The following is a 144,179-nucleotide window of genomic DNA, read 5'->3' as shown; positions in this document are numbered from 1 at the left end:
TACAGACATGCTCTTTCTTGAACAGAAACAGAAGAGATGTGGATTGTTGGGGTGGGAATAGAGAGGGCTCAGGGAGAGAGACTAGGAAAAGAAGAGGGAAGGGAAACTGCAGCCAGGATGTAAAATAAATAAATGAAGATACTTTCCAAATACATTGGTGTGAGCATTTCAGGTGGCCTGGTTTCAGGAAAGCATTGTAAAGTGTGTTATATATGTTAGATATTATTGGATGGCATTCTCACCCTTTTGGGTTGGTAAATGTGGTCTGTTAATACATTCCCAAGTTTTTACTTGACTGTTCAAAGAATGGAATTAAGCTAGACTCACAGGCGGGCAATAGCTATTAGGTAAATAAAGATAGTCCAAGATTAATTTGTTCAGACTCTGCCACATTCCAACTCTCTACACTCATGATCGTCTAATCAATCAGTCTCACAGAATCGTCAATATAGGTGCAGCTTTTAGGAACTTCAGGTACTAATATGATCCTTATTAGAATCTTTCCTATTTTACTATACCTCTCTCAGGTCTGTCTGCATCCTGTAATCATTAGAGCTGTACTTACATCATTGTTTACATTGTTTCTTCATTGCTTCATCTTATGCTGATTTTACATTTTATGGCATATTCCCAAATAAAGAGCCTGCTACTCAGCTGGTACCCCTCGTGATGATATTTTATTTGTGATGAAATGTGTTGATATTTTATTTGTGCTTTAGTGAATAAAGCTTGCCTGGAGATCAGAGGAAAAAGGCCAGCCATTATAAGTCAACAAAGAAATCAGACAGCGATAGCACACGCCCTTAATCTTATCACTTAGCAGGCAGGGTCTCTGTGTGTTCAAGGACATACTAGGGAACAGAGCCAAGCATGGTGACACAGGTCTTTAATCCCAGTACCATAAAGGTCTGGAGGTCTGTACAGACAGACAGAAAGTGACAGAGCTGTGTAGGAAGAGGAAGTGATGTAGCTGGGCTAAGAGAGCCAATGAGAGAACAGAACAGAAAAGGCATATACATGTGAGTATACAAGAAGAAGCTCTCTTTCGAAGCTGTGGTGTTGGTGAGGTGAGGTTAGCTTGTGGTTTGTCCTATTCCTCTGATCTTTCTCTCAGGCTTTAACCCAAATTTCTGGCTCCGTGTTTTTAATTATTAAGACTGTTTAGAAATTCGTCTACAATCCCTTATAGAAGACAGAATGACATGGTGGCCTACTCCTTGGTAACAGGCTTTCTTCTACTGGTATATTACAAAGCATGTATTCTGGAGACTAACCATTCTACCCTTTGCCTACGAGTTTTCATCTGCTTTCTCCTTCTCTCAGGAACAAATAGAAAGAGTCAGTTTGGCTATTTGTCTATATGTGGTTACTGAATTTTCCTAAGTTTGCAGCATTCTTTAGGAAGATGTTTCTTTGGCCCATACCTCTACACTTTTTCCCATGCCTTGAAACTTACTTTCTCTTTCCCCATAATCTCCCCTATTCACTTAAAAATCTTTACAAGTGTTTCCTGTGGAAGCCGTGTTCTAAGCATCTGGGCTCAACTGATTTTGGTTTGCAGTTCTATGCTTTCATTTTTTCCTTTCCCTCACTGAATCTTTTCAAACAACTGAATTAAACAAAGTATTTTTTCCCTGATAGTTAATACGATGCCTACTTCGCAGCCAAATTGAGTCAAGCCTTTTAGCTTTAACTGAAAGGAATGGCATTTAAAAATGTTCTCCTATGGGTACATTTCTGTTGAGGAAATACTGAACTTTACAAACTAGACCTGCAAGAATCACAATCAAGGTAAAGAGATGTGCATAATTCAATTTTACTACTAAACATTCTCAGGAAACCAATCATAACCTACACTGATGTGTAAAAATGAGTGCAGTATTTATGCTCTTTTTAAACCTATTGGAAATGTTCTAGCTGCTTACTGGGATGTTTGCAAAGAAGATACAGAGACATGCACTCAATTAATATTTCATGAAATCTATGATACTGTGTTACAATAAAATTAGCTTATAGAAATGTTTTCAATGAATCTTTAATGGGTAGCAATTCAAATAGTGTATTTTATTAAAAGTACCCAGTGGTGTTTTTTAAGCTTGTCTGCATTCCCTCCCATCTAGCAGACTGACTTTGTCCTTTTATTTTCTATTTTTAGTTTTTTATTTGTACTTAAGTATTTCCATTCACTGTAAAATATTTTGAACCATATATAGGAAGAAAAGATAAAGCATTTGGCAGAATTAGAAGTCTTATTTAGTTTCAGAGCAACCACCTGGCAGTTCTGAATGTCACTAGTGGTTCTAATTCAAGCCTTTTCAGGAACATATATTTTGACCTTTTTCAGCTTTCCTGACTTCTACAGGAGTGTAGAGTTTAACTGAGACTATCTGAGGTTTTCAGGCTGTTTAGGCAAGTATCTGTGAATAACAAATTTCACAGAAAAATGAAACAAAATAAAAACAAAAACAAAACACTGCATTAGATTGGGAGTCCTATGTGAATTTTAGTTGCTAGATAATGAGGGTCTCCTCACTTAACTCTATGAAAAAAAATAAGAAGGTGTTGTATTAATTTTGTAAGTTTGCTGTCTCAAAGCAGAAAACAAATGTTTAAATATTTTGAAACAAAAAACAGTATAATAGTATCATTTACTCTTTCAATTATCATCTCAAATCCCATTGTTAACTACTGCTTTTCAGTGATCATAGGGTTGCCATGCATTCTATACTCTGTAGGTCCATGTGGAAACTTTTTAAAAATAAAATTTATTTGAACAGTTATGGTTCAAATCTTGAACCTAAGACATTTTTTATATTTAGCAAATGACAAGTTGCTTTTGTATACAGCATATCTATTACTTACAAAGAAAATGAACTCTTACATCCCCCCCCACCAATTTTCGGGAGTGCCATTTCCTGCTATGGACTTTCTGACTGATACCTTATATGAAAGAGTCACTAAAGAGTAAGTATAGCTGTGGCCTGATCAAGAACAGGGCTGTAGCCCTTGAGCATTGCAAAACTGGTCTAACACAGCCTTGTTATGTTATAGAACTACAGGTCTGTGTACCAAGTTGCATATTTGGAACACTGAGCTTTTTTTTCTGATGAGAAAATATTCTACTATCTCCAAGGCTTAATTACTAAGACCATGTACATTTCAATTATGATACTTGAAGTAATAACTATCTCTCATGTTGCTTCCTAATTAGGATACTTCTAAAATACAGAATAAAGTTTTTGCACATTTATACATTGCATACTGACACTAGTGTATTTAATGTAATTTTAATGTAAATAATATGAGTACCACTTTGTTATTATATGGAAACCTATATTATTCCATTTTAGATATTATTATCAAGATCTTATATACTTTTATTTTCTAAAAAATGGTTTAAAAAGTACTTCAAACATCTTAAGATACAAACATATTTTAATAAATATTTCTGCTAGGTTCTAGAGGGATAAAAACTGTACAATTTAAATTCTTATAGCCTAATAAGAAAACTGGTGTTCAACAAATAAGTACCAAAATACATTATGATAGTTGCTCTAAAAAAAATAAAATAGTATGTTATGAGAACCTTTAAAAATCATAAGACATTATTCGGAGAAAGCATGTGAAGAAATAGAAATAATTCATCTTATAAATTGGAATTGCAAATACTGAGTTATCATAGTTTCTCCATCAAAGCTGAAGATTAAAGAGCAGAAACGCTGCTAACTGGAAAATAACTTTATGTGGCAGTGGATGGTTTGTCTGACTGCAACCATAAAACAGTTTAACAACTGAATGTCATAAGAATGAAAGGCATTTCTATTGAGTTAGTAAGTCAGTGCATTACTTCTGTTCCCCTGAGAGAAACAGCTTGCTACATGGACAATTCAAGAAGCAATAAGATTTTTCAATAGCTAGTGAAGAAAATAACCATGACAAAGAGTAAAGTGTAGTGTAAAATATTTTTCTTCATTTCCAACTGCAGTGCATTGAAATTTTGAGCACAAAACATTAATAGACTTAAATTATGACAGAGAGAATAAATATAAAGGCAATTTATGCTTGTGTGGAGTCATTTATGCTCATTCTGAATTCTGATTTCTTTCTCTATAGTTATTTAATTGATTAGAATTCCTTTTGCTATTAGTAAATTATAAGCTTGATGCTTTGTATTATGGTCTTAGAGGTTCATAATTTTTATATGCATCTATATAGAGTTTATATAGTACCTAGTATGTTAATTATACATAATTTTAATGTTTTTATTTTCATCACTGAAATACAAGTTTAGACATATGAAGCTTTTAATAGCAAACAGAAAGTCATTAAGTAATATCTATTCATCTTACCTAAAAGAAAAATAAATGAATAAAGCAATAAACTTACTTATAGAAACTATATTCAAATTCTTCTTAACTTCTCCCATTTAATTTCTAAAGTAACCTTTGTTGAATATTTGATGGTCTAAAGCTCTGGTAAACAATATTGATATCAAGAAACTAAATATATTAATTTGCAATCATGCAGTGATTTATTCTCAACACTTTCTTGCCATTTTCCTTATCAATCCTTTTTTGATCTCACATCAGAACAAAGCTGTATTAAAAACTGTCATGAAGACTGAAATATTTTAAATATTAACCAAGGTATAGATTGGCATATGTGGTGATATTCTATTTGTGCACCCCAATAAAGCTTATCTGGAAATCAGGTGAAAAATCCAGCCACTATATTAAACATAGAAGTCAGGCAATGGTAGCACATGCCTTTGGTCTTAGCATTCGGGAGGCAGAGATTCATCTGGATCTCTGTGAGTTCAAGGCCATACTGGGAACAGAGGCAGGTGTGGTGGCACACGCCTTTAATTCCCAGCACTAGTTAACCATAGAGGTCTGAAAGTCTGTACAGACAGATAAAAAGTCATAGAGCTGGGCAGAAAGAGGAAGTGATGTAGCTGGGCAGAGAGAGGAAGTCAGATGGCAGGGCACAGAAAAGATATAGGCATGAGAATACAGGAAGTAGCTCTCTCTGGATGCTAAGGAGTTGGTAAAGTAAGGTTGGCTGTGGTTTGTTCGATTCCTCTGATTAGAAGGTTTTCACCCCAATGTCTGGTTCCTTGTTTTTTGTTAATAAGACCATTTAGCAATTAGTCTTACAGGCATAGGCAGATAAAATAAAAACAACAGCAACACAAACTCTTTTTTTGTGTTTTTTTTTTTTTTTTTGTGGTTTTTCGAGACAGGGTTTCTCTGTGTAGCTTTGCGCCTTTCCTGGAACTCGCTTTGGAGACCAGGCTGGCCTTGAACTCACAGAGATCCGCCTGGCTCTGCCTCCCGAGTGCTGGGATTAAAGGCGTGCGCCACCACCGCCCGGCAGCAACACAAACTCTTAAGCATATCATTTAGTATTTTTGATATATAAGATTCTATCCCTGCAATATTGATATAAAAATTCTGTATTTTTGCTGATTATTTTTCAGCCTCCCCAATAGATCAAAAGGCTTCACAAACCATGTTTATTTTTTTATTTTATAATTTAATTTAATTTTACATATCAGCCGCGGATTCACCTGTCCTCCCTCCTCCCTCCCCCCGCCCTCCCCCCAACTCACCTCCCCCATTGCCATCTCCTCCAGGGAAAGGACTCCCCTGGGCACTCAGCTCAGCCTGGTAGACTCAGTCAAGGCAGCTCCAGTCCCTTCCTCCCTTCACCCAGGCTGAGCAAAATGTCCCAGCATAGGCCCCAGGCTCCAAAAAGCCAGCTAATGCACTAAGGACAGGTCAGGGTCCCACTGCCTGGGGGCCTCCCAAACAGTTCAAGCTAATCAACTGTCTCACTTATCCAGAGGGCCTGATCCAATTGGGGGCTCCTCAGCTATTGGTTCATAGTTCATGTGTCTCCACTAGTTTGGCTATTTGTCCCTGTGCCTTTTCCAATCATGGTCTCAACATCTCTCACTCATACAATCCCTCCTCTTTCTTGCTGATTGGACTCCCAAAGCTCCACCTGGGGCCTGGCCGTGGATCTCTGCATCTGCTTCCATCAGTCACTGGATGAGAGTTCTACCACGACAGTTAGGGTGTTTGCCCATCCGATCACCAGAGTAGGTCAGTTCAGGCTTTCTCTCAACCATTGCCAGTAGTCTCTTGTGGAGGTATCTTTGTGGATTTCTGGGGACCTCTCTAGCACTTTGCTTCTTCCTGTTCCCATGGGGTCTTCATTTATCATAGTCTCTCTTTCCTTGTTGTCCCTCTCTGTTCTTGATCCAGCTGGGATCTTCTGCTTCCCTAAGCTCTCTTTCCCCCCAACCCTTGCCCTTCATTAACCCTCTTCATGCTCGTGTAGATCTCATCCATTTTTCTGTCGTTGGGCTATCCCTGTGTCTTTCTTAGGGTCCTCTTTACTAGGTAGCCTCCTTGCAGTTGTGAGTAGCAGTCTAGTCATCCTTTGTTTTACATCTAGTATCCACCTATGAGTGAATACATACCATGTTTGTCTTTCTGAGTCTGGGTTACCTCACTCAGAATGATTTTTTCTAGATCTATCCATTTGCCTGCAAACCTCATGATGTCATTGTTTTTCTCTGCTGAGTAGTACTCCATTGTGTATATGTACCACATTTTATTTATCCATTCTTCAGTTGAAGGGCATCTAGGTTGTTTCCAGGTTCTGGCTATTACAAATAATGCTGCTTTGAACATAGCTGAGCATGTGCCCTTGTGGTATGATTGAGCATTCCTTGGGAATATGCCCATAACACCAATAGCACAGACACTGAGAGAAACAATCAATCAATGGGATCTTTTGACATTGAGAAGCTTTTGTAGAGCAAAGGACATGGTCAACAAGACAAAGCAACAGCCTACAAAATGGGAAAAGATCTTCACCAACCCCACATCTGACAGAGGGCTAATATCCAGAATATATAAAGAACTCAAGAAATTAGACATCAAAATGCCCAACAGTCCAATTAAGAAATGGGCTATAGAGCTAAACATAGAATTCTCAACAGAGGAAACTCAAATGGCTGAAAGACATTTAAAGAATTGCTCAACATCCCTAATCATCAGGGAAATGCAAATCAAAATGACTCTGAGATACCACCTTACACCTGTCAGAATGGCTAAGATCAAAAACACTGAAGACAGCTTATGTTGGAGAGGATGTGGAACAAGGGGAACTCTCCTCTACTGTTGGTAGGAATGCAAGCTTGTACAGCCACTTTGGAAATCAATATGGTGCTTTCTTAGAAAATTGGAAATCAATCTCCCCCAAAACCCAGCTATACCATCGTGTTTCTTAGCCTTGATATATTTAACAAAAATTTCTGAGCATCAACCATGTGCCAGCTATTGTGGGTTAGAACAGTTAATAAAATAGTAATAGCTTCTTCCTTCAATATTTGGATTCAACAACATATAGATATAGAGGAAAATGGATACATAGTTGGATAGATAGATACATTATATTTATAGTGTATTTTTTCTGTTTGACAAAGATATAGTTGATAAGTAGATATTCAGACAGACTGACAGATAAACAGACTACTAATGACTCTCATTTTCCAGAGTAAATATTCCCATTTTAAAGACAGTTTGAATCCAAGTCCTTCCTATAGGACTTCAAAAGAAATGTTATGCTACCTCTATCCCCCATCCTCATTCTACAGAAAAAGCATTAGATATGAGAAATATTTAGGATGGAAGAAGTAGTTGCTCAGAGTTCTGATGAGGGAGCAGTCTTATATTCCTTTATTTTCTCTCATTGTTGCAAGCAAAAAGGAAATGACAAAAAAAGACCATTTGAAGAGTGGAACATACTTTTGAAGAAGGGAATGCTACTCATTTAGCTTAGGGTTTTGATGAGATGAAAGCCACAGGCTAAACTGGGTATATCCTGGGTAATCAAGGCAAAAATATAGATGGCTAGACATTGCTTTGTAATTGTTCCTTAAGGTTTGAGAGTCCATAGGAATGTGGGGATGGTATATTTTTCTCATTTAGAGATTTCTGGGGACAGTTGGCCTGCTAACGTAGACTGTATCAGCTGTTGATTCATACCATGATACAAGAAGTCAAAAAGAAAAAAAAAATAAGAAGGAAGGAGGAAAGTGGGTAGGAGAAAGAGGAAGAGATTGGGGGAGTAAAGGAGAGTGTTGGCTATCCTCTGCTCGAGATTATTGTTACCTTTGGTGCCTACAGATAGTCACAAAAGCCTATGGACAGTAGAAATGAACCAGTGATTCCCAGAGCAGAACAGTCCAAAATCCAATTCAGGTAAGATGTGAGAAGACTTATGGAGGAACTGAAGTTAGATTGGACTGTCTTTCTTTTAGGGTGGTCTTCAGGTATGCAGTATATAGGAGGAAGCAAAGTTCCTTTCTGAGATAATTTCATGTGCCCTCAAAGACTCACTCATCCCTTTAAGGAATTCCATTCTCTCATTCATCCTTGTTCCTTTTATCTGGCTTTAAAATCTTTTCCTATTTGCCAACAGATATTTATTAAATACTGACTCTGCTCCAGACACTTTTCTAGGTGTTAATAATACGCCACTGAACTGAACAGAACAGATTTCTGGAGAGAGAACCTGAGAACAGAGTCCACTATCTTAGTTAAAGCCACTGACAGGGATTATGAGATTTCTCGAGCACAGTATCTAGCACAAAGCAGTATGTTTGCAATACTGAATGAAGACATAAAGTAAAAAGCACATGACTTCTATACACATTTCTGTAGCTGAAATTTTTTCTGTGTCCTGCCCAGTCAGCAGCTGCTCAGACCCAAGAAAACACACAGAGGTTTGTATTAATTAAAACTGCTCGGCCATTAGCTCAGGCTTCCTACTGACTAGCTCTTACACTTAATCTCAGCCCATTTTTGTTAATCTATATGTCTCCATGTTTTCCGTGGCTTTACCTGTGTGCCATTACATGCTACTCCCTGGATGGCGGGCTGGCGTCTCCTCACTCAGCCTCCTCTTCCAGGAATTCTCCTTGTTTGCTTATCCTGCCTGTACTTCCTGCCTGGCTACTGGCCAATCAGCATTTTATTTATCAATCAATCAGAGCAACACATTCACAGCATACAGAACGATATCCACACATTTTTCTTTTTGGTAATTTGTATTTCCTGTATTATCTTTAATTCAATATTTAGTTGTATATGTCTTCCTTGGACATAATTTAAATATTAACAAGCATCAACTATGTCCTGAATAGTGCTAAAGTTAATTGTATGCTTATGTTATCTCCCTTAATCTTCATGGTAGAACTATAAGGTAGTTTTTATTCTCCATCTTTCAGTGAATTTACAGAAGCTCATGAGGTAAAATGGTCCACTAATTGGTAGGACTAGCATCAGAAGGCCAGACTTCTGTTCTTTTAGATTATTTTGTCTCTATAACATTATTAGATGAAGTAAAACAAAGCACTCGAGAAATATATGCTTAATACTCATAACTAACATGTATATGTGCACATTATTTTACATTTTATTAATTACCTTCAAGTGTATATTTACATCATTTTTGATTAGGAATACATTTTTGTAGTGTTGGCATAACTCAGAAATACATACAGATAGGCACATGATAATTTTACTTTGTGTAGGCATGCAAAATGCTCTATTTGTGATTTTGCAGATCAGAAGAACTGAAATTTATAAAAATTAAATGATATAATTATTGTTGATAGGTAAGTTGGAGTGCTTGTCTTCAACTGGTAATTTCTCTGCTCTTTTTCAATATTCCACAGTGCCTCAGTGGCCCTAGAAAGTGTTTTTACTCCCTAACATCTCTAAATTCTATCTTATAATTCAAATATTCTAGAGGCTACCTCCTAGTATTTTAATTTAACCTTAGATCATTTGTGCCTTCAACCTATTGTCTTCAATTTAATGCTACAAATATTAATAATGGTATTAGTTACTTTTCTTGAAACTGTGACAAAAATACCTGCCAGGAAGCAGCTTAAAGGAAGTAAGGTTTATTTTGGCTCACAGTTTGAGGGTATATGGTCAGTCTTGGTAGGGAAGTCAAGGTGGCAATAATGGGAGTGATCTGAATCCATTGCACCTACAGTAATGGAGCAGTAAGTGATGACTGCTTGTACTCACTCTCTCCAGAGTATTCAGTCCTGAACCCACCACTGTATTGTGTTGCCTATATTTAGACAGAGTCTTCCTACTTGAAAACCCTGCACAGACTTCCCAGAGTGCTGTTTCTTCAGCAATTCCTGATCCTGTGAAGTTGATCAGCAATATTACCCATCACAAATGGCCAATATTTTCAAGCCCACTATGCAGCCGGTGGTGTTCTAGGCACTGTGCATGTACTGGTTCACTTAGAGATAAACTCCTTTACAGTTCACATGTTATGTGCAGAGACATAAAGAGATCATGTGATTTCTTTGGAGGAATATGATCTAGGAATGTAGAAAAAGTATTTCCCCAAAAGTCATGCATCCCATTCCCTTTCATTCTATACCACCTGTAAATTATTTTATTAAACATTTCTTTGTAGGTGGTACTTGATCTTTTTCATTCCTCATTAGTAATTGTCTGATACAGTTAAAGTCTATTTGTACTGCTTTTTAGGCAGAGTTCATACAATATGCTGTATAGAGAGAGCTAAAGTGACTACGGGTGCAAGAGTAGCTTCCTGAGCACAGAGACTATAGTTTGAAACTCTTTTCCAGGGTAGATAAAAGGCTTGCTTTCTTCTCTTCTGTAACCCCATACATAGACAATATTTAATATCTACTTGAAAAGTGAGTATTTTTATAATATCGTTACTTTCCTTATCTGACATTGAAATTATTTTCTTGGAATGCGATTGTTTTTTGACCTGAGTTATTACCTTTACATTTAATGCCCTGATCATGAAAAATACTCATTGCCAAGTTAGTTCCAGAGTTGAGGGTAGAATTCTGTGACTGAGAATAAATAGACAACAAATGAATTTGGAGAAGAATTTTTTTGGGGGATTTGTTCTATTTCCAGGCACTCTGAATGTTACATATACCTATATTTCATAACCAAAAAGCTAATTCTGTCATTCACATACTTTACAATATTTAGCAGCAATACCTATGCTTATGACAACGATTCTCACACATGGCTCAAATAAGAATAACCTGGAAAGCTTAAAGTGGTATAATTTCCAATGATGGCAAATTTATGTATTTAACAGATCAATTAGGGATTTTATTATCATTCAAGGTGGAAAAATATTAGTCATTTTGTATTAAGTAGAGTTTCTTGAACTTTACATATGTAAGGTTCACTTTGCCATTGTCTTATTCTAGCTTTTTCAGCCTTGTGTTCTTTCATTTTTATCATCTTTGTCCAAAGCAATCATTGCAGTATGGTTTACAAATTGACCTTGTTATTTCAGTGCTCTCATTCACTAAGCTAAGGAGCCACCATTGTGTTATAGGGAATTATATTGGTCTGTGTCCTTGACTTACTCTATGATTTCCCCTTTCTTCCTCATCAAACTTGGCGTTGCCTTAAAAATAAAATTTCAAAGTGACATTCAGTTTTGACATAGTTATTGAGCTCCAGAGAATGGTCACAGCAGAGTGGCAATGTAGAAGGCAGAACTATTTCTCATGCTGAGAAATGCAACCCATAAGGCAAAACCAAAATCATAATTCAGTCACTCCTCTCACAGTTCCACAGGCTATATTTCTTGGGTTCAAGATCTTGATTTTCCACTGTTCCAAGAAGCCTTCAATTTAGCCATATCCTCAGTTATTTCCTGAATTCCAAAGGAAAGATCCAGTGCCACCTTCTATTTTTTTCTCTTTCATTCAAGAGAAAGCTAGTGTTACTAACTCATAGAAACTGGATCATTATTCTTATTATCTGCCAGGTGGTTGACATCTCATTGTCTCTAGTTGCTTTAAAATAATAGCATCATTTATAAGATCAATTAGTTGTGTCCTTCTGTCATTCTATTACTATAATTCACTCTGAGGGAGATGGAGATTTTGCTAGTATGAAAGGCACACTATTTAATAAGTTAATTGTCTAAGCTGACATTGTAAGAAGATTCATTAGCTAAAGAAGTCTGTATATGCATGTGTTGCTTTTATTTTATATTTGTATGTATTTTTAATTTCTTTCCTTTTATTGAAAATAATTTTTTCTCATATATTATATCCTGATTATGGTTTCTCCTCCATCTACTCCCAGTTTCTCTCCACATCCACTCCCATCCGAATCTACCACCTTTCCATTTCTCATTAGAGAACAAACAAGCTTCTAAGTGATACTAATAAAATACAATGAGAATAAGACAGAACAAAAACTAACACATCTGAGTATAAGTAAATAAACAAATAGAAGGTTAAGAGCCCAAAAAAGGCCCAAGAAACAGATATAGATGCACAGACTCACTCATTTCCGCACTCAGGAATCCCATAAAAACACAAACTAGAAGCCAAAATATATACACAAAGGACCTGTAGTGTAAAAAGAGAGACTATGCATGCATACATACTTACACACACACATACATACATACATACATACATACATACATAATGTTATAAGTATATTATGTAAAATGTTATATGCACATTATATATTATACATGTTATATATAATAAAAATAAAAAATAAGATAGAAAATCCCTGACATAACATTATGAGACAAGGAACCTTCAAAGATGCCACTGAGTTCACTTTCTGTTGGCTATGTACTGCTGGATATGCAGTCTACATTTAAGAATTCTTTCCCTAGAGAGACACTTTAGGGAAATCTAAATTTTCATTTGCAAGAGGTTGTCAATTGGAGATACCTTCTGTATTAGGGGTGGACTCTTGTGTCCATGTGTCCTTTCAACTCTAGGATTGTTTTAGCTATCCTGGGTCATTTGCATTTCCATATGAAGTTGAGAATTTTCCTTTCAAGGTCTGTAAAGAATTGTGTTGTGATGTGACCCTTGTATACACATATACCTAATCTCTAGGACTTTTATGATGAAGGGGTATTGGATTTTGTCATGGGCATTTTCTGCATGTAAGGAGATGATCATGTGTGTGTTTTTTAAATTTATATTGTCTTTCAGTTCACTTATATGGTAGATTACATTTATTAGTTTACATAAGTTCAATTTCCCTGCATTTCTGAAATGAGGCCTACTTGATCATGGTGGATGATCTTTTTGATGTATTCTTGAATTCAGTCTGCAAGTATTTTATTGAGAATTTTTGCATCTATGTTCATAAGGTAAATTGGTCCAAAATTCTCTTTCTCTGTTGGGTATTCATGTGGTTTGGGTATTAGGATAACTGTAGCCTCATAGAAAGAGTTTGGCAATGTTCTTTTGGTTTCTATTTTGTGGAATAATTTGAGGAGCATTGGCATTAACTCTTCTGATAGAATTCTGCACTAAAACCAGCTGGCTGGCCTTGAGGGTTTTTTTTTTTGTTATTGTTTTATTTTGTGTTTGTTTGATTGTTTTTGGTTAGTAAACTTTTTTTTTTTTTTTTGGTTTTTCAAGAGAGGGTTTCTTTGTAGCTTTTGAGCCTGTCTTGGACTAGCTCAGTAGACCAGGCTGGCCTCGAACTCACAGAGATCCACCTGCCTCTGCCTCCCAAGTGGTGGGATTACAGGTGTGCGCCACCACCGCCCGGTGGTAAACTTTTAATAACTGTTTCTATTTCACTGGGGGGTTTTAGATCTGTTGTTTTAATTACTTATCTGATCTTGATTAAACTTTGGTAACTGTTTAGCACTAAGAAAATTATCCATTTCTTTTAGATTTTCCTATTTGGTGGAACATATTTTTAAAAATTATATCCTTATGATTCTCTGGATTTGCTTGTTTTTTTCTTATGCCCCCCTTTTCTAATTTTGTTCTTCTCTCTCCACATTTTAGTTAATACAGATAAGAGTTTGTCCATATTACCAATTTTCTCAAAGAATCAACTCTGTTTCATTGTTTCTTTGCATTGTTTTTGTTGTTTATATTTTATTGGTGTGTCTTATTAAAATATATATTTTAATTTACTTTATATCATCTTTCTTCTCACAGCCACTAATAAATCCACCCCTGCTGTGGGATGTTCTGTATGGCAAATGTGTTGCTAATTAGTCAATAAATAAAACACTGATTGGCCATTGGCTAGGCAGGAAGTGTAGGCAGGACAAGGAGGAGAATAAAGCTGGGAAGTGGAAGGCTGAGTCAGAGAGACATTGCCAGCCGCCATGATGAGAAACAGTATGTGAAGATGCCGGTAAGCCACGAGCCATGTGGCAAGGTATAGATTAATGGAAATGGATTAATTTAAGCTATAAGAACAGTTAGCAAGAAGCCTGCCACGGCCATACAGTTTGTAACCAATATAAGTCTCTGTGTTTACTTGGTCGGATCTGAGCTGCTGTGGGACTGGCGGGTGACAGAGATTTGTCCTGACTGTGGGCCAGGCAGGAAAACTCAAGCTACACACCCCTATTCTTAAGTTATGTGAATGATACTGGGAAGATGAGCTACCTGTTTTTTCATTGTCACATGTTGTATCTGATAACTATAACTAAAGCAAATAGCTAAGGAGACACCTATTTATTCTATTCAAATATTCATAGAACCTAGCTTTTAATAAGATACACTGAAACTCATTCAAGCTAGTGCTATACATAAGTAAATATATAGTCATAAATATATTCTCATATACATGGATGCATGCTTCAGAGCAAAAGTGGGAGAAAGAAAACACATATGTTGGTGAATATATGTTTTGCTTATACCGATTGAGTTCCTGCTTATTCTATTATTAGAATTCTATTATTAGAACTGTTGTTCTAAAAATAAAAGTTAAGCTGGTTCTCCATCAAGGTATTAGTACAATTATCCTCCTTGATCTAGTTCTAACAACTAACTTGTGACCCTGTTAAATCTCATAACCCCACAATTTCCATATTGCCATCCATGTACATAGATTCCTCAGATTTCATATAATTAATCCCATAAAACTCCATGTGTTTGAAATTGTGATTCTTCTGCCTCTGCGCTGCAAGCGCTGGAGTTTCAAGCCTACACCACCACACCTGATATCTTTTTATTGATTTTTTTCCACTACAGGGAAACGGATGCAAATTAATTAAAGTTAATCCCAGGAAAGCTTTAAAACTTCTGAAATTATAAGAAAATGCCAGTTGATTCAAAGCACTTCATATAGATTCCTTCCCTCCTTTCCTGAAACTAACACTTATTGAGTAGCTGCAAAGGCATAAATAATATAAGGACTGACATCATGATAGGAAATAAATTTGACAAAGATTATTGCTGACATGGAGCTTGCATTGTAAATTATAGTAAGTGATAAGTAGAAAAGTCAGGTAAAGCAATAGAATAGAATAATTGTATGTGTAGATTGTTTCTGAGTGCAGGAGTTGCAACAAGTCTTCATTTTTACAAGGATGGTCAAGGAATGCCTAATCCCCAAAGGAGATTTTATGGTCTGGATATGAATCATTCCCTATGAAGGCCTATGTACTGAAGGCTTAGATGCCAGTATATGGCTTAGATGCCAGGTTACTGGGTCACAAAGATGGTGATTCATTGAAGATGTTCAAACTAAATTGGCTATTAGAATATGGGGCTTGGCTGGAGTAAGCAGATCATTGGGGGCATGACTTTGAAGTATATAGCTTGTCCTTTGGTGTATTCTGGATCTTTTTCACTTTCCTTCCTGAATGCAAGGAGATCAGCAAAGTCCTTTATTGCAAGCTTTCACTTGCCTCAGACCCAGAGCAATTCAGCCATCCAAAAATGGACTGAAACTATTTCCTTCTATAAGTTGCTTTTCTCATGTATTTTTTTTTTTTTTTACTACAATGAGAAGCAGACTAAGAACAAAAGTAGCCTCTGTGGATATCAGAACAAAGAACAATCTATCACAATGGACCTGAGCCAGAAGAGTTGCTAGTATGTTCTAGCAACAAGAATGACAGTGTGGCTGGATTTGAGCACGGTAGTGGAAAATAGATGCTACAGAATTAAAGCAGCATTTTACAGTGTAGAGCCTTTTCGGTTACTGCAAGGACTTGGGCACTATTCCCACTCCTGCCCTTCTTTAGGGGAATTTTGGCTAGAGTTTTTTGGCTCTTATGTATGCTGTCACAACCATGTGTGTTCACATGTGCTTCTGCCCTGTTGTATCTAGACGACTTTAGTTTCTTGAAGTTATTCATCACCTCTGGCTCTTACAATTTTTCCATCTCTTCTTCTGAGCCTTGATGGGAGAAGTGTAAGAAAGATATCCCATTGAGGGCTGAACCCTCCAAAGTCTCCTATTCTCTGCATATTTGCTAGTTCTGGGTTTCTCTGTTAGTTGACATTTGCCCCAAGAAGTTTCCCTTATAAGAGTTGAAGAAGGCTCTGATATATAGGGACAGCAGTAAGTCCTTAGGAGTCATTTTATTGCTATGTACATGTAGCATCAAAATAGCAAGTTTTCCTGTAGAGCCCTTGACCTCTCTAGCCTTGTGTTTTTGGCCACTTTAGCAGTGTCAGGTATGGGTTCCATATCATGCAGTGGGCCTTAAATGCAATCAAAAAGTAGTTACTCCCATAATATTTGTGCTACTTTTGTACCAATGGGCATGATTTGCTGACAGCTCTATGTTGTTATAGCTTACAGGGCTCACCAATGTGTGATATTGATGATGATTTTTCTCCTCTAGTAGCGTGTACAGCACTTTCAAGCACTATGAATGCAAGATAGTAGTGATGAAGTGTTCAGTTGAGTACCAGGTAGATTTTTTGTGTTCTGTGTCTCAAATGTGTGGTGCCTTCAGCAAATAGGGTTTTAGATTCAAGTTCTGAAGGGCAACCCATAGCATTTCTAATAGTCTCTAGTATTTGGGTATCTATGAGACCCCACATGCCAACAAATCATAAAAGATAACCCTTTCCTGGTACTGGGGATTTTATTTCGTAGCATATGTTGTCTAATTGGGGTATTGTCCTCTCATTACAGGGTGAATTAGCCATAGTTCTCTAGAGGAACAAAACTGCTAGGATAAATTGCTCTCTATATACAAAGGGTATTTATTAGAGTGTTTAATAAGTTATTGTCTAGCTTAATACATCAATGGCTGTCTCCTGACCAGAAGTCCAAGAATCCAGTAGTTGTTCAGTCCACATGGCTAGATATCTAAGCTGGTCTTCGGTATATGTCAGAATCTTGAAGAACTGGGCTCAAATACCAGTGAAGGAATGAATCAATGAGAGTAAGAGAAAGAACCAAAAGCATAAGCTTCCCTCTTCTGTGGCCTTTATACTGGTTGCTCCAGAAGGTATATACCAGATTTAGGATGAGTCTTCCAAACTCAAATTATCTGTATTCAAGGTGAGTTTACAGCCTCAAATGACCTGGATTAAAGGCAGGTCTTCCCACCCCAAATGATCCCCTCATCTGCTGTGCACAGCTGCTTGGGTTTCAGTTAATGCCAGATATACTTGATTTGAATGCCTAGAATAGCCCTCACATAAGTTAACTCCACTTAAACTCTTCAGGTGTGTGTGTGAGTGTGTGTGTGTATGTGTGTGTGTGTGTGTGTGTGTGTGTGTGTGTGTGTGTGTTATATAGGGAATTTTCAAGAGGCCCTTTGTGTTAGTTGTCTCACCACAATATTCCCTCCTTTATCTTGCACTCCATATATATTTCATTTTATCAGTTACATTCATTTAGAGTACCTAAACTAATACAGTATCTCTATAATATGAAATGAAATTTTATCTTATTGATTTTCTGCATCTGTTGAAATAATAATGAGTATTAATGGTGTTTCAGTGGTTGATTTTGTATTTTAATATAAGTAAGTCAGTAATAGGCCATGTTATACTTGGAAATGATCTTTAATTTTGTAGAACTTTTGTGAAGTTTTTTATATGTACATTCATGATTATATTTCTAGGTAGCAATATTCTCTTGCAAAATCTTTGCCAAGTTTTGGTATGAGGTTAATTAATCCTGAGTTTATGGAATGAAGTGAAAATAATTTAAATAATGTCTACTTGTGGAAGAGTTTGAGTATTGGCATTGTTTAAATGGTTGTACAGGGATTATAGCTAGTATGGTAATTTCTAGAAATCATTTCTAGAACTTTTTGTTTAGAAGTGCTAAGAATTAGACCTACAGCTCTATGTACACTGACTTCATAAAGACTCTACCATTGAAAATATTTATAATCTCAGAATGATTTTAAACTGTTGTGTAGTAAGGTCATTGCCTTTGTTTCCTCTTAAATAGTGTTGCAAGAATCCTTCTTGAATAAGCACTCTGACACCAATGGAGGTAGAAGAGAGGAGATATATTCAGTGGTGAACTGAAGCCAGGATAGTTCCTGAAAGGCCTCAGTATCTGGTCCACTTTGCACTCTTACTTTATACAAGGCAGGTTGAACAAGGAAACAAGATTTAAGAGATGCATGTGTAGCAGTCGGCAGGTTGTTAAAGGCAAAGACCCATTGTTTCATCCATTTTTCCAGGTCATTCTGTTCCAGGTAGCAAGTAGAGTCACACTTGGCAAATATGGTGTACAAACAGTGCTTTAGGTAACCACTAAATAGATAAATAAATTAGTATCTAATAATTGGTCTTTTCTACCTTATCCTACTCCAATGTGTCTATGCCTTAGTGTGGTGGTATAGTGTTCCCCAAAATATTGTGTACCCTAATAAACTTATCTGGGGTCAGAGACAGAACAGGCACTAGATACAGAGGCTAGAAAATGGTGGTACTCACACCTTTAATCCTAGCACTCCAGAGGTAGAAATCCCTCTGGATCTCTGTGAGTTCAAGGCCATATTGGAAACGGCCAGGTACATGCCTTTAATCCCAGAAAGCAGCCTTTAATCCCCGGGAGTGGTGGTAGAAAGCAGAAAGGTATATAAGGCGTGAGGACCAGAAACTATAAGCATTTGGCTGGTTAAGCATTTGGCTGGTTTAGCTTTCAGGTTTTGGAGCACAGTTCAGCTGAGAGCCACTCAGATATGAGGACACAGAGGCTTCCAGTCTGAGGAAACAAGATCAGCTGAGAAGTTGGCCAGGTGAGGTTAGCTGTGGCTTGTTCTGTCTCTCTGATCTTTCAATATTTACCCCCAAATCTGGCTTCAGGTTTGATTTTATTAATAAGAACTTTTAAGATTCATACTACTCCTTAGTTACTATTCTACTTCTGTGATAGGACATCATGACCAAGGCAACTTATAGAAGAAAACATTTATTTGGAGCTTACAGTTTCAAAGAGTTAGTGTCTATGATCACCATAGCAAGGAGCATGGCAGCAGGGAGGTAGGCAGACATGGCACAGGAGCAGCAGCTGAGAGATTATATCTTTATCCACAAGCATGAAGAAGAAAGAGCTGAATGGGAATGGTGTGGGCTTTTGAAACATCAAAGAACCCTTCCCAAATAGTTATAACACCTGAGGAATGAGTATTCAAATATATGAGACTATGAGGGCTACTCTGTGCTTTATCCCACCTGATTTCTTCTATAAAACTAGATTTATTCTATCAGAGGCCAGTAGTAATATTTTTACTTTCATGTACATGCAACAAAGACACTGTCTTTGATAGCACTGCCCTGATTCATCTGTTAATTCAGTTTACTTGGCCATTTCCATATTCAATGAGTCTACCATGAGCCAACATGATCATCAAATTTCAACATGCCATGGCTGGTGATGTTCTCTCTCACAGTTCTCTGAAGTGTCCTTGGAAGCTTGCAGCCTATACTTGTTTGCTTCTGTGCTTCTCCATTTGCATCCCTTAATTTGTACATTGAAATCATGTATTTATCACCAAGCATTCTCTCCCTTTCTCTTAAAACATGATGTTGCAGCTTCATAATTTTGTACCAAAGACTTGATGACTTTTTTAATATAATAGGGCAACTCTGAAAATCAGATTTTCCCATTATCTCTAGGGTTGTTGATATCGCTAGCCATTAACAATTTTAAATGACTGTAGCTGGAAGTTTTCTTATGTCCTGCCTGGCCCACGATAATACAAATCTCTGTCACTCACCAGTCCCACAGCTGCTCAGAACCAAATAAAAACACACACAAGCTAATATTTTTAAACTATGGCCATGACAGGCCTCTTGTTATCTGGTTCTTATATCTTAAATTAACCCATTTCTATAAATCTATACTTTGCCACGTGGCTTTTGGCTTACTGGTACTTTTACATTTTGCTTCTCATGGCAGAAGCTGGCAGTGTCTCCCCTGCTCTATCGTCTTCCTTCCTCTCTCTCTCTTTAGAATGTCCTGCCTAACCTTATTTTGCTTCACCATTAGCCAAACAGCTTTATTTATCAACCAATCAGAGCAACACATTTTCATAGCATACAGAATGACATCACCCATCAAATGACTTTTCAGAATTATACCTGTATATTTAATATAATTTTCAGATATTGAGCACTGAAATATCATTTTAGTTAGTTTAGTGATCACATAGTGATCAAAGAAAATTATTTTAAGGCCTGAAAGGGGAGAGCAATGAAAGAGATACCATGATAGAGGGAGTCATCATGGGGATAGGGAGAAACCAGGTGCTAGGGAAGTTCCCAGGAATCCACAAGGATAACTCCAGCTTGACTACTAGCAATTGTGGAGAGTTTGCCTAACCTGGCTTACCCCAGTAACCAGATCGGTGAATACTCTGTCATCATAGAACCTTCATCCAGTAACTGATGGAAGTAGATGCAGAGATCCACAGCCTAGCACCAGGCCACGCCCCAGGAGTCCATTGGAAGAGAGAGAAGAGGGATTCTATGAGCAAGGGGCATCAAGATCATGATGGGGAAACCTACAGAGACAACCAAACCAAACTAATGGGAACTCATGAACTTTAGACCAACAGCTGTAGAGCCTCAATAGGACCAGACTAGGCCCTCTGCATAAGTGAGACAGTTGTGTAGCTTGATCTGCTTAAGGGAGCCCCTGGCAGTAGGATCAGGATCCATCCCAGGTGTATGAGCAGGCTTTTTGAAGCCCACTATCTATGGTGGGACACCTTGCACAGTCTTGATGCTAGGGGAGGGGCTTGGACTTGCCTCAACTGAATGTACCAGGCTCTGTTGACTCCCCATGGGAAGTCTCACCTTGTCTGAGGAAGAAATGGTGGTTGGGTTGTGGGAAGGCTGAAGGGTGGGAGGATAGAAGAGAGGGGGATCTGTAGTTGCTATGTAAAATGAATAAAAAATTTCTTAATAAAAATAAATAAAATCAAATAATAGAGAAAAGAAAGAAACAAGACTTTTGTTTGCTTCTCTGTTCCTATTAGGATATGGTTTGAACACTCAGCTAAGCCTTTTACAAATATTCCTTATCCTATACTTCCTGATCCCCCAGAGATATTTCCACTTATGTCATTATTGTTTAAGAACTAGACTTGTGCTCTTCATGTTACATGTATTATATCACATTTTCTTCAGCATATCTTTATTAGATAATTAATAGTCCCCTCATACTGATAAAGTTTAATATTAGCTATGTATTTTAAGTGGCTGAGACAGGTCATGAATTCAGTCATGACTGAAGAGTTTATACCACTATAAGTTAAGCTTATAACATAACTTAATTTTTTTTCAGATAGCAAATTGATTGTAACATCTTTTCACTTAGCATTCAGCAAAAGATTTTAATCCCCTTCTCACAGTGAGAAGCTGGCCATTTAAGTACTGTTTGTATGACTCCTTGAGGAGTGGAAAATTACTTTTACAAAATAACAAGACATTCAATTTTCCTCAAATGCCACAGTATTCATAAACTTACAGTTTCATATATTCACAATAGTTGGTGGTTATCTCTTTGCTATCTCTCAGAGGCTGCATCCACAGTTGCCCTTCATTATATCTTAGAGTATATTTTTCTTTCACTAAAATTCTTGAGTCATTTCTTCTTTAATTCATACCCTCCTGGATATGCATGAGTGTTTATTTCACAATGTCTATTCCATAGACAAATCTGATCAACATTTTAAAATGAGTATTTATGTTATGACACTAATCCTTCAATTCATCAAAATTTGGAGGAAGCTGAACAGCATTGTTTTGTTAGCTTATTTCCTCCTGTACCAAGATACAAATAAATGTAAAGTAAAATAATTGGACACTAGTAAAGATGAACAAGTAGGTATTAGGAGTAGGTAGGGAGATATGTATGGCTGTTACAGGTACAGAAAATTGGATATGAAATAGTATTTCTTTGGAAAAGCCTCAGAGAGTGTTTTAGTTATAAAACAATTTTGTACAAGCTTATAGAGAATGTCAGTCAAAATAATGTAGAATTAACAATTGAAGTCTGCCATTAGATTTAGTACGATTTAAAAGTCAATTTAGAACCTCATCTATTTATGGGAAAGAAATTGGTTGACAAATGTGTTCATCTCTTAATTAGTGTATATAATGTGTCACTCAACTCATACAAATTGTAAATTCCATAGTGCATAAGAATAAAATGGGCTAGTGGGACCTTTAATAAGTAACTGGGAAAAATTATAATTTTGGTGACTATAATAAAAACATGTTTCTTATAAGGTACAAATAGTTAATTCAGTTCTAACAAGGGGAAACCATGAAATTTATTAGGATCCATGACATACATTTTTTCTTTTGTTTATTTTACAACCTGACCTCTGTTTCATCTCCTTCCCCTCCTCCCAGTTCCTCTCTCCATCTTCCTTCTGTCCTTCCAGGCATCTATCCCTCTGTTTCTATTCAGATGAGGCAGGCCTCCCATAGATATCAACCAAACATGGCATATCAAGTTGAAGACTGGATGAGGCAACCCAGTAAATGATGCGAGTCCCAAAAGCCTGCAAAAGAGTCAGAGACAGCCCTTATTCCCATTGTTAGGAGTCCCACAAGAAGACCAAGTTATAAACTTGTAATATATATGCAGAAGGCCTAGGTCAGTCCAATACAAGCTCCTGAATGTTAGTTTAGTCTCTGTGAGCCAAGATTAGTTGATTTGTGAGTTTTCTTGACCCCTCTAGCTCCTAGAATCCTTCCTCCCCTCTTCTGCAGGATTCCCAGAGGTCTGACAAATGTTTGGCTGTGGATCTCTCTGTAGATGAATGGTCTTGTTAAATAAGAAACATAGAGCCAATGCAGAGATGAAAGCCCAAGAGGTCAGAGCTAAAAAACTTACCCTTCACTGCTGCTGCTGTCCTCTTCAGCAAGAGACCTACTTCCTGTCTGTTTGTCTTTTTTATAGACGTTCTATTCTGCCTTCTCATTGGTTGTAAACCCAACCACATGACCTCCTCGTCACTGCCTGTCTGTACAGACCTCTAGGTCTTCTATGGTTGGTATTGAGATTAAAGGCATGTGTCTCCATGCTGTCTGTATCCTTGAACACACAGAGATCTGCCTAGCTCTGCCTCCCAAGAGCTGAGATTAAAGGCGTGCACCACCACCGCCCAGTTTCTGCTATGGCTTGCTATTAGCTCTGACCCCCAGGCAACTTTATTTATTAACATACAAATAAAATCACATTTCAGTACAATTAAAATATCACCATATCTCTCCATCTGTTTATATCAGTTGCTTGATGAAGCCTCTCTGATGATGATTGGGCTAGGCACCAGTCTATGAGTATAGCAGAATATCATTAAGAATCATTTCATTGATTTTTTTTGTTATTCCTGTTTGGTTCTATTCTAGGTACCTGGGCTGTCCAGCCTCTGGGTCCTGTCCCTCCAGACAGTGTCAGGGGTGGGCTGCCTCTTGAGGCATGGGTCTCAAGCTGGACCACTCATTGGTTGGGCACTCCAACAATTTCTGGGCCACCTTTACCCTAGCATATATTTGTTTTTTTTTATTAAGAAATTCTTTATTCATTTTACATACCAACCACAGATCTCCTTCTCTACAGGGCCCCTTAAGCAGATCAAGGTACACAACTATCTCACTTATGCAGTGTGGTAGATATCACTCTGTATACAGTGAATGTGTTGCTCTGATTGGTTAATAAATAAAATGCTGATTGGCCAGTAGCCAGGCAGGAAGTATAGGCAGAACAAGCAGAAAAGAGAATTCTGAGAACAGGAAGGCTAAGTCAGGAGTCACCAGGCAGACACAGAGGAAGCAAGATGTAAAAATACTAGTAAGCCACAAGCCACGCAGCAACTTATAGATTAATAGAAATGGGTTAATTTAAGATATAAGAACTAGATATCAAGAAGCCTGCCATGGCCAATTCAGTTTATAAGTAATATAAGTCTCTGTGTGTTTATATGGGTCTGAGCATCTGCAGACCAGGTGGGACACAGGAAAAAAACTTCAGCTACAATGCAGAGGGCCTAATCCAGTCCCATGGAGGCTCCACAGCTGTTGGTCTAAAGTTTATGAGTTCACATTAGTTTGGTTTGGTTGTCTCTGTAGGTTTCCCCATCATGATTATGATGTCCCTTTCTCATAGAATCCCTCTTCTCTCTCTTCCAAGAGACTCTGGGGTTCAGGCTGGTGCCTGGCTGTGGATCTCTGCATCTACTTCCATCAGTTACTGGATGAAGGTTCTATGATGACAGTTACGGTATTCACCGTTCTGATTACTGGGGTAAACCAGCTTAGGCACCCTCTCTATTATTGCTAGTAGTCTAAGCTGGAGTCATCCTTGTGGATTCCTGGGAACTTCCCTAGCACCTGGTTTCTCCCTATCCCCATGATGTCTCGCTCTATCATGGTATCTCTCTCATTGCTCTCCTATTCCGTTCCTGTTTCAGCTCGACCATCCCATTCCCTTATGTTCTCATCGCCCATCTCCTACCCTCTATTGCCCCTTTCACCCCCAGTTTATTCATGTAGATCTCTATTTCTTCTTTGCAGGGTGATCTATGCATCTTTCTTAGGGTCCTCCTTGTAATCTAGCTTCTCTGGAGCTGTTGTTTGTAGTCTGGTTATCCTTTGTTTTACATCTACTATCCACTTATGAATGAGTACATACCATGTTTATCCTTCTGAATCTGGGTTACCTCACTCAGGATGAAATTTTCCAGTTCCATCTATTTGCCTGCAAATTTCATGATGTCATTGTTTTTTACTGCTAAGTAGTACTCCATTGTATATGTGTACTACATTTTCTTTATCCATTCTTCATTTGAAGGGCATCTAGGTTGTTTTCAGGTTCTGACTATTATGAATAATGCTGCTATAAACTTAGTTGAGCAAGTGTCCTTGTGGTATTATTGAGTATTCCTTGGTTGTATGCTCAAGAGTGGTACAGCTGGGTCTTGATGCAGACTGATTTCCAGTTTTTTGAGAAACCGTCATACTGATTTCCAAAGTAATTGTACAACTTTGCACTTTCACCAACATTGGAGGAGTATTCCCTTTGTTCTTCATCCTCTCCAACATGAGCTATTATCAGTGTTTTTGATCTAAGCCAGTCTGAGAGATGTAAGATTGTATCTCAGAGTCATTTTGATTTGCATTTCCCTGATGACTAAAGATGTTGAGCAATTCCTTAAATGTCTTTCAGGCATTTGAGATTCTTCTGTTGAGAATTCACTGTTTAGCTCTGTAGCCCATTTTTTTTTAATTGGATTGTTTGGATTGTTTGGTATTTTGATGTCTAGTTTCTTGAGTTCTTAATATATTTTGGAGATCAACCCTCTGTCAGATGTGGGGTTGGTGAAGATCTTTTCCCATTTTTGTAGAGTGCCATTTTGTCTTATTTACTGTGTTCTTTGCCTTACAGAATATTCTCAGTTTCAGGAGGTCCCATTTATTAATTGTTGCTCTCAGTGTCTGTGCTACTGGTGTTATATTTAGGAAGTGGTCTCCTGTGCCAGTGCATTCAAGGCTACTTCCTACTTTCTCTTCTATCAGGTTCAGTGTAACTGGATTTATGTTGAGCTCTTTGATCCACTTGGACTTGAGTTTTGTGCAGTGTGATAGATATGTATCTATTTGCAATCCTCTACATATTAATATCCAGTTATACCAGCACCATTTGTTGAAGATGCTTTCTTTTTTCTATTGTACAGTGTTGGCTTTTTTGTAAACAATCAGGTGTTCATATATGTATGGATTAATGTCAGGGTCTTCAATTTGATTCCAATGGTAGAGCTTCAGGGATGGTGATGCCTTCATTAGTTTCTAGCACATCTTGTAGGCAGAACAAATTATAGGTTTGAGGTTATGTGGGTGGTTTGGTGTCCCAATCCCTCCACAGGATGTCTTGCTTGGTTACAGGAGATGCCCAATTCAGCATCCATATCCCCCATTATGAAGAGTATTAGCTAGGATCACATTTGTAGATTCCTGGGGATTGCCAGTGCACTACATTTCTAGATGAACCCAAATTCTAGTTGTCTCTCTCAGTACTCTCTACCTCCATCCTCCTCCACCTGATTTCTCCTGTAAATGTCCCCATAACCCCCTATGTCTATTCTATTTCTCCTCCCCAGGGAGATTCATATGTCTCCCCACTTAAGTCCTACTTATTACTTATCCTCTCTGGTTCTGTGGTTTGTAGTATAATTATTCTTTACTTTATAGCTAATGTGTTCTTTAAGTGAGTATATATCATGAGTATATATCATGTTTTTCTTTCTGAGTCTGGGTTACCTCACTTAGGATGATGTTTTATAGTTTCCTCCATTTGCCTGAAAATTCATGATGTCATTGTTTTTCACAGCTGAACAATACTCCATTGTGTAAATGTACCACATTTTTTTTAATCCTTCATTTGTGTGATGGACATCTAAGTTGTTTCCAGTTTCTGACTATTATGAATAATGCTGCTATGAACATAGTTGAGCAAGTGTCCTTGTGATAGGATAGAGCATCCTTTGTGTATATGCCCAGGAGTGGTATAGCTGGGTCTTGAGGTAGATTGATTCCTCCCTTTCTGAGAAAATGCCACATTGATTTCCATAGTGGCTATACAAGTTTGCACTCCTACCAGCAAAGGAGGAGTGTTCCCCTTGTTCTACATCCTTGCCAGCATGAGTTGTTGCTTGTGATTTTAATTGCAGCCATTCTGACAGGTGTAAGATGGAATCTCAGAGTTGTTTTGATTTGCATTTCCATGATAAATAAGGATATTGAACATTTATTAAGTGTTTCTTGGTCATTTGAGAATCCTCTGTTTAGAATTCTGTTTAGATCTGTACCCCATTTTAAATTGGATTATTTGGTTTGGTGATGTCTAAATTCTTGAGTTCCTCATATATTTGGGAGATCAGCCTTTCATTGGATATGAGGTTGGTGAAGATCTTTACTCATTCTGTAGGCTGCTGTTTTGTCCTACTGACAGTGTCCTTTGCTTTACAGAAGCTCTTTAGTTTCATGAGGTTCCGTTTATTAATTGTCGATTTTAGTGCCTGCACTACTGGTGTTCTCTTCAGGAAGTTGTCTCCTGTGCTAATTCATTCAAGAGTATTTCCCCCTATCTCTTCTATCAGGTTCAGTGTATCTGGTTTTATTTTGTGGTCTTTGATCCACTTGTACTTGAGTTTTGTACAAGGTGATAAATATGGATCTATTTGCATTCTCCTACATGGTTACCAAAAGCAATCTACGGATTCAGTGCAATACCCATCAAAATTCTGGCACAATATTATTCAAACCTTGAAAGAAAAATTCTCAACTTAATATGAAAAAAAACCAGGATAGCTAAAACAATCCTGTGCAATAAAAAGAACTTCCAGAGGTATCACTATACCTGATTTCAAGCTCTACTGCAGAGATATAGTAATAAAAACCACATGGTATTGGCATAAAAACAGACATGTGGATCAATGGAATCAAATCAAAGATCCAGATGTAATCCACACACCTATGGACAGTTTGCTTTTGACAAAGAAGCCAAAATTACACAATGGCAACAAATGGTGCCGGTCTACCTGGATGTTGGCATGTAGATTTTTTTCTTAAAGAAAGATTTTACAAAACTCTACTTTAGTTTTAATAATGGTGAACTGGGTCATTTCAACTAATTTCACTAAAAAAGAAAGCTAAAATAGCTAATTAAAGTATAAAAACCATCTGCTTGGAGGCAGTTGTGAACTAACAAACTTGCAGAAAATTATGTGATGATTTAATGTAGTATGGAAGGATTGGAGGTGGATGGACATATGGAGCTATTTTTCTTCTGTGGCAAAATTGACACACTGTGATTTGCAAACCATACTTCTTATCTTTGTAAATAAAGTTTTATTGCAAAATGGGAATACCCATTTTTATGTATTTTTCTGTGCCTCTTTGGATGTTTCCCAGCAGAATTAAGTAATACTAAGATGTTAAGTTCTGTAATGCTTAAAATATTTATCCATTTAGCACTAGGGGATTGGGTAATTCTAAAGGAGTCATTCAGAATTTGAGGTGCTGAAAGGCACTTCTGAATGATTTTTAAATTTAAAGAACGAGGATAAGAGTCCAACAACCATCATCAGATAGGCATGTCATCTCATTCCTAAAATTGACTTGTGCTAATATCAGATTGCAAGTGCTGACAGCCACCCAGCAGAAGCAAATGTCAATCCTTTCTACACAAGATTATTTCTACAAACAACGTTACCAGAATAAAATTAAAAATAGTTATTACAAAAGAATATAAAAGCTATATTAATGGGAATCAAAAGAAAAAACAAAAATGAGAAACAGACCACAATGAGTTTTAAACCACATACTTTAAAAGCATATTCAAAATGGGGCTGGAGGAATGACTCCACCAAGGCGAACACTTGCTGCTCTTGCAGGAAACAAGGTTTAAGCTCCACTGATTGCTCAAACCTGTTGTAACTTCAGGTTCAGGGAATCAGGTGCCTGCCCTCTTCTGGCCTCTGAGGATACTCAGGATATGCATGACATACCTATATACATTTAGGAAACCATTCATGCATATAAAATAAAATTAAATAATAAGCCAGGCGGTGGTGGCACACGCCTTTAATCCCAGCACTCGGGAGGCAGAGCCAGGCGGATCTCTGTGAGTTCGAGGCCACCCTGAGCTACCAAGTGAGTTCCAGGAAAGGCGCAAAGCTACACAGAGAAACCCTGTCTCGAAAAACCAAAAAAAAGACTTGATAATAGAGTAAAGCTTTCACATCACTAATTCATCAAATTTAATTAAAAGTGTTTTGTACTCAAGCAGTGAGATGATTGTCAATTGCTAATAAGAGGAAATGATGTTTTTCATTTATGTGCAAATAAATTGGATCATTACCTATGTCATATCTATGTAACACTCTCTTCCCTGTTTCTGTATTTTCAGAGGCAGGGAATATGTATACCTCAGCAACTTGATATAAACTACAATTCTGTGCTCTCTAATCCACTTATTGTCTCCATCCTTGTTGTCTCTGAGACAATGTCTTTTCATATAATCTAATGGCACTAATATCAATCATCTGTTTTAAGAAAGTAATATGAAGGATGCTTATATGTTGTTGTTTCTATTTGCTCTTTGGGTGGGCCCGCCACACAGCTTCCCAGTAAATCACACATGGAGGCTTATTTTTAACTATGAATGCCCAGCCTTAGCTTGGCATATTTCTTGCCAAATTTTCTTAACTTAAATTATCCCTGTCTGTCTTTGGCCTCTGGGATTTTGCCTTTCACTATTTTTATATACCTTTATTTGTTTCTTACTCTGTTGCTGGTTGTGTAGCGGGGTGGCTCTCCCCTAATGTCCTCCTCCTTCTCTCTCTTCTAGATCTTCCCTCTTCCAGATTTCTGCTTCTATTAATTATTTCTGCTTGTCAGCCCTACTCATCTTTTCTCCTCCCTCTCTGTTGGCCATTTGGCTCTTTATTAGATTATCGGCTCTTTTAGACAAGCACAGTAACACAACTTCACAGAGTTAAACAAATGCAACATAAACAAATGTAACATACCTTAAAATAATATTCCCCAACACTTACACTTACATCAAATAAGTACAACTAAGTAGTGTGAAAATCCAAATGGAAATGTAAGCATAAAGAATATATAAACTAAATTTGTTTCAATTGATATAAATTTTTTATAAATTTATTAAATGCTAGAGGAAAGTAATAGGAGCCAAGATTATCTCTCATAAAATGTTCCTACTATGAACTATCCAAGGAGGATTATGGAGTAAGTGTCAGCCTTAGTTACTTAACAAGGTGAATCCAAGTTCGTGATTTCATCAGATGAGTTCAAATTCAGGGGCATCAGTAGTGGTAATAGTTTTTCAGACAAAAGAAGATATTTTACAAGCATGAGGCCTATCATCATTATTTTTCTTTTCATTTTATATGATTTTCCCTGTTGGCACATCAATAGTTTTGACCTTTTAAAGTTGTCCCTTATTTGAACCAGAGAAATAAAAGGCCATCCAAACCTTCCAGGAAGAGTGGGGAGGAAAGCCAATGCATTGCAGTTATAGGTTCCTTACTTCCCTAACAAAAAGCATCTCCTTTTAGATCATGTAAACAACTTAGACACTTTTCTGTAGCTGGAGAGATTTTCTCTCTGGTCCCACCAAGTCTGGCAGCCCACTTATAAAATAAACACACAAATGCTTACATTATTTAAACTGCTTGGCCATTAGCTCAGGCCTATCATTGTCTAGCTCTTACTCTTATATTTAGCCCATTTCTATTAATCTATACTTTGCCACGTGGCTCCTGGCTTACTGGTACCTTACATCTTGTTTGTTCTGGCAGTGGCTCCAGGCAGTCTCCTGTTCTGCCTTCCTGTTTCCTCAATTCTCCTCTCTGTTAGTCCCGCCTATACTTCCTGTCTCGCTACCGGCCAATCAGTGTTTATTTATACAGAGCGATATCCACAGCACTTTTCAAATATAAAAATAGGTAGTTATCAAGTGCTGCCTCTCTTTCTCTAATATGCATCACATTCTAGATTCCCTCCAATACTGATTTAATGTTGACTACCTTCTTAAGGAACATTTCTAACAATAATAACATTGGTATTAGTTCTTATACTCAAAGTTACTTAAATTATCCTTTTTTTAAATTAATTCATTTAACTGATACACAGAAATATAAATTCATTATATAAATGTAAGAAACTGTCAAATAATGATGTTGAATATACTGAAGCAAAAATGAAGGGACAATATACCAAAAGCCTGTGGAATAGAGCAGAAGCAGCACTAAGGAAGAAGGGTTGACAATGCGCATATCTAAAAAACAAGAAGACAGCAAATAATCTGCTGTTATATCTCAAGAAATTAGAAAATATGAATAGACCACATCTTAATGTAGTCAAACGAAATCCATAACTGAGATGAGAGCAAAAAATGAATGGTGACTACAAAATACAAAAAAAGATCAGTTAAATGAAAACCTAGGTGTTTTAAAAATGAAAATCATAACACACCCTTAGAAAAAATATGAGTGAAGACTCACATTAAAATTAACATTAAAAATAAATATTTCAACCATAGGCAGTTAACTAGAATATCACTATAAATTATTATGAATAACCATGCTTCAAGAAACTTGGTAACCTATAAAATTAGATAAATTATTGGGTATATAAAACAGATACCAACTCTCCTTAAACTATTGCAAAACACTAAAGAAGAGGACCTTTCTTTCTTTTACTACTGCTACTACTACTATTATTATTAATCATTTTTACATCCAGATCACAGTTTCCCCTCCCTCCTTTCTTCCCAGTCCCTCTTCTCCATCTCCCCTTTATCTCCCCAAACCACTCTGTTTCTATTCAGAAAAGGGCAGAGCTCTCATGGATAGCAATAAAACAAGGTTTATCAAGTTGCAGTGAGACTAGGCACATCCCTTCATGTTAAGGCTGGACAAGGCAATCCAGCAGGAGGAATAGGGTTCCTGAAGCTGGTAAAAGAATCAGAGACATCCCCTGCTCCCACTGTTAGGAGCCCTACAAGAAGACGAAGTTACACAACTGTAACACACACATACACACACACACACTATATATATATATATATATATATATATATATATATATATATATATATATATATATATATATATATATATAGAGAGAGAGAGAGAGAGAGAGAGAGAGGATGTAGGTCAGTCCCACGCTGACTCCCTGGTTGTTGGTTCAGTCATTGTTTCTTCTAATCCATGAACACAGGAAATCTTTCTTCCTACCAGTGTCCACCTCAATTTATTTCTTCAGTATTTTAACAGTTTTCACCATTGAGATCTTTCTCATTCCTGGTTTATTCCAAAGTATATTTTAGTCTAATGTGAATGGGACTTTTTATGTGATTTATTTTTCAGTTTGTTTATCATTGGTAGATAGGTTAGATACTTATTTTTGTGTTAACTTTGTATCCTGTCACTTTACTGAAATTTTATCAATTCTAAATGTGTTCTGGTAAACTCTTTAGGGTCTTTTAAATATAGAATCCTCATCTGTAGGCAGAGATACTTTGACTTCTTCATTTACTATTTGTATTGCTTTTATTTGCTTCTTTTCTCTTGTTGCTCTAGCTAAGACTTCCAGTATTATACTGAATAAGAATGGAAAAAGTGGCCATCCCTGCCTTATTCCTGGCTTTAGTGGAAGTGTTTGAGTTTTTCCACATTTAATATAATGTTGTCTATTGTTTGACATATATAGCCTGTATTATGTTGAGATATGTTCCTTCTACTTCAAGTTTCTACAGAACTTTTAATATGAACAGATGCAGGGTTTCATCAAAAGTCCTTTCTGCATCTATCTAGATACTATCCTTGAGCCCATTATCAAATTAACAATATTTATTGTTTAGTTTGTTGAATAATCCATGCATCTCTGGAGCAAGTCCATTTTGATCATGGTGAATGGATTTCTAAGTATCTTAGTTTGCATGCTTATATTCATTATCCATATTCCAGTACTTATATTTGTTACTCATAGTAAGGACAGCTCTACACAAGGTAACCTTGCCATTGTAAATGGAACATGACCTGCTATCTCTCCATCTGTGTACTGGCACCCTTTGTACCAATGTTTCAAGTACTTATTTTTTCACTTACTGAGACACATGTTGAGTCCTGCAACAAGAGGCTCTTATAACGATTCAGAATTATGCAAATATCTTCACTTACTGCTACTATGACTACCTTCATCCAAACCTTAGATTCTGGATCAATATCATTATTTAGGGCCATCAATGGTGCAGCCAGTGCTCTTGAGCATCATTCATTTTGAAACAACATAGTTTCATTTGTTTCCAGGGGATACATCAGTGTTTCACAGTTCATGTGTAGAAGTTCACTGATAGAAGGGGAGTTCACTCTGACCTTTTGCTATTTCTTGTTACTCTAAAGCCATGGCCTTATCAGGCCCTTTCTCATGCCTGTAGATAGTTTTTGAAAATGAATGTTTGGGTCTTCCTTTATTTGCCTTGTTGGTGAGTGCTTTTGTAGGCAGACCCATTTAAAAATATAGTTCATGGCCCTTGCACAATATTTAATATAATCTTTAATGTCAGGCTACACTGCTTGGTCAAACTCTAGGTCCATAAAACATCTTATTTAACACCGTGCTTTGTTAATGGGAATCCCTTCTTGATTTTTCTTTTGTTTCTATATAATTATTAGTTATATTTGCTATGCATATCAATTTAGCTTTATCAGCCATACTTATCTTAGATTCTTGTAATCATCACTCTACTTAATAAACTAAGCAATTTTCCAAAGATTTATCCTTCCTAGGCAGGCATAATGGCACACACCTGTAATCCCTGCACCTAGGAGGTCAGAGAAGATTCTGTCTCAAATTACCCTCCAGCTCCTAAAAATGAAGAAGGAAAGAGCATCCTTATTAAATCTCAATGTATTGTAATTAATGATATCCCCTTCAAAACTAATTGTTCTCTAGTAATTATGTCTCTATGGCCTTTTGTTAAGTTAGAAAATAGTGGCTTCTGGGCAAACTATCACAGAGAGGGACTCAGCTTTACAAACAACGCGTCTCATTTTTTCCTTGCTTCTAGTTCATATAAATACATTATGTCACAAATAAACAACAGCTGTCAAGTTTGTCACATGTTCCATGCAGTAAGTTGGGTTTTCATAAATTGTTACCATTCCAGGATCAAACTTCATTTTTCACAGTCTGCCCTCTCTGCCTTGTTCTAATGTTTCTTTATATCAAGTTACTGTGAAAGGCTCCCGAAACAGTGCTGTTTGATTATTTTCTTTGGAGAAAGAACCATGGTGGTAACCCACAATGTGATTTACTTCAAGCTGCACAAAAACGTGATCAACAAAGTCCTGCAATTCCCATCCCGGAAGAAAATACTTATCTGTGAAACTTGAATAAGGACTGAACATTCTATGAGAATTCTTCAGAATTGTTTTATAGCTCTAAAATAAATATATGGTTTCATTAATTTCCCTTATTTCGTTTGGACAAAATTATCACATTGTGATGAAACTTACCTTCTGATTTACTTTTTCATTTTGAAAAGTCTTTTTTGGGTCAGTTGGTAAAGGCACTTGCTGCCAAGCCTGATGAAATGAATTCAATCTCATGGACCCACATGATAGAAGAAGAGAACTGAGTCACACAATTGTCCTCTGCTCTGACTGTTATACATATGCTGTAGCATACCTGTATGTCTGAACACTCACAGATAAACAACTAAAAACACATTGAATGAAATTTCCTTCTTATATTTTGCTGTGCCTCCTGGAGGATTTGTTGAGTTTGGTTTGAAAACTGAGACAGAGAGAGAGAGAGACAGACAGACAGAGAGACAGAGAGACAGAGACAGAGAGAGACAGAGAGAGAGACACAGACAGAGAGACAGACCAACAGACAGACACAGAGGAGACACTACAAATAGACTATTCCATAATTATAATTAATGTAAGAAATAGAGAAAGCTGGAACATTAAATAGCCTACACAACACATTCTCACATTTAATGGAAGTGGTAAAATTTATGGAGGTTGATAGAAAATTTGTCACATATGAAGGCCAAGTAAAAGGGAGGGGTGGCAAGCAGGAACTCAAAGTGCCTTAAGCAATTCTCTAATCTTTAAATATAGTGCCGGTCAAACACAGCTTTAAGTAGACTGACTAGGATGTATAAGAAATTTTAGTTTTCTTTGAAGATTTTCATCAATTTCTCCCTCAGAGCATCCCATCCATGAACTGCAATGTAATATACCTACAACATTAAAGACAGATTAACGTAGTTCAGAACATAATTGAAAATCAGGTATTGTTTAAACTGGAGTTGTTGGAATAATAGTTGTAATAGTTTCCATACTCCACTGCACATTACTATTATCTGGGAGTCTTTTTAATGTCTAGATGCTATATCCTTAAGATGAAAATGTCAAAATGGTTGTGATTGATTTGGCCAAAGTAGAAGAAGGAAGCTAGGTGAGCATATCATTGATTTAATACAGACATTTTTCTTTAACATTATGATGAAAATTACCTAAGTGAAGTGAAGCTACATACATGATGAAGTTTTATGTGCCCCCAATAAATCCCCAGTTTGGAAACTTAATCTAAATCTCAAATACTAATGAATTTGGAGGTGGAGTCTTCTAGAGGCAATCACAATTAGTTTATTGGCATGGGTTTCTCATGATGACACACAAGAATTAATAAGAATAAAAATAGCCAGAGTTTATTTTCTTGTGCTTTTCTATGATGAAGCAAGAAGGCCTTTAATAGATGCCAAGCAGAGGTTAGCATTACATTCTCGGACTTTCTAGTCTCTATAATCATGAAACAAGGGAAACTGTACTCTTATCAATTATTCATTGCCAGTAATCTGTTATAGCAGTGGAAATCAGGCCAAAACAATATCAAAAGCCACAGTGCCTGTGCAAACACTCAAACCGTCGTTATTTTTTATAACAGGGATTTTTCCTCTCTTGAAAATTATTAGAAACTAGAAGTATGTGCTCAGTAGTATTGTTAACACCCAGTCTGCTTGTCCTTGCACTGCACTAAATAATCTTTTCTTTCATTGAAATCAATATGTAAACTACAATTTAACAATTGATATTTCAAAATAAATTAAATATCAACAAGACAGTGTATTGTTGACTTGGGATTAAAAACTATTTAAAAATTTGAGTTCATGGCCATGTACTGCTCTATTTAATTTCCTTTTTATTTGCATTACATAACCCTTTACTCTTATTATGCTGATTTGTTACTCTTTTTACCTTTATCTATTAGTAACTTGCACAAACTCTCCAGCATTACACATTGTAATATTCAGGAAGTATGTTAAATGATACTCATATAAGCCATGATGTATCTGTTGGTGAGTGAAGAGTGGGCTAGGGGACTTTGCCATGGAAAATTTATATGTTTGCGAGTGCAAATACATTTACCTTTATTTTTGGCAGAATATGTTTTAGTTAGCAATAAGTAGAATAATGAGCAAAATGCTTTTTAGCATTTCCCTAGCACATTCAGACATTCTGCCTTTTATAATGACTTCTGAGGTTTGTGTTTGCTCTTTATAAGCTCTTTAAATAATGATTCTGACTCACTGTTTAGCTAGCACAAAGCTAAATACTTCATAAGTATTCAGTCACTGAACGTTGTTTAGGAAGTATTAGCATCTTCAATTTGATGATGGTAAGCTGGAGCTTAGGACCATTTAATAGCTTGCCCAAGATCAAATAGTAAGTAGTTGAACCTAATCAAGAATCTAATTATAGAGAATTGTGTTCCATTAAATGTTTTAATTTTAAATCCTCACATTCCATCCCTTAGAATACAGGTCTTTAAAGAATGGAATTTTAGAGCGAAAACAACAATATCTAGAAATAAAGCAAAATAAAGAATTCAAAACCTTTTGTTTCAGTGGTAAAGGGAAACAGTGAGCTGTCTTCAGACTCAACTATGATAAAATGTACAGAGGTTGGAGTGGGAATTAGGGGTAAATATTGAGAGGGAGACATAAAACGGTACATTGGCAATTGAATTAGAAACAAAACTCATGGTATTAATCACATTGTTCTGATTATGTATAATAATAGTTCAGCTATAGGCATATAAAAGTCTTATTAGGCACGCTCTCATTTGAATTAAAGAATTAAGCACCAGAAATACTTTTTCATGAAAATGTAAAGTAGAAAATCTTGAATATCTTTTAGGCCTAAACATGTAAGCACACACATGAACAAAGACAATTACTTTTTTCAGTGTTGCATTTGAATGTAATGACTTTGTAGATCTGATCCTATAAACATATTATGATGCATACTAGGTCATAAAAATAATTCTACTTTTGATACCTGATTTTAATTAGAGTTTGCATCGTTTGCTTTTAACTGTAAGGAATTTGCATAATGAAAATGGATACTGCAGTCAGTATTTGAATGTCAGTGTCCACAGCCATCCCGTATAATCTAGGTAGCACAGTATGCAGACCATCTGGGCTGACTGCCATTATCCTGCAAACTAGCTAGGCATGAGTGATCCGCTGAAGTCTAATTCCCTGGTTTGCTTGTTTGGAAAGAAATCTGTTTGCCAATATTTTAGAGCAGGTGCAAAACCGTTCTGGAGTTTCCTGTTGAGTTTTATGCAAAGAGCTGGCTTAACTGGACTGTGGGCCCAGATTCCTACTGCCTGAGAGCATTGAGAATCAAGAATGACTTGGCTATACTTTTCTTTCAAGTTAATTCATGCACCTTTTCAGATTTCTTCAGCTCTTTTGTCTAAATCACACCCTATTATCATGTACAGTGTTTTACAAATGAAATAAGTGAGAGTGTGAATATGTTTAATAGTGAGTGAGTTGGAGGAATACATAAGCTGGTAGTTAAGTGAAGTAATTTTTTATCCAAGAGGTGTTAGATGATTTTGGAGAATAACTTGCCTTCTCTCAGGTTTCTATCTTATGGATCTTATGTAAGAATCAAATAAGGAACTACATTAGAAGGTAATGAGAAGCATAAAGCACTCTGTCAATACAATATTAGATAAAAATGAGAGAGAATATAAGCAAGATTATTATACTAAATGGTTTTAGGAAGCACATGAGGAAACCAGCCCACACTGACTTTCTCATTTCCAACTCAGGTAATTTATTTGGATAATAATGTACTTGACCTAATGACTGAGAGTGTAAGAGGAGAACAGAACAATTATGGTCCTTTTGTTCAGACACTAATTAATGATTAATGATTGTCCACTCAAAATCCTCTTTTCTTTATGTGTGATCTACTTGGGATTTTGTGCTCAGATAAATAATAGGGCTTCTCTGTAACTTTTTCCTGCCCTATAGTTTGGAAGTTAATTGATATGAAAAGTGTTATGGGTCTATGATTGGGTATCATGTGACCAGGTAGCTAACATTGTATTTTGTAGTAAGATAGTAAGAAATAAGCAGTGGGGCAATGTTTCCAGAGGAAACTCTAAATTGGTTTTCTTCACTTAAAAGAAGAAAAAAATCAACTAAACAAAGAACCTGACATTGTTAAACTACTTGATATGAAATGAATGGTGTATTCTTATTTTGTAAAGACATATCCATGTTCTTCTAATTCTCAAGGATTGTATGGTATGTCTTAAGGTGTCGTTATATTATAAGTGATTGGATTCAGTTAAGGATTTTGAAGAGTTTATTTTGGATTATGTGAGTAAGAGTAAATGCAATCATATGAATTCCTATAAATGAGAAATGGAAGGGAGTTTTCACATATACATAAAATAAAAGACAATGGGAATAAAGACCTATAGATTGCAATGATGCAGCCACATACCCCAAGCAACCAGAGTGCAGACAGTCCCTATATGCAAGAGGAGACAAAGAAAGTATTCTTCTCTAGACCCATGTCTGGGAATGTGACCCTATCAACATACTCTTTTCTGATTACTGACCTACAAAATAATGGGTTAGTATGTTTCCATTGCTATGAGGCACCACATTGGTGGAAATCTGTTACAACTGCCTTACAAACCTAGTAAAATCATATTTGGGTCATTAATCTTTTAACATACATAGAAAGTACCAGAAAATGTACTTGTTAAAAGTATCAGATTGATTGATCTTTTCCTCAGTAATACCCATCTAAAATAATAACTGTGAGTTAAAAACAACAACAAAAATATATTTTTCAAGTTAGTAGAATTTGAAGCACAGGTCTGCCCCACACATTCTTTGAAGGCATAAAAATTAGTATACAATAATATTAATGCCCTTCAGATGTTAAATTTTCACAGAAATGCCACTGGTGAATCTTTATAATGAAGTGATTTTTTTTACATATATTCACTATAATATAAAGAGGAGAAAATATGTTTGTCTAAATACGTACCAATAGAAAAGTGTATAAATCAGATAAAGCTTGGAATGTTACATTCATATTTTTACAAAGGCAATACATCTATAAAATGGATAAAAAAAACATTCCTAAAATACATTGTTCATCCATAAATCAAGTCATAATATATGTACAGTCTTTGAAGTGTATTCATGAAAGACCTTGAGCCAACATGCAAACATACTATTCCCATTCTAGTTCATTCAACCATTGTTTATGTCCAGTAGCATTGCGTGGTTTCCTAATCATTTTCTCTGCCTTCACTACTGATGACCTACAATATATTGTCTACACATTAGTTTAAGAATTCTTATAAATTATAGTGATCACTCTACTTAAAACTTTTTCATGGATTCTCTCTGCCCTTTGGATGAAGAGAGAGGAGAAGGGAAAGGAAGAAGCAGGAGTAAGAAGAACTCTATATATCATTACCTTGAAAACTGGATGATCTAGTTTTTGTCTCCCACTGAATACTCCTCTCATGCCACATTTCCCTGTAATCCAGGGATCCCCTTCTAGTACTGACTCAAAGTACATCTTTTCTAATGCAGAGTCATTGCATTTGCCTAGGATATACCCTCATTGATAAATGTCATGATTTGCCTGTCCTTATTATTAAACTCTTAGATCCACTTTGACTTTTTCCAAGAAGTTCTTTTGGACCCCATATATATCAGGAATGAATATGCTTTACCCAAATCTCCAGTTGTTTATGGTAGAATCAATGGGGTCCACTTTGGTTAGCACCAGCCCACCCTGTGATATCACCCCATATTGATGGCAACATCACACATTTCATGGACCAAGAATGCTAAGCTCTGTTTCTTGGGTTATACAGGACTCCTCTGATAGAGAAGCCTAGCTTGAGAGCCACTCATCAGCTGAAACCTTAGTAGAACTCTAGCTCTATAACTTCTCTTCTTGACAGAAGCTAGAGCTGCATTATCATCAGTAGGAAGGCTTTATAAGCCTCTGCTGGCTCTGTGATATAGGCCTTTTGCTAGATTTTGATTTGATTTTCATTTATTATTTTAAATTATTTCTTTTACTTTTTAAAATTATTATACAATTATAAAATACCCTTCTTCCATGTCTCCATTCTAAATCCTCCCATATATCTCTCCTTGCAATGTTTAAAATTCACATCCTTTTTTAAACATTAATTACTGTTACATAAACATATGTAGATCTGTATACACACATGTATATGATATATATGTATATGTATATATTCCTAAATATAAAACTACAACCTTCTCAGTCTGTAGAATGTTACTTTTATATATGTTTTCAGGGATAACCATTTGGTATTGGATAACAAGTTGGTATGCACTTCCTTGGGAAGACTATTTCTCCCACTCTCAGCATTCTTAGCTGGGGCATAGTTCTTTGTGTAGGACTGAGGCTTCTTGGACTTTTCCCTGCTTCCACTTTGGTATGTCCATTGTTGTCTTTGTTTAGCTCATGTTTAGGCAATTAGGTTGCTGAGATTTTATGAGTATAGTTTCTGACACTCCTAGGATATACAATCTCACATCAAATTTCTCGTTCTTCTGCTTCTTGCACTCTTTTGCCCATATCAACCTGAGCCTTAGGTGTAGGAGTTATGTTGTAGATATATCAGTTGGGACTTGTCTCCTAACTATTCATTTTGATGGATTATGATTTTCTGTGCATGTTCTGTTTCATCTGAACCTCCCAGCTCCAAATCTTCATGGTACCAGAAAGCACAATGTAAGCTTCCAAAGCAACCAACAGTCTTACTCAGCTATGGCACATATGAAACCCAGCAATGTCTACCATGGCACAATCACCCCAAGGGTGCAATAGTAACATACTCACCTTGGTGATAAGCAATAGCTCTCTGATTAAACTTAAGACTCATTAAAGAAGAGAGAAATTACGCCTTGTACTAGAAATGTAACTAACACATGAAGTCATGGGTCTTGGAGGAGGTCCTACAACCACCACTTTAGTAAAGCAGCAGAAGCATTCTAATATTTGTCCTTATGCCCACAGATAATATAGTCCTCAGACCTCAGCAAGGAAACTTCTCTTTGCTGAAGACAGTTTTTACCAATAAACCTCTCATGCTTCTAATGCCACCTTCATGTTTTCTTTTCAAGAAATTAGTCTAATACACAGAACATTAAATGGTCTCCCACCCAGTCAGTTTCTCATTCATTCCATTGGTGCTTTTCAAATAATTACTACAGCCTGTAATTACTTATTACTTGTAAAATCATTTATTATCCTACCCACTCCATTGTGAACTCTAGGGAGAGATTATTTTTCAACTATATAAATTTTCTTTTCTCTGTGGAATATTTTTTAACAAGGCACACCTACAGAAAAAAAGTTCTATCAAGTTTTATTTGAGGTGATACTTTATTTGTTCTTTATTAAATAAAGCTTGCCTGGAGATCAGAGGAAAAAGTCAGCCACACAACACAGAAGTCATGCAGTGTTAGCACACACCTTTGATCCTATCACTTGGCAGGCAGGATCTCTGTGTGTTCAAGACCATATTGGAAACAGAGTCAGGTGTGGTGGCACATGCCTTAAATTCCAAAACTAGTTAAACATGGAGGTCTGGAGGTCTGTACAGACAAACAGGAAGTGAAAAAGCTGGGCAGGAAGAGGAAGTGATGTAGCTGAATGGAGAGAAAATCAGATGGCAAATAGGCATGGATAAACCGGAAGTCGTGGCATTTGGAAGCTGCAGAGTTGGTGAGGTAAGGCTGGCTGATGGCTTTCCCTATTTCCTTGATCTCTTATATTTGGCTCTGTGTTTTTATTTAGTAAGACCATTTAGAAATTCATCTACATTTATTTATTGGAGAATGCATTTAGTCCCACCTCATTTTAGAAGTCTAACTTTTGCAGGGTATGAAATCCTTGGTTAGTAAATTTATCTCTCTCCATAGCTTCATTTTTCATGCCATCTCTTCTTTCCTTGAAATACTCTGAAAAGAAGTCAGCTGCAGTTCCTCTTTTATCTTCTACAAATAGGTTGGTTCTCCCCTGGAGAATATCAATATCTCTTCACATAGTTCTTCTGTTTCTTTTAGTCTTTTTTTTCTTCTTCTTATATCTCATTATCTGTGGGAATGTGTTATATAATTGTTTCACAATTCTTGGATATTCTATGATAGGTTTTGTTTCCATCAATATTTTTCCTTTATGACTCTATTTGCTGTTTTTTTGTCCATGAGTGAATATGTAGTATTAATTATAGCTGATTTAAATTCCTAGTCTCATAGCGCCAACATCCAGTCATACCTGACTGTGGATGGGATGTGTGCTTTGTTTATTCTATTTACCTTTTAATATGACTTGTAGCTTTTTCTTGATGATATCTGTCTTGATGTGTTCAGTATATGAACTGCTATAAATATGCCTTTAACCTTGTGTAATGCAGTGTGAAATTGTGAAATTAATGTGTTGGCAGGTTAGCGTTATATAGAACCTGATTAGCTTCCAAATTCTTAGTAAGTCTGTGTTACTGGGCTGTATATTTCACAAAAAACTTGCTATTTTAGAAATTATTTTCTTCTTGTTAGCTGGTACAGGGTGGCTGAATGGATTGTAATCAAATATCTCCCTTCTTCCAATTCATTCAGGCACTGATTAAATCCCAGTAGTTCTGGGTAGGTATGGAAGTACAGACCTCTAATTCCAGTACTTGGGAAGCAAGTGTAGGAGTTTAGTGCCAGTTTGGGTGAAATCTTGACTGAAATAAAGAAAAAAATTCTAATAGTGTAGACTCTGGTAGGCAGAAACTGGTAAGAACACAATGTTCTAGAACATTTCAAAATGAATACTTCCTCTATCTCTGACAAAAGCACAATGACAGATGTTTATCCAACCTCCTCTGACAGAGCTTGGTTAAGTTCCTGAGGAGAAAATTTAACATGAGCAAAAACTACTCCCTCCCATGATCGAATGCCCCTAGAGACTTCTGGTTTGGGGGTTTGTCTTCACTGCCCTTCCAGTGATCTGTCAATCACAGTTCCAGTTTCACTATCCTGATACTATACCTACAAAAGTTTCTGCTCATGGAGTTTCCTCCCCCTAAAGTAGTGTTCCCTGAATTCATCTTTATCTTTTGTAATAAGGCTACAAAAATTCACCCTGACTACATTTCTCTTGCAGAGCTAAGTTACTGATTTTGGAATTGTTCAGATTTTGACTTGTTATCATGATGAAAAGCAACTTCCAACCTCCTTTCCTGATGGATTAAAGCACTTCTTTGATTTTTAAACCCCCCTTTTGCTATAACTGCTACTTAGCCATTTCCTTTTTTTGTCACTGATATTTTTTCTTTCATTTTTCTTTATTAAGAAATTTTCTACTCACTCCACATACTATCCACCGATCCCCCCTCCTCCCTTCTCCCACCCCCTAGCCCTCATTCCCAAGCCACCCCGCATCCCCACGTCCCCCAAATCGAGGTCTCCCATGAGGAGTCAGCGTTTTATATCTCGAGTTTACTTGAAAATAACTCCTAGTGCTTTCTTTTCTGGACTCAAGAAATAAAATTTAAAACTTTTCAAAGTTTTAAAACTTTTCAAAACTTTTTGACTACTTCAATGTATTATTATAGAAAACTTGTTCAGTGATTCCTACATTGTTATTTGATTTGGAAATTTCCTTCATATATAAAACCTGAGCTCTTCAGAGGCTATTGTCATGTAAGATACATTGGGAAGGGGTTCATATCTGTAGAATCATGTTGGTTTGCTATTTTCTAAATAGTCTGCTATAGTTGTTGAATAACAAAATATGTTGCATATGATACATTTTCATTTTAGCTAACCCAGATTGGTTCCATGACAGTAACAGGGAAGATCTCTTCCATGTGTCTTTCTTTCATTTTCTTCTAGAAATAATCACTTAATTAGAACACAGTTTTCTATTAGTAATGATATAATCCAAAGAGATGATAAGCAATCTTGTGGTGGAACTTGTGTACCTAATTTGTATTAGGTATACTTGTATCACAGTGGTCAAAATATCTCATATTATCAAGTCCACTTTTAGGTGCCAGGACATATATTACCCCTTCTGCATAAAACCTGCTATGTTACACTAAGACTACAGGTATATTGCATAATTAGGTCTTATAATTCATTTTTCCGAAATGAACAGGATAATCATTTGAATGATTCTGCATGTAGGAATCATAACACTTAACCAAGGAATGCTTCTCAATGAAGGTTCCATTTTCATTCTTCATGTGGATACTGCTTGATTTTGGCATTTGTGGATCATACTCAGTAAATATTGGTAAAGAACTGGGAAGCCTTCTAGAAATATTCCTTCTATAGTCAATAACAATCCTAGATTTAAATATATTGGTGCATTCTGTTTTCTACTAATTGAGTAAATTTCAGCACAAAATAGAGCAACTCCCAGTTCTCAGTCTTAAAATGACAATAGCACTTTAAACATATATATAGATAACATTATATGGGCCAAATCGGTTATACTTAGGAGTGTGTGTGTGTGTGTGTGTGTGTGTCTGTGTGTGTGTGTGTGTGTCTGTGTGCTATAACAATTGGTGATTTTAGAACTGTCATGAATATGAAGGGATATATGTCATTACTGAGGAAGGGTATATGGGAGCGTTTGGAGAGAAGAAAGGGAAAGGAGAAATGTGTAATTAACTTATAATCTCAAAAATAAAATAAAAATTTAAAAAGATATTAGCAATAACAAACTCCAAGTCCCATTTCAGTGTTAATAATGGATAAAATGAAATATACAATATAAGGGTAATGAAAATAAACTGTGTGAATACCAGCATGTGTATGTCATCATGGGAATGTATGGTTCTTTTTCCTTGCTTTAATATGACAGTAACAGGCTAACAACATGGTAGCAAAGCAACTAGATTGGTTTTTGAGGATTGAATATGATGTCACATTAATGATGTTTGATCCAACTGGGGTTGTTTAGTTAAGAAAAATAATGAACATCTTTAGAAAAGTGAATCGGAGCATGAGGATGAGAGCCCAATTAGAGTTTCATTTGCTCATTAGAGAAAACACTACAGTGCACCTGATATGAAATAGGTGTGATACCGAGCCTTTTCAAATAAAGATAGACTTATTACGTGTTGCCTAGAGAGCAAATTGAGAAATATTGTATGAAATGGCAAGCAAATGACTTTTGGCTTAACATAAGAAAAGAGGGATATAATTATCAGGGAATATAGAACAAAGAAATGGATGAATCAGAAGTCACTGAAGACCCTGCATTTAGACATATTTAGATTTTCAGAGAGTAAGAAATGAATCCTATTCATCTTTGAAAATCTGGTGAATTCATACACATATGCACACTAACTGGTTCAATAAGACTTTGTTGAATAAGTAAATGTATCAAGTGGATAATTGATTGAGATTGCTTATTCTCAGAACAAGAAGTGTCCTAGGGTCAGTCTCTCTTTCTCTCATCAGTTCCCTTACAGGGTACATAAAAGACAGGTATTTCATCCAAATAACTTCAAGGATAATATGGAAGGCAGAATAATTTTATCCAATGATGGCCAGATGATAGTATGGAAAGGTATACCAACAGTACTGAACTTTTCATGGAGCTATCTGTGTGGAGCTGAGAGTATGTTTTCTGTCTACCATCTGGGATACTAGGAAAAGCAGGAAGATAAGTTTTCTATATAAATTACCATAATTCTTCATTTCTTCCATTACTTCTGACTAAAGACAGCAATTTGTTCCTTGTCATTAGTTTATTTCAAATAAAACACAACAAATCAAATAGTGGAATAATATCAAGGGGAATGAGTCAATTATAAGCTTAGTTAAGTTTTGGTTGATCATGATTTTATCTAGGGAGAGTAGATACTTATTGATGAGAAATTAACAGTTCTAGACATAAACAAATGTGTATGCATACATGCTTGGGTCACTCATGTCTCTCCAAGGAAAATCTCTTGATGCCATGTCATCATTCACATATAATATATGTGAATAGTATGTCTATGATATGTGCATTTTAATGCCAAACCAGGAAATTCAATTGAAAAAAAATATCTCTTACCAAATGAATAATTTATTAACAGGTGAGTTTTAGGCTGAGTCACAATCATATAGAAATTAAGTGTGTTCTAGATGCCCAAACATCTCAATTTTTGCATGTTGGTTCAGCTTTTACATAATACTATGCTATGAACAAACAAAAGGCAGATAACATGTTTCTTATTTCTGGTTATAATAAGATAAATACTGGAATCTAGATTTGTTTCTCTAATGAGAATAGAAAAGAGAGCTGAATGTATTAAATTAGTCACTTGCTGCATAATGGTGTTTTAGCTGACCATATAACATGATATACTGGTATTCTCATAAGACTATAACATCTAGTAGCTATGTTCCCATCTTAGTTTGTATAGATATATTCTGTCATGCTTGCACATTAAAAAATCCTACCTTGCCTAATAATACATTTCTCAGAATTTATCCCTAAATTAAACAGTCCCTGATTATAACTAATTTTACACAGTGGGCAACAAGCTACACAAGGCAAATAAATGAGGTGGGTCCCTGCATCCCATTGTTTTTCTCCATAAAACTATATTCCACACTCTGAAGTAGGAGAGAAGAGTTCAAGCAGAACTAGATTATATCTGTGAATTGAAGAACGAGGAATTAGGGAAACTGAGAAGCCTGAAATAAGAGAGCTATCCTGTAGATGTAATTCAGTGTAGATGTAGCCAATGGTTTTATCAGACAGAAAACACAGAGCCGATTCAGAGAAGAAAGCCAAGAGGTCAGAGCCAAGAGCCTCACCCTTTCTGATTCAAGGATCCTCCTCAGCCAAGAGAGCTCTCCAAAAGAGGAACCCTCCTTCCTGTGTGTCTGTCTCTATAGTCCTCTGTTCTGGCTTCTGATTGGTTGTAAACCCAATCATGTGACTGCCTCGTCACTGCCTGTATGTACCGCCCTCCAGGTCCTTAAAGGCGTACACCACCACTGCCACGCACTTGCTATGGCTCTAATAGCTCTGACCCCAGGCAACTTTATTTATTAACATACCACCACACTACCCAGAAAAAAGAAGCCTAGGTATAAGCTAATTGAAAAATACAAAAAATTGAAATAATTGGGGACCTGACTTATGAAAAGTCTACAATTATTTCATTTACTAGAGAAAAATACTTAAATTTACAGTTGCTTTTGATGGTGCCTGTCAGTGGGGTGTGGGGAGAGACATCAAAAATGAAAAAAGCATTAAAAGGAAAAGTTGTGTAGTAAGATGTCTATTGGGGCTTTGAAAAGTTCTTACTTGGCATTGGCAGTAAGATAATTGAATAGTGGTCTATACTTATGTAAATATTGGAACAAATCAAATAAAATTAGCAAATAAGCAAAGATCTTACTTATAACACTTGGAATAAGAAAGGTTTTATGAATGTCCTATGTATATGACACTTTACTCCTAAACAATAAGATACAAATTCTTCTTATATGTACATGAAACAATTACCCAGATACTCCATATAACTGGTCACAAAACAATTACTTTTAAACTAAAACATTAAAATTATGTGAAATATTTCCATTGACTACAGTGAAAAGAAACCAGAAGATAGTAGCAATAGGAACTCCGTAAAATTCACAAACATGACAAATTTTAAATGTACTTTAAAAATTGAGTTAATGAGGAAGTTATGAATAAAAATAGAAAATACTTTGAGGTTGATTAAAGTGAAACACGTTATGCTGGGTATAGTGGGACATACCTATAATTCCAGCACTCAGGAAGCTGGTAAAGCAGGATCCCAAGTACACAGGTGGTCTGCACTGTGCAGAGAAATTCTCATGCTCCCTAATAATCATATATCAAAATTTATGAGAAAGAGTAATCCTACCCCCATATAGGACTATAAATGCCAATATTATACAAGAAGTCAGATTTGTTTGGATATGATTCCAAAAGTACAGGCAACACAGAGAAATGAACGGGGTTTTATGTAAAATTTTTAAATATTTATACATTGATAGTAGCCTAAGAAAAGAAGAAAATATTTGCAAGGCATTCATCTGATAAATGTATAAAATAAAAATGTACAAAGAACATCTACAGCTGAACAAACACGAACAACTTGGTTACTAATAGGCAAAGAGTTTAAACAAGTGTTTCTTCAAAGACCATGTATAAATACTTAAGATGCAAATGAAATCCACAAGATGCCACCCATCAGAAGGAATCCACTAAAAGTGAAAATGAAACATAATGATGAAGACCTGGGTACACTGAAACACTCAGACAGTGCTGATAGGAAATCAATATGGCAATTACCCACAAAAGCTTATCAGAATTACCATGACAACCTGAAATTCCATTTGGATACAGAAGGTGTTAAAATAATTGGAACACAAATAATTGCAGCAGCATTTTCATCTATTATCCTAAAGTAGAAGCAGCAAAATATTAATTGAATCCAGTAATTAATTAATGTGATATATTCATACATAGGGATGTGAAGTTTTTCATATTTCCCCTATCACATCACTTGTATTATGCTATAATTGAGGAGGGGGGAGGGAAGACATAATAATAAGACAGAGAAGGGCTAAATAACACAGATGTTTAAAAAAGCAATAGTGAGCCGGGCGGTGATGGTGCATGCCTTTAATCCCAGCACTCAGGAGGCAGAGGCAGGCAGACCTCTATGAGTTCGAGGCCAGCCTGGTCTACAGAGTGAGTTCCAGGGGAGAAGCAAAGCTACACAGAGAAACCCTGTCTCAAAAAAAAAAAAAAGAAAAAAAGAAGAAAAAAGAAAAGAAAAAGCAATAGGGAATCATATTTTGTTATAATAGCATAAAATTATATCTAATACATACACATAAGTGTGTGTACATGTGTACACACATATATATGTATATATGTATATATGAAGTTGTGCCACTTGGAGTGATAATGCTCCCCTCAAGAGCTATAGACTAACAATACCACATATGAGAACCTTCTCTTGTTGGTAGTGGCATTAAAAGAATCTCTCTAAGGAATATAGACTACTGCTGTTGCCCTTGGTTACCTCCTATAAGTTGAAGACAAGTCCCCATTGCTGAAGACAGCATACATGTGTTGCATAAGACTTAGATGATTTGACCTGGCTCTAACCCCAAAGCCAACCCACCAAGGAGTAGTTTCATTGTACCACAATGTACTATGCAAGCTCCAAATTGGGGAAAGCAATTAATAGTCCTTCCTAGCTATGATGACTGTGAAACATAACAATTGCCAACATAGAAAGATTTTCTTATAGGTGTAATATTGGCACTTGTATCTTGACAATAACTAAGAGCTATCATGTTGAACTTAAAGCCCATTCAATAGGAGGGAAGTCATGCCTGGTACTAGAAAACTAGCCAACTACCCAGGCATAGTGATGGCATAGAACTTAGAAAAGAACCTACTTCTGAACCTTTACTAGAACAGCATAATTCCTAGCTGTATTCTCAATATTTATCCTTATACCCAGATAAGTGTAGCTCCCACCCCTCATCAAAGAAACATCCCTTTGCAGCAGATAGAAAACCACAACTGGTCAAAAACTGAAGTGTTCCTGCACCTAAGTCTCAGATAACTTGGAGGGAGAGGGGCTGAAAGATTGTAAGATCAAAAAAACTAAAAAGTCTGCTGTGAGTGACAGAGAAACTTAACCTTTAAGAATATTGCTGCCTGAAAAAACATGAACAAGGACAGTGTCAACAGATATGCTTATATGGAGTTGGGTAGATCTAGAAAAGAACTAGAAGCAACTAGAGGATGTTGAGAGTAGGAGAAAGAGTCTTCCACCAGGGAGAATCTCCATAGTTGATTATGCAATACCAAGTGATCTACCTGCAATCAAAAACATACAGGCAATACAAAGATGGCTCAACAATTACTTTACGCATTTAAAGAGGCCAGGAATTTGAGAGAGAGCAGGAATAGAGTCATGGAAAATGTTGGGAGGAGAGGAAGAGAGAACACAATGTAATTCAATTTTAATTAAAAATAAAACATTTTAAACAAAGAGGAATAAAGTACTGACTCACTACAACATAAAGATGTAGGTGGACCCAGAGAATGGTGTGCAAAAGAGGATAAACTAGGCATAAAGTCACATTTTATATGATTCTGTTTACATATAAGTGTCCAGAACAGGCCAGTCCATAGAAACAGAAATTAGATTGTTTTCAAGAAGTATGGGTAGAAAATAAGAAACAACATCTTAATGGGTACAAGATTTCCTTTTTTTTTGCATTCATGAAAACATTTAGAAATTAGATTTTTTTGGTTGTTCAATGTTATAGATGAGCTGGATTACATGCTTTAAAATTATTGAATTGATGAATTTTACTATTATTCAAAAGAAATTTGCATATAGAAAAGTGTGATACCATTCTTAGGTACACATATAAGAAAAATGAGAATAAATGACTAAACAAAAGCCTGCTCAAAAATGTTAATGATGACTTTATTCAAAATAAATAAAAATGTAAACAAATCAAGTTTTTTTTCAGATATTAAAGGATATATTCATCTAACAAAGTATTTGGTCATTTAAAGAAAGTACTAATAAATACCATCACATGAATGAATTTGATGTTAAGGCTAATTTGATGTAAGTTAAGGCTGTCTCGCACACCATATTATATAGTCTATTTATAGTATATGACCATCATAACATAAATACAGAATGTAATTAATTAATTGTACATAAGATTGGGGTATTGTTAAAAATATACGTGACTTCTAATACATATGGTGTGACTTTCCACAGTATTGAAAATCCCCCAAGAGGAGATTGTGGCAATAATAAAATTTTATGAATATATAAAACATACTAATCAATTTTGTTTTGTGGACTTTAAAAGTTTATTTGTATGGTTTTTGAATGATACTACAATTTAGTAACATATAGTGAAAATATATGATCCATGATACCAAGTGAGTAGTAAAGGAGAACCAAAACCTCTAAATGTACTATGCAAATGAAGGGAGGAAAAAGAAGAAAGGAACCCAGAACTGTTGGAAGAACAAAAAACAAACCTCAGGATGCTAGACTAGAACCAATAGTATTGACAACCTCAATTAAAATAAATGAAGTGGCTCCATAGTTGCTAAGTATAAACTACCATGAAAAGATATGAAGAACAATTTAATAATATTTTGATTGTAGGAGATTTCCTTTAAAATACAAATCTTGTTTTTTGTTGAAACTTCCAAAAGTGCCAAAAAATATGTGATGATGAAGTGCTTGGCTGTAAACAGAAAATCCTCTATCAGCCCCTCCAATGTATAGGGAACACTGAGGAATGTAAGACACTAAGAATAAGGTGGTGTACCACAAAGAATGTAAGAGTCTGAGGACAGGGAGGTATAACACACACACACACACACACACACACACACACACACACACACACACACACAGGTCTTCTGAATATGGCATGGCTCCTGCACTCAGAACTGTAGTCATCTATAGGAGACATATACAACATATGACTATCAACATTTCATCAGTGTCCTGGCTCATTTTCTGCCAACTTCACATAAATTAGAGTTACTTGTGAAGAAGGACTCTCAATTGAGAAAATGCCTCCATAAGTTTTGCCTATAGGCGAGTCTGTAGTGCATTTTATTAGTGACTGATGTGAGAAGGCACGGACAATTGTGGATGGTGCCACTCCTGGTCAGGTGGTCCTGGAGTGTATAAGAAGGCATTCTGTGCAAAGCAGAGGAAGGAAACCAGGAAGCTACTTTAGATCCTTCCTCCAGGTTCCTGCCCTGTTTGAGTTCCTGCCCTCACTTTCCTTGATGATGGATTCTAATGTGAATCTGTAAGGTGAAATAAACCCTTTCCTCCAAAGTTGATTTCGGTCATGGTGTTTTATCAGAGTAATAGAAATCCTAATATAATCATGGATGGGGAAAAAGGCATATGAAGGACTACTCACCCTGAGTGACAGCGGGTAGGCTATCATTTTCTCCTGTTGTGAAGCAACTGAAAAGTTGCTACATGTTCCAATAAATAACCACACATTCATGTTCATGCAAGTAAATGCAATTAAACTTTAAGGGTTGAACATAAAAAACAACACAGTATAACAGGGACTTCTTAGGAAGAAGGGATTTAATGTAAAAGAGAGAGGGACTGAGGAAGGATAATGGGTTAAACAACTAAAATGTATTATATACATTTATAAAACTGTCAAATACTAAAAACAAAACTTCAGTTTTTACTTTTTTCTGTGTATATGAGATTCAGCATATGTAACTGAAAATAGTACTATATAAAATAAAAACACATCAACTAAACGCAGACCAGCTCTCTGATATCTTGCCAAAATTATCCAAGGAATATTACTTATTAGGATTTTGAGACTGTTTTGAATAATTAATATTGGGTGACAAAAGAATGTTCACACATACTCCTAGATAGTTGACATGTTTGGGGACTGTGTTTAGCTTTCTGTTAGCTTTCCTTTATCACTAAAGTGCCAAATTAGTAATTATGCAATGCATAATAAGCTGATAGTGATAATAGGATATGAACCCGATGCAAAGACAATTATCTTTCTTCTGTGGTTGAATATATTTCTATCTTTTAAAAAAAGACAGGAATTTATATTTTCAATCGTCATTTAGTAAATTTTTCTCCAGTATTTTACAGTCTTCATTAAGCAGAAGGCTTATAAGACACCATTGGGTCATTCTAGAATGATACCACCACATTAAATTTCAGCAGTGAAAATTGTTGAAGGTAGTAACTTTTCTAGTTTGCCCACAAACAAATTTTTGAACTGATACCTCAGTGGTCAATGTCATCCTAAAAATGAATTGTGATGGGGATTTCACGTTACATTGCTTCTCCATAGAGTGTGAGAAATGGATTATTACTGCACAACCACATAAAGACGATTTGAAGGCCGAGAAACTGGAGCTGCCACTTTGACTTATACTTAAGCAAATGCAGCCTCAGCCTAGATTTGCCGGCCTAGGAATCACTTTTTTACCCATTTTTAGCATCAAGGGCAAAAGCAAAAGTAGAGTCTGAGTTTTACAATACCATCCATTCCTTTATGGTCCTTGCATCAATAATCCAACAAACCCAATTTTTTCCTTCAAGGGTGTTATATCTCATTTTGCCTGAGTAAAATTTTGTCTTGACTCCAACCTACCCAATCCAAGTCAAAATTTTTCCCTCTCATTAAGTGACACTTATCTATGTCTTATTAAAAGACTTCCCATTAATACTCTTACTACACATTAAGCTAATGAATTCTGTTTTTTAAATATTTCTGATTGTATCCAAAACCATACATCATAAAAAGTAGTAGGAAAAGGAATGGCAGATAAATCCTTAGGGTAGCTGAAACATAGGATTTACCTCTGTCTCTTCAGTGCCCGATACACAAGTATTTAAAAAATTTATGCTCAATAAATGAATATGGAAATTAATGATAATATCAGTATACATCCTAATTTGGAAGGGGGAAACTCACAGTCCCCACCTCTAGATGAAGAGCTACAATGACTGCTCAGAGGAGAATTAGTCTTTCCTCGTGATGAGCCCCCTAATTGGTTATCCAATACAGAGTGGTCAGCCCCGAAGTTGTATACACACAAGCCACATTAAACAAACCTACGATGTTATATCTATATATTTGTTGTATGTATATACATATATATATATATATACATATATATGTAACAATAATAATAAAAAAGAGACTATCAATTTGAGGAGAAGTGAATGGGGGACATGAGAGGGATTGGAGGGAGGACATGGAAGGGGAAAATGATATAATTATATTTTCATTAATGATTTTTTTTCTTTTTTGTGGTTTTTATTTAAATTCTTTTATGTAATTTAATTATTTTTTTCAAATTCAAAAATAATTATATGATTTTCTGCCTCCTCTTTCTTCCTCCAACCCTTCTTAAGTATCCTTACACACACACACACACACACACACACACACACACAGAGACAAACACACACATGTGCGTGCCTCTAAATATATAAATAAAGCCTGCTCACTTTTTTTAAGGTTTTTTGTATGCCTGTGATTTCAGATCTGACCGCTTGGTATTAGATAACAATTTGGGAGTACTCTTCCCTGGGGAACATTATTTCTCCCTTTCTCAGCATTTAGTAGTTGCTTGTAGTTCTATGTTAAGGATAGGTGCTGCATGAGACTTTTCTTCTTCCACAGAAGAGTGTTTGTTGGTGTTATCCTTGTTTATTCAGCCATATTCATGAGACTTCATGGGTGTTGCTTCTCTGACATTCCTAAGGGATACAGTCTCTTTGCAAACTTTCTGTATCTCTGGCTCTTATAATCTTTCTGGCCTCTCTTCTGCTATAATTTCTGAACCTTAGGTGCAATAGTTGTGTTATAGAAATATACGTTGGACTGTGCACCACATAGTCATGTGCTCTTTGAATTTCGAATGGGCTGTGTTTTTCTTTAATGTTCTCCATCTGTTGCAAAGAGGTGTTTCTTTGATGATGATTGAGACTTATATGTGGGTATAGCAATAAATATTTAGAATGTATTTCGAAATTACAGTGGTCTAGTAAGATGGTGGTTGGAGGTTCTCATTAAAGATCCAATTACTTTACCATCCCTGGCTATTTGGCTAGGTTTCTAGTACCAGCCATAATATCTACCTTGTTGAGAAGGTCTTAAGTCCAAGTGGAGATGTATTGGTTACTGCCAAGGTATACATACCTTTACTTTACCCTTAGAGATATCTTGCCATGATGTTTGTTGTTATACTTTAAAGGCATAGTATATGGGTAGGATTATTGTTTGATTGCATCCCTTGGAAACTTTCATGGCACCTTTTTGTACTGTGAAAATTAGTCCTTAGGGAGACTCTCAGGTCAGATACAGCTCAGATTCTCAGGATCCTGTGTCTGAATTTCGACATCTGGGAGGCAACCAAGTGCAACAGCAATACTGTTTTTGAGTCTCTTGGACTCTTCTGATGGACAGCTAAACTGGGGATTCCTCATGCCTGGTGGGAGGTTTTTGATAGTCTAGGACTCTTGTTGGGAGAACCATTGCCAGCTCAGAAGAGAAAATATCACTAAAACTATATATGCATATGTGTGTATGTATAAACATACTAATGTGTATTATATTATAATTTTAAGTAAATGGTTGGATGATTCCTTATGACTTTTATCTATAACTATTCATGACTACCTACAGTTATATCTATATCTATATCTAGATATGGATATATACAGGTATAGATACACAGATATAAATGCAGATAGATAGATAAAACATATGTAAACTCAGATTCAAGAAGTACAAAGATATACCCAGAAAAAAACACATGTGTGCATTAATAATGAAACTATGCAAAAGAAAAGGAATGTAATTACTATAAAATCTACCAGAAATAAAAACATATTTCTTAATGCACCAAAACATATTCCAATGGTTATTTAGAAATAACAACTCCTTAACATTCATTAGTTATGAAGCTGTGTATTTTTAAGTAGAAGAAAAAAACTATAGTTCCATGAGATGATTTAAGAAATTTGAATAAATTGCAATCCTTTCGGAAATACATAGCAAATTCATTTAAGCTGGAGAATGTAACTGGGTATAAGGAAATTTCCAGATATAATGTGTAATTTTCATCTTATTTCCCCTCAAAACACACCAGAATACTCATTAATGATAAAGGCTGCATTGAAGAGATTGTTATGAACCTTTTCTAAGCTATAAAAGGAAATAAACCATTATTGCACTATGAAAAGTAACAGATTACATGTCAATGCGGCAACACTACTTTTGACAGATATTTGCATAAAAGTATTTTCAGCCTTGACAGAGCCTCCTAGGAAGTTTCAATGTCTCTATTGAAGGATGAGCACACTGCTGTTCTGAAAGTGTGTTTCTTTCATTACTTCATAGGTGCTACTGGAAAATAAGAGAACAATGGCATTTCTAAGTTAAGATATCTAACAAGAAGGTTAGAACATTCTCTTGATTGATTTATTTTCCCTTGTCCTTTACAATTACAAAGGCTTCTGGCTTTGAATTAGGCAATATTGATCACCGAAGTAGTTCTATTCAGCAGCTTTATTTACAGGAGTGAAATGCCAACCACTACTTTCATTAATGTCCTCATGAGGCTCAGCTGTCTAAGTTACAAATGTACTCTTAATTCTTAAAGGTTTTCACATAATTGATCAAAACAGAAAAGTGTGCTTTCTCTGTGTTCCATAAATCTACATTAAACATAACTCTAGCTAATAAAAATTCATATTGTACTCATCTAAAATTAATATGCTTTCAATGTAAGATGTTTTTCCATAAAAATTTAATTAATTTTAAGTACCTAATAACAATGTACCAAACACATAAGAATGGAGGAACTTGAAAATTAAAGTATAATAATCCACTTTCATAGATAAATTTACTTTCAGAAGGTAAGTAAATAAGGAACAAATATATAATGTTCTATATCAAGCTTTTAAATCAGATAGTTTTAATATTTTATATCTTTATAGTTTTCAATATAAAATATAGATTTCTCAATTTCACTTTGCAATTTTGTTCATTGTTTTATGGTTTGAAGCTCTTATAAATATATTATTATAATTTTTCATTGTTGTTTGGTTTGCGGTGCTTTTTGTTTGTTTGTTTGGTTTGGTTTGGCTTTGGTTTTCTGAGTCAGAGTTTCTCTGAGTAACAGCCCTGGCCATCCTGGAACTTACTCTGTAGACCAGGCTGGCTTTGAATTCACAGAGATTCTTTGGCTTCTGCCTCCTGAGTGCTAAGATTAAAGGCATGCACTGTCATGCCCAGGTATTTTATAAACCGAATTTTGCTTTTGTTTTTCTTTTGTTTTTTGAGACAGAGTTTCTCTGTGTAGCCCTGCCTGTCCCAGAACTTACTCTGTAGACCAGGCTGTCCTCAAACTCAGAAATCCACCTGCCTCTGCCTCCCAGGTGCTGGGATTAAAGACATGTACCACCACCACCATCTGGCTATTGCAGTTTTCTAAATAATATATCCTTTGGTCAGATTGTTTTATACCTAATAATATTTCATTATTTTTCACTTTTTATTACTTTAATTGTAGTCTGTTAATGAGTTGTGTCTCTCTGGGATACACTTTTATTTCCTTATTTTGGGCTGCTCCTGGAAAGATAACTTAATGAGTCTTCCTGGATATAGGATCTATACACTCTATAAAAATAAATAAAATAGCTATCTGAGATGTTTTTTCTGCCTGAAAAAATATGTACATAGACATTTAGAGTCAATGGAAATGTAATAAGTAACCTAAATGTGTGGCAAAAATTTTTATGGCTCATGCTATAGTATAAATTTGGCCAGAATGCTCAAGTGATGAAACCCAAAGCAATAAAAAATGTAAGAGAATGAGGGATAATTTACGGAAAGGAGAATGAGGCAGAGGAAGTCTGATACTACATGTTTCAATTCAGCCTGAGTCTGAATTTGGTTCACCTCTATATTTGACATGGGTATTGTTTCTTTGTTGAATCATTATAGATTATTTTATTTTTCTGAAAGAGTATCATGTAGTCCAGGTATATCTTGAACAGAACATGTATCCAAGGCTAGTTCTTCTACTGAACTGCATATCTTACTTAATCTTTGCTCTTTTCTTTTTTTCCAGGGGCTTGCTAAATTGCCCAGACTTGCTATCTATCTAAGGCAGGCTTTGAACTTGCACCAGCCTGTGTCAGATTTTCCAGTAGCTGGGATTATAGGCACACACAACTAGACTTTGCCTTAGGCCTCAACTTTTAATCTACACATGTCATTATATATGACATGAGTGAGTTCCTTATAGTTGAATCATTTTTTTCTGCTTTCTCTTAATTGAGAAGATTAGATCGTGAACTTTGAAGTATTACCAAAATGTTAGAGTTGAAGTTTACCATCGTGTTATCTTGAGATTGCTCATGCTACTTTCATCCTCATGTTTTTGTCTAGCTGGCCCCCTATGGATTCCTTGAACATTTTAAGATTTCTGTTCTGAACTTATCACTCTGTACCAGTGCTGAGAGAAGCATCGGTACTTTCCTTCCATTTGTTTCCTTATTCCCTATCTCACTATTATTTACTTATCAATTCATATATATCCCTTTAAAGACTGATACATAGAATACCCTAAGAGAAAACATGAATAGGATAAATAATTATGATGTCTAGTTATTAAAGTATGACTTCATCTTCATTCAGGACAGGATACAAGGCGGTAATCAGGCAGTCTTCCTTCTCTAGGTTCAGTGATTTTTCAATTAATGTAACGTAATTTTAAGACATTATTTCCTTAAGATTTTTTTTATATATGTTGGCTGCCACATCAGATGGTGATATAACTTATACTTTAGTGACATTTGTTAAAGAAACTCATAAAGCCATGTGCTGTGGGATGTTCTGTATGGCAAATGTGTTGCTCTGATTGGTCAATAAATAAAACACTGATTGGCCAGTGGCTAGGCAGAATGTATAGGCGAGACAAGGAGGAGAATAAAGCTGCGAAGTGGAAGGCTGAGTCAGAGACACTGCCAGCCGCCACGATGACAAACAGCATGTGAAGATGCCGGTAAGCCACAAGCCACGTGACAAGGTATAGATTTATAGAAATGGATTAATTTAAGCTGTAAGAACAGTTAGCAAGAAGCCTGCCACGGCCATACAGTTTGTAAGCAATATAAGTCTCTGTGTTTACTTGGTCAGGTCTGAGCGGCTGTGGGACTGGCAGGTTAGAGAGATTTGTCCTGACTGTGGGCCAGGCAGGAAAACTCTAGCTACAGCCAGGCATGTTGGTATATCCATGTAATTCCAATGTTCAAGAAAGAAGATCTTAAGGGTGAGGTCAGCTGTCTTTATATAGCAAGTTTGAAGCCAACCCTGTCTACATAGTGAGGTCCTGTCATAAGCAAAAACACAGAAAATAAAAACAGAAAAATGAAAGAAGTGAAAAGAGAGAAAAGGAAAAGGGAATAGACTCAACCCTTGCAGTTTGTAACATTCTGCTGATTTTTGGTGTGTGTGTGTGTGTGTGTGTGTGTGTGTGTGTGTGTGTGTGTGTATGCTATGGCATGTGTGTGGGCTTTAGCAGAACAACTTGTGGGTGTCGATTTTCTCCTTTAACAATGTGGGCTGTGGGCTCCAGGGATTGAATTTAGGTCATCAAGCTTGGTGGCAAAAATGCTTTTATCTACTCAGCCATATTGGTGTCTGTACTTTTTTCTCTAAAGACCTCAGAATTCTTCTCCGTTTTGATCAAACAGTTTGCTTTAAACATTCTGTGGAGATAAGAGTCTGATGACAAATTCTCTTAATTTTATTTTGTTTGAGAATGTCTTTAATGGAGTTTTATTCATCCATAAAAGAGAATGTAATTATGCTTTTCCCTGGAAGCAGATGAAAGTAGAGATCCTCAAGTAAATCAAATAATCCACATTCTGGATAAATATCCCAAATTTTCCCTCATTTCTGGGTCTTATATTTTTATTAATGTATAAAAATGTATGCTTATAGCATGAAAGCAGAAAGTATCCTGTGGGAAAAAGAAAACTAGTAAGGGGAGAGTAAAGGGGAAGAGAAAGGTATGGAGTACTAATATAGTCAAAATAAATTATATGCATAAATAAATGGTCTTATTTGGAACTGAGCTGGAAGCTTCCTCCCTACTGTCTAGCCTTAATAGTGACAGAAGGAATGGAATATTTTGGAATGCTACATTCTGGTCTTATCATGGCCACTGTAGAAAATCTTGAACTCTCAGAATATGTAGTCGCCTACACAAGATATGGTCAATATTGGGTCTGTCAACATTCCCTCATGTTGGTTGGAAAGGCTTGTGAGGCACCCACTGATTCTTCATGTACTGAGTCATTTAATGGTTGCTAAAAAGATGAGCTCACAAAGCCCCAGCCTTCTCTTAGTACCTATAGACAGATGGTTGCTTGATAATAGACAAAAAGTTTCTTCAGTGGTATAGCCACTGGTAAATTGCCCATGTTCCTATAAATGATCCTTCATCCATCCTCCTTTAACCCTAATAAAATGTATTGTTTCACAACATACAATGAATAAAAGAAGAAAGGGGATTACTAATTGGGGAGAGGTAGAGAATAAATAGCAGTTGTGGAGTGCTATGTGGTATCTTTCTGTACGCTGTGAATATGTGTTTCTCTGATTGGTTTGTAAATAAATCTGCATTGGCCTATAGCAGGGCAGGATGGAGCCAGTTGAGAAAATCCAAGATGGATAGTAGAAGGAGAAAGGGGAGTAAAGGAAATGCAAGCTGCCACCCAAGGAGCAACAAGATGACAGCAGACCAGTAATGCCACGGCCATGTGGTAAAATATAGATTAATAGAAATGGGTTAATTTAAGATGATAGAGCTAGCTAGCAAGAAACTTAAGCCATTGGCCATACAGTTTGTAAATAATATTAATCCTCTGAGTGATTATTTTATAAGCAGCTACAGGACTATGGGGCTGGGCAGACCAGTGAAACCTTCCAGCTACAGTGGAGGGCAAAAGAGAGTAATGGGAAATAAATATGATTAAAATACATTGAAATACATGCGTGAAAATGTCATAACAAAACATATTAGTTACTGTATATAATTAATATGTAATAATAAAATATAAACAATAGAAAGAAGAAAACCAAAATAGTGTGTCATATTTGTGTCATATTTATTTAGACGAATAAAATATGAATAAGTGAGTTTTTAAGAAGTTGTTTATTGGAATAAAAAAATCTGGTAAATGATTAAGCTAACATAATTAAAATGAATTTAAGAGTGCTAAACAGCCGGGCGGTGGTGGTGCACGCCTTTAATCCCAGCACTTGGTAGGCAGTAGAATGAGCATCACCCTGCTTAAAACTCCAGTCCAAGTGGGTCAAAGACCTCAACATAGAACTGACCAAAGACCGCAACCAGACACACTGAACTTGATAGAAGAGAAAGTGGGAGTAGCCCTGAAAGCATTGGCATAAGAGACAACTTCCTGAACAGAACACCAATAGTGCAGGGTCTAAGACTGACAATTAATAAATGGAACCTCCTGAAACTAAACAGCTTCTGTAAGGCAAAGGAAACCATCAATTGGACAAAATGGCAGGCTACATAATGGGAAAATATTTTCATCAACCCCATATCTGCTAGAAGAACTTTATCCTGTATATATGAAGAACTCAAGAAACTAGATATCAACAAACCAAATAATCCAATTAAAAATGGGGTACAGATCTAAATAGAGAATTTTGAACAGAGAAATCTCAAATGACTGAGAAGCACTTATAAAAAATGTTCAACATCCTTAGCCATTAGGGAAATGCAAATCAAAATAACTTTGAGATTCTATCTTATGCCTATTAGTATGGCTAAAATAAAAAACACAATTGACAGCTCATGCTGGAGAGGATATGGAGCAAAGGGAACATTCCTTCATTACTGGTGGAATTGCAAACTTGTACAGCTACTAAAGAAATCAATATGGTGGTTCCTCAGAAAATTAGGAATCGATTTACTTCAAGAACCAGCTGTACCACTCTTAGGCATATACCCAAAGGAACTCCGTCCTACCACAAGGATACTTGTTCAACTATGTTCATAGCAGCTTTATTCATAATGGCTGGAGACTAGAAACAACCTAGATGTCCCTACACCAAAGAATGGATAAAGAAAATGTGGTACATTTAAACAATGGAATATTACTCTGTTGTTTAAAAACAAAGACATGAAATTTTCAGAAAAATGCATAAAACTGGAAAAAATCATCCTGAGTGTGCTAGCCCAGACCCCAAAAGACAAATATAGTATCTATTTGCTTATAAGTGGGTATTAGCTGTTAAATAAATGATAAGCCAAGCTTAGAGGGGAGACTGGAGAGGGGTGGGCACATGGATCTTACTGGGAGGGGGAAATAGAATAGAATTCATGGGTTGACTTGGTGAGTAAGGGGGACAAGGGTGTGAGGGATCAGTTGTATGTGAGGAGATAAGGTGGAAGGGGAGATATGACTGGAATTGGGTGCCATTTGGGGTATGTGTTGAAACCTAGTACAGTGTAAACTTCCTGGAATCTATGAAGGTGATCCTAATGAGGATTCCTAGTAATGGGGGATATGGAACATCACCTGGTCATCTCTTGTAGCCAGACAAGACTTCAAGTTGTGGGTCTGGGTTGCATTCAACTGAGTTTTTGGCCAAGGGGTTTCCATGAAAATTCCCAAACAACCCAGGCTGATGCTAAGACAAAAGGTTGTTCTCTGCAAACGGACAGTGGGGCCCCATTGCTGAGGACAGCATCCATATAATTCGAGCTGGTGCCTACATTGAGCTTTTACCCCTAGCTCTAGTCTCTTTGGTGCAGGAAGGTACTCTACAGGTTACCAAAAGAGAAATGGTCCTAAAACCAGCCATGAAAACTTTAACCAATAATCTGTCCTGCCTGCAAAATATGGTAGGGCAATAGTGGCAAAGAACTTGTGGTAGTAGCCAACCAATGTCTGATTTTACTTAAGGCCAACTCCATGAGAAGGAACCTATACCTAACACTGCTTGAGTAACAAAGAACTAGAGACAAAGTGTACCAGAGACCTACGGTTAAACCAAACATGACTAGTTAAAAATAAATTAAATAAATAAATAAATAAAATGAATTAAATTAATAAATAAAATGAATAAAATGATTTCTAATGATATTCTGCTACACTCGTATATCAGTGTGTTATCCAGTCATCACCAGAGTGGCTTCCTCCTGCAGCAGATGGGAGCAGGTGCAGAGACCCACAGCCAGAGATTATGTGGAGAGAAAGTCTAAATTGGAGGTCTCCATCAAATCTCCCTACCCTACTCCTGAGTTCAAGAAATTCTGTGGAAGAGGAAGCAGAAAGATTGTGTCACAGGGGAAGGAGGACACCAGGAGAAGAAGGCCCTCTGAATCAACTAAGCCAGGCTCATATGAGTTCACAGAGACTGAAGCAGCATGCACAAAGGCCTACATGGGTCTATACCGGTTCTGGTTCTCTGTGTGTACAGTATAGCTATTAGCTTAGTATTTTTATGGGACTACTGACTTGATTATGAATGGGTCTCTGACTCTTGCCTGTACTTGGGACTCTTTTCCTCTGTTGAGCTGCTGTGTCCAACTTTGATATGATAGGTTTTGCTTCATCTTATTAGATTTTATTTTGTCATGTTTGTTATCTCTTAGAAGCCTGTTCTTTTCTTATGAGAAACAGAAAAGGAGTGGATCCTGAGAGGAGAGAGGTAGGGTGTAGGGCCCTGGCCCCCACTGTGAGTGGCTGTCGCCTTGCTTGCCAACCTTGACCAGATGTCCTCCCTATGGTGATTCCCTGACAGTTTCCTTCTTCCTGAATGCTCACCAGAGGTTCTTTGTCTGTGTATCTTGCATTTGGTATAAACAGCTTAGATGTAAGAATGTAGAACATTCCTAGTGAACTTCTGCCCTCCGGGGTTCCTCCATTGTGCTGTAAGCCTGTATTTAAGGTTTCCTCCCTCCTTCAATAAAGGGCATTCGGCATTCTGCTGTGGCGAATGACTAGCTGTTTCTTGTCTCTATTTTTTAATCCACAGCCCCTTGCTGGGACACAGTGAATGGTTGGTGGTAGCTGGGCCCTACTGCAACAGTAGGGAAGAACTGAGAGTAGTGGAGGAAAGGGAAAAGAAACTACAATCAGGGTATATTGTATGAGAAAAGAATCTATTTTCAATTTAAAAAGAAAAGAAAAGACAAATGACCGGAATGATAGTTTTAACCTTAGACATTGTTCAACCTATGCACTTGGTAAAATATCACATAGTGTCCACTTAGTATGCAAACAAGTATGCTTTTTTTTCTCAGTTAACGAGTTAACTAAAATTTTATCCAGGTGCACTCTTTTATTTCCAGCATGTGGGAGGCAGTGGTAAGCAGATCTTTGAGATCCAGGCCGGTCTGGTCTACTAAGTGAGTCCCATGAGAGCTGAAGCTACAAAGATAAAACATGCCTCAAAAAACAAAACAAAATTAAAATAAAATTAAAAAGTGACTTAATTAAAACATAACTTTAAGCTAAAAGAAAGAATAAAAATATTCTATAGGCCCCCGACCCCATCCCTGGGCACCAGCCACTCCGGGGAAGACCTGCCCAACTTGGGCCCAGGTTCTGGACCCCGGGCAGGTGCCCTTCTACCCCAACCCGGAAGGATCCCCTTCTCCAAGACCCCTGGCAGACCCTGCAGTCTCCACGCCCTGCCCCCACGCCCATCTGCCTGAGCCCCAAGCCTCTTCCTGAGACTTAGAGGCCGGCCCCCAGCTCCCATCTTGCCCAGGACTTCCCTTCTGAAGCACAGGTGAGTGCCCTAGCTTGCCCCCGACCCCATCCCTGGGCACCAGCCACTCCGGGGAAGACCTGCCCAACTTGGGCCCAGGTTCTGGACCCCGGGCAGGTGCCCTTCTACCCCAACCGGGAAGGATCCCCTTCTCCAAGACCCTTGGCAGACCCTGCAGTCTCCACGCCCTGCCCCCACGCCCATCTGCCTGAGCCCCAAGCCTCTTCCTGAGACTTAGAGGCCGGCCCCCAGCTCCCATCTTCCCCCGGACTTCCCTTCTGAAGCACAGGTGAGTGCCCTAGCTTGCCCCCGACCCCATCCCTGGGCACCAGCCACTCCGGGGAAGACCTGCCCAACTTGGGCCCAGGTTCTGGACCCCGGGCAGGTGCCCTTCTACCCCAACCGGGAAGGATCCCCTTCTCCAAGACCCCTGGCAGACCCTGCAGTCTCCACGCCCTGCCCCCACGCCCATCTGCCTGAGCCCCAAGCCTCTTCCTGAGACTTAGAGGCCAACCCCCAGCTCCCATCTTCCCCCGGACTTCCCTTCTGAAGCACAGGTGAGTGCCCTAGCTTGCCCCCGACCCCATCCCTGGGCACCAGCCACTCCGGGGAAGACCTGCCCAACTTGGGCCCAGGTTCTGCTCCCCGGGCAGGTGCCCTTCTAGCCCCACTGGGAAGGATCCCCCTCTCCAAGACCCCTGGCAGACCCTGCAGTCTCCACGCCCTGCCCCCACGCCCATCCGCCTGAGCCCCAAGCCTCTGCCTGAGACTTAGAGGCCAGGCCCCCCAGCTCCCATCTTGCCCAGGACTTCCCTTCTGAAGCACAGGTGAGTGCCCTAGCTTGCCCCCTACCCCATCCCTGGGCACCAGCCACTCCGGGGAAGACCTGCCCAACTTGGCCCCAGGTTCTGCTCCCCGGGCAGGTGCCCTTCTAGCCCCACCGGGAAGGATCTCCTTCTCCAAGACCCCTGGCAGACCCTGCAGTCTCCACGCCCTGCCCCCACGCCCATCCGCCTGAGCCCCAAGCCTCTTCTTGAGACTTAGAGGCTGGCCCCCAGCTCCCATCTTGCCGTGGATTTCCCATCTGGAGGAGAGAGAGAGAGAGAGAGAGAGAGAGAGAGAGAGAGAGAGAGAGAGAGAGAGAGGAGAGCACCCATCCTCCCCCGGACTTCCCTTCTGAACAAGAGCTTCCATCCTGCCCCGGACTTCCAATTTGGACAAGAGAGCTCCCATCTGGACAAGAGAGAGAGACTTCCTGAATCTGTCAGCTCTGAACCAAGTGTGCGGATAAGGCCAGGAACGAACCACAAGGAGATGGGCAGACGTCAAGGCAGAAACACATACAACAAAATGAATAGTAATACACCATCACCAGGCCCTAGCCCTCCTCCAACACCTAGACCTGAACATCAGAAATTGGAAGAAGCAGAAGAAAATAGCCTTATGAATGTCATCATGAAGAAGCTAGAGGCTCGTGTAGAGGAAAAGACAAAAAAATGTGAAGAACGCTGTAAACAACTAGAGGAAAGGGCAAACAAATTAGAAGAAATCAATAAAGTCCTGGAAGAGAACAATAAAATACTGAAAGAAAATCAAGAAAAATCAATGAAACAAATGAAGGAAACAGTCCAAGACCTGAAAAAGGAAATAGAAAAAATGAAGAAGACACAAACAGAGGGAATGCTGGAAATAGAAAATCTGAGAAAACGATTGGGAACTTCAGATGCAAGTATAATCAACAGAATGCAAGAGATGGAAGAGAGGATCTCTAGCGTTGAAGATACAATAGAAGAAATAGATTCATCAGTCAAAGAAAACACTAAAGTCAACAAAGTCATGAACCAAAATGTCCAAGAAATTTGGGACACCATGAAAAGACCAAACCTACAAATAATAGGGGTAGAAGAAGGAGAAGAATACCAACTCAAGGGCACAGAAAATATATTCAACAAGATCATAGAAGAAAACTTTCCCAACTTAAAGAAGGAAATGCCTATGAAGATACAGGAAGCCTATAGAACACCAAACAGACTAGACCCCCAGAAAAAGTCCCCTCGCCACATAATAATTAAACAATTAAACGTACAGAATAAAGAAAGAATATTAAGAGCAGCAAAGGAAAAAGGCCAAGTGACATATAAAGGCAAACCTATCAGAATAACACCCGATTTCTCAATGGAGACTTTGAAAGCCAGAAGGTCCTGGACAGATGTAATGCAGACATTAAGAGACCATGGATGTCAGCCTAGACTAATATACCCAGCAAAACTTTCAATCGTCATAGATGGAGTGAACAAGAAATTCCATGACAAAGCCAGATTTAAACAATATTTATCTACAAACCCAGCCCTACAGAAAGCACTAGAAGGAAAATTCCAACCTAAGGAAGTCAGATACAACCTCGAAAACACAGGCAATAGATAAAGCCACAGCAGTAGACCCCAACGAAGAAAAGTACACACACATCACCACCAAAAAATAACAGGAATGAACAATCACTGGACATTAATATCCCTCAATATCAATGGACTTAATTCACCTATAAAAAGACATAGGCTTACAGAATGGATACGAAAGCAGGACCCATCTTTCTGCTGCATACAAGAAACACATCTCAAATTCAAAGATAGACACTACCTAAAAATAAAAGGCTGGGAAAAGACTTTCCAATCAAACGGTCTTAAGAAACAAGCGGGTGTAGCCATCCTGATATCCAGCAAAATAGACTTCAAACTAAAATCAATCAAAAGAGATCAAGAAGGGCATTACATACTCATCACAGGAAAGATCCACCAAGATGAAGTCTCAATTCTGAACATTTATGCCCCAAACACAAGGGCACCCACATATGTAAAAGAAACATTATTAAAGCTTAAATCACATATAAAACCCCACACATTAATAGTGGGAGACCTCAACACCCCACTTTCACCACTGGACAGATCCCCCAAATCGAAACTTAACAGAGAAATAAAGGACTTAATTGATGTCATGACTCAAATGGACTTAATCGACATCTACAGAACATTCCATCCTAACAAAAAAGAATATACCTTCTTCTCAGCACCCCATGGAACCTTCTCTAAAATTGACCACATACTTGGTCACAAAGCAAATCTAAACAGATACAAAACAATTAGAATAACCTCCTGTGTTCTATCAGACCACCATGGTCTAAAGTTGGATTTCAACAACAACAAAAACTACAGAAAACCTACAATCTCATGGAAACTGAACAATACCCACCTGAATCACCAATGGGTTAAGGAAGAAATAAAGAAAGAAATTAAAGACTTCCTAGAGATCAACGAAAATGAAGACACCACATATCCAAACCTATGGGACACTATGAAAGCAGTACTAAGAGGGAAATTCATAGCACTAAACGCCCACATAAATAAGCTGGAGAAATCTCACACTAGTGACTTAACAGCACACCTGAAAGTTCTAGAACAGGAAGAAGCAAAGTCTCCCAGGAAAAATAGATGCCAGGAAATTATCAAAGTGAGAGCTGAAATCAATAAAATAGAAACAAAGAGAACAATACAAAAAATTAATGAAACAAAGAGTTGGTTCTTTGAGAAAATCAACAAGATAGACAAGCCCTTATCCAAACTAACCAAAAGACAGAGAGAGAGCATCCAAATCAACAAAATCAGAAATGAAAAGGGGGACATAACAACAGACATTGAGGAAATCCAGAGAATCATCAGGTCATACTTCAAAAACCTCTATTCCACAAAACTGGAAAACCTAAAAGAAATGGATAATTTTCTGGATAGGTACCACATACCTAAATTAAATCAAGACCAGATAAACTATTTAAATAGTCCAATAACCCCTAACGAAATAGAAACAGTCATTAAAAGTCTCCCAACCAAAAAAAGCCCAGGACCAGATGGTTTCAGTGCAGAATTCTACCAGATCTTCAAAGAAGAGTTAATACCAATACTCTCTAAATTGTTCCATACAATAGAAACAGAAGGAACATTACCAAACTCCTTCTATGAGGCTACAATTACCCTGATTCCCAAACCAAACAAGGATACAACAAAGAAAGAGAACTACAGACCGATCTCCCTCATGAACATTGATGCAAAAATACTCAATAAAATACTGGCAAACAGACTCCAAGACCACATCAAAACAATTATCCACCATGATCAAGTAGGATTCATTCCAGGGATGCAAGGATGGTTCAACATACGAAAGTCTGTCAATGTGATACACCATATAAACAAACTCAAAGAAAAAAACCACATGATCATCTCACTAGATGCTGAAAAGGCATTTGACAAAATCCAACACCCCTTCATGATAAAGGTCTTGGAGCGATCAGGAATACAGGGAACATACCTAAACATAATAAAGGCAATTTACAGCAAGCCAACAGCCAACATCAAATTAAATGGAGAGAAACTCAAAGCAATTCCACTAAAATCAGGAACGAGGCAAGGCTGTCCGCTCTCCCCATACTTATTCAATATAGTACTTGAAGTTCTAGCCAGAGCAATAAGACAACATAAGGAGATTAAGGGGATACAAATTGGAAAGGAAGAAGTCAAGCTTTCCCTATTTGCAGATGACATGATAGTATACTTGAGCAACCCCAAAGATTCCACCAAGGATCTGATACAGCTTATAAACACCTTCAGCAACATAGCAGGATACAAGATCAACTCCAAAAAATCAGTAGCCCTCCTATATACAATGGACAAAAAAGCAGAGAAGGAAATCAGAGATACATCACCCTTTACTATAGCCACAAATGACATAAAATACCTTGGGGTAATACTAACCAAGCAAGTGAAGGACCTATATGACAAGAACTTTAAGTCCCTGAAAAAAGAAATTGAAGAAGATGTCAGAAAATGGAAAGATCTCCCATGCTCATGGATAGGCAGAACTAACATAGTAAAAATGGCAATCTTACCAAAAGCAATCTACAGATTCAATGCAATCCCCATCAAAATACCAACACAATTCTTCACAGACCTGGAAAGAATAATACTCAACTTCATATGGAAAAACAAAAAACCCAGGATAGCCAAAAGAATCCTGTACAATGAAACAACCTCTGCAGGCATCACGATCCCTGACTTCAAGCTGTACTATAGAGCTACAGTAATAAAAACAGCTTGGTACTGGCATAAAAACCGACATGTGGACCAATGGAATCGAATTGAAGACCCTGATATTAATCCGCACACCTATGAACAAATAATTTTTGACAAAGAAGCCAAAAGTGCACAATGGAAAAAAGAAAGCATCTTCAACAAATGGTGCTGGCAAAACTGGATATCAACATGTAGAAGGCTGCAAATAGATCCATATCTATCACCGTGCACAAAACTTAAGTCCAAGTGGATCAAGGACCTCAACATAAATCCAGCTACTCTGAACCTGCTAGAAGAGAAAGTAGGAAGTAGTCTTGAACACATTGGCATAGGAGACCACTTTCTAAATAGAACACCAGTAGCACAGACACTGAGAGAAACAATCAATCAGTGGGACCTCTTGAAACTGAGAAGCTTTTGTAGGGCAAAGGAAACGGTCAACAAAGCAAAGCGACAGCCTACAGAATGGGAAAAGATCTTCACCAATCCCACATCTGACAGAGGACTGATATCCAGAATATATAAGGAACTCAAGAAATTAGACATCAAAATGCCCAACAGTCCAATTAAGAAATGGGCTATAGAACTAAACAGAGAATTCTCAACAGAGGAAACTCAAATGGCTGAAAGACATTTAAGGAATTGCTCAACATCCCTAATCATCAGGGAAATGCAAATCAAAACAACTCTGAGATACCACCTTACGCCTGTCAGAATGGCTAAGATCAAAAACACTGAAGACACCTTATGCTGGAGAGGATGTGGAGCTAGGGGAACTCTCCTCCACTGCTGGTGGGAATGCAAGCTTGTACAACCACTTTGGAAATCAATATGGCGATTTCTTAGAAAATTGGGAATCCATCTCCCCCAAGATCCAGCTATACCACTCTTGGGCATATACCCAAGGAATGCTCAACCACACCACAAGAGCACTTGTTCAGCTATGTTCATATCAGCGTTGTTTGTAATAGCCAGAACATGGAAACAACCTAGATGCCCTTCAACTGAAGAATGGATAAACAAAATGTGGTACATATACACAATGGAATACTACTCAGCAGAGAAAAACAATGACATCATGAGGTTTGCAGACAAATGGATGGATCTAGAAAAAATCATCCTGAGTGAGGTATCCCAGACTCAGAAAGACAAACATGGTATGTACTCACTCATAACAGGATACTAGATGTGGAACAAGGATGACTGGACTGCTACTCACATCACCAGGCAGGCTACCTGGAAAACAGGACCCCAAGAAAGACACAGGGATCGCCCAACGACAGAGAAATGGAATGAGATCTACATGAACAGCCTGGACAGGAGTGGGGGTAGTGAAGGGCGAGGGTCGAGGGAAAGAGAGCTTGGGTGAGTGGGAGATCCCAGCTGGATCAAAAACAGAGAGGGAGAACAAGGAATAGGAGACCATGGTAAATGAAGACCACATGAGAATAGGAAGAAACAAAGTGCTAGAGAGGCCCACAGAAATCCACAAAGATACCCCCACAACAGACTGCTGGCAATGGTCGAGCGACAATCCGAACTGACCTACTCTGGTGATGGGATGGCCAAACACCCTAATTGTCGTGCTAGAAACCTCATCCAACTACTGATGGACCTGGAGGCAGAGATCCATGACTAGGCCCCAGGTGGATCTCTGGGAGTCCAATTAGCGAGAATGAGGAGGGTTTATATGAGAGAGAATTGTTGAGACCAAGGTCGGATAAAGCACAGAGACAAATAGCCAAACAAACGGAAACACATGAAATATGAACCAATGGCTGAGGGGTCACCAACTGGATCAGGCCCTCTGAGTGGGTGAGACAGTTGATTGGCCTGATCTGTTTGGGAGGCATCCAGGCAGTGGGACCGGGTCCTGTGCTCATTGCATGAGTTGGCTGTTTGAAACCTGGGGCCTATGCAGGGTCCCTTGGCTCAGCATGGGAGGAGGGGACTGGACCTACCTGGACTGAGTCCACCAGGTTGATCTCAGTCTGTGGGGAAGGCTTTGCCCTGGAGGAGATTGGAATGGGGGGCGGGCTGGGGGGAAGGTGAGGGGGGCGGGAGGGGGGAGAACTAGGGAATCTGTGGCTGATATGTAGAACTGAATTGTATTGCAAAATAAAAATTAAAAAAAAATATTCTATACAACTGTTGAAACAGTGAAATTAATAGTTTGGTTTTTTTTTTTTTTTTTTTTTTTTTTTTTTAGTAAAAGGTTAACATTTCAAAAACTCCCCAGAGAAGATGTAGAAAACAAGAGAAGGCTCAACAATTTCACAGAATTTCTAATCTTTGAAATGTACCTATCACATGTATTTGCATAGAAGATATGTGTGCAAGGCAATTTACATAAAATTGTTGCTTACAACAAATTTTTAACAGCCTACATTCCATCTGTAGGGAAATGACTTAAATGACTTGTGTGCTGGAACACTACAATCATGTGATAGAATACTATGCAGCTGAAACAAGCAAATGTATGGAAACATTTTGTGTATTTCATAGTGAAAAGTGCTATATATGAGTGTGTGGTAGTGCTTCAGAAACCAAAATCATTTTATGGAAATTCATGTTTACATTCACATATAAGCATAATTTTTCTGAAAGAAACAAATTAGACTCATACCAGCCTCTAGGAAATTGTGCATAACTAACTGGATGCTATGGAGTTGGAAGGAAAAGGATGATTTTATTTCATATATTTTCATTTATTTTGCATTTTGAATCATGAGAATATGTCATCTATGTTAAAAACTTAATTTAATTTGAAAAGAGAACAGTAGTAACAAAAGTTCTTAATCAACAAAGGCCTTGAAGGCTAACAATTGATTTAGGCATTAGTACTCCCTATCTTCCCTCTTACAGTAAACCCAAAGCCAGACACAAATTCCCCTCTTCCCATTTTTCAGAGTCACCTTGTCCTTCAGTTTCAATGTGGAGTCAGAATGGGATACTTTTAAGAACTAAAATTAAATCTTTAAAAATGATTGTATCTCATTAAAAATAAAACCAATTTCAAATTTTATCTAAAAATTCAATGAGAAAAGTCTTTGCTATGGAGACTCTAATTTATAGTATATAAGAAGGAATCATATAACCTTAATTCAGGATTAATAACTCCTTTTTAGATTGGAAACTTTTATCATTACGGCAAAAGATGGAAATGAAAGCATTCCAATGGACCTTCTACCTCGATTAGAATTCCCTTTGGGAAGCAGATAAGAAATTGTATAAAGTAGAACAGGCTTTTTATATACTACCTTTCCTTCCTTCCAACTTCATTACCATGTCATTAAGAAAAATCAGCTCTCTGATTTCATTTTTTTTCCAGAAATGCAATTTAACTCACATCCTAAATTGCTCTGTTTGGTGGAGTGCAATCTGGATTTCATTTAACCACAGGAAAGGTAATTATTTGAGGCTTTAAACAGTGTGGTTTTATTTCTAGCATTGTGAACAACCAGCTACATAACATGGGTTAACTCAGGAGTATTAAATTTTCCAATGTGAGTGTTTTCCACCTCAGACCAATAAAATCAATGATCCTAATCCATATGTTTGGCATGATTTTAACTAAACAAGTTGTCACTAGTGGATGGTTTGAGATCTGAAACTGTCCTGAGGTTTGAATAATGCAAAGTAAGATGATTAAACTTGTTGAAGTTAGAGGAAAGATACTAGAACAGGGTTATCCTAGCAGGAATCCCTTGTGCTGCACCCAAATTCAGGAACTTGCTTAAATGATTGGTACAAATGAACTGGTGTATTCAAACCGTCAAGTCAGCCATGTGGCTCATTAATAACTTAGTGTTAACTTCCTAATAAGTAATTAGGATGGATTATTTTAGCTTGATCGAAGTGTTTTTTTATTTTTAACCTGAGTGAATCCTTCTTTTAATTTTCATTCTGTTTACTAAGGAAAACACAAAATTCTTTTCCAAAATGGCCACTTTCTAAAAATATCTGTGCTTTGTACTGTCTTTCATGGGTAAATACTTCCCTTGATAGTCTTTGACCAAACTTTTCACCTTTATTCTGCATGTTTAATTTCTGCCATTCTGCTTTTCTTCCCCCTGTAAAAATTCATCAAGAATTTCATAAACGCATATTCTGAGGTTGAGGCTTTTCACACCCCAATAGCTCTGTCTCATCCTCCTGCAACAGATACTATTTTTTTATTCATTGAACTATATTTATTTTAAACAATGACAGCTACCATATTAAAATATAACAAATATAAACATTCGTTGATACACTGAAGATACACTTATTCTTCTCAACAACCACACCACCATATTTAAAGCAGTTTTCTGGAGCCAAAATATACCTAATATAAAATTAGCATATAGATAACAGATTCAACAGATGAGTTTTATGACTTAAGAACTCCTAATACTGGCTATTTTTCCTTTACATTTTCATTCATCAAGATTCATTGTATCATAGGATTACCTTAAAAGATGACCACGTGGCCACTCAGTCTGAAATGGTGGTAAATGTAGGAAAACTTTCAATTTTATTGGCTTTTATCTATGTTCTTACTGTGGCACCTTAAGGAACGTTGGAAAGCAATGAATACTGAAAAGTCACTATTCAAATATAACCTCCACTTTAAAGACAGAATGTAGTCAGCATTTGACTCTGGAAAGTTACTTTCAAAAGTGAAGTCAAAGAATTAAAAACTCAAAACCATACTTAAAGCTCTTAAATATACTATATAAGCCTACAAGTGCCCTCACAGTTCCTTGGCATCTCCGAGTATTTGGCAAATCCATATTATCCCTTAATCCTCTCAAATTGACTTGAAATTCATTGGCATCATTCAAAAAGCAATTTCAAGCTGATGAACCTTGCTGTCCTTGTATTTACAGTCTGAATAGTGTAGAATCTAAACTACTTCAGCATTCAGTCATGTTTATACCCATGGTATTCCAACAAACACACCTCAGGAACCACTGCTTAATGGGTTCCCAACACCCCATTACCCTCTTAGTAAAAGACAAATTTGAGAATTTTAAAAAACATGTTGTATGTGAGTTTCTGAGTCTTGGACAGTAAAAAGGCAGACTAATACAATGGTTAGTGGGGAGGGGTGCTATAACTACATACCTTAAGTTAGAGTTGAACTTGACATTTTGCAAGCTGTGTGATTGGAACCTCAAATTTCTGATATGTTAAACAGGGCTAATAATATTGGAAACTACTTCATAGAACTGCAGTGAAGATTAACTATATTAATAATTGTCAAGTAATGACAACCATGTTTGGCATATAGTAATCCTACAAATAAAATAAGTCAGGAATTGCCTGTTTTGAGTAAACTTATGTTCAGACTGTTTTCCTCTAGAGTTGCCTTAAGTTCTAACATATGTTTTATGTGATACTTCACTTCACAAAGCCAGAAACACTTATATCAACCCAACTCAGTACAGAGTGAGGATCCATTTGCAATAATTTTGAAACTTTTCTTATCAGACTCCTCACAACTGAAGTGTTGAAGTAGATCGAAAGCATGGATGCTTTTCATGAAGCCCTGAATTCTGCAACTGACAAATTTAGTAGCTGACTTCTCGGCCTTATGTTGGGGGACTTGCAAAGTGATCAAGCTTTTCATTCATTTCCTTTCTGAAATGCATTCCTGTGCTATTCTGATGTGTGAGTTTTTGTTTTATCTTATTATATTTTATTACTGTCCCATAGAAGCCTGTTTGTTTTCTAATGATAAACAGGAGGTGAATCCAGATGGGATGGGAGGTGGGGAGAAACTGGGAGGAGTAGAGGTAGGGGAAACTGTAATCAAGATATCTTATATGATAAAAAAAATCTATTCTCAAGAAAAGAAATACTAATTAATTATTAATCAAAACAAAACCAAATAATGAATGAAGGAAAGTATTCCAACATGTTGATCCTAGAAGTAGATGTGGATGACTGTGAAAATGTTGCTAGAGACTGAATCCAATACATCCAACCTGAATTTTTAAAAGCGGTCAAAATGCAACTACATTTTCAGGAGAAATTAATAGAGAAAATCTCGAGGCCACCCTTCATGAATTTATCTAGTCATGTCCTAGAAGACATGGCTAGCTATTAGCTGCTTAAAATTCCTATTTTTTAATTTGTGAAAGGTATGAAGCATGGACTCTTTATGTTGAAATACTAATTCTACCCTATGGTTTGTATCCACGTCTTTTAAAATTATTTTAATGCCAATAAATTGTGAGCAGGTTACTTAGAATACTATATAATCTGGCATTGGTTTAATTATTTTTTCATCTCCAATCAATCTCTTATTGGTCCTTTTAAATTAAAGTCACAAGGAGATGTGTTAAAGCATGGGGAATTTAAACACTGATTAAATAATTATGACTAACTAGTAACTCTTATTTGAGTCTCATAATGACAGACTACCAAGATAATTTCTAAATTATTACAGTCAACAGGGAGGCTAGCATAAATGATAGCGCGTATTAGCATGTTACCTCATAAGAATCCTTGAAGCTGGTGTGCAGCTCATTGATCAATAGAAAAAGGAGCCAGGTCATCATGAACAGCACCTTATATGTACCAAGAGCATTGGTCCCTTTGTTCCCTTTTCCCCACTTACCTTTTCCTCTCCCTGTAGCTTGTTTTGAAGTTGTTCCTTGGTGCTTCTTGCTCACCTATAGACCGTTATTCATTGGTTACCACTTCTAAGACATTCTCTTAGGCTGCCATTCTTTTCTTGTTCATGATAGTGTAGCTCCCTGGATATGTCACAGTAACTACCACCTAGAATAAAAAAAGAATATATATCCAAAACCTCAATCCTCAGTCCACTTCCCAGTAAACAGATCTCCAGTATAGCTACTATTCTGAATTCTATATACAGAAACTTTATACTCAATTGTCAAAAAACTTCATATGGATAAAATATCTATAGTAAACAATCTTCCATTAAACAGTAATGTAAATAATTCATTCATATTGTTCTATGTTGTAATTTATTCTTTTTACATATATTTCTTCATATGAATTTATAGTAAATATTTTAAGCATTATATTTTTGAACATGTGTTATTTCAGCTCTTATTATTATTGCAAATAATACTATATAGAGTTTTCAATACATTTTAGTTCAAAAAAGCATTTAATTTTTTGAAAGTATGCAATTTATTGACAATTTTAAGAAACATAAATGTAGAAACACATACTTACACATACCTCCATGTCAAGGAAAATAATTGTTCTAATGTCTCAAAACCCATAATGATTATGAACATCAATGATTTATTTTGACTTGATTTTTATGTGTATGAGTATTTTGCTTGCATGTATGCTTGTGAAACCTGTGCATGCCCAGTGTCTGCAGAGACAAGAAGAAGGCTTCAGACCCCTTGAAACTGGAGATTCAGAGAGTTGTGTGCCACTATGAGATGCTGGAATTTTAATTTGGGTCATTTGCAAGAATATCCACTGCTCTTAAATGTTGAGCCATCTCTCCAGCACACTTAAGAAGTTTTCTTTACAGATAAAATTATTTCAAATTGAAATAATAAACGTTCCATTATGGGTAGTGGACATGCTCATGAGGCTCCACCTCTCCCTGGAGAGCTATTGGCAGTTAATGATTGCAGGGGTAGAGAATATAATTTTCTTCATTGATATAGCCACTGGTAAGTTGCCCATATTCCAGTTAATAACTCCCTAACCATGCTAACATAAACAAACCTAATTAAATTCAATAGGTCACAAAATATCCAAAAAGACATGAATAATGGAGAGAGAAGAATTGGGAAAAAGCGGTTCCACAGTAGAGGTAGGGGGATAAAAAAAGGGTAATGGGAGTGAGTATGATCACAGTACATTGTATACATATATAAAAATGTCAAATTAAAAAATATAATTATTAAGGCTTATAATTTTTATAATTAAAATGTGATTTATGTGTAGCATTTGTGTGAACAAATAACTCCCCAAAGCTTTATTTCTGAGGAATAGAATGTTAATTATAATAACTACATTATACAACAGATCTCCTGAAGTTTTTCCTTGCATCTAACTAAATTGACACATCCTTTGACCAAAGACTTTTATTCTCTTTGTGTTAGCTATTGATCTATAAGTTTCTCTGAGCTTTAATCTTTAGATACCACAAATACTTGAGACTATACAGTGTGTGTCTTTCTGTGTCCAGCTAATTTCCGTATGGTAATGACCTCTCTAGTTCCATCCATGTTGCTACAAATGACATGATTTTATTATTTTCACAGCTAAATTATTTCCATTCCACTGTTTATTTATACCCCATTTTCTTCATCAGTTTATTCATCGATGAGCACACACATTGATTCAATAAGTATGTTATAAAGTATCATTTCTTCCCTGATGATGGCCTACCCATGGGTAACATTTCCTTGATGCTCATTCATTCATCATGTTATTTATGAATGAAAGCATTTACATCTCTAATTCTTACCAGCATTGGTAGAAATAGGGGGCTTTAGCTTTATAATATACTACATTTGCATAGTATTTCATACTTCTGGAACAGTTTGCATGTTCTCCATCTCATTTGAAAGAGACAACAAAAAGCCCATTAGGAAAGTCAGTGGAAGTAGAACAAATACTGGGCAAGCAACCAGATCATACAATTCAAAAAGCACTGTGTATTAATACTCACACCAATGTGAAGAAACAATTTAAATCTTGGTTCCTCAGTAAACCTTTACTTGTTTCTTGGCATTTGTACGGATATTTATCATAGTGCTTTTTAAATTATAGAAAAACTCTTCTAGACAGTTATTGGAAATGTTGCAAGATAAAATAAAATACATATATACACTTATTTTGCAAAAATATGAATACTAAAAGTGGGAAATATTCTTATTCATATATTTGAAGCTATGAAAATTATCGTGGAGAAGGAGGCACCAATGATCTTAGATGAATCTAGTGCTTTTTTCAAAGCATTAAGATGTCAAGAAATAATATATATATATTCTCAAATACTTTTATAATACCAATATTTTTCTTAACTCCACACTTGATTTTTAGTAGTCTGGGCAGTCTCTTAAAACCATGAGCATTTCCATCTTGTCATTTCTCTGTGGGAAATACCTTGATGGCTTCCTATTGTACTAAGAATAACATCCACACATCTTTCCTGACTTGTGAGATCTGGCTTTAGCTACCTGATTTCCATCTTAGCAAATTCTCTTTACTGTTTGTATTGTTTACTTCCCTTCAGACACATTTTACTTCCACAAATTTGCCAAACTCATCTTTTGTAACTTAAAAGCTTCAGTATGTTAATATCCTTGTCTGTAAAGAATCTTCCACCTTTGCCTGGATAGTGGCTCCCCTTAGCTGTGAATTTCAGATTAAATGTCATTTCCTCGATGGGCCACCTGTATATTGTATACTTTGTTGCATTCCCTAATTGTACCCAGTCTTATATAAATTTCATAGTCTATATTCTTCATAACCTGTTTAATGGAAATTTTGCTTATGTTACTATTTTAAATATGTTCTTTCCTTGATATATAATAAAATTTATCAAAACAGGGATGTTGTGTGCTTAGCAGGCCATACACAGTGATTATCCTGGTAACTAAAACAGATTCCATTCATTTAATTCATTAACAGCTTGATTGTGTGCTGCTTTGTACCTCATGTAAAAATTAGGCTCAAATGGATAATAGTTTTAAATGAAAAATGTAAAATTACAAAACGCTATTAAAAATAATAGAAGAGACTTCATGATTCAAAAATAGGCAAAGTTCTTAGTCATGATCTTAAAGGCAGGAGATACAAAAGAACTTGAAAATTAGATTTCATCACATTTAAAAATCTTTGCATTTTTAACAGCCCTGTCAAATGAAATATTGAGCTACACATTGGTAGAACATATTTGCAAGTTGTACAATCAAGACATACTTAAATCATAAATATTGGAATGAAACCTACATTGAATAGAAAAAGGAGAAAGTGCTGCATGCCACCAAACACAGACACACACACACACACACACACACACACACACACACACACACACACCACACACACACACTCCCACACACACACACTCCCACACACACACAGTGGGGAGGGGAAGAGAGAGAGAGAGACAGAGACAGAGAGATCAAATCCAGCATCAACATATATTCACACTTCTCTAAATCTATTGTTTCCATATATAATATTCCAAATAATGAAAATGGATCTTCAGTCAACATGACAACTAGTAGTGCTGTGCTTACTTTGCATGCATAAATCCTTGCATTCCATTACATGTACCATACACACATGTGTGCACACACCCAGCCTTCCTTAATTACTGCTGCATTTTATGGGAGACAGGAAAGGGGGAAAGATATCTCTTGCCTCATGTTCAGTTTTTCCAAGAACATAAAGGTACTCTAAACAAACAAACAAACAAACAAACAAAAAGAGCCAAATCTCTTAAAAATAAATGAATGGCTTGTTGTACTTTTCCTCAGCTGCACAGGAAGTCAAATATGTGCAATCAAAGTCCCATAAATATGCACCAGTTAAATATGGCTGTTCTCTCTTCTATATTGTAAGTCAAAATGATAAATGATCAGCTCTCTGTGCTTTAGGTATGAACTCTACATCAACAGAGGCTGTTAAAGGATTCTACTGAAGGCTCATGAAACTGTACAGGATTTGGCAGTGATAAATGGGTTTAGCTGACAGTAATAGAGACTCATCAACAATTGGATATTGAGTTTCACTCAGCTGACACTCATAGGAGGGATTGTGTTGAAAACATTTTTCTTGTACTTAAGATTCTCTGCCAGTAAGGAAAATCTATTCTGAGTATTTGTGCTACCTCACCAGGTACAAAAAACTTTCCCATTTCCCCAATTTAGGAGTCCATTTTAGAAATTGCAGTTCTCATCCTTTCCCTCATTGCCAAATGCCCCTATGTTTCTTGGTATTGCTTCTGATAGCCTTGGAAGGTCTTCCTTATTTAAAAATGTATCCTTAATAGTAATGCTGGCTGTAAATTGATAGTATTTCAAAAATAATGAGTAAAAGGAGAAAGAGCAATATGTAGCCAAATACCTATGGAGGTAAGCCTACTGGCTTGACTGTAGGAATCAATAGGGTAGCCCACATTCCTGTATCTGGAAAAGCATTCAATGTCAAATGATCCCTGTTTTCATTCTTTTAACTATTCTAAGGGATAAAACACTACTCATATAATTAGTTTTGGAGTCTGTATTCAGGAAGCTGATTTTCATCAAAATGTTATTCCTATCCTAGCGTCAAACTCATTTCCACAGCAACATTATAAAGAGGCTTGAGACTGTTTCAAAGCAATGTGCTAGATTAAAAGAATATGCTACATTCAAAGAAACAAATTTGCAGTTTCAAAGAAAATTGGAACTGAGTTTTAAACCCCCTGCCTCACAGCTTATGACCGTATAGTGACATAAACGAGAAGGATATCTCTATCATTTTTTTTCAGGCAGTCTGAAGGAATATGGCCAAATAGAGGTTTCTGGCAGATATTTTGTCCCCATTCATTCAGCTGGATAGAAACCCATTTTGGCAATTGAATTCTATTTGTGCTTCCATAATGCTACAAATGTATTTCAAGATATTGTACTTACGTAGTACTTCTTGAGTTGTGGAGGACTAAATACTCCCAACATGCTCTGGAATTGGTTTGGCCAGTGTCTTTCAAAAGTGACTGAATCCCTGGCACCTATCCTAATCTTAATAGGGTGTTCTTCTTGCTCTCCAAGTGTTACTTTTTAACTAGCACATTTGCATAATTGTTCCCTAACTCTATGACATTGCTTGTATTTTTAAGAGCACTAGAATTTTAATATTTTGTGTATACAACAAGGGAATAACTGACGTTTGCATGACTAATTTTCATTTTTGGAGGATGTAATGATTAAGTAGAATGCTGTGTCATTCCTGGGATCATTGTTTTAGAGATACAAATTATATTCAAGGTGACATGCCTAGCTGCCACGGAATGATCTAAAAAATTTTGTTAAATGGTCAGGTGAGTGACCATTTCAAGAAAATTGAAAAAGTTTTGTTCTACGTGAATTGTTTTGAAGAAACTCAGTGTTGTCATAAATAGAAGAGAAAATAGAAAATGAACTGACAGCTAAATAAATGGGATATAATGTTGAGCCTATTATAATGATTATGTCTGCCAAAAAAAAAATAGATAAAGACGTTCCATGGTTTGGGTCAAAGAGAGACAGAAGGAGAGAGAAGAGCATATAACTAGGTGGATGGTTGTGGATTGCATTTTTCCTACAGTGTGATGTGGCATGGGACATTGAGATTCTTATCACTGGAGAATTGTTTTAGTGTTGCACCCTGCATGGTGTTTGAGTCAATAATGGAATAATATTACATAATATAATGGAACCAAAAACTCCCCTTCTCATTGTATTTTTCCTATGTTATATCTTTATTTGTATTTTCATACAAAAGTCTGACTCTTATGCTATAATTACCTACATGGTAAAGTTAGATGCTACATAGATTTGTAGCTGAGAGTGAAAAGCTATATAAGATAGTCTATGTATATAGTGGGTTTTGTCATATAGATGTATGCAAATATATTTTAGGATATTTGTATAACAAGAAAATTGTTTAAGGATACATTTATTAGAATATACTTTGAACAGTAAGTGGCATATGTCTGTATTCCTATTTTAAACAGTGATCAGAGACTTTACTTCAGGTTATATTTAGGAACACACACACACACACATACACACACACACACACACACACACACACACACACACACATATATATATATATATATATATATATATATGCATGCAGTAAAATTAGCAAAGAGAGACAATGACTTTAAAGGAGAGTGTAGAAGGGTATATTTTAGGGTTTGGAGGAAGGAAAGGCAAGGAAGGAATGTAATAATATTATAAACTCAAAAATACTTTTTTTCAAAATGAAAATAACTGACAAAATAATGGCTGGATAAAATGAGAACAGTCTAGGCAGAGCATTTGTGAAATTGCCTGCTTTGGACCAGATGTTCAACACAGGAAATTTATTGTTATAATATTCTGTTTAGCCAAAGTTTTTCCTTAGTATGAACTCAGCTACCATTTAAAAATATATATCCATCATCTGTGATTCTAATTAAGAGGTAACAGTTCTTGAATGTGTTTGTGATACATCCATGGGACTGTGTGTAGGCCTTCACTTGTAATGTGTATATAGATAGCCTTCAGATTATTGTTTCTATCCTATAATAGCATGTCCTGGGGCCTGCTGTTCAACATAGACAATAGCCATTTCTAACTATGCTGCTGAAGTGAAAGTGGCCTGAGGTGCTGGAGCCACAACAAAAGAGAAATAGGTAACAAAGAGGATGAGGAGACTAAGCTTCTGTCCATCCAGACATACACAAAAGAGACCGAATAGTGTGATGAACTCATCTGTCCTCATACTGAGGTAGAATGACAACCAAAATTGACCAATTCCCTTTCCCCATTGAACTTCAACTCCTTGCATTTGCTGCCTTATTTTTAAAATAAGCATAAACATAATGCCATTTGTACCTACAACATAGTATTATAGAGTTCATAGTAATACAGATGCCATTCCATTATTATACCCCCCAAACTAACACTAATTCCATAGTATCAACTAATAGCTGATATTTAAATGTATTTGATTATGTCAAAACATTTTCATAGATTAGAACAAAAACATGATTTTGTTCTAATCATGATTCTAACATAACCCCTGCAATACATTTAATTGGTATTTCTCAAAACGTCATTTGGTTCTGAAAGAATCATTTCATTTCCTTTGCCTTTCTGAACCATATTATGAGTAAATTTGTGGCCCTAATACAGAGATTTGCCTGGCATTGTAAAGGTAGAGATCGGGCTAGCTTCATTAGAGATCCTCAGACTTAGTGGTTATTATTAGTTATATGTATTCTATGAATACTTATAAATACCAAAAATTTGAGTGTGCCTGCTGAATGTTAACGTTGAGTACTCTCTGAATCAAAACAGAAAAGCAGAAAAACAAATCAAAAGCTTTCTTAGTTTTGTCAATTCAACTTACTCCTCTGTATCATTGGTCCCTTTTTTAAAGGTAACTGAGATTCTGCAGTAGTAAATAGGGTGCAACACTGAAGTGGTTAATTTTGTTTAATATATTTATCTTCCCCAGATCTACTCTTTGGTGAAAGTTAGCTCCAAGCATTAATTTTCTGTATAACACAGAGTTCATTCTCCTATGACCAATTTAATCTCAGGCTTTTAACACCTAAAATGATCTGTATTTTTTACTATTTTCCACACTAGAACACTTTCCATAATTTGTTATTGCTCTTTAGTTTCTATAGGCTTTGAAATGAATACTCTCAATGACATAATTAATACATATTGGAAAGTTTGCTTCAAGATAAGGTAACTGTCATTGTATTTGCAAAGCAGTACCTGAGTATGAGAATGAATATCACCATATCACAAATTATTAAATGAACATAAATACGCCTCCAACAATGGCTTTATTTCTAAAACATTTTAAGGTTTCTCTGGTTTAATTTACATGTTTTTGTTTATATTTGCTTGAATTTATTCTTTGAAAAGTTTACCTATGTATACAATGTATCATTTTTAAAGTGGAAATCTTAGTATTTACTTTATGTATGCTTGTAATTCTATCTGTTTGCCTTTGTTAGAGAGCATGCACACTTTGCAGGGACACACACACACACACACACATACACACACACACATACACACACACTCAGACACGCTATGTAGGGTAGGTCCAAGGCTCCTTCATACTTGTGTTTACTCCATCTTTTTTTCCAAATTTCTCTGTGTAAGTGAAGAAACAGAGGTCCAACATAACTAAGCAACTTGTGCAGTTAGATGATGACAGGGATACTATGAGACCCTACGATAAGATTACAGGGAAATCCTACCTTTATCCCCTCTCACAATTAATGAATAAGCCCCTCCACTTTTGCAGAGTTCTTTGAACACTGAGGGGAGGGTTTTAATGAAGATACTCTATATAGGATTCAGTGTTCCAAAGTTTCTCACTCTCTGTTCATTGTCCTTTTATTTGCATGGCATATCTTGATCATATCATTCCAATGTCTCTCAACTCTTCGCAGGACCACCTCATCACATCATACTGCCAAATACATGTCCTCCTTTACTATTTATTTGTTTTATTTTTATTTGTATTTTTTGTAACCCACCAAATACAATTAGTGCTTCCCAGAAGCACATGAGCATGGGGTAGTCCACTACAGCGTGGACAAACTGCCAGTGGCCACAAGGAGCACATTCTCAGAGGGACCTTAATTCAGTTCATCTCTAGAAGAACATTTGCTCTTGTGCCACTAGCTTATCACCTAATATAAACACTTACCACTAAATGCTTTTGAGAAAATGTTACTCTAGTATTTTATGACTTCTAGTTTGCATGTCTTATTCAAATCTATCTTACTTCTTTCAATACCTCTTGTAGATTAACTGTCCGCATCCAGGCATCCAAAGAACTCAAAACTCTTATCCTAATGTGGAATTTCTGAAAAGCTACTAAAAATAAAGCTTATCCTTTGGGTGGTTAATTTGTATGAGGAAAAAAGAAAAGGGATTTGCATGCTCGGGCCACAGGAAACAAACAAAAAGGAAATATTGAGGATGAGAAAACTATGCCTCTGTCTTTCCAAGCATACATGAAAGAGATAGAATATGATCAACTCCCCTGTCCACAGACTGAAGGTCCATAATTGCCAAGCTTTTTACCAATTTTCTTGTCTCCATTAAATCTCAACTCCGTGTATGTGCTGGCCAATCTTCAGCAATGTGTTCAAAGGGTTATGTATTTCTTTTTAAAACTGAATCCCAGTGCCATACATTTACTATGTACTCTGAGACCACTGTGTCAATATGTTCTGCTTTGCCTTGTACAGGATGTCATTCATAGGGTTATAGTTCCAGGATTTGTTTGTAATCCGTCTGAAAGGAAGCTGGCAAGTCATCTGATGCTGAAGAAGATAACATAAAATTCAGAATTTAACTATTGCTTCTAGGACATTGATGACAATTTGTTAATGAATGTCATCAATTCAAAGAGTGTCTAAAATTAGTCATTGCAGACAAAAATGGAAAGTGCCAAGAAAGCTGCCAGCTCACACATGAAAGTTTGATTGAAGTTCTACCAAATTTGATATAACAATTCAAAAAAGTGACATGATGTTATTGATAATGATTTACCAAGCAGAAATAAAACTGTTTTTAAATTAGGAATAAAAAATAATCTATTTTTCATCCATATTTATATGACAAAATATTGTCTTATGGAGAACAATAGGTAATTAGACAAAAGATATATGAAAAAGATAGTATAAAAAATCTTCAAGCCATCATTTTTTGTGTATTTCTCTTTCTCTGTTACGGGAGTAGAATCTGTGTAACTCTGTCTGGCTACAACTCACTAAATAGACCATGCCCACCTAGCCTTGAACTCATAGATATCAGCATGCTTCTGTCTCCCAAGTGCAGGTATTAAAGGCATGCAGCAATGCACCCAGATTATTTTTTCCATTTAGAAATGCATCTCACTGTTCTAAAATTTGAAATTATTTCTTTGAATTCTATGAATAACTTTATTCACAATAAATATAGCATTTATAACTTCATTGAATTTATTTATTTTAGAGATTGTTCCAATAAATGTAGATGACTGTGCTCTGACTACTCATTATCAATATACACTTATATTCCACTACTTCCCAATATGAATTCTCCATCTGTGTCCATTTGTATAAATCAAGCTGGACTTTTTTGTAGCCTCTTGGTTTAACCATGATGGCTCCCTTTTCTGCTTGCATTCAGCTTACTTTGCTATTTACTCTTAATTCATCTGACTAAAAATTTAACTCAAAAACCTTCATTTATAGTAAGTTATTCTTGATTTGATCATCTCTCTTCAGATGCACTTAGTCATCCTTTTCTCTGATTAAGTTTTTACTTTTATATCGACTTACATAGGAGTTAGGAACTTTAAGTCTATTTCCCTTAGATCATGGTAGCTCTCAGAGCAGGAGGGTGCTCCCTGAAATTAGAGTCTTCCAGAAGGCCTGGTACATTATTGTCCTCACTGTGGGCTTTCATTTGATGTTGGCTGAATCAGTAAGTAGATGACTAATAAAATCCTATTTTTAGACTGCAACTAAATCCCGTTTATATGAAGCTATCTTAAGCTCAAAGTAAGTTCTTCATTTATGAAAATTTCCTGTGCATTATGATCTGCATCTCAATCATTTGTAACAGTATGATTACATGTTGGCTTCCCATTTGAATTGAGACTAGGAACAATGCCACAGTGTTCTGTTGGAGCCTTCCTGGAGCCTTGCTATTCAACTGAAATGTTGAACTATATTTTCAAACACATTTTATTTGCTTTTACACTACAGAGTATTTTCTACCTATGTTCATTAATAATGATATTCACCATTTCTTCATAAGTTCCCAAAACCCATTTACTTATTTTTCCTTTTAAATATGTTGGTGATAGTAAGGTTTGAATCTATTTCCTCATACATATTAAAAAACAATCTGAGTTATATTCCAGACTGCCTAATGTTTTTTTTAACACTCAGAATATTTTTAAGTTATGTTACTTTAAAAGAAAACAGCTGAGTTGCTAGATTAAAGAGTATAAATAATTTCTAATTTTATACTTATATTCAGTCAAATGTTTTTACTCCAAACCTGCTTCTGTTTTATTAAAAAGAAATATTATCAAATAGTCAAAGGATGTTTAACTCTCAGGTCCTTTAAACTTGGGGGATTTACTCATTATAATTCATTTATTTATTCATTCATTTATATAATGAATATTTACTGGACTCTCTATGTACACATATATATTCGAGGTATCTGACCCTATTAAGATCCTATTGGGAAAAGATGGAGGAAAGCCCTAAATGCAAATATGAACAGTTAATTTGAGCTACAGCCACTTAGTAGAACAAAATAAAATAGAATAAGGTGAAAGAAAGTGATTTGGATATGGCATATTTTTAAATTGGGAAATTAGAAAAGTAAAAAATAACACAGCATTATGAAGAAAATTGTAGTCATTAATTTTAAAAACTATGCCTGCTTATCACATAAAATAATCCCTGTATACTACCAATTTACCACTCTTACATTTTGACAAAAATTAGCTCATACTTATAAAGTGATCTGGATAATGAACTTTTCTCTAATTTTACTCTTTGGGAAATCTTACCCAGGTTACCTAATCTCCATAACCATGCTTCTTCCTCAGAAAAATCAGAATGTAGCAATATGGTACAGCTATGGAATTGCTATGAAGTTAAGAGAAAGTAAACAATCTACTTAGCAGAGCAGTTGGCATACTATAAGCAGTCTTCTGTAAAGCACTTGCAACAGTTTTGCTATTCAGCAATTAAAATATCTTCTGTTATAAGGAACTTCAATACTTAGCATTTAATGAGGCCAGTACATATCCATAACCAAACCTCACCATACATCTTTGACAAAAAAATTATCACATATACAAATATTTATAAGCACAAAAGCTTTTCTAATCACATGGAATTTGAGGTAAATCCCATTTTCTTCCATGCAACTAACCCCTTAGAGAAAGAAAAAAATTATCTCGAACAGGACTTATGATATCTCTGTTTCAAGAACAACAAATTAGCTCATTCAAGGTAGCAGAGTCTTCTGTGTAGAATGACATAAAATGAATACAAAGTTTAGAATATAAGTTATCATGGAAATCTATGCTTCCAATGTTCTTCTACTGTATATCATTCTTAACACCCCATCTCTGATTCTAATTCTAAATGCTCCCATGTGATTTTAATAATAATATTGGAAATGCTAACACCTATTGTTCTGTCAATTCCAATTTAAAGTACTTCAAATAGTAATAAACTTCCCATAAGATGAATCAGTCTCAATCAGCATACACATTAAAATCTTACTGTATATACTCAAGTATTTTAATTAAAAATTCTCTGTGTATAACAACTCAGTAACATTAAGTACTATTTTCAAATTCAGTAATATTAACTACTACTTTCAATAGGCAAAATTGTAAACTTTTCTGTGACAATTATAGTTACTTTAAAGGAGAAGCCCAATTATCCTAGTGCTGAATAAATATCTTAGTGCTCCTGTACTTATTCTGTGAAAATAATCGAGGATACTAGGAAGAACTGGTGAATTATTTCTGGTCACCATCTGAAAACTATGTTGACAAACAGAAGGTATTTAATTGTTATTACATTTTTATATTTATTCTTTATTTTGTGTGTATGTATGTATGTTTGTATGAATGTATGTCAGAGCACGCATGTCACAGCATTCGTGTGGATGTCAGAAGACAACTTCTTGGAATAAGTTCTTTCTTTCTACCATGTGGATTCAAGGAACTGAACTCAAGTCAGCAGGCTTGGCAGCCAGTACCTTATCCTTGAACCATCTCACTGACCTAGTATTTAATATTCTTAGTTCTGGTTAGATAAGAAGAATCTAAAAGTATTGATGATTGATAGTATTATTATGACACTATGATTGTAAATTGAAAAATAAGATAAAAATAAATAGGTCTCTTTCATTGTTTTCCTCCTGTACGTGCTTGTCATCAGAGCAGCAGCATGAAATAAAAAGCACCCATCACCGCTCTGTCAGTAATTAGCTGTTTGCTCATGTACTAGCCACAGCTGTGTGCTTCAAGGTCTGCATCAAAACAGGCAGATCATATCAACTTTCCCGAACTGCCAGAGATGTCTCAGAGAGTGGAGTTAAAGATAAGGACAGGTATTGAAAGGAATTAAATATCTATGCTAATTAGACTGCAATAATTAGTATTCTTTTTATCTTGATTCTCAATAAGAAACCATAATAACACATTAGCTTGCAACAATAGCACTACTGACATTAGTCCAATTAGATATCAGTGGATAGTTATGAACAATAAAAAAAATCAGCATATATAGAAGTCATTCATTTTTCATAAATGCCAGAGAGGAAGAAAGTTGTTTTCTTCCATAGAAAAACTGATGGCATTATTTATAGAATGGTAATAAGCCATTCACTAGATTTTTATGTCCAACTTCTAATATTTATATCCAAAGTACAAGTCTAGCAGGAGCATTTCCTTGATGATTTTGAGCTCTATTCAAGTACACCTGTCAGCTCCAATATTCTCAGATAGGTAGCTGCCGACAAGTTGCCAGGAAGCTCAAAAGATTTCTCTGTCCAACCTTCTACTTTTGTTAAAAGCCAAAAATCATTTATATCAATTTTACAGGTAGTGTTAAAAACTTATTACTAGACTAGCTGGCTTTATAAGTTTTTACTAGACAAGTTGGTTCCTCCTAGAGGAAGAACATGGTAGTAACCATAACAAGGTTTTGTTTTCTTGACAATTTAATTTTAATTATCATGGGTTTCAAAAAAATGGAATGGGTATAAAAATGTAGAAAATGCTTTAAAAGTAATATGGTTTTGTCCCCAAAGGCAACTTATTCAGGGAACTGAATTAGAACACCAACAGAGAGAGGGTACTTAGGGACAAACAATCAATTATATAATCAATCATCTTCCCTGATAAACTTTGATAACAGAGTTAAATATCAATTGACCTGTGAAACTCTCAATTTATCTCAGTCTCTAAGTTTTAGTCATTCTTGAAATAAGGAGGCCAGGTAAGAAGAGAAAAGTTTAAAATACCCTGAAATGAAACCTGGCCTTGTTAATAATCAATGCATGGAAAATATCACCCTGTGTAAACACCACCATAGACTGTTATAATTAAATCTGGATATTCTTTAAATGATGTTTTTTACATGTAACACAGCATGTGTGTGGAGGTCAGAAGGTAATTTTTGAGAGTTGGTTCTTTTCAATGATCATATGAGTTCTAGAGTGTTGACCTGCCTTGGGGCCAGCAAGGCTAAGTTTCCTAGGATCGAAGGATATTCCAAATACTTGAGTGGTGATAAACTAGGAGACTCCAGGAATATGAGTTCAAGTGTATTTCAAATAATGTACCTCTCATTTTTATTGTTAAAGTTAGTAAAATATGAGGTGACTTTGCAGTTAGCTTAAACAAATACAAGTACAGCGAGGTAATATACCAGGTGTTATGTCTTAACATCTTTGGCCATGTGAAAAGTACCAAGAATATCTCTCCCAGGCATTTGCCTTTCCCACAGAGATAGTGTGAAAATATTAGGGCATTCCCCTCATGTCCTTTTTTTAAAGTGCATTCATTTATCATAATTTATGCAATTCTTTTTAGAAGACCACTTCATGAGAAGAACAATTTGCACTGACCCCCATCCATAGTTCCCTGTAAGTTTATAGACTGAACTCAGGTTGACAGCCCCTAGGCCAGTGCCTTTACCTGCTGTGCCATCTTGTTGCCCATAAATTTAGATATTCTTCAGTACCAGAGCCATCTGGCAATGACTATATACTATGATAAAATATGTAATATATAAACATTGAATAAAAGAAGCATCCTTGATTCCAGGTAGTCACATGTTGTATAACACTCTCAGCATTGGCCCTTCATAGAGACTTACATCTTCATATTGATGAATCTGGAGCAAATGTGCCAAATGAATTTAGCTGTGCATAAGGAAACACATCTCTGCCATTGAGTTTAACATTGAATTTATCCTACTACTGCAAGTCAAATGCCTTTTATCTTGCAATTTCTCTTTGAAACTATATCCATCCAGTATTGTGGTAGAGTGTATGCTTTGCATTAATTAGATTCTGGGTTCAGTCTTCAACAAACAAAAGAAAAACGTGTATATACCTATTTTAGCAAAGTAATTTTTGCCTTTTGAGTAGATCTTCAATTTATTGGCTGAAATCAAAGCCTTGTGTGAATAGTGGATACCAGTGAAGTTGAAGGTCTTGCAAAGTTCCCACATACTTCTAGTTCTCTTTATGTCTGTTTCTTCCATATGTGGTAAAGTTTGCTCAAAACTAATGTATTACCTAAAATATAGTACTACATTAAGTCTGAAATCGCAAACCATTAGTGTTTGGAAGTTTGTTTCTACAACCTTATATATTAGATCACACTTCAGAGAATTTGATTGTCAGCTAAGATCAAGGACATATTAACCAAATCTGATAGAGTATTTTAATTTCAACTAACTACTGTGTTCTCAGCAATTAGTCTTATGGTTAGGTCAGCCAATTCTCCTCATTGTTCTTACATATCCTTTCCCCACTCTGTAATGGAATCTACCTGGGTCATTGCAACTAATCTTAATATTAATTCTTTTCTTAATCATTATCACAATATGTCTACAAATTTTAACTATTGTGAAAATTTCTTCCTTGATTCATACCTTTTTTTGGCATTTGTCAGCTAGGACTAAAATTCATAGTGATCTCTAACAGTTCAATGAATCCACTTATTTATTATGATATGTAGATGTCATTAGTGTGGAAATATAATCCATAAAATTAAAAATTTATGTTTATGATTTAACTTCCATAGCACAGTAGATTGTATTAAATATTCTTATAATTAAAGTGTATGTATTAAAACCACTAGCCTGGATTACAGACAATAATAGCTTAGCACAATAGAAATAAAACTGTGCAGGTATAAATTAAGCTCAGAAATCAAATCTAGAAAAGAAATTAGAGAACAAATTTCATATTACTTATTGAAATAGACTCCAAATTGATGGTCAGTTATAAGATAATGAAAATTATTATCTTGTATTAATTAGTGAGGAAAATCTTCCTCACAGCCTTATGGCAAAATTTCACCTAATCCTGTGTCGCTAGAATATGATCACATTTTTATACTCCAACTTTAGTAAATGTTGATAGCATGAGTGTCTGACATTGTTATGCTCTTTTATAGAAAGGCATTCTGTCAGCAAATAAGAGATAAAATGCGACTGGCTAATGGACACATAACCAAAAATATCTGCTATAGTTAACTACTATGGGGGAAAATTATGGGACTATTATTGATTTTTTTCATCAACGCCAGATGCCAAATATGAAAACAATACCAGAAGCAGTTGTGTAAATGTTTTGTATATATGTGTGTATATAAAATTACAAAAGTCCGAAGTCTATATAATTTAATCAGTTTTACATGACAAACATACTTATATTGTCCACAGCCAGATTAAGAAAATCAGTACTACAGTTGGTTTAATTAAAGGAGTTTTTATAAGTAGAAAAAATGAATTTTATTTCTTCTTCCTTAAAAAATTTTTTCAGACAATGTCTCATATATCCAAGCCTGGAATTGAACTCACTATGTAGCTGGAGGTAGTTTTGAATTTATGATTCTCAACAGTTTCAGAGGTTTAGTTCATTATCAGCATGACAGGACATGGCGGCATGCAGGCAGATATGGTGCTGGAGAAGGTACTGAGAGTTCTATATTTTTTTAATAATTAACTTAATTTTACATATCAGCCACAGATTCCCCTGTCCTCCTCCTCCCATGCCCCAGCCTTCCCCCCCCAATCCACCCCCCATTCCCACCTCCTCCAAGGCAAGGTCTCCCCTGGGGAGTCAGTCCAGCCTGGTAGACTCAGCCAAGGCAGGTCCATACCCTCCTCCCTATACCAAGGCTAAGCAAAGTGTCCCAGCATAGGCCCCAGGCTCCAAAAAGCCAGCCCATGTACCAAAGACAGGTCCCAGACCCACTGCCTGGGGGCCTCCCAAACAGTTCAAGCTAAACAACTGTCTCACTTATCCAGAGGGCCTGGTCCAGTTCCATGGAGGCTCCTCAGCCATTGGTTCACAGTTCATGCATTTCCACTAGTTTGGCTATTTGTCCCTGTGCTTTTTCCAATCATGGTCTCAATATCTCTTGCTCATATAATCCCTCCTTTCTCTCGTCTATTGAACATCTTGATCCACAGGCAACAGGAAGTGAAACTGTATCTACATTGAGCATAGCTTGAGCATAGAAGACCTCAAAGTCCGCCCCCACAGTTACACACTTTCTCCAACAAGGCTATACCTACTCCAACAAGGCCACACCTCCTAACTGAGCCACTCCCTATGAGCTTATGGAGGTCAAATATATTCAAACTACCACATTCCTCTCCCTGGCCCCCATGAGCTTGTAACAGTGTCATATTGCAAAATGCATTTAGTCCAACTTCAAAAGTCCCCATAGTCTATGATAGTCTCAACAATGTTTATAAGTTCAAAGTCTCTTAGTTATGCAATCTCTTAACTGTAATCTGCTATAAATTCAAAATAAAAAACAGATCACATACTTCCATCATATAATGGCACAGGATAGGATTACTATTCTAAAACATAGGGAAGGGAGCACAGTGAGGAAATACTGGACAAAAGCAAGACTGAAAACCAGCTGGGCAAACTCCAAATTCTGCATCTCCATGTCTGATGTCAAAATGCTCTTCAGATCTCCAATTCCATTCAGCCTTCTTGACAGCAACATATTTCTTTCTCTTGGGCTGTTTCCACTCCCTGTTCACAGCTCTCCTTGGCAAGTATCCCATGATTCTGGCAACTCCAACATCTTGGGGGCTCCAAGGCAATCTAGGCTTCACCTTCAGAGCTTCACACAGTAGTCTCTGTAAGCTTCCATTCAGGAATGTCCCTGAGAAATGCCTGGCCTCAGAGGCTTTCCTTAGTCTCAGAGGAAGGTTTCCTAAATTCTTCCTTCTACCCTTGACTCTAAAGCCTGCACTATGTGGCTGAAGCTGCCACATTTTGCTGCTTGCTTGTGCTGGAACACAGCCCCCTCATTCAATTACATCTTTACCAGCTTTCTGTTTTTGATGGTTACATTCACTGCCTTAGCTTGGCTGTCCTGGTACTTGCTCTGTAGATGAGGATGGCCTCAAGCTCAGAAATCTGTCTGGCTCTGTCTCCCAAGTGCTAGGATTAAAGGCAGGTACCACCACCTGACTCTGAGCTATTCTTTAATCCCTTTTCACGAAATGGAAGCTTAGCTGAGTGGGATCTTGCCCTGAGGTCACCACTCCCTTTATTCCTTTTCTTAATCTCCTTAAACACAGAATTTAGCTCCATTCCACCTCCTGGTGTTCCTTTTCCCCTCAAATTGTACATTTTGTGGTTTTCTTTACTCAGCATGCTCCTTTTCATTGTAAATCTTCATTAGAGTTAACACTAATAACTGAATGACAGAGTCTATACTAGTCTGTTTTGAGATTTCCTCTGCCAATGGGATTAATCCAAATCTCTTCAATTTAGTCTCAGGTAGACTCTTTGGACAAGACCAAAAAGCAGCCACATTCTTCACCAGAATATCAAAATAACAGTCTCTAGGCCACATATTAATGTGAAACCTCTTGAGCCAGTCCCCCAGTCTGAATCACCCTCAGCATCACTTTATTCCATGCTCTGACTAGTATGGCCCATTAAACAATGCTTAAAGCTTTCTACTGTGTGGTGATATTGTGTCCCCCAATATATTGTGTACCCTAATAAACTTATCTGTGTTCAGAGAACAGAACAGCTACTAGATAGACATACAGGCCAGAAAATCCTATCATTTTAATCCTATCACTCAGAAGGAAGAGATCCATCTAGATCTCTGTGACTTCAAGGCCATACTGGAAACAGAGCCAGGCATGGTGGCATACACCTTTAATCCCAGGACTTGAGATCTCATGTCTTGCTTGGGAAAGACACATGCCTTTAATCCCAGGAAGTGATGGCAGGAAGCAGCAAGGTATATAAGGCATGAGGACCAGGAACTAGAGGCTTTTTTTGAAACAAAATTATATTCATTTTTGGTATCTGACACACTAATCTCTATATACAATACTTGCACATACATATATTTTTTAAACTTATGTGCATATATACATAAAATTATTTTCAGTCAGTGCACAAAATATATTGTTTAAAACATATTATTAAACTTGAAAAACATTTTTCTATATTCTCAGTTCCCTCGTTGCAATTTTCTATTAACATTTTGATGTTTGTCTGAACATTTTATCATTTATATAAGGTTACATATTTTCCTGTGTTTGTGTTGGAATGGATGAATGAGATAATGCATAGGGACTAATACCACCTTAACACGTATTTGCTCCTTCTACTGCTATGTAAATGATAATGAGAGAAAAGGTGACTAGTTAGAGATTTTCCATTATGTCAAATATTTTAAACCATATGGTTGTGCTCTTAGGTTGGGAGTTTTTTTTTTTTTTGTTTTTTTTTTTTAAAAAAAAAGAACTAGAGGCATTTAAGCTTTTAGGCTTTTAGCAGCAGTTCAACTGAGATCCATTTGGATGAGGACTCAGAGGCTTCCAGTTTGAGGAAACAGGATTGGCTGAGAAGTTGGCAAGGTGAGATTAGTTGTGGCTTGTTCTGCTTCTCTGATCTTTCAGAATCCACCACAATACCTGCCTCCCGGGTTTTTTATTAATAAGACTGTAGAAGATTTGTGTTACACTACTGCTTTCCTAACCCAAAGTACCAAGTCCACATTACTCTAAAAAAAAAAAAAAAACATGGTCAGACATATCACAGCAATACTCCACTCCCAGTACCAGCTTCTTAGGGTTTCTATTGCTGTGAAGAGACACTATGACCATAGCAACTCTTAAGAAAGGAAAACATTTAATTGAGGCTTGCTTACAGTTTCAAAGATTTCATCCATTATCTTCATGGCAGGACATGGCAGCACTGAGGCAGACGTGGTGCTGGAGAAGGAGCTGAGAATTCTACATCTTGATCTGCAGACAACAGGAAGAGAAATTGTGTCTACACCAAGCATAGCCTGAGTATAGGAGACTTCAAAGTCTGGTCTCACAGTGACACACTTCTTCCAACAAGGCCACACCTACTTCAACAAGTCCACACTTCCTAATAGTGCCACTTCCAGATTATGGGGGCCAACTACATTCAAACTACCTAAGTATATATCCAAGTCTGATACACACACATAATATATATATATATATATATATATATATATATATATATATATATATATATATATATTATGTGTGTGTGTAAAATAGTTATCATTGTGTTGCATAGAAATGCAAAAACTATTGAGAAGATCTAAATATTCACCTTAAGTAGTTGAACACATATGAGAGAATGTTTGAAAGCTATTTACAAATGATGCTTATTTTAATAGTATTCATTGACTAGAAAGAATGCCAACAGCATAATGATTCTTTACAAGAACAGATTGTTAAACAGCTTGTGAAATGTGGTAGTTCTATGTGGTTGTAAAGATTTCATTGGTTAAAAATGTTCATAATTTCTTGTTTTGTTTGATTTTTTTAAGCATTTGTTTTTGTAAACTACAAAAAAAGTTGGCTTGGTCTTAAACAGTGAGTGAAGAGGGAATCCAGACTCTTTAGTGTTAGAACAATGAAATTAAAATAGTGATGACAAAAAGCTCACCTTTACAGCTTTATAGAATAGAATTGCTGGCATTTAACATCTTCTGGAATTCAAGTCGATATTCATCTGTGGCCCTTCGAAAATTTAGAGAGATTTGTAAGGTTTTAAAACATACCTTGGTACTTGACTATCACTGGAATGTAAATGAAAGCATTGAAAGAAAAGAACACACAGCCAGGCCTGGTTGAGCAGACCAGTAACCCTAGCTACTCAGGAGGCTGAGGAAAGAGAATCATCCATTCAAGGCCCACCTGAGATCCTGACTTCAATTTAATAATGATACCTTGTCTCAAAATAAAGTAAATAGCCTGGGATATAAGTCAGTGGTAGAGGGCTTGCCTGGCACAAACAAGGTTTTAGATTTGGTCCCAAGCACTGCATGCAGACAGGCAGGTGGGTGGGAGGGAGGAAGGGAGGGAAGGAGGGAGGGAGGGAATGAAGGAGGGAGGAAGGGAACTGAAGAAAGAATGAAGAACAGGGAGAGGAAGGGAGGGAAGAGAAGGAATTTTACAACTTGAAGGCAATTGCGATTGGTAAGAAATAACATTACTGTCTAGAGATCAACCAGAATATATTCAGACTTGGAATGATTTAGGAAATTAATGACCTTGAGAGGTTGGGTTCCGAAGACATCTTGAGGCCAGGAGTTGTAACCAACTTTTGCAACTCAGTAAGAATTCATATAAAAATTATATAAATAAATGAATAAGTAATGAATGAGAGGGTGAGTTAATAAAACATAAATAAGGTGGATCCTATGTAGAAAGGATACTGTATCTTCCTTTAAATTAGAAAAGAAAACCTTGAGGTAAAAAGAACATAGGTCAGGTTCCAAGTTAAACAATTACTTATCAAATCCATAGCATGAGGTAATGAGAGTGCATTGCATATCATTGTTTCTCTAATTTAATTTATAGCATGAGGAAGAATTGGGAATATTTACAGAAGTCACAGAAAGGTGGTCTAGAAGCAGTGTCAGTGTTCAGAGTGTTTTTCTTGGCTAGTGTGTTTTCTGTTTACTTATTTATTTCATTTTGTTTTAAAAAATATGGTTGATGTTTTAAGATCAGAAATTTTTACATAAAAATAATTCAGACCATTACATTGTTTGTTTGCTTTTGAAAAATAATACAATATCTGGCAACATTTATTTCTGTACTGCATTCCTCATGTATCATGTCTTAGTTGAGGCAATTCCCTTAAGAAGCTGTATCTACTCCTCAGTATACTCATGGCTCGCTTTTTCTGATCACCTGGTTGGCTATTTTATATGTACTAGAATTTAAGGCTTCTGCTTCACAGCACACAAAGACCTTTCAAATAACCCTAACTGGGAAAGTTAAAAGACAGTCTATTTTTTCATGACCCAGATAAGACTGTGGGAGCGAAGATAGAATTTACTCCATCAAACCAAGAAATTTCTTGTGGCCTTTTCTTCATCCTGATAAAGAAAATCCACTTTCCTAGCACAATTATGGAATTTATATTTTGCCAATGATTTGTTAGGGGAGTTGAGGTTAGAGTTACATTTTTGCTGCTCCTTCAAAGCCTCCTATTGTGATAAGAACCATCAGCAAGTTTTGTCTGACAGGTGTTGGCCTCAAACCTCAAGCGCATCCCACTTCCAAGTTTGCCCCTTTCTTATGTACACTAAGTTAGTTCTTTCTTATCTTTAATTTCACAGGTAAGATATAGCCTGTCCAAAATTCCTGCTTTATGATAAATGCTACTTATAAAATTGTGGGATGGTTATAAATGATAAATTACTTTTAATTCCAGTTTATCTTCTTTCATACTTGTATTATAATTCTACCCCATTTGTGATAATTCTTCATGGGAAAGTGGTTGTCTGAGACCAAGAATATTCATATTGTGATCCTATCTGCCACTTGTGAGTAGATTAGGTTGGATAAGTTGCATACACACAAGGCTCTTACAAATTGCCATTTGTAAATGATACTGCAAACAGGTACTTCTCATATAACAGTACTCTTAATTTAATGCCAAATATAGTTTGTAATATGAAAAAGTTGTATATATTTAATGAATGTATTTTAAAATCTGTAGCTTAAATTTCCATTTAGCAAATACCTTTTCTTGAATACTCAGTGTGTTCCAAGAACCGTGTTGGATATTTTCTAAGTACTTTTTCTTTAACCTCTGTAGCCATTTGATGTGGCAGAGATCTACTTTTCTTGTTGTAAAAAACTGAAACTCAAACAAGACAAGAGTTCTCAAAGGTCATCTGTCTAAATCAAAACCCCACATTCTTTGAGGACTTGCACACTATTTCTGCCACTTAGTGATCCCCTTGAAATGCCACACTATACTATCCAACTATGAATTTGGAATTATCTGTGTATAACCAGAGAGAATATAAAAATTGAACTGGTAGTATTGATAGATCCAGTGTAGGTGAGAAGCAGCATTGGAATGCTATAGATGCAAGATTCTTCAACCATGATTATGACCCTACATGAGTTCATGCAGCTGGATGTGGGAACTGAAAAATGTGGCAAATATCAAAAGTTTTTGAAAAATGCCAAAACAACAACAAAATAGTTCAAAATCAAATATGCAATGAAACTGTGATGCTTCTGACAGTATTTGACCAGGTTGCATAGTAGGACTTCTCTGTTGAACAAGGAAACCAAAGGGGGACCCATAAGAGGGGAATGAAGAGTGTTTAGAAAAGGAGTAGTAAAATGTGTGTGATATGATAGTGTCAAGGGGAATGTTGGGAGTGTATGTAAGTGAGCACCGAAGAGTGTGAGGACATTGGGTAGACTATGGGGAGGGCAAATCAACAAAAGTAAGGATGTATTGGAAGGTCACAAGAAAACTTAATAATTGAGTAACCTAACCAAAAAAATAATTTTAACAGTTTTAAAGTAAAGGACCTTGCATGGATATATAATGATACTCCCTGAACCCATTGGTTATTAAATGAAAAGTCCAGTGCAATGTGTGAACCACCTTTCTCTGAAGGCCTCAGAGGTGTTCAAAATAATAAAAGGCATTTGTCCAATCAGTTGGTTCTGGTTGCCCACCAGAACCAGATGGTTAGAATCTATTGCTTAAGACATCACATGTCTTGGTCACAGGATAGAGAGAAAAAAAGCTGGACTTGCAGCTAGCATTCATCTTGCTCCAAGGTGCTATGGAGGCTACTAAGGGACAATTATCACCAATGATATTATTCAGCTGTAGACCCTGTGTGTATTAATGCTGACCAGCCATGCAGAAAGTGCTCACTGGTATTATAGTGGCAAGTATGTTGTCATAATTACAACGGCTTTCTGATTGATTTTGATGCCTGCTCTACAGGAGAGAATTCACATCTGGCACTATAAGCCTGTTTAAAAGCTTGTGGCTGATGCAGACATAGGCCCAAGTAAGGAAGCTATGCTGTTGTATTGCTAAATGGACATGGTGTTCCTATGAAATTGCTTTCTAGGTAATTACATTTATGTCCATAGATTAGTGTTACTGTCAGCTTTGGACAGAAGAACTTCTTTTGGGACTGAGCAACACTAAATGTAGAAACTTGTAACTGTTCAAAGTGATAAGAACAAGAGCTTATTGAATGTTTAGGCTTAAATGGGACATCTATACTACCAGGCCCATTGATGCTCAGGAAACATCACAGAAGAGGGAGTGGAAATAATAGAAGAGCTCAAGAAAAGAGTGGAGTGAGGCAGAACGCTGTCTACAGAATTTGCCAATGTCACTGCATATGTGATCTCTCAAAGGTTTTGTTTACCAGAATAGGAACTGAAAAATAATAGGTCTCTCAACATCCAGCTACAGCGGAAGGCTCTCATGAATCCTTCTTCTCCCTAAGTATTTATAGGAAGATCGTGATAGCTGTTTTGATGGGAGATAGAAGCCTGGGTTCAACTGAAGTATCAACTTGGACTTCCCGGACTAGCAAAACTGTGACCATCAATATAAATGAGTCTATACTGCTGTAGCATATATTTTATGAATCTGTGGCTTACTTGGTATAAAAAATAAAAGTAAAAGGAATAGAAGATGAAAAAAAAAAAGAAGAGCCGGGCGGTGGTGGCACACGCCTTTAATCCCAGCACTCGGGAGGCAGAGCCAGGCGGATCTCTGTGAGTTCGAGGCCAGCCTGGGCTACCAAGTGAGTTCCAGGAAAAGGCATAAAGCTACACAGAGAAACCCTGTCTCGAAAAATTTAAAAAAAAAAAAAAAAAAAGAAGAAAAGGAAACAGAAGAATGCTGTGAAGTGTCATTCTGTATGCTGTGAATTTGTGTTGCTGATTGGTTGATAAATAAAATGCTGATTGGCCAGTAGCCAGGCAGGAAGTATAGGCAGGATAAGCAGACAAGGAGAATTCTGGGAGGAGGAAGGCTGAGTCAGGAGTTACCAGCCAGACACAGAGGAAGCAGGATGACAAGGCAGAACTGAGAAAAGGTATCAAGTCATGTGGCTAAACACAGATAAGAATTATGGGTTAATTTAAGTATAAAAGCTAGTCAGTAATAAGCCTGAGCTAATAGCCAAGCAGTTATAATTAATATAAGCTTCTGAGTGATTATTTTAAAAGTAGGCAGCAGGACCTTGGGGCCTGGTGGGACTCGAGAAATCTTCAGCTACTTTTGGTGTATCAACATAGGACTCTCGAATTTCGATAAGGCCTAAAAGAGTTTAAAAAGGGCTTCTAAACAGAAAATAATAGAGCCAAAAACAGCTTTCTACTTCATGTCTCATGGAAGTTGAGATACAGAGACACCAAGGTACAGAGACACTGTGGCATGTGGACTTGAGCTACAGTATGGCAGGGTCAGAGCACATGGGCTTGAGTGCACCATGGAAGATTCCTGCCACTGTACACAGTGGCGTTTGCAAGTTGCACAGCATGGTTCTGGGTGGATATAGCTTTTGCTAGTACAGACAAAAAAAAAGGAAAGAAAGAAAAGGTTTTTGGGCTACATGCTGCTGGATGGAAGCATAGACGCACTGCTTCACAGAGTCAGCCATGAGCATGGTTCCCCTAAAGATGGTGGTAAGCATAGTTCTGCCATGTTGGAAAGCTGAGGTGGGCAGAGCCAGCAGCCAAAGCTACCATTTCAATCCCAGTAATACTTCAGTTTAAAGCAATAGATTCACTGTAAGACAGATTCAGGTGGTATAAACTCTAAACAATTTACAGTGTATGTAAAAATGTACATAGGCTTGGGAGAGGAAAAGGAATATATGCATTTATATAAAGAAATAGTTTAAAAAAATAAAGTCTTTAAAGAGACAGTAAAAGTAATATAAAATAAGCCACATAAAGATGGAAATCACACAGAGTCTGGATTTTATTGCCTTTGGGATTTTTAACTGCAGAAAGACATTTGATTATAAAGGCTACTGAGTTAAATCAATATATATATATATATATATATATATATATATATATATATATATATATATATAAAAGTTATCTTGACTTCAAAATTTATGTCTAAGGATATGTTGCTGTGGAAAGGAGGTTTCCACAGAAGATGAGAACCTATGAATTTGTTCCAGGTTAAGATGGATCAGATTTGATCAAGCTAGACCTCCTGAAACTTAACAGATGATGCCTATCAACAAAGGTTATAGCCGGTCTTCCCAGGACTTGACCATTATCTCGAATTTTCTCAGGATCCCCATAAGACTACCAGAACCCACTATCAGCAGGAAGTAGCCTAGAACACTATAGCCACATTCCCAAAAAATGGATTATGGATGTTTGTCTTTGTTTAGGTTGTTGGTTACAAATTGTTATTGGTCATAGTCAATCTCTTTCTAAAAGAAGAAAGGAGGATATGATATATATGATAGGATAACAGGGTAGATTATTGAATCTACTTTTAAAGAGTAACAACTTGCTTAAAATGTTTTACATTGCTATGGATTTTAGTTTATTGATACAAATTTAAAGTTAATTTTGTTATACTGTATGTATATTTCTACTCTTGTTTGAAGTATTTTGTATGTGCAACTCATTTGAAATTACAGTATCTAGTTGAGAAATACAGATTAATAATTAGTCATCTATGATAAACTTACAGTTATGTTAGTTAAGTTTTTTAGGTATACATAGATATGTTTCAATTAGATAGGTAATCTTCAAACACTTCAAAGACATACAGAATATGGCATTTAAAATGTTTAAGAACTTCAAATTTCTGGACATTGAGACATGTGTCCTCCTGGCAGCACCAATTTACTTCAGAGAAGATAATGGGCATTGAAGAAACTCATTGTGGAGTTTGCTTTCTTTGTGGTAAAAGTTAGCCACTGGTCAAAAAAGTGCCCTTGAATCAACTGATGACAATATATTGTATAAACTGGACACGCAGGACCCATAGAATGTAGATGTAATTCTAAATGATTTTATTAAATAAGAAACACAGAGCCAAATGCAGAGTTAAAAGCCCAGAGATCAGAGAGCAGTAGCCAAAAGCTGAGATCACCTTCTTACCACCTGCTGCCGCTGCCGCTGCCATCCTTCCTCTGAGAAAAGAGCCCTACTTCCTATGTGTCTGTCTTTTTATTGACTTTCTATTCTGCCTTCTCATTGGTTGTAAACCCAACCACACAACCTCCTTGTTACTGCCTGTCTATACAGACCTCCAGGTCTCTATGGTTGATATTGAGATTAAAGGAGTGTGTCTCCAAACTGGCTATGTCCTTGAACACACAGACTCTGACTGCCATGTGATTAGATTAAGGGCATGTGCTACCACTGCCACACTTCTGCTATGGCTTGCTATTAGCTCTGACCCCCCCCCAGGGCAAATTTAGTTGTTAGTATAAAAATAAAATCACATTTCAGCACAAATAAAATATCACCATAATAGGAAGATGACCACTGAACTATGCAAGATGAGATGGTCTTTCAGATTCCTGCTTCACAGAGGAAACTGCCAGACATTCTACAGGACACAGAGAGAAGTAACTGAGTGTAAAATGGAAGTAACTGGCCTGTAGGCTGAAGAAGGATGCCCCAACATTTCAGAAGAACTTTGGGTGACTGTCCAGGCAGCCAGCTGTCTCCGTCAGTCTAGATTTTTGGAAGTTGCTTACAATGCTCTTCCTGTTTATTTAGATAATACTGTATCCTCCTGGGGTCTTTGGTGTAGTCAAAGACTAGATAGTTATAATTTTCCTTGGTTATGATAAAAGATAAATTAGATATGAAACTTTAGACTCACAAATATAGGATAGATAGAATATTTTCTTTAATTTTGCCAAATACAAATAGACTAGATATTGTAATTGTAATTCTTGAATGATAACTGTTCTATTATATGTAATTTTACTATGTTAAATGTAAAACCTTCCTTTTGATTAGACAGAAAAGGGGGAAGTGCTGTGGAATGTTATTCTGTATGCTGTGAATGTGTGTTGCTCTGATTGGTTGATAAATAAAATGCTGATTGACCAGTAGCCAGGCAGGAAGTATAAGTGGGATATACAGACAAGGAGAATTCTGGGAAGAGGAAGGCTAAATCAGGAGTCACTAGCCAGATATAGAGGAAGCAAAATGACAAGGAAGAACTGAGAAAAGGTACCAAGCCACGTGGCTAAACATAGATAAGAATTATTGGTTAATTTAAGTGTAAGAGCTAGTCAGTAATAAGCCTGAGCTAATGGCTGAGCAGTTATAATTAATATAAGCTTCTGTGTGTTTACTTAGGGAACGTGAGTGTGAGAGATTAGTCTTGACTGCTGGTCGGCTGGGACACAGGAAAACTTCCAACTACAGAAGAAAAAAGATTTAAAAATAGCTTCACTAAAGCATTGTTTGTGAACACACAGCATGTGAACTATACTTTGCACTGTGCATGCTGTTATGCAATGTGATGACAATTAAACATTGCTTTAAGACCCTAGGTCAGGTTACATGCCACAAGTTGCAATAATTTTACTGTTTTCTTCTATTACAGAAACATCATGATTTTTGTGATTAAGGTTGTTCAGGGTTGCATTTCCCTAACATTCAAGAGGCAGGAGGACTACCATGAGTTCAATGCCAACCTGGGGTACATAGTGAGTTCTAGATCATCTTGTACTACATAAGTAAGACCCTGATTCAGAAAATAAAAACTCCCTAAACCGTAATGATTTAATTATATAAAACAAAGACTTTAAATATTTCCTTACTGCCAGTCCTCAATATGTAAGTCTTAAATTAGTATATGTTTGTATTATGCTATGTTACAATGCTTCATTTTTAAAATTTCTGTTTGAACTTTTGACTAAAATATCACTAAAAATTGTTCAATGAATTTTGGCAGTTTCCAACAATGACTAAAAAGGCCCCAAAACAATTATGCAAAGTAGCATTCTTAAGATTAACCAGTCAACTCTGAAAAGCATTGAAACTGCTCTATATCTTGAAGTATCAAATATTCAACCAATACTTACTTAGTCCAATCAGATTAGTCCAATCTCTTTAGTATATAAATTTGTTTCATCTTTAAAATATGGTACATTATACAAATTTGTTTTATCTTTAATATATGGTAAAATTATTTATGTACCAAAGAATAGTTTAAAACAAATTTTTTGATTTTTTTATCAGTAAAAGATTTATGTACCTATCTTGTATACCTGTATAACTATAAAACCCAGTGATCACATAAAATATATTGTGCAAAAGGAGGTTGCAAGTGACAAGGTTTATGAAGCTCTAGTATTCTTAAAAGAATTTCCCTCATATGTCTCCAAACATTACAGAACAATTACCCATCAGGAAAAGGTACATTTAATACTCCTGACTACACGAGGCTTTAGTTTTCCATTTCAATAGCGGTGGTTTATGTAACAACAGCATAAAATTAAGTTTGTATGATAATAACATGTGTTGCCTATTTCATTTCTCTAGCAATACTTTGAAAGCTTTCAATTTCCTTTTGGACCAAAGAACTAAATAATAATTTGATTTTTTGTACTCCCCTATCCAAATTCACCTATTTTCTAAGGCACTCATTTGGATACAAACTAAAGGCTTTGATGTTAAAAAAAAATGGAGATGATGGTAAGTTTAAATAAAACTGTTGCTGCTGTGCATATTTGACAGTAGCCTCTCACTCCAGCTGAATCTGGGAAAACTCCCAAACATTAGCTAATTCTGTCATTATGCCCTCCTGACCTCACAGTGGGCCTCTGAATTTGGCAAGCATAAAAATGGTCCGAATAGTACCAGGTCGTTTCTTTCTTCTAGCTGGCCATCCCTGCCCTACATTTCTCTGGGCTTCATGCCAGTACGTAGTCGAGAAAGGAACAAACTTGTTGGGCCACAGGGATTTCTACTTGTTGAAAATAAGTGTATGAGTGCACAAGTGGGCAACACAGCAATACGAAGAGGCTGAGACTACTGGTGGGGGGAGGGGAAGAAAATCTTCAATGCTGAAATGCAACCTCTGAAAGGAGAAAGTTTAAAGGACCAGGTTTGCTTTCATTTATCCTTTAAGATAATGGTCATAAAAGGGAAGTGTTATCACAGGTCTCCTATACCTGTGTAAATGCCATGAGAAAGAGCAGAACATCTATTTTCTGAAAAAAATGGATTGATCTTTTGTGAAAGTTCAGTGACAAAGATCCACATTTTGCCAGATGATAAATATACACTGAGCCATTTTGCCTGCTCTATGGAGTTTAGTTGAGTAGCAGATACCCCATGCTCTACTAACAAATTTTTTTCTAATACAGGAGGGCATAGAATTATTCTGTACTGTGGCAATCTACTATTTCTGGGTCCAAAAACAACCATTTTAGTCATTTTTTTATTATTCTCTTTTCAAGGCATCTTATTCTCACCAACAAAATGTATGGCTATAAAACAGTAAGGCCAGTATTTAAATAAATATACAAGTACAATTGCATTCTGAGAAATTTGTCCTCTTCAAAGCAATTATCCCAGCTAAACACATGATAATTATCCCTTGCAAAATATCCAGGACAGATCGTCCAGATGGTTTATCATTGTATTATGTTCAATGAAGGTGATTCATTAAAAGCAGAATGAAACATACATATGAATAAATGTATGACTTTCACAGATATTTACAAATCTGGGGAACACTTCTTGTAATTGTGTTGTGAGTTGGGGCTCAGTAAGTATGGTTACAGAAGTTAGGCTGTTACTCTAATAGCGTGGAGAACTTTTCTGGCAACTACTTCTGGAGTCGGCTGTATGAGTCACACAAGGAAATCACTGTTATTGCAGTAGCTCACTGTGAGATATGTTCTTACAGCTGAGTGCAAAAGCATCTCAGCATCCCATTTTCTTTGCACAGGTTTCCTAAGCTGGCTCCTGAGTATAGTGCTTCTATATTAGACCAAAATGCTAAAAGGTTGAAAAGAATATGGCACCTGTTCTTACAGCTTTATTATAAAAAAAATGAAAATGGGGAATTCTGAGGATGGGACTATGGTGAGGTACAGTATATTAGATTAAATGCAATAAAAGCTTCTATCCTGTGGTCTTGGACTCCATCATCATTTTCCAATATAACTATCCTCTGAAGCAGTCCATTAAGCTACAGGTTTTAATGAAGGCTTGTTAACTAGTGCTGCAGCAGTGCAGCCAAGCAGCTTCCTTAAAAGCATTTGCAATACCAGTGCTAGTAGTTAAGAAATTAAGTCATTAGAATGGGTTCACATAATAACACATGATAAGCCTAGTTGAGAAAGCTATTTTTAAAATATCCTGACTCAGTAACCATTTATGAAAATTACTCTTCTCTTCTCTCTCACTCCTACCAGAGGCATCATTCTGTAAGTGTCTTTCCTAAAATACTTAAAATCATGGCAGTTGATGTGGCTTTTGTGAATCATGTTGTATCTACTTAATGATCTTTGGATCAGGGTATAGACATGTGGGTTGTGGGGAGTAAAGTGAACCAGAATTCACTATTCTATGAGATGCCAATTTGAGCAACAAGCAGAGACAATAAAAGCTCTCTACCTACTCTTCAGAGCCTGAAAGTTAAAACACAGATTCCTTCTTAATTATAAAAGAGATTTCAATTTGTAATGGTATCTCCTACTGGGAAGTGAGCTATATACTTCAAGACACAACTCTTGTGACTTGAAAGTCTCTCATCCTCATCACAAGACAACTCCCATTCATCCCTCATTTCATTGTGTAATTTTTCTCACCTGTCTCAAATCCCAAAGCCCAATTTTCTTTAACCTCAGATGGTATATTAGTCTCAATCATCGGGCATCTTCATTAGCTATGTTCTTTTTTTCATTTTGGCCACTTTTTAATTTTCCATTTGTCACCTGGAAGATAGAAAAAAGAGATTCCCCCCCTACAATAAAAAGGGTGGATGCATAACATGATTTGTTCTATATCTGTTCAAGGGGTTTTTAAAATACCTGTAAACCCAAAAGTAGTCCTCCTGAGGAGCTTACCCACCCGAGAGCACAAGAACAGCTCACCTGCTGACACAGAGACAGAAGATTAACCTCAGAGGAGAGAATGTACTGTTAGCCAAAAAAGAAAATGGAAAGACACAGTCTGTAAAAATACAGGTGCAGTTTTTTTTTACCTGTGGCTGTCATGCCTCGGATTTAGACTGAATTCATGACTGAGTGAGATATAACTTCTGGATCACTGGGGAAATGTAAGGAGAGCAGTTGGGAGAAGACCTTCTGTCCTCTCTCATCAGGTTAATGAAAAGCTCAAGCACATCTCCGAATAGGCAGCACAATCACCAAATCTGCCTAGATAAGAAAGGTATCATGCCTCTTGCAAGCTGCAGCTCACTTTATCCTCATGGTCTTGAGTCCCAAGGAATATGTTGACTTATTTGGGTGTGTGTTCCTGTTTCCTTCCCATTGATAAAACATTCAGGTGGAAAGTAGCTTAGGGGAGGAAAGGGTTTATTCAGCTTATACTTCTAGGTCACAATCTATCCTTGAGGGAAGTTAGTGCAGGAACTCAAGGAGAAACTTGAAGCAGAAACCATGGAGGACGGTGATTGCTGGCTCACTCTTAGACTCATGCCTAGCAAGCATTCTTATACAGCCCTGTGGTGGAATTGTGTTCCCCAAAATATTGTGTACCCTAATAAACTTATCTGGGGTCAGAGACAGAACAGCCACTAGATACAAAGGCTAGAAAATGGTGGCACTCACACCTTTAATCCTAGCATTCCAAAGGTAGAAATCCCTCTGGATCTCTGTGAGTTCAAGGCCACATTGGAAACAGCCAGGTGTGGTGACACATGCCTTTAATCCCAAGAAGTGATGGCAGGAAGCAGAAAGGTATATAAGGCATGAAGACCAGAAACTAGAAGCATTTGGCTGGTTAAGCTTTCAGGCTTTGGAGCAGCACAGTTCAGCTGAGATTCATTCGGGATGAGGACTCAGAGGCTTCCAGTCTGAGGAAACAGGATCAGCTGAGGAACTGGTGAGGTGAGGAAGCTGTGGTTTGTTCTGCTTCTCTGATCTTCCAGCATTCACCCCAATAACTGGCCTCAGGTTTCATTTTATTAATAAGAACTTTTAAGACTCCTGCTACACAGCCCAGGAGCTCCTACCCAGGTAATAGTACCACAGTGAGCTAGGCTCTCCTACATAAGAGATGGCTCAGTGGTTAAGAGCAATAGCTGCTTTTCCAGAGGACCCTGGTTCAATACCCATCACCTACATGCAAGCTCACAACTGTCTACAAGTACAGTTTTGGTGATCTGACACCCTCACATACCTATGCAGACAAAACACCACCACCACCAACAACAACAACAACAAGAACAAGTAAACAATCAAAACAATTCCCCGAGGCAAAATGGCTCAATGGTTAAGAGTACTACTTGTTTGTCTTGCATTGGATGGAGGTTCCTCACAACCCACATAGTGGCTCAAACCGTCTGAATTCTGCAGCCTTCTGTAGGCATTGCATACACATGATACATATTCATGCATGCAGGGAATACTTTCATACACATAATGATAAAACTAATTAATTAATAAATCTAAAAATGATATTGTAATTTCATATCTGTCCACTCAGTATTAGAGAACCAATTTGGGGGATTCTTCTCTGGGTGAGACTATCTCTCCTGCTCTTAGCATTCCTTAGTCGCCTGTAGTTCTTTGTCTAGGGTCCCCCTTTCCATATTACCATGCCTAGTGGTGCCATCGTTGTCCAGGTCTTCCTTAGGCAGTATCTATATATTTAGGTATATATGTATGTATATGTATGTAACATATATGTATATATGTAACAACAAGTAAAGAAATAGAAGCTATGAATTTAAGAGAGAGCAAGGGAGTTGCATAGAAAGGATTTGGGGAAGGAAAGGGAAGAGGGGGAAATAATATAATTATATTGTAATTTCAAAAAAATAGAAATAAGTTTTGTAAAAAAAAAAATGTGGTTCCAGATAGCCATGCACAGCAGCCAATCAGATTTGGGCAATCATGCAGTTGAGACTCGCTTCTCAGATGACTCTAGGCTATGCTTATTTGACAAGGATAGCTAAAATGGGAGAAATGACTACAATGAACTCTTCCCAGCTTGATTTACTATGTCCTATGTGTAGCTTACAGGTTTGTTATTTTAAATGTATTTTAATTTTAATTTCCCTATCGATGTATCTCCACAACATTCTTCTTATATAGGTGCTATTTTTATCTGTATTCTATAAGTCAAGAAAATTTGGCTTAGAGAATTTATTCAATGTGTCCTTGATTAACCTACAAAGTTGTGGGAAAGCAAAACTTTCGAATATGTCAGTTTCATTCATTTTGTCCTAATAATTTCCCTGTTGGAACATATGAGAACATTGAAACTCCTACTACAGTCTCCATGTTTTTTCTTTTTCTTGGACACCTGTTTGAATTATACTAGGAACAGGTCACTGTGTACAAACTGAAAAAAAAATCAATAGCCAACATAGAAGATCTGGAGTTTAGATATATTGAGAAAATATAACTACAATAATTTATCTATTATGTGTGATGTCCTAGGTTTGATTCCCAGCACTATGGTTGCTCTGTGGTTAAGTATGCACTTAGCATGTACAGGACTTATGTTCATTCCCAACAACAACAGCAAAATTCCTGCTAGCTCAGGAGACCTCTCAGTGAAGACAGGGAGTAATAAGTTTATTTTTATTTTTGGTAATCAAGAAATCAGCATGTGATATACCTCATAGACAATTCACTAAAGAGTTTGCAAAGACCAGAAGACTTCTTCCTCTTTCATATAACAAAGTGGATGCAAGCCATATTTTCATTCCCGTATAAAGTTGCTCATTTCTTTCTATCTTATGATCAAAATTAGGCTTTACCTGTTTGAATCAAATTACAATCATATCCTCCCTCTGGAAATTGGAAGACAGATCACTATCTTCCTTGACGATTGCATTTCAAGAAGATGGATCTCCAGTCCTGGAGGAAAGACTCCTAAGTTGTGCGACTCGAAAAAGCTTCTTTAGCCACTGAAAAGATGCAATTGTAAAGAACAGAGAATGAAATTCTGAGAGCCAAAGAGAAAGAGGTCCCTTTTCTTATTTTCAATGAGGATAATTTAAGCTCTTATTTTATTTTTCATCTGTGTTCACCCTACCATCATTATGTAGCAAAAAATACATAAACATTCATATCAATATTGAGTTATATGTTTGATGAAGCCATCATGAAAGAAAATAGTAAATGGACCTTGATCTAGTCTCAGGATTATTGTTTTTGACATAAATCCTGAAAAATGAGCAAGAATTGATTTATTTTTAAAATTTTTTTTGTTTTTATTGTGTGTGTACAGTGTGTGTGTGTGTGTGTGTGTGTGTGTGTGTGTGTGTGTGTGTGTGCGCGTGCACATGTGCAAGTGCCTGTGGAGGCCAGAAGATGATGCTAGATCCCCTGGAGCTAGAGTTACAGGTGGCTGTGACCTGCCTAATGTGGGTGCTAGAAACCAATTCTTGGTCCTCTGCAAAAGCAGCAAGCAGTCTTAACCATTGAGCCATCTCTCTACCTCCAGGAATTATTTACTTAACAGTTAAGAAAAGGTTTCTGCTTTCTGCTTTTCCAGAAATTCATACCATTCATGGAAGTTTTGAAGTAGAAGATAGCTTACTCTCAGTCAACTAAAGTAGGCTATTGCTAGAGCAAGTGAAGTAGAGACCAAGTGATATAAAGATTTCGTTTATAGCTAGAGTTACACCAAAACAAAGGAAATAGGAAAGCAAGTGAAACATAAAGATTGTACAAAATTGAAGTTTTAAGTGTAAGAACTAGGCAATGGGATGACAAAAGGTCACACAACTAAAATAAAGTGAGTTCTGGAACAAAAGCCTTAACAGTGACTAAACTGAAATTAAAAGAGGCCCTACTACTGAACAATTCCATTTTTCCCTCTGAAACCTGTTTTCCCTTTGAGTTATTTCTTCTCCCAAGCTTATTTCAAAAGTTCTAGACACAGTGAGCCATGTAGGCAATTGTATCATGATAGGACCAGAAACTGCCCTTCAAGCAGTAGTAAATTTTCTGTAGACCAGGAAGACCTCAAAAGCAGCCCTGAGATATCCCAAATCTAGGACAGTTTAATTAAGCTGCCTGACTAATTATACTTCTCGCCATCCCCACCCTACCCTTTTTTCCTTCACTTAATCTTCAAGCTATTATTAGTATCTCAAAGACAAAACTTAAGTTCCTAGACCACTGTCTTTCCTGGTATGGTCACACAGAGATCAGTTCCTTTCTTGTTTCAACTATCACTCATCTCTCTGATTTCTTTTCCTTGGTGAAAGTAGAAGAACCTGATGCTTTGGGACCTCTGGAGCCATGCTTTTTGTTTTTGGTCTCTGGTAACAAATCATTAAAGTAACCAAAGACAATAACGAGGCAAATTAATCAGTCTGAAAAAAGTAGAAATGAAGCTTTCTTGAGACTAGCAGAGATAATCCTAAATAAGCAGTATTCAACATGTCTCAGTCCGAAGGTAAAATATTTTGTTTACTAATTAAACTCTTGATGATATTTAGGAAAATCCTATAGCAGGTCTGTGGGGCGAGAATGAGCAATGGAAAGATGCGGAGTCTTGTCCCACATGACCGATCTATTATTTAATATCAAATTACTGTAAAATAGTAAGACGAGCTTAATGTAAGTTTGTTGAAAATTGTGATTTTCAAATCTGCAAAACTGAAATCCCTTCTATTTTCCCAGCACATATTTAGGCAGCCCTCCCTCAGCCTTGCTCATCTTTGCTACCCATGTCACTTTTCAAATTCTCTGGGAAAATTCAGGGCCATGATTTAATGTTCCCCTTTTTCTTCACTGACAGGGTTTTGACGCATCTTTTATCTTCACTGCTATTTATTTTGTTAACTAGATTCTCCTTTCCTAGTAAATATATTAAGTGCATTGCTGCCATACACCCAACCTCACACGCAACAGTTGCTCAAAATTAGTAGACATTAAAGAATTATTACTGCTATTATTTGGCGATTTAAAGGAGGATGGACCCCATAAGTTCATATGTTTGAATCTTTGGTCCTCAGTTAATGGAACTGATTGAGAAAGATTAGAAAGTGTGGCATTATTGGAGTGGGTGTGGCCTTTTGGGAGTAGGTGTGTCTCTGAGAATGGACTTTGAGATTTCAAATGCTCATGTCAGGCCCAGTCTCTCTTTTTCTCTTTCTCTCCTTTTTCTTTCTTTCTTTCTTTCTTTCTTTCTTTCTTTCTTTCTTTCTTTCTTTCTTTCTTTCTTTCCTCTCTCTCTCTCTCTCTCTCTCTCTCTCTCTCTCTCTCTCTGTCTCTCTCTCTCTCTGTCTCTGTCTCTCTCTGTCTCTCTGTCTCTCTCTCTCTCTCTCTCTCTCTCTCTCTCTCTCTCTCTCTCTCTCTCTCTCTCTCTCTCTCTCTCTCTCTGTGTCTCTCTCTCCTGCCCTGTCCTCTCTCCCTCCCTCCCTCTCTGCCTGCCTACCTGCAGATAGGGATGTAAGCTTTCAGCCCCATGACTTCCTGTGTGTCATCATGCTTCCTGCCATAATGATCAATTAATAACCCCCTGAAGCTGTAAGCAAGCCTCCTATTAAAATTTGTTTCTCTTCTATGAGTTGCCTTAGCCATGTCTTATCTTGACAGCAATAGAACAGTAACTAAGTAACTAGGTTTGAAACTGAAATAAAGTTGTCTTTATTGGCATTGTTACTGAAGTACAGAAGGATAAAATCTGCTCATTTCTAATATCCTTGTGGATTTTCAGCTGCTTATGATCAGATAAGGTAACTTCTTCTGTGACTCCTCCTTTCAACACATTTTTAACTCAATTGATTTAGTGTAGCGAAGTGTTTATACACTTACATACTCAATAGAGCAGGGAGATATATATGTACAGTCCTCAGGTTTCCCTAACTTCATATACATACTCTTAGTTTGGGTCTTAAATGAATTCCTTAGCTTTTCACAAGTCAATGTCTTTGTCTGGAGTCAGGACTAGTAATACTATTTATTTTTATAGACGATCACATAACCAAACAATTTTGTTTATCATTACCTTTCCCTCTCAGACAAACAGGCTTTGTGTGCTTGATACATAGCTAGTAAATAATCTTCATTTTTTAAACCTCACTCTCTGTAATGATAAAGAAGCAAATAACACCTAATATCTGTAATTATTCAGTGACTAACATTACTAATAGAACTTTACATAGACTGTGGCATAGAAATATAAATGCTTCTGTTTTCATTAGAGGAGAGGACAACTATTTTCTGGACTATCATTGTTTTATATCTGCTTTCTGCAAATGCTAATAAAAGGCAGAGTTATGAGAGAAAAAGCTAACAAGTTTTATTTGATGTTAATGAATGCTTTGGAGAAAAAAATGAAAATCCCAAAGAAGTAATGAAAAATGGGCATTATGTTTTGCTTGGACAATGGGTAACAACTTCTTCAGAGGTGACTAGACTAGAAGTAGAAAACAAGATTTAGATATTGTGGGAGGATAGATACATAAGGAAAACCGAAGGTAAGGCATTAGTAAGATGTGTTTCTGTTGCCTCATCTTAGAATTTGTCTCTGATGATAATGGTGATCGTCCTCCCCTTGTAATAAGAGAAAGACACCCTCATGAGGGACATTTATATTCTGCCTTTAGGCATATTGCAGAAGGATGGAGAATTATCTTTGCAGCTGATTTCCCTCAATTGTCTTTAGTTGAAAATAACTCTTTTACCAAAGCGTCATATTTTCTAAATGCCATATTCTAACCTCCTTCACAATGAGTACAGATTTTTGAAGCTAGCCCTATGCTGGCTAGTAAAGTTCACAATTATGATTTTTAGATTAGAAATAAATAGCATAATAACTAGAGACTTTATGTTATATTAGAAAAATAAAATAGGGTAGAAGAATTGCGATTGAAGGAATGGAATTGAATTGAAGGAACATTAAATATTAAATATTGAACTCCATTTTTGTGACTCAGCTGTGCTTTCACCCCCACCCCCCCTATTTCCCACAGAAACACATCACAGTGCAAATCCAAGCAGTGTGACTATTGGGATAATCTTCTGCCTATTTTCTCTTCTCTTTCAATATAAGCTTTGTGGAACTACTATATTATGCACTGTTACAAAAATATCTGAATGTGAACCATAGCTAATTGAGCATTCTAGTTCCTAAATACCTGGTTCTGCAGCACTGGAGCCCATTAGAACTCTGCTGCATCCTTACCCTAAGGATCATCCACTAAGCCTTCAATTGCACTTTGCTTTCTGATGAGATCCCTTTTATTCTTGGTACAATTATAAAGTAGAATTTATAAAAACAAACACAAGGAATTATCAACAATTTTTTTTTCTGTCTCAGAATGCAAGCTAATCATACCCCTCCTCGCTCAGATTCTCTTAGAAGAGTTGTTCTTTTTTTCTTAAATAATTTTGAAATCATAATTAAAGTTCCCTTTCCTGTTTCTCCCTTGAAAGTCTCCTATATATGCTTCCCCACTCTCCTTCAAATTCATGGCCTCTTTTTTTCTTTTTCTTTTTTTTTAAACTAATTGTTATTGAATGCATATAAACATAAACATATTTATTCCTAAAAATATCCTGCTTGGTCCTGATAATGTACCATTTTGTATGTTTTCAGGGCTGACTGTTCTGCACTGTACAAGAGGAACTCTTTATATCCACAACAGAATTATGGTCTGAAAATGATTGTTATTAGTATCTTACCTTCATTAAATCCAAAACATGGTCAATATCACTAACATGTTCACCAGAAATAAAAGCACAGTTTTCATTTCATAAGCTAACTGACTTTAAAACAGACTGCTGAACTTTAAAGCAGAATTGTAAGGTATGAATAAAAAAGCAAAGGAATTTTTTCCCCTAAAAACTCCAACTGCTTATTAGATTATTCTCAGTGAATAGTTACAGGATGCTCAGTATGGGGCAACTGAATTAGAGAGAGGCAGACATTTTTTTTTTTTTGCTAGCTCATGCATCACTTTACCAGTGGAAAAAGAACGTTATCTTCAGCTTGACACAAAATGCATCAAACCCTCAAATCCTCATCCGCTTGGAATCCAACCAATGAGTGAGCCGAGGTCTTTGTTTTATTGAGATAAAGGTGTTGCTATGGAATCTTCTGTATAATCTAAATGACCAGTTTCTTTATGAAACAGGAAGGAGTATCACTGACAGAGGAACCCGAAATTAATTGAATCTATATTTCAGTTCAGATCTCTTTAGTCATTGCTGATAAAGGAATCTTTACTGTGTAAAAGAGGACAGTTCCATATCACAATGTAATTGAAATCTATTCACCCAAACTCACTCTGCAAAATGTACCCTTCATAACCTTGCCAGCACTCAGGAGAATAATTTCTTACCACCTGCATCATAAGCTGTTTCACTTTTATTAGATCTGTCAAAAATTCAGTCTAGTAAGATGGTCATGGTTTTAATATCTCTGCCAGTTGGAAAAGGAACACAATTTCTTTTATTGCTAAAGTAATTTTTGCTTTTGTCTCTCATCTTCTTAAAGTAATCAATTTTCATTTCAAGACTGAGGTCGCAATAAATATTATATCTGCCACACCAATGTAGCCTTTCAAATAATGAACATGTTCTGAAATGATTATTGTTTTTTAATTGCTTAGAAAATGTGTAACAGTCAAACAACACTTCGCTAAAGAAAATATTAACTTAGGTCAACATTTACATATACTTAGGTGTGTGTGTATATGTAGGATGTATAACATACAATGTACATATACAATATGTGCATACAAGCCCCAATATTTGAGAATTGTTTTTGAAGTATTCCTAATAACAATAATCTAGAAAGTGGATTCTTGAGTGTTCAAATACATCAGGACCAATTAGAAAACTACAACAGGCCTGGCGGTGGTGGTGCATGCCTTTAATCCCAGCACTCTGGAGGCAGAGGCCAGCCTGGTCTCCAAAGCGAGTTCCAGGAAAGGCACAAAGCTACACAGAGAAACCCTGTCTCGAAAAACCAAAAAAATAAAAGAAAACTACAACAGTACATATACAATGAGGCAACAGCATGTTCTGGTATGGCTACAGGAACTGAATATCTATCATTCAGGGAGAAGGACAGATTCTTGCTTTTGGGGAACATTATTTTGTTATTACTTCTGAGAAAAAATGTTAGCTGATTGGATAATGAGGATGTGTGCACCATAAATGTTGAGGCTGTACATATATGCAGAGAGACAAACAACAAACACACTCCCAAGGTTCTGTGAGATTGAAATGGCAATGAAATTTGGGTGGGTATTCTTTCTGTTTTTAATTAATTAATTGAATTGAATGTGGATTAGTGCTTTGCCTGCATTCATGTATGTGTACCATGTATGTGCCTGTTGCCTGCAGAAATCAGAAGAGGCATAAGATCACCTAGAACTATAGTTATGGGCGGTTATGAGCTACCATGTTGCTATCAGGAACTTAACCTGGGCCCTGGGCAAGAACAAGTCCTCTCAACTGCTGAGCCATCTTTCTAGCCCCCATTCCTCCTCCCAACACTTTGTGTTTTGCTGCAGTAAGCTCATTTATTTCAGAGCAAAGTCCCAGAATCCCTTTGTAAGATATTTACTGGAACTAGCAGAAGCTTATTTTATGATGGCAATTCTTGAAAAATCAACTCTTTCATTCATTTCTGTTCTTGATTGGTTTGTTTAATGTTTCTTCCTTTCATTACAGTTAGGTTCAGGCTTACTTTCTGTTCTTTAATCCTAATTTTCTTGAATTATTTCTGCCTATCATCATCTGTCTCCTGAGAAATTGAGTCACTTACCCCTCCCTCTTCTTGTTCTAGAATTTCAAAGTAATTATTAAGTTTGATATTCTAATTTCAGTGATACCATCCTCCATGCCATCGCAAGAAGTTTACTTGCTAACTTGTATCCTAATTTCAATGGCTGAAATTGCAATCTTAGAACCTTTTGTGGCTTCTCAAGGAGCTGTAAATATATAATATTTTTATATAAATACATAATAAATGTGGAACAGAGCACCCTTTTTGACATTCTATTTCTTATTGCTGATTTTCAGAATCAGATTCAACAAGTAATCTCCATGTTTTTCTAACGTTTGCATCCATATTATTTAACTTAACAAGTTATATGTTTATCAATTGCAGAAAAATTGTATGTTCTGTTTATCAAGTTATGTTTATATCAAGTTATGCTTATCAGTTGCAAAAAACAGGCAAATCAATATTCAGTAACTTAAGTATAAGCAAACTTCTGAATAATCCAAGATGTGCTGGATTATTATCATGGAGGCAGTCTTGACTAAGAAAGTGCATCAGAGCATTAAATACAAGAGCACATGTATCACCAGTACGCTATAAGTAAATAACCACAAACTAGTTTCTTTGTGATACCTAACTAAAAAATATTTGCATGTGTGCATACATGTGTATATGTGATATGTGTACATGTAAGAGTTTGCATCTTCATGTGTGGGAATACAGGTGTGAACATGTTATGGTGTATGTGCAGAGACTGAAAGACAACCTCAGGTATTGGTCTTCATTTTCTACCCTGTTTGAGACAAGGTTTCCTTGTCGTTTGTCAGTGGCTAGCTAGCTGGCTCACAAGCTGTCAGTTTGTGCTGTCTCTGTCTCCCCCTTTTCCACAGGAACACTGGAATTACAGGGTTCTGAGGATTCAAACCAAGTGCATTACCCACTGATCCTTCTCTCTAGCCAATAATGAGAAATTTTTAAATTTATTTTTATTTTTTGAGATTATAATTAAAACTTTTCCCTCTTCCCTTCCTTCTGTTCAAACCCTCCTATGTATCTCCTTGCTCTCTTTCACATTTATGGCTTCTTTTTTCATTAATTGTTGTTATATGTGTATATGTTATACATATATATTCCTAAATACATAAATAAAACCTGCGCAGTCTACATAATGTTACTTGTCTGTATATATTCAGGGCTGATCATTTGGTATTGGATAACCAATTGGTGTGCTTTTCCTCTGGAAAGACTATTTCTCCATCTCCTGGCACCCCTTAGCTTCCTGTAGTTCTTTGTGTAGGGTTGAGGCTTCCTGGGCTTTCTGACATCCACTCTAGCCTACCTATTGTTGTTCTTGATTAGCTCATGTTTAAGCAGTTTCATATACCAGTTAAACCAATACAAAATGCCCTTTACCTCAAGCACTCTTGAAACTGCCATTCCTTTCTCTCTGTCTCTACCCTCTGTGTAAAATCTGATACAATCCTTCTCAACCTACATACAGATACAAAACACCAAAAGCACCATTGAAATGGGAAATTGACTTCAGATAGTTTACTTCTATTTTAAACAATTTTAAGATTTCAATAAAATTAGAACATTTCTCCCATCCCTTTCTTCCCTCTAAATCCTCTCACACACTCTTCCTTGCTTTCTTTCAAATCATGTCCTCTTTTTTCATTAATTTCTATTACATACATATATGCATATATTACATGTATATTCTTAAATATAACTTGCTCAGTCTGTATAGTGTTACTTGTATGTATGTTTACAGAACTGACCATTTGGCATTGGTGTGCTTTCCCCTGGGTGAGACTATTTCTCCCTCTCTCAGCATTCATTGGTTGCCTGTAATTCTCTGTTTAAGGTTCATGCCTCTTGGACTTTCGCTGACAACTTTGACATACTTGTTGGTGCTGTCCTCATTCAGCTCATGTTTAGGGAATCATGTTGGTAAGCCTTCATGGGCAATTTAGTATCTACCTTGTTTTATTTTGATGCATGTATGCATGTGGTAGGAGGACCAAAGGCTTGCAGGGTTAGGAGGCTGAAGAAGAATTACTTTTTTTTTTTTTTTTTTTTTACAGTAAGCAATGTTCATAAAAGCAAGGAAATGAAGAAGAGAAAGATGGATTGAGAAAATGAGCCCAAAGCTTTGATAAAATATGAAAGAAAAACTTGCAAGGGAGTAAAATATAAAAGAGAACAAAAGAATTGCAGCAGGAAAAAATTGGACAATTAGAAAAGCATTATGGTAAGAGGAAGTAAGCAAGGAAAATGGTTATATTTTCAATCAATACTACTTTTCATTACTTAAATGTAATGATGAGCTATAATTTACTATGGATTATTATGTCTAGATTCAGAAATACAAGGCTCTGATCTTCACAAGTTTGAACTTCATATTATATACAAAAAAATCAACACAAGATAATACAGTATGATGAAAGCAGTTTTGCCTCAGCAATCCAGTCACAATGCTGGGAGAAAGGGGGTAGCTTGAGATGTGATGCTGGATTTTGGAACAGAGTTTATTTGAAATGGTGGCAGCATTTCAGGAGAAATAAAAGAGATCTTGCCAGTAGCAGCAATCCAGAAATTAAGGCCCAGTAGGAATACGTGGCGGGAGAGTGAATAGGAGCATTACCCTCAAATTCTAAGGAGCTAGAGAGTTGAGAGCGGAAAGCATAGGAGACAGACATACAGAGGAGAAAAAAGAAAAGAGAGAGAGAGAGAGATAGCAGAGAGATAGACAGAAAGAGACAGAGACAGAGAGAGGGTTGGGGAGGGAATCAAATGACATGTTTGAGTGTGAAATTAGTACATGTTACTATTCTAAATGTTGGGATTTCAAAGATGGCTAAAATATATTTGCTACTCTAATGACCACAGTGTAGTCCAGAGGAATGGATTCCCAAGGAAGGAATGACAATATACATCATAACAGCATGATGAGGCAAAATGGACAAACACTCATAGAGTACTTGATATAAACATTACTTCTCACTGTGGTTTGTAGCTCCTTGTACAATGCATGTTTAGCATGATAAAGCTTGCAGACTCCTAACACCAAAATCACAAACATAAGTAACCAATGAGGGTTTTATGCTATTGTATTTTTTAGATCTGATTTAAATCAGATACAGTCTTGTCATGGCTCAGTATCCATATTTTCAACCAAATGAAGATAGAAAATATTTGAAAAAGTTTCTAAGATAACTTGAATTTTTACTTTTATAAATATTAGACTGGATCCACATGAATTGTGTGACAGCATCAAACTAGTTTTCATAAATAATCTAGGGATGGTTTAAAGTATATGGGGTAGAAATATGGAGAGATGGTTCACCAGTTAAGAGTACTGGCTGCTCTTCCAGATGACCAGCTTTTGATTATGAGCACCCACATGACACCTCACAATCTTCATCAATTCTAGTCTCAGAGTATCCGATGTCCCTATTCTGGTCTATGTGGGCATCAAGCATTCATGTGGTGCACAAATATACATTCAGGCAAATCATTCATACACTTAAAATAAAAATAAATCTTCAAAAACGAATAAAGTATACATGGGAATGAGTATATGTAATCTGCACATATAATAGTATTTCCTATAAAGAATGTAGCATCTTTGGGCCTTAATATCCTTGATGTGTCCTTGAGTAGTCTCTCAGATACTGAGATGCAAGTATTCTGATGTCATACTCATTTTTAACAAGAGGATATTGAGGCAGAGAGAGTTTATGTAACTTTCTTAATATTGCATCCCTCTGAGTAGCAAACACTTGCAGGTATCAACCACACTTTAAAGAAACTGATACTGAGAAATATAAAGGGAATTGTCAGGTATGAAAAGCTGGAGAAAGGTATCTTAGACCAGGCAAAAATACAGTGCAGAAGCCAAAATCTATGTCACAGTATAGAAGGTTTGCTAAGTAAGTTGGTACAACCTGAGATTTAGTAAAGCATCTTCATGTGGAACATAGCGTTGACGGTCCCCTAAGAAAACTCTTTTTGCAGCCACTGTATTTTTTATAGATTTATTAAGTTGTCAAAAGTATCCTATTCATTTGGGTGCTCTGTTTTCTTGCTTGTAGCTAAACCCTACCTAAAATTTTCTTCTCAGCCACAGATATGTCACAAAACTATTTCCAAATTAGTAAAACCAGAAAAGCAAAGATAACATAATCCAAACAGCCAAAGTTACTTGCTGTTTTGATTTATACACCAATTAAAAGTATCTATCTAAGCTCAAAACACCTTATAGGCTCTGCCAACAGTAGTCAGAAACTTGTTAACTCAGCATGTAGCTGGTGCCTCTGCCTTCTCTCCTCATTTTATACAGCAATTATCACTCCCAGCTTCCCTCCCACATTCCTGGTCATCCTGCCCCCTTCCTCTGCCCATGTGCTCAATTTCCTTTATACATGCCAAGCCTACACCTGATACTAACCAACAGCCCCGGTGTAATAAAACAGAGAACACAAAACTCGAAGGTTGCTTTTCATGCTGATGTGTGACAGGGCAGTTATTACATTTCACGGAGGTGACTGGTATGCAGATGGGTTTGGAGATTGGCTGTCATGCCCAAGTTTAGCTTTTAAGATATGTTCTGTTCTTGTGGAAATCTTTTCCATGGCTGTCTTTTTTTTTTTGTTCTATTCTTCCATCCCACTGAGAAGGATGAAAGTGAAAGTGTCCTGCTCCATCTTTAAGACTTCTATTTTCCTCTTCACTAGTCTTGTCTCCACTAATTGAATTAGGAATGAGTTTGTTGTGTTTGCCTATGGAAAAACACTCCCTTTCAGAGCAGCAATTCTCAAGTGAGCTGAGAGGAAGGGCGTCAAGCATATTTATTACACTTCCAATGACTCATATGTTAATAGCCTAGATGCCTCAGGGTCAGTTGAGAACCTTGTGCGTAGATCAGAAGGATCAAAAGCAGCAATTAATTTAGTAACAAGGATAAGTAAAATGATCATTATTCTTGAGAGAACTGTTTTTGAGAAAATGGATTAGATTCAAGTTTCCTTTTGTTGCTTTTGACAGTTGGCTTTTAAATCTTCAAACAGAATGCCCTATATACATCTCAGCTTATCTTTATGTTATATGTGTTTGAATACAGGAAAGACATTGCTCCTATTGTAGAGAAAGTCAAAGTCTCAGGGGAGGAATATCACATTTTTTATTGTTACAGAGCAATAATATCTAGACTATTTCTGTAGGGCATAAGAAGGCCACTTACAATTTCTTTTATGAGACAACCTTCTCATGGAGGGATCCTGAAGGAAGCAATTGCTAAGAGAAAACTTATGACTCTGAGTTGTCCAAGAAAAGACAAGTGCTTAAATCTGAGCGTGGTGACTCATGTCTATACCTCTAGCTTAGGCAGGAAAATCATGATTTCCTGACTTTCCAATGACAACAGAGTGGATTTACAGCTCCTCAAATAGTCTCATTCCTGGACCATTTTTCCATTTTATCTCAGTGGAGGATCTATCCCAGTCACTTCAAAGGACTAATTTATTCCAAGTCAGTTACTATTTCATTAGACAAAACAATATAAGTTAAAATAAAAATTTCATCAAAAAAATCAAAAAGAAGATCTAGGGATAACAATACTTGTAAGAGACGTTGAAATTTTAAATTGTGCACTAAAAAAGAAAGGAAAAGTAACTAACACAAAAGGAGGGATAAATGAATAAATCAATAAATAAAGGGTTTGGAGGGAGAAAAGATAAGGGGAAATTATAAGATTATAGTATAATCTCACAAAATTAAAGAAACTATTTTTTAAAGTTCAAAAAAAAGAAGAATGCACAAATGTAGTAATGGCAAAACAACAATAACAAACACATATAAAAATTAGCAAAGGACCAGCAAACTTGGATTGTGGAATAATTTTACAGAAAGTTTTTTCTTTCTAGTAGAAAATTTTACTTGGGCTTCTAAAATAGCATAAGAGATTATCTGTAAATGGAATGCAATGTTACAGGAAACATCCTCTAGACTCAAATGAACAAATAGGCTGAAAATAAAAGGATGGAGAAATATATACTGTAACAATAGTCATAAGAATAGGCAAAAACGAAACCAGGAAATTCTAGGATTTTTTATATCACACATAAAAACTCTTGCACACAAAAATTCTTCCTTTCAGCCGAGTGTTTCATTTGTTTGGGATTTTTGGCTGGTAAAGGAGGGGAAGAGTATTGATTTCTAGTTTAATTAAAACACATTCAGAATGCTGGAAGGTGGTGTCATATGCCTTTAATCCCAGATGGGCAGAACTTTGAGTTCAAGGCCAGCCTGGTCTACAGAGTGAGTTTCAGGACAGAAAAGAAACCCTGTCTGGAAAAGAACAAGCAAGCAAGCAAACCAACAAAAATGTTCAGAAAACATATATAGTAAAAATATCTCTAAAACTTACTAAAGATTGAGTTTACTTATTAATAATACATTTTCAGTAATCTAAAAATTGTCTCTATATAGGTGAAGTCTTTCATGACTTAATGCTGGTGGTGTGATGGTTAGTGCTGTCAACTTGACAGGATCTAGAATCATGTAGGAGAGGCACCTCTAGGCAGATCTATGAATGATTGTCTTGATTAGTGAGGGATGAAGACCCATCCTAAAATAGGGCAGCACCATTCCATGTACTTGGGTCCTGGACTACAGAAAAAGGAACAAGTTGGATAACACCACCATTCACCTGCCTCAGCTTCCTGACTGAGGACACAATGGACTAGCTATTTCCAAGGCCCCGCTGCCTTCACTTCCCTGCCTTGATTGACAGTAGCTTCAGAGTGGGAACCAAAACAAACCCTTATTTCCTTAAATTGTTTTTGTCAGGGTAGTTTTTCACTGCAAAAGGATATCAGAATTTTAGGTACCTGTCAATAATCAGATGGAAATAACTGAAAAGGAGAAATTCATATAGGTCTAGCATGTTGACAGTGGGGATAGCTGCTAAGCCCTGTGCTCATTTTAACTGTTGAGGGGAGTGTAGCACGTTAAGGGCTGTCTTTAGTTAAACAGAATACATAATCTGTATTTGTATCTCTGTAAGCAGCTTTAATGGTTCTGAGCTGTGGAAGCTAATACAAGTGCCAAATGTCATCTGTTAAAGGACACTATACTTAGATAAGATGGCAGTATACAAAGGCAAACTCTAAAGTTACAGTCCAAAGGCAGGAAGTTCTCCTTGAAAATACAGTAAAGGTCAGCCAGCCTCTCTCTCTCTCTCTCTCTCTCTCTCTCTCTCTCTCTCTCTCTCTCTCTCTCTCTGTATGTATCTGTGTGTGGGTGTTGCTGTGTAAATGTATGTGTACCTGTAGACACTATATTTGGAGTCTCCTTCCGTTGTCCCCAACCTTTTTTTGAGACAGAGTATCTCACTGGAAACCCCCAGGATTTGCCTGTCTCGGACTCCTTCCCAGAACCTTGGTTCCAGATAATGTGCTGCCACTCCCAGCTTTTATGCAGGAGTTGGGGATCCAAACTCAAGTGCTAATGTGGGCACAGCATGTGTTTTACCCACTGAGCTATCCCTCCAGCCCCAGGTCAGCCATTTTACACCAGATAGACTAAGATTCTTTCAATAATCAAAAAGCTTTGGACTTTGGAAAGTCTGAAATGAAATGGAACTGCATTGTAGTATTCAGAGTACAATTGCCTGTCTCAGGAACTGAAAGATTTGGAATAACTTACCAGTACTTTAGTACTTTCTCTTTGTGGTAGAGAAACCTACTTGAGCAATTAAAATAGATGTGTCTTCTGGAAATGGAATGTTTTAACATACATTACCATAAAATTTGGAAATTTAGTCCCTTGTAACAATTGTTAAGAGGCTGTAGCCACTAGCGGTTCCAAGACCAGGCCTGTTGCATGGGTTTAAAATTTTTGTGATTACAAATAATGTTTCACCGTAGACCTGGGATGGAACCCTGGTGTCCAGAGGAGTCCTATAAATGTTCATTGTTGACTATGATAGCAGAGAGCAAGAAAGCTCCCTCTGAACATGGGGTATAAAGAGAAAATTAATTCACCAGGTTAAAACAATGTTTATCTTTGCAATTATCCATTGAACAACTTAGTTTCTAGTTAAAAATTCTATTAAGTTCTCCCTCTTGAAGCATGCGTATTTCATTTTTTAATGGAAATATTGATTTTTATAGGCAGCAACTCAATATTTAATGTGATATTAAATATGTATACAATTTTTAAAATACTGCTTAGTATTTTAGAAAAACAGACCTTGTTAGGCCTTTCATATTATACTTAATATTCTCTGCTGGTTTTTCTGTGGTTGCTTTGTTTCATTTTTTTTCTCTTTCCCTTTGCTCTTCTAAAGTGATATTGCTGAGTTCTCAATTCTACTATAAATTATTCCACTATGGCATGAATCATTAAATAATAAGTAATGCACATTAACCATAAATAAGCCCCAAAGTAAATATTATATGGACATAAAATATAGATTACTACATAATGATACATAATTATATTATGCCAAATATGTAGATTTCATGAGGATTTTCTTAGCACAAAATTTAACTACTGTTCAAATTTGTGTTTGAATATATTCATTTTCTAATATTATAAAAACATAATTACTAGCTAATAAATAATGTTTTCAAATGTAGTAAATGAATTCAGTGAATATCCTTCTACATATCAGGGCCTATTCAAGTCACAAAAGAAAAATAAAATATTATCTCCTTATATATATAATCTTGCTGTTTACTTATTGTTTCTCCCAACAAAACACTAAAGTACTGTGTGATAAATGCTGCAATATATGTTCATACAGTGTTTCAAATGACTACTTCTGAGAGGAAGCTAACTTTCATTTATAGTCAAGTAATGCTTCCTGAAATATGTTACAAGTAACACAACTCACTGAATAGAGAGTTGACAGAATCCAAAATAAAAAAAAACATGATGCATTTACAGAACTGAAAGAAGTTCAGTTTAGCTCAAAGAAAGAACAGTGAGGTGAGACATGAGCTGAGCAACCCACAAGTATCAGTTGTGGGGGAGTATTGACTCTGATTGATTTGCAAGCAAAACTGGGAAACCTCAAGAAATCCTGTCTACAAGAGGAAGCAATAAGTTGATCTAATTTGGGCACAAATGTCAACTTGATTTAACTTTCACCCTTAAGCTCCCAAGGCCTAAGGACATTCAGTTTACATAAGATTGATTTCCAGCTATGGCAATAGGGCATTTGTGGGCCACAAAAAGTCCTTCACTGCCCTTTGCATTTGGGAGTTATATTATTGTTAATCAGTGATAAAAGCTGCATACCAACAGTATTTTATTATCAGAGTTTTGTGTTTTGGTTGGCTTGTGCAAGGGAAGTCTGTCTCAGGATTTTAACATAGACTCTCCATTTATATATGACATCATGACGCCTAAGGAATTCCTTTTTCAGTTCAACATTAATAGTTTATAGTAGCTGCCTAATTATACTGTCACATGCACACTTGCAATAAACCATTAGCATCAGTAATAATTGCAGAAGTTCTGATTATATAGTTTGTGTTTTGAATTACAGTTTCAAATACAAAACATTCTTAGTACAAAAACTTGATTAACTATCTCTCAATTGTCCATCATCATCCGTGCTTCAAAATCACTACTATGCATATGTGATATGAAATAATATTTCCTGGTCATTTTACCTAATTTCATTTCATTTGTGTAGTCACTAAAATGTGAATTTTCACTGTTACTAAAATTTAATGATTAAGTTTATTTGAGAAACCCCCAATTGTGCTTATCCCCCTTCTGTTTCTTTTGTCATATTCTGATGTGTTAGATTTTGCTTGATTTTTATCTTATTATTATTCCTTAAAAGACTGTTCTTTTCTAATGAGAGACAGAAAGAGGTAGGTAAATAGAAGGGGAGGCGGGGAGAAACTTGGAGTAGAGGGAAGAGAAATTGTAATTAGGATATATTATGTGAGGGAAAAAACAAATTAAGTAACTATAACCACATTATCATATAGAACATTAAAACATTAAAATTAGAAAAAAATATAGTGCTGTCAAATTTATAAAGTTTCTACTTTTGGCAGAAGCAATCAGCATTCAGGAGATCTTATGAGTATTCCAACAATGATTTTCTTCATTTAGCACAAGCAATCATAGCCTTTGATAATTTTATATGGTCTAAACATTTAGATAGAATACAGAGACAACAAATATTAGTAATGTTTGTAGGATATGAAATGCACTTGCAAATAATTAAATTTCATGAATAAAATGTTTGATTATTTTATATAACAATGCCAATAGGTAGAAGAATCACAAAAAATTACAAAGAAACTGAGGTACTATATATCATGGTAATTGTTTTGTTTGTTTGTTTGTTTTGGTGCTGTGTTTTGAACTCAGGGCCTTGTACATGCGAGGCTAGCAAGCACTCAACTAACTGAGCTACATTCCAAGGCCTCAACTCATGGTGCTTGTGAGCACAGTCTTCTGATCACGTGCATTCAGAACAATGATAATTACAAGTGCAAACAGTACATACTCTAGCTGGTAAATGTAGTTTCCTGGGAGACCGAGTTGTAAATTTTGAAACCAGATACACTGTAACACCGAACTGATCGAATAAATACATCATGGACAATTAGAACATACTTTTTCACTTTTAGGGAGGTAAAATGCCACATTCTTATTCTGCTGTTTTGTTATTTGGTGTCTATGAAAGTATCACTATTAAAATCAGGCTCTATAAACTTCCATATCCACACACACAGAAGCAGTAATAGACCAGTAGGAAAAAAAAAAAAAAGAGCAGATCTTAAGCCCAAATTTTGGTATCTTGGTTTCTTTTCTTTTCTTTTTTCTTTTACTTTCCATTCCTTAATCTTCTCTACTCTTCTCTACTCTACTCTTCTCTTCTCTACTCTACTCTACTCTATTCTACTCTACTCTACTCTTCTCTACTCTACTCTTCTCTACTCTACTCTTCTCTACTATTCCCTTCCCTTCCCTTCCCTTCCCTTCCCTTCCCTTCCCTTCCCTTCCCTTCCCTTCCCTTCCCTTCCCTTCCCCTTCTCCTTCCCCTTCCCTTCCCTTCCCTCTCTCCTCTTCAATTCCCTCTTTGTTTCTTCTTTCTTAGGAAAGATCTCACTGTGTGTCCAAGCGCAGCCTATGTAAAGTTATCTATTACAAAGAGCTAGGCTCCTTGGAGAATTTCACAGCAGAGGAAGTGGTAGATGAATTTAAATGGATTCATAACAGAAAGCAAGAAAATGTTTAAGCAACTGTAAAGACATCTTAAAAGAACACAGAAATTGGCTGGAAGCTGCTGATACTGATCAAATTTTGAAGAAGTGGACAATCGTAATTAAATAATATAGCAACAAAATAGTCCATGCAGTAAAACAAGAAGCCAAAAGATTATGCTAGCATACACAAACAAATGAATTAGAAAGGGAGAAAAGAAAATTCATCATTATACAGAATCCCAAGCAACAAAGCAATGAATACCTTAGAAAATGGTAATTTGAGAAGTTTCATAGCACTGATTGCTTTGGGAAAGAATCTTTAGTGTAAAGCAAAGGTGTAAATGATAGAGCAAGAGGGGGCAATATTTAATTAGTCTCAAATTATCTGACCATGAGTTTCTCATTAATTTCAAAGGAAATTTATTAACGGCCACAGCAAATTCTGACAGAACTCTTTCTAATCAAGGCTCAAAGTTAGCATCACCAGTAATGGGGCAAATTGACATCCTGGATTGGGTGATATACTATACTGACAAGAATCAATATTATCTCTGTGATATGCTGTCATTAATTTATAAACTATATTTAATCAGGAGGAGCCAAGAAGCATATTAGAGCTGAGCCTCTTTTGACAAAAGAACAGGTCTGAAGCATTCAAAAATATGAAGGTTGTAAAAGAAAAAAACGACAAACTGATATTAATAGAGAATAAGGTTTTGTGAATATGAAAAGCAATGGAACTTGGATCAGATTTTTCTTTTCATATATGATAATTAGTAAAAATGAATAGGAATGAACATAATTTTGTTGCTTTTATCATCCTGATTTTTCTATGTTTGCTGTATATATTGGACTGTGTGGTTTTTTTTACATTTATTTATTGTGTGTGTAAATTTTTGTATTATATATCCCACACCCAGGTGTGGAAGTCAGAGAAAAACTGCTGAAGTCTGTTCTCTGCTTCTACCATGCAGGACTTGGGATCACACTGAGGTCATCAGGCTTAGATGCTGAACCATCTCACTGCCCAAAATACATATGCTTTAAGGAAATGAATAGTGTGCTATTGAGACAGATGGAAATTGTGTCTCCAACCTTCCTTCACATGGTTCTAGAAAAATTCTCTCTGTCTCTGCCTCTCTCTATTTGTGTGTGTGTGTGTGTGTGTGTGTGTGTGTGTGTGTGTGTGTGTGTGTAGTGTGTATGTCTCAGAGAGAGAGAGAGATTTTAACATTTTCAAGAGTCAATGAAAGACATATAAAATGTATTTGTATGACTTGTAGCTTTCTCAAGACCATCATGATTTCAAAAGAAAAAAATTTAAACTACTCAATTTTTAAATAAAATCTCCAAGAGTTAAAGTAGAATAAAGGCTCTCTGCATCTGTTTCTATCAGTTACTGGATGAAGGCTCTATGATGACAGGGTATTCACCAATCTGATTACTGGGGTAGGCCAGTTCAGGCACCTTCTCCACCACTGCTAGTAGTCTAAGCCGGGGTCATCCCTGTGGATTCCTGGGAACTTCCCTTCCACCAGGCTTCTCCCTATCCTTTATCAAGAGCCAAGGCCAAGCATCAGGCTGAGCTCCAGAAGTCCAGTTGAAGAGAGGGAAGAGGGAGTCTATGAGCAAGGGTCATCAAGACCATGATGGGGAAACTTACAGATACAACCAAACCGAGCTAGTGGGGACTCATGAACTTTGGACTGACAGCTGTGGGGCCTGCATGGGACTGTACTAGGTCCTCTATGTGGGAGAGACAGTTGTGTAGCTTGGTCTGTTTGAGATGCCCGAGAGTGGGAATAGGATCTATCCCTGGTGCATGAATTGGCATTTTGGGGACCATTGCCTATGCTAGGACACCTTGCACAGCCTTGATGTAGGGGGAGGGGCTTGGACCTGCCTCAGCTAAATGTTCCAGGCTTTGCTGACTCCCCACGGGAGGCCATACTATTTCAGAGGAGGGGATAGGGGGTGGGATGTGGGGGGGGAGGCTGGGGGAGGTGGGAGGAGGGATGAGGGATGGATCTTCTGTGGTTGGTATGTGGAATGAATAAGAAATTTGTTAATAAAAAAGAAAAATAAAGTAGATTAAAATAAGCAATTAGAACTTGCATTTTAAAAATACAACCGTGTTATGTGAAATCATTTGTGGATGAATTTTCTCACAAAAATCACAAATGATTGTAATTCTCTGTATTTTGCCTTTCAAAAGTGGGTATACATAAAAATCACTTGAGAGGCCAGGAATAGTATCAGGTATGAATATTAATTGTAAACACACAAAATTCAATGGAGATTTTTTAAAAAATCTCAGGTGTAGAGATAGACATTACTGTCATGATTAAAGACATTTGGCACACATGTGACCCTGACGTGCTTCCCAATTCTTGTAAGAAAGTTTTGAAACCAATAAGATAGTCATCAGACCATGTTTTGCCAGCCATTGATGCTTGTACAGTTTCATATTAACATTAAATATGTTAATATTTTGAGCCAGCCCAATTAATTACACTGTAGTGTTGTTGGTTGTTTTTTGGCTCTTTGGAGGGACCTGCCACCCAGCTCCCAAATAAATCACACATGGAGGCTTATTCTTAATTATGAATGCCAGGCCTCAGCTTAGCTTAGTTTCTAGCCAGCTTTCTGTAACTTATCCCATCTACCATTTGCCTCTGGGCTTTTCCCATTTTCTTACATCTGTACATCTTACTCCTACTCTGTGCCTTGCCGTGCGGCTGGGTTGCTGGCCCCTGGAGTCCTCCTCCTTCTCTGGCTCCTAGCTTCCTCAATCCAGTTTTCTCCTTGTATATATACTCCCTGCCTGCCAGCCCTGCCCATCCTTTCTACTTGGCCAGTTCTTCATTAGACCATCAGGTGTTTTACACAGGTATGGTAACACAGCTTCACAGAATTAAACAAATGCAACATAAACAAAAGTAACACACCTTAAAATAATAACTATTTTATTATTTTAATACTGTAGTTGGCTCCAGTCTCCCTTGTTTAGAGTAGTATATAAACCTCTTCTGCCTGCCTTGGCTTACAGAAACCTACTTGGTTTGTTGTAACTCTTTTGGTAAGCCCTGAAACAATCTTCTTTTATGAAATTTGGGTAGACCCTGAAACAATCTCATTTTATGAATTTTCAGTAATCCTGAAGCAATCTTATTTTAGGAAATCATAAACAATCTTATGTATGCAATTTTATGAAAGATTCTGTTATGTGGTATTTTGATTGTGTTCTGACAAATAAAGCTTGCTTGTAGTCAGAACACAGAGCTAGCCACTAGCTGACCATAGAGATTTGGAGGACTGTAGAGAGAGGAGATAGGAAGTGGTAAGGTGGGGCTAAGAGAGGGTCTTGGCCCTGTTGTTCAGAGGAACTGGAGAGGAAGGGAGCAACTGGCAGTTATTCTCTGATCTTTTAGGTTCTTACCCTAGTATTTGACTCCCAATTTTTTATTGATGAAGATTAATTATATTAATGCTTCAAGACTCTTCTGGCTTGCTCTCAGTGGCCAGTTCTTAAATAACAGGCCTTGGATTTCAAAAAAAATGCTGGCCCATTTTCCTTTTTTTTGTATATATTTTAAAGTTGAGGTTGAGTAGGACAGCAAGAATCCCTTTTGATATCACTATTAATTACATTGTATCATCCAAGAGCTGTGCATGTAGTTTTTTTGGCTTTAATAAAATACATTGAATATAGGTTTACCAAACAAATTCCAAGCCATTCCATATATGTAATAGAAAAACTTTGTCGACACAGCAAATTCTCAGAGTGGTGTTTAATGCACTTTTCAATATTTTTGAAGACTGGAATTCTATTGATTACATTTAAAACATTAACCTGCAGCAAGCTCTCTTCAGTAGTATGAAGCCAGCAAAAGTCCGTACCATTTTAATGTGTAAGGTCTCAGGGCAAACAACTGGAAAGGCAGGTAGAAGTCCTAGTGCTAATCCTTCATTAGAAGGATTCCGTGGAGGAGTTTGCAATTCCTAAGAAAGAATATTTGTCCCTGCTTTCTATGACCTGTTTTTGCCTCTCAACAGCTGGCCACCCTCTCCATCCATCCTTACAAAGCTAAACCTATAAGTCTCCTGGGAGCAATAAAGATTCTCTTCTCGAAGAATGTCAGCAACTATTGGTATACTGTTCTGCCTTCTCCCATATGCTTCTTAAGTTCTGGTACCAGGAGTAACTTCATGGTTAAGATAGAGGAGCCTCTAGCGATCTCAGGCCTTGGTTAGCTGCATAGGAATACCATTCCACAGTTGCCTTTTGCAGTTGCTATGAGTGAGCAAGAGCTTTATCATGGCTTATACTGAGAAGATTTAGTTTAATCTTCTGTCACCACCTAAAAGTTTAGGACCAGAGGTGTATATTTTTAAGGTAGACACAGATTTTTTCATAGTTCTCACTGGTAAAGTTGCCTTACCTTGCTGGGCAGAAAAAAAATGCTCTGGATTTGCTTTGGAATCATTGCATTACAAGCTGCTAATTTTACAGATACCTTGCCTTATTTCCTCCCATTTTAATAAATGCTAATCTGTCTATAAATAAGTCAGGGAAAGCAGTGGAGCTATGAACATTATACTTCAATTTCAAGGCCTGTTTATTCTAGTTCTAGATTGTCATATGTTGAAAAGTGAGTGATAACATTCCTAGACAATTTTGTGCTGTAATCACACTGATACAACAAACTGGTAATTTATTTCTCATTGTTTTAGAGGCTGGGAAGACCAAAGAAAAGGGGTGCACATCTACCTAGTGAGAACCTCCTTACTATCTCACTTTAGTGTGTAAGATCAAGTTAGAAGGGCAGCAGAGCACTAAACAGAGCAGAGGAAAACATGTATGGGAGAGAAGAGGGGCTGAATTCATTCTTGAACTTAACTCCTTGATAAGGCATTAATATATTCACAAAGATGTAGCTCTCCTGACCTACTCACTCTATTGATGAGTCCCCTCTTTTCAGCACTGTTTCATTAGGAAGTAGGTTTGCTACAAATGAACTTTGGGGGACACCTAACAGCAGCAGGAGTTGACACATTTAGATTGATGTACTCAAGGAAAAGGCCAATCAACTTGCTAGTTGTAATACCTAGTACATAATAAGTACTCAAGTGAGTCTTTTCTTTCCCATTTTTTAGCATCATCCTTTCACTATATAGGCTCAGGAGGTCTTGAGCTTGCTATTACCCAAACTCAGCCTCCCAGATGTTGGACCTATAAGGGTTCCCTACCAGGCCCAAACCAATGAAGTTTGTAATTGAACTTCCTGAAAAAGAATGTATAAAATCAAAGTGGTAGAACCAAGTAATTCTAGGCACCTCCCTTGAGCAGGGATAAATAAGAATAAAATAATGTTTAAAACTATTAGCTTGGAAAATAGAACTAGGAGTTTCTGTGACTAATTATTTGTTGTCCACTTTCTAGGAGGACCTTGGAATCTTTCTATAGCAAAAATATCTTTGGCTTTTGAAATAAGATTTTTTTCTCTTTGAATTTACTGCTGTTGATATATCATTACATTTAATTGACCTAAATTATATCCTATAGAACATGCAATGTACCTTTTAGCTTCCAAGAGTTCTTTGAAACAGTTCTAGTGCCTAAATATGCCCCATCTACCTTCTTTATGTCTAAAACCTGTCCTTACTTCAAAGACTACTTAAATTTCTATCAATTTATCCAAACTATTGGAAACCTAATATTATTCTTGCCATATTCATCCATTTTCCTGGAAATTTAATGATTTCAGGTTCCTTTACAGTTGAAAAATTCCATTGTACCACAATTTTTTTTAATCAAGTAAGTTGATGATGGTCATCTATGCCTTTTCCTTGCTATCATGAATAGCATAGCAATTAACATGGATGTGCAAATGTCTCTGTGACAGGATATGAGTCCTTTGACTACATCCTCAGGAGTGGTATAGATGAGCCTTATGGTAGACCAATATTTATTTTTATTTTTTGAGAAAACTCAATACTGATTTCTATACCATTGTATTAGGTTGGACTCTTACCATCAGTGACTAGGTTGTCTTTGTCGACATCCTCATCAATATTAGTTATCAGGTTTCTTAGTTGATGATAGCCATTTAGACTGGGTTACATGGTGTCTTGAACTAGTTTCAAACTGCACTTTCCTGGTGAATAAGGATTATGAACCTTTAAAAAATACTTATTGGATATTTGTGTTTCTTTTGAGAGTTGTCTATTGATTTTATTAGCCCAGGTTTTTGGTTAAGCTAATCCACGGGAGTGTGTTAAGGGTTATTAAGGATTTATTAAGATACAAAATGGGGAGAAATACACTCATGGATACAGAATAAAGTAAACAGCTGTTGTAGTCCTCTGTTCTGCCCAGGGGTGAATGAAACCAGCTGTCTGGTCTCCAACTGCCCAAACAGAGAGAGAGAGAGAGAGAGAGAGAGAGAGAGAGAGAGAGAGAGAGAGAGAGAGAGAGAGAGCCCATCTTTAGTTTTAAGCAGTCACATACCCAGAAAAAGCCATGTGTGACATGAATCTTAAAAGTTCTTATTAGTAAATAATTATTAGCCACCTCACCTTGCCAATTTCTCAGCTAATCCTGTTTCCTCAGACTGGAAGCTTCTGAGTCCTCATGCAAATGGATCTCAGCTGAACTGTGCTGCTCAAAGCCTGAAAGCTTAACCAGGCTCTAGTTCCTCATCCTCATGCCTTAAATACCTTTCTGCTTCCTGTCTTCACTTCCAGGGATTAAAGGCTCTTCTTACCACCCCTAGCTGTTTCCAGTGTGGCCTTGAACTCTCAGAAATCCAGATGGATCTCTGCCTCTGGAATGTTAAGATTAAAGGCGCATGTGCCACCATTTTCTGGCTTCTATGTCTATTGGCTTTTCTCTTCTCTGACCCCAGATAAGTTTATTAGGGTGCACAATATTTTTGGGGAACACAATATCACCACAGCCATGCCTCTGTCAGACCAGATACTCCAAAGGTCATTGCCAGATCAAATTCTCAAAATAGTTTTTGATTAACAGTTTTAGGTTTTGTGTTTAATTTTTGCTGTTCTTTGTAGTTCTACATATTAGCTTCTCATCTGAGGTATACTTGGTGAAGATTTTTTCCTATTTTGTAGTATGTTTGATCCAGTGATAGTTTGTTTAATTTCCTGTAATTCTGTCTGATTCTCAGAGCTAGTTTGTGTACTATTGGAATTTTAGTTTGTTTTGCTCGCTCTTTGGGCAGAGTAAACACTTTTATTAGTTGGGATTTTCTTTAAATTTTGAAGTACATTAGCTATGTTTTCTTATAGTGGTTTTACTATTTGAGGATTTAAACTAGGGTCTTTGATTCACTTTGAGTTCATTTGTATGCAGGATAAAAAATGGGGATCTAAGTTCATTATTTTTTTCATGCAGATGTCCAGTTTTGCCAACACCATTTACTAAATAGACTGCCTGGTTTTGACACCCTTGTCCAAAACTAGGTTTCCATAGTGTTGGAAATTTATTTTCAAGTTTTATTTTGTTCCATTGGTCTACCTGAATGGTTTTTATGTCAGTATTAGGCTGTCTATTTTAGTACGACACTATAGTATAATATGAGTTTAGATGTTGTGATACTTCGGCTGTGTCCTGTCTCCTTAAGATTGCTTTGGCTATTCATAGTCTTTTGTGAATCCACAAAATCTTGGATTTTTTCCTACTTCTGTGAAGAATGGTGTTGGAACTTTTATGTGCATGGTATTGAATCTGCAGGTTATTTTTGGAAATACGGCCATTTTCATGGTATTGATTCAAGTAACCCAGAAGTATCTAGTGTTTTCTTTGATATCCTTTTTCCATATGTTGAAATTTTAATTAAGAAACCTTTCACTTCCTTGCTTACATTTATCCCTAGGTACTTTTTTGAGCTATTATGTTTGATATATTTTTCTAACTTCTTTCTCTGCAAGATTATTGTTGGTATAGATAAAGGTTACCTATTTATGTGTATTAACATTGTTTCTGGGCACTTTACTGAAAGTGTTTATTAGATATAAGATTTTTCTGGTTGATTTTTATAAGATCTTTTAATTACAAAATCTTGACTTCTGCAAATGGCAACAGTCTGACTTCTTCCTTTCTTACTTTTATAACTTTGTATTTTTCTCTTGCGTTATTGGTATAGCTAAAATTTGAACACTGTATTAAGAGAAGTGAGTAGGAGTCTCCTTTTTATGGTCTACTTATTTTTCTCTAAAGTAAGTTTTTTTACAAATGAAATTATAGCATGGTTTGTGGATTGTACTTGATTACAGGCTAATATGATAAAAATATGTCCATAAAATTCAATATAATATATACATAGGTCACAAGGTGATTAGGTCATATCTTTGAGTATAAACAAATTTTAAATTTTTGTTTGTGACATTTTCTTGATTTTCAACTAATAGGAATAAAGGAGTCATTATTATTCTCATATCTCTCAACTTCTATCTTTCTACCTTGCATCAATCCCACAAAGCTGGCACTGAATAGGCTCTCAATGACTATTTGATGAGATAATAAATACATTATTTACTGATTATCAAATGAAAGCAATTAACTTATTTCAATTAATATTCCCAAGCTGCCTTCTTGAGAAAACCATCTGTTACTTTAACTTTTATTTTTTTTCACTGGGGATCAAATAGCTCACAGGATTCTTTATTTCTCTTTACTCAAATGCTTCAAGTGGAAGAATATGCTGGCTTCGTTAGAGATCAGGACAAATCACCTCTCCAAAATGTGCCCTTTGTTGTCATATTGTTACTTTGAGAAATTGTATAAAGAGGAGAGTTTGAAAAACTGCCTTTTAGTAAGATAAATCCATATTTATAGTCATAGTTTACATTAGTAAAGATATCTGCTGCAGGATAAAAGCTAATACAAAAGAGCCTTGTATCACCTGAGAGACATTTATCTGCATAAAAGGGCCCTTTTGTATTGTAACCTGTCCCTATAATTTGACTTCATCTTCTCTCCCTCAAATGCCCCAAGACCCATTCCTTCCTGTAGCTCAATGTGCTACATAACCTTCCATCATCTTGCCTCTTCTTTAAGAATTATGTCTATGAAATTTCCATGTGCTTGTCCATCACTTCATATACAGAAGGGTCTTATGAATTCACATAATTCATCTTGTTAATTCAATCTTATAACAATTTAATTCATAGGCCAAGAACCTTAAACTGTAGGCGGAAACAATCTTTCTTTCCCTGCAGCTTCTATCATATATTACCTATCTTCACATATAGTTCTTCCAAACTAATTTTCTTTTTTTAAAATTTTTCTTGTATGTAAGTATAGAAGTAACTTTTTCTTATGACAGCATGTGCTTCTCCCTATTTAAATCTCTCTTTCATTGATTCTTAGACAATTCTTCTGATTGCAGTTGCTCCAAACTGATGAAATTATAGTATTTAAATGTCTGGCGTCTAGATTGCCATGTTTTACATATATGTTCTGCCAATTAGTCATTATGTGACTATGATGGAACTCAAGAAGTTTATTACAATGTGAGTGTGAATCAAAAAAGAATAATCATAAGGGAAAAGAGTAGAGAGACATTTACTGCTTGTGGCAAATAAGGGGAACACTGGAGGTAATTTGCAAATCAGTGTTCTCCCAGAAAAAAGAAAGCAGGGGAAACTCAAACCTATTACTATAATAGGGAGGGCTCTTCATCACATTGAGAGCTGGGCAGATTGCTGAGCATATACAGCCTGAAGTCTAGGTCCTTAGGCTTGACTAACATGAAGAGGTTACTCATATTCTTGCTCATAGAATTTAGTTGGTCTTTATAAATTTTTCCAAAGAGACATGGTGGAAACAAAAGAAAATAAAAAAAATTGAAGGTTCACTAATATTTAAACAACAAAAAAATCAGAAAACAAACAACAACAACAAAAACTCAGCAATTTGCTCTCTGCCACAAGAACAGGAGACTTCTCCATAAAGTGCCTGCATCATGTTCTGGACATACTATTTAAACTCTGTGCTTCTATGTCCTCAATTTTAAACTTGGAAAAGATAGTATCTACTTCATAGAGTGGTCATGACATTATTTTATAACTTGACAATTCCATGACGTTGTAAAGTGACTTAAGACAATACTAGACTGGAAGTGGGGGGGGGAGGCAGGGGTTGGTTATGTAAAAGGGAAGAAAATATTTTAAATAAAGAAATTATTAAAAAAACAAATAATATAATATGAAGTATAATGATAGCACAAACTTCCTCATCTCTCTTACTGGTTCTGGCTAGGCCCAAAACAAAAGGGAAAAAGGCAGATTAAGAGGGGGAGAAACAGGGCCATTAGATGCCTTAGTGGTCAAAAGAGTCAGCACAGCAAAGCAACATGCTTTAAAGTATTATGTTATAAGCCCTGACATAAGTGAAATTTGTATGGTCCTTAGCTCAGTTACATTCTAAACTTGAAATCAAAAGTTTCTTTTTTTTTCTGTCTTTCTAGTGTGACATGGTAAGGTGCATATTACTTAGAAATGTAGTCTTTGAAAATTAGACAGAAATCTTTTCAATCAGGTTTTGTTATGCTATGTAACCTAGGGAATATGATTTGACTTCTGTAGGATGTAGCTAGAGTTTTCCTGCCTGGCCCACAGTCAGGACAAATCTCTCTCACCTGCCAGTCCCACAGCCGCTCAGACCCAACCAAGTAAACACAGAGACTTATATTGCTTAAAAACTCTATGGCCGTGGCAGGCTTCTTGCTAGCTGTTCTTACAGCTTAAATTAATCCATTTCTATAAATCTATACCTTGCCACGTGGCTGGTGGCTTACCGGCATCTTGACATGCTATTTGTCATCCCGGCGGCTGGCAGTGTCTCTCTGACTCAGCCTTCCACTTCCCAGCTTTATTCTCCTCCTTGTCCCGCCTACACTTCCTGCCTAGCCAATGGCCAATCAGTGTTTTATTTATTGACCAATCAGCAACACACTTGACATACAGACCATCCCACAGCAGTAGGATTCACTTATTTCATCCATGGCAGGACACCATGGTGGAAGAATGTGACAGGGCAAATCAGCTCACTTTATGGCACCAAACTGGCAAAAAAGAGGGACAGGAGGACAAAAGGGCAAGGGTCCCACTAACATCCTCAATGAAGCATGTCCATAACCAGAAGACCTCCCACCAGGGCTAGTTTGCAAAATCTTACAGTCGCACAAAGAAGGGGAAGGATCTTCAAACCTATGGCTCTAAGAAGCAAAGATCCAAGCTATCCCAAGACCATCAGTGCCAGTGGAACCTGCATTAATTCCTCCATTCTTGCCTAATCCACAGATGTTTTACTTTACTGTCTTTTCTAGTTCATAAGAGAAGCCCTAATGTATATTCAGACTTCCAGTTACTCATCATCACTTATTTGTATGTGTTTAAACTGCATTCCCGGGAACATAATCCACCATGGCAGCCAGAAGGGCTGACCTCATCTGATATCATCATGATGACGGAATGTCTTTCAAATATTGCCAGTGATTAAGTTGAAAATAAGGGTTTTTGAATTGCACAGTATTTTTACTTCTCAAAATTACTGTTACATGTAAACAAAGAAATATATACAATGATACTGTTTACATACTTTTGTGAAAAAAAAATTACAAATGTATGTGTTTCTTGTGCTTTTTCTTTGTCTCTTTTTCTTTTGTTTCTTTGTTTGGTCTTATTAAGGTTTGTTTGATTTTGTTGTGAGAGGGGAAACCCATAATCAGAATATATTCTATTAAAAACATCTGTTTTTGATGAAAGAAAAAAAAGTCAAGATCAAAACCAAATGAAATGTTCATCAATAGATGACTGGCCGGTCTAACACCCATGAAATAGTTTTGAAACAACTCAAAAAGAAGTCTATCTTTATATACACAGTTAGGAAAGTATCTACAGAAAGTATATTAAGAAGAAAAAAGTAGCATTAAACTATGTGTGATACTCTTTGTATAATAAAATTATGCTTGCCTAGCCTACCTTTGAGCTCAGTGGGGGAGCACTACCTAGGAAGCTGCAGACTTAATTTGATCCTCAGTGATTCAGCAAGGTGAAAACAGGAAGGTAGAAATAACTATCTCTTATGTCTCTACCAAGATTCCAGTTAAGCAATTTCTAAAATTTACTACAAGTACTATCACAAGCATATACATACATACAAGGTTACCTGACTTCGTCCTGTCACTACAAGGGTTAAGAGATACTATAGGAACATTAGCAGGTCACAAGAGATAGTACCTGTAACATCCAGCTGTTTAGGTAAGTATGTGCTCAATAGCACATCCCTGTTCTTAATTGATCTGCTATGTTATCCATGTTGGTAGCAAATGCAGTTTTAAGCCCATACTCAGAACCCATTGCTTACTGAACTTTAAGCACTTTTTATAAAACTGCAAGTACCATTGCTACTAAAAATGCTGAAATACTGATCTGGTTAGCTGAAGACCTCTCATGATTTTAAGACTTGTTACTCATAAGTCTTTCCCGTTCTCTCCATTTCCCACCAAATGGTAACAGGTTGTAAAGCATAATCCTTAAATAGCTCATAGGAAGAAAACTCTATCAAAGGATCCCATCATAAATGAAATCATGTTTACCCCTACTTGTTTTGACAGCAGGAGTTAGAAAACTATTTGTGTCAACCAGAGCAAGAGAATGTACTGCACTGCCCACTAGATGGACCCCATATATATATTTCCTGCTATTATAATGAGACCCTGGAAGAAATTAAAAGACAAAAGAAATATCTAATAAAATGGTGCATTACTGTTTTCCTTTTGTATAACAACTCATAGAAATTATGAGTCCTCATTTATCATTTTAGCGTGGCTTCATATTGTAGAATCAGTGAAACTTCTGCACATTTTATCAGCCACATGTCTGGTTATATTTAAGGAAGTTTTTTTTTTTTTTTTAAGAATTAGAATGTCTAATGTTTAGCTTTTTCATTTAGTTTTGTCCCACGTTGATAGGAAGAGCAAGGTTTTGCTTTTTAAGCTTTAGGTAACTGCTATGCCCACAATGTACATCACTTGTCTAATGTACATCACTTGTCCATTTAGGTAACTTTCTCTTAAAAACTTTATAGTTCAAATTTTGAACAGGAACAAGTTGTTTATATACAAAAAAATCAATCTTTTCTATTGCACTGTATACATTAAAATTTGGTATGTTTTTAATGGGAAAAGATAGCTAATTTAACTGTTTATCTATATTTTATTTAGTTCAAGGCCCATTTACAACCAGCTGCCTCTAAAGAGGTGCTTTTATTAGTTTGAATTTATAATGAAATATCTAAGATTCCTAAAAATAGTAGCGAATAAGTGATTGCCTTAATGATTAATCACCTGTGGTTCAGCTGGTTACAGAATATCAATGTATGTTACATTTCAGTAATGATCATTACCTTGATTTTCTCAAAAAAAAAAAAAAATCTAATCAGTTCCAGGTCCTGTGAACTTTCAAATAGAAAACAAAATTTGCTTCATCTTGCAAATTATATTTTCCTCGTATACCATCTAACTTGGGGGTTTAAGCCTGCTGCTTTGCAGGCAAAACACACCAGAAAGGGGGGAGATCACCACTTCAGAGACTGCAATTCTGACTTAATATTCTAATTGTTAATTTCCTCTAAGACTGTGTTTCCTAAAGGCATCACTGAAAGAACGTGACTTGCTGTTGGCTGCTCTTGCCACGACTGTTCCTGTTATTGGGCAGCCTAGCTTTCTTTTTTTCCACTCATTGTTATCTCTGAACCTTTCAAAAATTGCTTGATGCTGAAGAAGTTTAAGAATTTGTGAATTAAAGGCCATTGTATAACATAAATGCAGTTCAAGGGTAAACTTCCTAGTCTACCATTTCTCCTCGGAGAAAGGAGAGAATGAAAAAGCAGGAGGAAATAATTTATTTGGCTCCATGAAAGGTTTTTCCCTTCCTGTAACTACTAAATTGGTAATGAGATTCTGAAACTGCAGTGCATTGCAGCCAAGCACTGGGTACGCAGTGCGCCTAGATCTTTGTCTTCCTACCCAAGAGAAGCATCACATGAGGGCGGAAATAACTCTGAGCTCCTTCCCTTGTTCGCTTTACATTTAGAAAGTTGTTACATGAAATGAAACTGAACCATGAAAATTATTTCTAATGTAAAGATAAACATTGAGGGTCTTTTCTCTACCTATTTGTCCAAAACAACAAAAATCCTTTATTCAAATGGGATGCCTTTCTGTTAGCTCTAGGTCCTTTAAATAGTTATATTTTCTATTTTTCTTATTCTTTATTTTTTTCTTTCACCCCATATCTGAGGACTGAACCTAGGGAGGGGCTAGTGCTTTCCTAATGCTAGGCAAGCACTCTACCACTGAGAGAAATCCCCAACTTCTTCTCATTCTTTTGTACTTTTTGTTTTTTCTTCATTCTTAAGCCCTTCATTGGAAAGGAAAGA

This window comes from Peromyscus eremicus, chromosome X (genome assembly GCF_949786415.1).
Source record: "Peromyscus eremicus chromosome X, PerEre_H2_v1, whole genome shotgun sequence".
Taxonomy (NCBI): domain Eukaryota; kingdom Metazoa; phylum Chordata; class Mammalia; order Rodentia; family Cricetidae; genus Peromyscus; species Peromyscus eremicus.
The sequence above is the reverse complement of the archived record's forward strand: the minus strand, read 5'-3'. Positions refer to the sequence as shown.